The sequence below is a fragment of the Phlebotomus papatasi genome, chromosome 3, assembly GCF_024763615.1.
Source record: "Phlebotomus papatasi isolate M1 chromosome 3, Ppap_2.1, whole genome shotgun sequence".
NCBI classification, from domain to species: domain Eukaryota; kingdom Metazoa; phylum Arthropoda; class Insecta; order Diptera; family Psychodidae; genus Phlebotomus; species Phlebotomus papatasi.
In genome coordinates this window covers 76,087,781-76,219,693 of record NC_077224.1, presented here as the reverse complement: position 1 = coordinate 76,219,693, position 131,913 = coordinate 76,087,781, and the positions used below count along the sequence as shown (strand labels likewise).

The window sequence follows — 131,913 nt, the reverse complement described above, 5'->3', positions numbered from 1 at the left end:
TTTCATAAAAAATTGAACGATAAATCTATTTAGTGCCCCTTGACTTCAAACAAAATCGCGCAAGCAATCATAAAGAGTAAAATTTTGAAAAACTTTTCTAATAACGAAATTTATTGACTCATATTATCTGAAATTTTATTGAATTCTCTGTCTGAGTGCATTAAAACCTCAAAATCGTCAAAAAGTGAGTTGGCCCTTTGTAATTTCCAAGGAGCGATATGTTTTGAACATCCCTGATGCCGAAAATCATAAGCCGGCAATTTCGGGTCCGGCCGTAGTACACAATATCTCTGGTTTGGAAAGAGATATCTTTATATATTTTTTTAATATATCTACTTGCGCGTACGACGATTTCTGTGCTATTAGTTTTTTGAAAAACCGGTAGTAGTTGATTTCGAAATCTAAGTATGCCTCTAAGCTGAAGCAGTGATAAGCCTAGATCAGCTTATAGATGTGCGATTCTTCATTTCAAATTTAGATTGTGGCAAACTTGAACGTTATTTTATATATAAATAATGCAAATTTTGTTTAATAATTCTTAAACTGTATCTAACTTATTATCGTTATTAATGAGGAAAATTGGATGAGAAATGCATAAAGGTGTCTGAAAATCTTTAAAGTCGATTATCTTGGAAACTAGCGAAATTTTGCACATCTCAAGCCTAAAGATGGCTCTAAATGGATGTATAGTTTGAGGCCTCTATTCCTCATAGTTTTCAAGAAAATCAACTTTAAAGTTTCTCAGATAATTTTATGCATTCCCATCCAAATTTCCTCATTTTCAAGTGAATTTTTTACATCTTAAACCTAAAGAATGCTCTAAGTCTAAACGGATGTAAAGGTTGAGGCCTCTAACTCTGATAGTTTCCGAAATAATCAACTTTAAAGATTTTCAGATATTTTTATGCATTTCTTAACGATAATATGTTAAATTAATAACGATACCGATTCCGGATCAATACTGCAGGATAAAATAAACATTTCCGAAATGTTATTTTAACTTTTTCGGATTTCTTTCAGTCAGTGTTTGCTGAAATTCAGTGTGAGCAATTGCTTACGAGAAATATGATTATTATTATTATTATTATTAATAAGTTACATACAGTTTAAGAATTATCAAACGAAATTTTCATTATTTATGTTTAAATATCGTTCAAATTTGTCACAATCCAAATTTGCAATGAAGGAATCACATCTAATCCATCACCTTTTTAACATTTTATTTAGTAATTTTTTATGTTTTAAAAACTAAGTATATACATTTTAATCATATAACTCTTTAGAAAGAGAAATAAATAGATACATGAGACTTTTGTAATCCAAAATTACATAATCTATGTATACTTTTTGTGATTCTTTCGGAATTATGCAAAATTTTTCAAAGCTAGTTAGGGTAGGTGTGCCAAATTTCGGCATAGTTGTATATAAGCACCGAAGTCCTAAGTTTGAAATGCATTATTTTTAATTAATTCATATTGATATTTTTTATTACTTCCTTTTCGAGAAAGTTGTGTGGAACATTGAAAACTAGTTTATCATCTTTGTTTTCTTTGAATCACTTCCTAAAATATTGAAAAATTAATAATAATATGGACATTGCTTTGGGTAGTATTCCGGCCACTTTGAGTGAAATATCGGCCACCTTTTTTCTGACCACCTTTTGTGACACAACGGATAGAAAATTTCAAAACGTCAAACGAAACGAGTTTAATACGTTTACAGTAGACTCTCACTCAATCGGCTCTTTCTCAATCGGGCGTCAAATTTTGTTGACAATTTTCACGTTTAATTATGAAGCTAATTCACTCAAATTCGCTGTAGTTCTTCCTATTTTATCGTGATTCTTTATAATTGAGCGCTCTTTGTGGAATTTACAAAGGCTTTGACGCTCAATTCTATCGCTAAACCGGATGACATTTTGCCCCATATTCCCGATTGAGAGAGAGAGTCTACTGTATATGACCCACAAGCCCTGAGATTTTCCGTGTAATTTGTCCTGAATACCTGAAGAGTAGTATCTCAAATTTACGCGCAAATTCCCGTAGCAATTTGCCCTTCTTGAACACTTCCAAGGCCTTTTCCACATCATCTTTTTCATAGAAGCGATGGTTTTTTTCTCAGGACATTGTAGAAATCAGAAATTGAAAAGAAAAAACATAAAATTAATAAGAAATTTAGGAAAGCAAAAGATGTTGCCGGAATAGGCAACACTACCTCACCGGAGAGACGCTCACAAAGTATATACTTTTTTACGCGAAATACAGGATCCAGCTGGGAAATTTTACCCGAAATTTAAAGATTGATTCATTGTTAACATAAACAGAAACAATCGTTAATGAAAACTAATCAGTTTTCATGAAAAACACCGAAGGAAAACCTTTTGCACTTCAGCACAAATCAGAAGACTGCTAGAAACACAATCGATCTGTCATATTTTTTGCAAGTCTTTCCACACTGAGTTTTTACAACGCAATTTAAATTCAAATTATACCTAAAATTTAACGGTCTTTCTGTTTATACATCCTAAAATGAATAAATATTTAAAACCAAAATAAATTCATTGACTATTCGAAGATTACATACATAATTTTAATTAATTTATTTGATTGGCCGAAATTACACTCAAAGTTGCCGAAATTAGAAGCTGGCCGAAATTTGGCACACTTCCCTTATTAAGTTATTTCAAATGGATGTTTTTTCATAATAAATTTCTTTAATAAGGACCTAACAAAATCTTTGAAAAAAAGTATCTAAGATTGAGTAATAATTGTCTTGTTAGATGTCGTACGGTCCCAAAAGAGTTTCTGTACTTTCAAATACTTAAATGACCTTCGATTAATTTAATTTAATTTTAGTCTTGATTAGATAAATGTCGATTTATCCTCAGTTTTTTACTAGAAGATTGTCACTATCGATCAAGAATTCCTTTATAAAGTTTATGCAAGGAAAAAAATCACAGTAGACTTTATTTCCAGGGTCCGTCTTCCGCCACGTGAGAACGCTGTAAAAATCGAGTTGAAGGGGATCTTTGTGGGGGCAAAGGTTGTCCGGGGGGCCGATTGGGAGTGGGGAATGCAAGATGGTGGTGAGGGCAAAACGGGAAGAGTTATGGAAATTAGGGGCTGGGACAATGAATCGTGTCGTAGTGTAGCAAATGTTTCGTGGATTTCGGGCTCCATAAATGTCTATCGACTGGGGCATCAGGGGAATGTGGACTTGAAGTATGTTCAACCAGCGAGTGGTGGATGGTACTACAGGGATCACATGCCAGTGCTCGGGCAGATGGATGAACAACAACCGACACCAGTACCAGCCACAACAACTGGCTTCTCTGTTGGTGATCGCGTTAAGATCTACCGGGAGTTGGATGTACTGAAGAAATTGCAGAAGGGACATGGTGGATGGAATCCTAGGATGGCACATTTTATATCAAAAATTGGCATTGTTCACCGAGTCACAGATAAAGGCGATATTCGGTAAGTTTACTTTTGCTCAATTTTAGCGATGAATTCAGGATAAATGGAGAGTACTTATTGCTACTTTTACACTGAGAAAAGGAAGAGAGTGCGATTAACTTTTTTCCTCGTAACTTTAACACTTTTTAGGTGTAAAAATATATCAATATTTTTTATGTTAATTTTACATTTTTTAAGTATAAAATTAACATGAAAAAGGGTAACTTTAACCCATAATACACCTAAAAAGCATAATATTTACACCGATTTCGGATCAATAATGCAGGATAAAATAACATTTCCGGAATGTTATTTTAACTTTTTCGGATTTCTCTCAGTGTAGGAAAAAGTTAAATTAATTATAATTTATGAATCTTTTTTTTTTAAGTAAATCATATTTGACCCAAAGCTATATAGATGTATTGGCTATAGATTCCCCAAACCAATAACCCTCCAATTTACCTCTGGACCACTTAAAAAATTGATTGTTAGTAACAATGCAAAAATAACCACTTCGTCACCACTTTTTACCACTTCTCGCCATCTTTGTAACCACTTATCGCCACTTACCTGAATTGGTTCAAACTCAATTATTTTAAAGCATATTATTAAAAGAATGCAAGTAATGCAAGAATTGCAAGTAAAAAAAATCGAAAAGTTCTTTTCACAAAATTATAATTCTTTTTATAAAATGTGTAACTATCCTTTACGTACAAAGGCTATCTTTCACCTGAAACCAATTTATACTGGAAATTGTAAATTTTTGTACTTCTAAATTTGTCATCAATAATTTTAATCGATAAATAAAGAAAGATCTATGACTTTCTTAATGAAAAATTAAGGATCCTTTGGGGAAGAAAATCATGACTCAATCTTCCGGAAAGGGTAAAATTTCAAAATTTTCATCTTTCAGTGTTCAATACGATGGCTGCACAAATCGATGGACAATCAATCCGGCGGCCCTTGTGAAAGTTTATGTATATAATGTTGGTGATTTAGTTACAATTATTAATAATATGGCCAAAGTGAAACAATTGCAAAAGGGTCACGGCGAGTGGATTGATACGATGAAACATGTAAGAGAGTCGACCATACACACAACAATGATCAGCATTAGTGGTCATTTTAATGACAATTTATCTATTTAGGCACTTGGGAAGACCGGTAAGGTAATTAAGGTGTACGATGATGGTGATTTGCGTATCCAGGAGCTCGATAATGGCCTCACATGGACTCTCCATCCAGCCTGTGTTCACCTTGAGCGTTCGAGTGGGGGAAATGTAGCCGAGAGGTCAAACAGTATGATGGATTTGAGCCATCAGCGAATCGATCATGTAATGTTGCCACTGTCGGGATTGTCGGGATCATCGGCAGCTGACAAATTGGTCAGAGATGCGGCTCAGGGAAAGCTGGAAAGTGTTCAATTCTATCTCAAGTGAGTTATTTGGCTAGGATGGGACAAAGAATTCAGTATGCGTCTCTGAATGTGAATTTAATTGCAATTGCTCCTCCGTGACTCTCTCTGTCTCTTTCGGTCTCTGTCTCTTGAGCAGCAATCATCCGGAGCAGGTGGACGTGATGTCGGGCGGAAAGACGTGCCTGCAAGTGGCTGCACACCAGGGTCATATAAATCTCGTGCGATACCTCTTATCTGTGGGCGCCAATGTGAATATGGTGGACAAGGAGGGAGACTCCACACTCCATTATGCTGCCTTTGGCAATCAACCCGAAGTGATGCGTGTCCTGCTGGAGCATGGAGCTGACATCAACATCCTCAATGTCACACATTGCTCAGCTCTCCACATTTCGGCTCACAAGAAGCCACCGCACTGTGTTAAGGTAAGATTTATTACAACTTTTGGGGGTCGTTTGAAAAATTCGTTTTTATTTTACTTGGATAAAAAATTACTGGTAATGTGATTTATTTGAATGATCAGTAGAAAAAAACATTTAATTCTTTAAAAAAAATAATCGTGAAGTTTTACTGAATTAACTAAAATTGTCAGAAATAGGGTAAATTAATCTAATTCAAAACATGCTCCAAATGGAAATTTTTCCCTACTCCAAATGGAAACGTCATTGTTTTCATGATAAATACAGTACTAAATTGCTATATTTATATATTTTCTATACCTCAGTTTCATTATTTAGTTAATTTTGCTCCAAATAAAGCGAAAATCCATTCATATTCACAAATTTTAATTTGTTAATTTCTCAGAAATATTAAAAGTGTACCTTTTCGCCATCGAATTTTTAATCGATCGACCATATTTTTCAATGAAAAACACAATGGTTTTCATTTCTGGCTAATTTAATTAAATTAAGTGCTAACCTTTATTGTTAACGGTACGTGAAATTTTCAAATGAAATAATTACCTATTTCGGGAACATAAAGGGTTTTTCTGAAGTGTCTGGAAATGCCTCAATAGGAAACCCCGGAAATATGATTTTTTTGGAGAGATTTTCTTATGGTTTTAGATAGGAAAGGAGAAAAGACCAGGAATAAGTACAAATCCTGCACTCAAGAGCAACTCAAAAAGTTTTTGGAAGCCTTTCGTCGTGGTTTCACTTACACTGTTTGTCTCCAATTGGAAAATTTCCCTTGTCTCCATTTGGATTAATTTGTTTCCAATAGAAGCATTTTACGCTCACGTATTTTTCTTGTATTTAAGAAGTTTTCAAATTATATTTAAAGAATTTTCACTAAACAGTAACATTCTAGAAGAGTCAAGGAGCAAATTTATGTAATTCTCTTCAGAAAAAATATGAACTTTATGTGTTGAATCTTCTGTCAAAGTTAAAGCGTCTGAAAATGGTTTTGAATTAGGACATTTACCCAATATTATTTTAAGTCAACAAAAATGAGAGTTTTACATTGAAATTAAATTGATAAATAAATAAAATAATAGCAATACATGAAAAATTGAATTGGTCAGTAAAATCATTATTTTTGAGCAGTAAAAAGATCTTCAGAAAATTCGACACCTTTTCTACAACAGTCAGTAAAAAAATAAAATTTAAGTATTTCAATTTTGGTTAACAAAATACAAAATTCGCTAAATTAATAAATTAAAATTTGGTCAGTAAATAAATCGATTTTGATTACCTAGTGAAATAGCTGCAGCAAAATGAGCAGTTTTTTTCATCATAAAAGTGATTAGTAAAAAAACAGTAATTTTGGTTGATAGAAAAATAGTTTTGTTTAGTAAAATATAGAATTTGGTTAGTAATAGCGCTGGCACACCTTTTCAATTGAGTGAAATTCAGTCGAATAAAATTTCCCGTCTTATTCATTTAAACTGAAATGAAATATTATTACCTCTTTCAGTCAAATGCAAATTGGAATTTTATTTTCAATTTCAATTTTCGTTTGACAAAAAGAGACAGCTATATGAGGCGCTCGGAGCAAAAAAACTCTAACTCGTATGCATTTCCCTATTAAAATAGCGTTTTTTTGCTCTGAGCTCCTCAATCTAATTTCAGTTTGAAAGAGAAATGGTGCTGGCACACCTTTTCAATTAAGTGAATTTCTATCGATTGAAATTTTACCTCTTACTTTTTCACACTTAAATAAAATATGTTTGTCTCTTTCCATCAAATGAAAATTGAAATTTCAATTTAATTTTCAATTTCAATTTTAACTTTCATTTGACAGAAAGAGACAGGTATACATCTGATTTCAGTTTGAAAGAGTAATGGCGCTGGCACACCTTTTCAATTGCGTGAAATTCAATCTTTTGAAATTTTACCTCTTACTTTTTCAAAGCGAAATAAGATATATGTGTCTGTTTCTGTCGAATGAAAATTGAAATTTCAATTTCAATTTCAATTTTAAATTTCATTTCACAGAAAGAGACACCTATATCTGATTTTATTTTGAATGAGTAAGAGGTAAAATTTCAATCGATTGAAATTCATCCAATTGAAAAGGTGTGCCAGCGCCATAAGATTTAAAATTTTAATCGATTGAATTTCAATCAATTGATAAGGTGTGCCATTGCCATAAATATTGAAATTTGGTCAGTAACTAAATCCATTTCGATCAGTACAAACAGTTGCATTAATATGAACGAATTTTCGGTAAAAGTAGTCGGTACAAAAAAAATTAATAAGTAAATATATCAATTTTGGTTAACAAAATACAAAATTAGGTAAATTAATAAATCAAAATCTGTCCAGTAATTAAATGGATTTTTACCAGTGAAACAGCTGCAGCAAAGTTGGTAGCTTTTTCTGATTAAAGTGATCAGTAAAAAATTAAGGGCAGAATCACATTGACAGTAAAATGCTCACCGTCACCGTCAAAGACTCACCGTATTTCGTTAATATACGCATTTTCATTGCAATTCTTATGCAAATTCTCAATTACCGTATTACCCTATCTCATACTCGGTGGCACTAGGTGAAAATAATACAAGAAAATTGAAGAAATAAAACGAAAATGCGATAAGCGGCGAGCAAAAAAAAAACTGTACGAAAAACTGCAGCAAAAAATCCAATATTTTTTTTTCTCACCGTTTACCTTATTTTCGTTTTATTTATTCAATTTTTTTTACGATTTACACCTAGTGCAACCGAGTATGAGATAAGGTAATACGGTAATTGAAAATTTTCGTAAGAATTGCATTAAAAATGCGTAAATCAACGAAATACTGTGAGCATTTTACTGTCAATGTGATTCTGCCCTTAAACTCCAAATAGCGGCCGGCCGGACGGACAGGAACGGTTTTTAGCCACTTATATATTCGTGATCAGGAAGTGGTCAAACCCCAAAAATATTCTGGAAAAATTCGGGGCCGATATAGATCTTTCTAATAAATGACCTTGAAAATTGTTAAAAGGGAAAAAATGAAGGTCATTTATTTATATGGAAGATATAGGATAAGTGTGCCAAATTCCGGCCAGCTTGCAATTTCGGCCACCTTTTTTGTTCCTCGAATTTCCATGAACTTTTAGATTTTACGTACTCTAGAGATTATACAATGCAAAAGAATAACAAAAAATGTAGCTTCGCCAAAAGAGATGACGTGAAAAAGATATTGAAAGAATTCCCGAAGGGCAAGGAACTATGAGAATGAAGGTGGCCGAAATAGGGCACCAAAGCTATGTCTATATTTTTATTCATTTTTAAATGTATTAAGAATGATTTTAGAGTAAATAAAGACGGTAAACTGTTTACAAGGTTCCAAGCAACACTCTTTCAGAAGAAAAAATTAAAAAAAAAAATCAATTTGTATTTAAAATATTACATTTCAAACTTGAGTCTTTGACACTTGCATGCAACTATGCCGAAATTTGGTACACTTACCCTACCTAACACAAAAGCCACTAAACCTTTAAACTTGTTTGGTTTGAAGGTATTGCTGGAATTTGGGGCTGATGTGAACATTCAGGACTCCTATGGAGACACAGCTCTTCATGATGCCATTGGCAAGGAGAATTCTGAAGTGGTGGATCTTCTGTGCAATGCCCAGAATCTCAATCTGAATATACGCAACAAGAGAGGCTTCAATGCTCTCCATCATGCTGCCCTCAAAGGCAATTCGCATGGAATTCTGAGGATCCTACAGCTCGTCCGTCAGACAAATATCCAGTCAATGGTGGATTTGGTGAATCTGAAGAAGGAGGATGGTTTTGCTCCTCTCCATCTGGCTGCTCTCAATGGGCATGCAAAGGTGGTGGAGGTGCTAGTGAAAGATGGTCAAGCTCACATTGATATTCGCAATAATCGACGTCAGACTCCCTTCCTGCTGGCCGTGTCTCAGGGACATGCAGCCGCCATTGAGACTCTTATTGATCTGGGCTGTGATATTCTGGCCAAGGATGAAGATGGGGACAATGCCATGCATTTGTGTATCATCAAGAAGTCCAATTTGATTCAGGAAGTACCACAACTGGAGGCACCCAAAATGTGGGAAATCTATCAGGATCTCAGTCACATTGCGGAAAATCGACTGATGTACACGATTTTGTGTTTTCTGGCCAAGATGGGATGTCGCAGTGAGCCAAATTACAAAGGGACACACTTCCTCGATTGGATCACAGATAAAAATATGAGGGATCTAATTGTGGGCTATGAGGTTCAACGGAGACCCCTTCCAGTGCCGGCTGAAAGGAATCTCGCAGGAAGTTCTGATGCCAATCCCGATCAAGTTTACTCCAATGTCTCCCAGACGCTCTCGACGAGTGGAGGTGCCACCGATAATAGCGTAAGTTATAAACTCTTGTCTAATGTCAATTTTTTTTTTAGAAGTACTTTTGTTAATATTCGCCTTGCCAAAAATGATTTCTAATTTAATTGACACTTTAGGTTAATTATGAAGAACTTTACTTGCAAAACATCAAAGGGCTTTTCTCACTCAATTTTGTTGAAAAGCTCCCTCAAAGTGGTTTCTTTTTTTTCTAATTTTATTATTTACAAAAGGAAGTACTCATATTCTGATACGGTAATTAATTAAATTCATGGTGAATTAAGCAACAAATGTATTTCACGGTTTATTGTTGTATAACTAGTAATATCCAGTTTAGAAGATTTCAGAGCTAGGAGAAATTCTGATTAATGTGAGATATTGCGAAATGAAATTTATTATCTGTGAGAAATTGAGTTAAATTTACATATACTTTTCATTCTAATTAATTGCCACCAATTAGCGATGTACCATACAGTCTTGAAATCATTTACATTTTTTTTTTAAATTCTTTCAGTCATTTTTAAGCAAACTTTCAAGAAGCATTATGAGATAATTTATTGACAGAACCCGTAACCTATTTGAGACCATCTCATAGAATTTTTAGATCTAGAACATTCATATTTTCAGGCATATTAAATGATGAAGCAAAGGTAATAGACGATTCGCGAAATGCCCGAATTGACTCTACGAGTAAAATGAAAAGCATACAAGAATAGAAGTAAATTAAATTGAATTTTGCCAGAGATACGGTGAAATGAAACACATTTTAATTGCAATTTATTTGATCAAAAAAATATTATCAACTCTTAATCAAGCGCTTCCGTCTTATCAGGAATTCCAAGACCTTTCCAACGAACCAAAATATGCCCAAATCGGCTAAGAAATAAACTTTACAGAGCTTTTTTTATCTTTGACCTTGAAACGCCTTAAGAAATTATTCAAGGCAATTTACAGAATTTTACAATAAATCCTAGTAAAGAGGGGAACCTTAAGTGGACCAGTGGTATAGAGCAGTGTCTTTATGAGGCTATACACACCGCCGCATTAGATTGGGATTGAACTGTTCCAAAATCGGATTTTGGATAATTAAGTCTTAATCTAAGGCCGTAATCTAAACTATTTTATTGAGATTATTTAGATTAGACTGTCGCATTAGATTCTGACTGAATTGTCCCAAAAAGCGATTTTGGGACAATTCAATCTTAATCCAATGCGGCTTTGTAAATGGCCTCTATGACTATTTAGGTATCGGATTCAAAGAAATAGAAAGAAAGCATAATGGGCCCAATTGTGGCTTGCGTGCATCGATAATCCGAAATGGAAAACTACACAGAAAAAAATATTTTGTAGAAATGTTCGTAAATGTTTGTGAATTCCTATGGGGGAGTTACGAAATGCTCGTAAATTGTATGACCCACAAACAAGTTCGTAAAAGTTTGTCCTTTTTTCACAAACATTCTTCGTAACATGAACACTTGAGCATTTTTTGTACTATTGCAAACATTTGTTCGTAAATGTGCGTAAACACACAAAAAATGTTTGTCATTTGTTCGTAAATTTTTGTTTATGTGACGAATATTTTACGAACATTTACGAACAAATGACGAACTCTAACGAACATTTTTTGTGTGATTACGAACATTTACGAACAAATGTTTGTAAAAGTACAAAAAATGCTCGTCTAGTAATCATGTTACGAACAATATTTGTGAAAAAATACAAACTTTTACGAACTTGTTTGTGGGTTATACGATTTACGAGCATTTCGCAACTCCCGCATATGAATTCACAAACATTTACGAACATTTTTACAAAATATTTTTTTTCTGTGTACTGACCTTAATAAAGAGGCTATAAACGGGTAGTCTCTTAATGGACTAGACTAATTCTTTCAATACGTGAATAATTCGTAATCGGTGGCAGCCAAAACCCCGAAAGCCAGAATCCCGAATGTTCAAAATCTTGAAAGGGATTAAATTATATGGAAGAAAATGTTTAGAATAATTTTCCAAAACACAAAAAATTTTCCTTTGCCTTCTTGAAGCGCAGATGCAATCCTGGAAATAGCTATGACACTTTTAGGAATTCCGGATTTTTGCATTTATTTAAATTAATGAATAATTAATAATATTTAAGTAATAAAATAACAAATTATATTAATACCGGTTTTTCAAAATCAAAGTTAAAAACGTTCTTGAGAACGAATTTATCAACCGAATAGAGTTAAGTTTGAACTCATTGGAAAGGTCTTGAAATTTCTGACAAGTCTAAGCCGGTTCTAATCGGTTATGAATCGTAAATCGCCCAGGAACGCCTTTCCCGTGATGAATGCTTCTTCCGTACTCCTGGAGTTTTTTTTACATTTTATCACAGTGAAAATGTCTTTTTCTAATATTCTGTTGTTTTGCACCGGGCGGGACTCGAACTCACATCTGTGAGAATCAAGCCAGAGAACTCACCGCCTAAAACCTAACGGGCTTGCATATTGCACCACTGAGATCCCCTATGAATCAATGATGAACCTGTTGTGAACCGATAAAGAATTTTTATGCGAAAATCAGTTATACACTTAAGCTATTTTGGATGATACTTTGAGTGATTTATAAATTGCTACAAATTGGTTGTGATTACAATTTATCGCAATTGGTTTGTTGAGCTAAATTTTATTGTTAAAGTTTAATTTCATTTAAAGATAGGGTAAGTGTACCAAATTTCGGCCAGCTTGCAATTTCGTCCACCTCTTTTGTTCCTCAAAATTCCATGAATTTTTAGTTTTTGCAAACTCTAGAGAATAAACAATGCAAAATAATAGCAAAAAATGTCTATTCTACGATCGAGATGATGTGAAAAAGACTTTGCAAGAATTCCGGAAGGACACGGAGTTATGAGAACCAAGGTGGCCGAAATAGGCCACCAAAGCTATGTCTACATTTTTATTCATATTAAAATACATTAAGAATTATTTTAAAAGCATAAAGACGATAAATTGTCTACAAGGTTCCAATCAACACTCCTTAAAAAGAAGTAACAAAAAATTCAATTTGTATTAAAAATATTACATTTAAAAACTAAGACTTTGGCGCTTGCAAGCAACTATGCCGAAATTTGGCACACTTACCTTGCACAGAAAAAATATTTCGTAAAATTGTTCGTAAATGTTTATGAATTCCTATTGGGGACTTACAATATGCTCGTAAATCTTATAATCCACAAATAAGTTCGTAAAATTTTGTTTGTCTGGCGAACATTTACGAACAAATGACAAAATTTTACGAACATTTTTTGTGTGTTTATGTACATTTACGAACACATATTTGTAAAAGTACAAAAAAAACTCGTCAAGTGATCATGTTACAAACAACGTTTGTGAAAAAAGTACAAAATTTTACGAGTCTGTGAGTTATAAGATTTACGAGCATTTCGTAAGCCCCCAAGAGAACTTCACAAACATTTACGAACCATTTTACAAAATATTTTTTTCTGTGTAGGAGAAAAAAATCAATTACACAGCTGTCCCAATTTAAAGACGCCTCATTTTCCCTTATAGCATCGAAGTCACGAGTTTGAATATTTCGCAAAGCATGCCACCGTTTTAATATAATTTTACTATAGGGTAAGGGCTCATAGTTTTGGACAGTTTCTTATTATGGACACTTTGAGGATAAAATTGGACACTTAATTGAATAAAATTATGTATTTTTTATTCCAATATTTAATGAATAATGAATTCTATCTAAATATTTGTTCTTTTTGGAAGATTTTAACACTAATAACGTTAAATTTTGAATATGATTTGAGCTAAAATTGCTTTGTTGAAACTTAAGAACTAATAAGAAATATAACTAATAAGAAATGTCCGCGAGTTTCCATGGACTTTTCTCTGACGAATATTTCCACGGCTTTTCCTATGGATTATTAGCGTATAATCGGCAGTCAGCCCTTTAAAAATTTGGAAAAATCCTCTTTATTTCCACGAAATTCTCCGTGGAAATTTCCATGCTACTGCCTTAGTGGCTTCCGTGGTTTAATATTACGGAATTCCACGACTTTTCCAGTGGATTTTTTAAATATATTTTTCTTCAAAATAATTCCAAAAATTGATTAAAAATTTCGTGGAACTTTCATAGAGAATTTCCAGAAAAAAAACATCCACAAATATGGACGATCAGTGCTAATTGGCAGCTTAGAACTTGGAGAGTGTTCATCTATCAGACGAACACTCAATTGTTCTACTTTTAAATTGAAAATATTGCTACCATATCGTTCATTTGAGTATGTCTAGCTCGCAAGAATTACAGCGTTAGGGCGAAAAATAATTGCAGAATTTTCGCGCTTACTTCCATGGAGTCTTGGTCGGAAAGATATCAAAAAATATACTCGGAATATTCAAAGGAAATTTTGAATCAATTTCCAGGGAATGCTCTCAGATATGTTGCAAGAAAATTCCTCGGACTTCTTTTCCAGGAAATCCACGCGAAAAAAACTGATAACTCCGCAGAATTCCAAGCGGAATATTAGCGTTTATTTCCACGGGAACTCTCGCGGAAAAATAGAAGACAAATTCCAGGGAATTTTCTGTTACTGTGAAACTTTACGGTCGATCGACTACAGGGGCTGAAAACGCTACTTTTTTCAGCTAACTATGCTCGCTTGGTAATGACTCCGGGACATCTTTTAAATCAGGAATATTTCATAAAGTCAAAATATCAAAATTCACATCTCTTCTAAGAGTGCCTTGAATTTTTGTAGACCACAGTTCTTCTCTGTGGATTATTATCTGCGCCAAAATGCAAATTTTAATAGAACTGAAAAAAATTATATAGGGTAAGTGTGCCAAATTTCGGCATAAATGCATCATGCAAGTGGCAAAGTCTCAAGTTTGAAATGTAATATTTTTGATAAAAAAAAATGATTTTTTTTATTCCTTTTTCTTAAAGCGTGTTGCTTGATACCTTGTAGACAATTTATCGTCTTTATTTACTCTGAAATCATTCTTATTACATTTTAAAATGAATAAAAATATATATATATATATATATAGCTTTGGTGTCCTATTTCGGCCACCTTCATTCTTATAGTTCCTTACCCTTCGGGAATTCTTCCAATGTTTTTTTCGCGTCATCTCTTTTGGCGAAGCTACATTTTTTTGTTATTCATTTGCAGTGTATAATCTTTAGAGTAAGTAAAAACTTGGAATTCATGGAAATTCGAGGAACAAAAAAGGTGGCCGGAATTGAAAGCTGGCCGGAATTTGGCACACTTACCCTATATAAATTCATAAATCTTTTTTTTACTACTAAATTTCTTAATAGAGTCCGGGAAATAAATAAAAATGCTATGTTACATTATTTTTCTTTCCACATATAATTGTAAAAATTCAGAAAATAAAAGCACAATGCACAATAAATGCTTTTTTGCAGAACATAAATTTGCACATTAAATTTATTTTTCTTTGACATCCCAGCAGTGCAGCAATGATCAGGTGGTCAGTGAGTCTTCTAGTCAATCTACAGCGGCGGAAGCAGACAATACTGCAGTAATTCCTCCTCCCAGTACCCCGGCTCGTCGCCATAGGGCCGGAAATCGGGATACATCAACGCCGAGTCCGCAGCTGCCGGCGCAGACGGAGACAGAGGAGCCGCCAGCTGGTCACGGAGTGCCAAAGAGAAATAATACAGATGCCCGGAGTACGCCTCCATTGCCACCGCCGAATCGCTTTCGAGCCGTGTCACCGCCTGCCGGACACGACTTGCCAGGTGCGTCCAACAATCTGTCGGCCGCCGGCGGTGCAGAGCCAAGTGCCGGAGCTGTTTTTCATAGCAATTTAAATGTAGGTGATGCCGGCAGAGGCTCAGCACCGTCGCCAAGTCGTCAGCCCAATGCATCGGGCAGTTCTACGAGCGGACGACACGTGAGCCGGAAACAATTGAATAATGCTGCGCCGGCACTCAATGTAGCCCCTGCGCCGCATACGGCTCAGCCACAAGAGTGCATTGTGTGCAATGAAGTGACACCACTTATCATTTTCGATCCGTGCTCACATCAGATCAGTTGCGAAGATTGTGGGCTGCGAATGAAGAAGTGTTTGTCCTGTGGCATGTTGATTGAGCGCCGGCTGACGTTTGGGGGGAAAATTGTGAGTGGCAAAGATGCCATAAGGCAACCCTCGGCGGACAGATTGAGGTACCTGGAGAGCAAGATACTGGAGATTGAGGAGACACACTGCTGCAGCATCTGCATGGAGAGGCGACGCAATGTGGCATTTCTGTGTGGACATGGAGCATGCTCCAAGTGTGCCGATACCCTCAAAACCTGCCACATGTGTCGCAAAACCATCCTCAAGAAGATCAATCTGTACTGAATTTACAAATGGATTTTCCTCCTTAGACATTCTCCCCCAAAGTCCCAAGTTCTCGGTGAGTCAAACCCACTCTGCGACTTTTATTAAAAAAAACTATATATATATATATATATTGTAGGAGTTATTTATTTAGAAAACAAAAAATTGAAAAAGTAAAATAGGCTCCAAGTTAAAAGTATTGTAAGTCTCTGTATTGGTTTTAGGACAATTATTTCAAATTTTCATTTTTGCAAATATAATAAGGTGATATCAATTTTGATATTTATTCTCGAGTCTTTATGGAAAATACACTAATCTCTACCATTATGCTATTAAAAATTATTTTTTGAATATTTTTTTGCTGTTTAAGCGAAAGTCAGTGAAATCTGATGCACAACGCACAATAAATTTTGTTTTGTAAATATGTTTTTAACATTCAGAAAAAAGGAAGAAGATCAGAAGTCTCTGCAGCCGTTTACGAAATTGAAAACCAAATTTAACCTGGAGGGGAATTCTGTAACGCTCTGGCAATACCATATGACAAATAGGGTTGGAATCTTAGGAGAGCTTTTTCGAAAATGCGATTCCGCAGCCGTGACATTGCCATTTGAGCTCACGTGGCATTGTCAGAAGTCACATATTTGAGATTTCTGGCAATTCAAATGACAATGACTTTTATTGAACAAATCAACCAAGACGTACTGTATTTTCATAATATTATCAAGTAAAGGGATTTCATTAAAAATTCAGTGAATTGCATTTTCGAACTCATATGATTTGACAAAAAAAAAGCTCGGATGGTATTGTCAGGTTTCGAACTCATGCGTGACAATGTCTCGAAAATTACAGAATTCCCCTACCGGAAGGGAATTCTGTAACGCTCTGGAAATGCCATATGACAAATTGGGTTCGAATCTTAGGAGAGCTTTTTCGAAAATGCGATTCTATAGCCGTGACATTGCCATTTCAGCTCACGTGGCATTGTCAGAAGTCACATATTTGAGATTTCTGGCAATTCAAATGACAATGAATTTTGTTAAACAAATCAACCAAGACGTATTCTATTTGTATGTAATTGAATTTTCGAACGCGTATATGATAAGACAAAAAAAGCTCGAATGGTATTGTCAGGTTTCGAACTCACGCGTGACAATGCCACGAAAATTACAGAATTCCCCTACTGATCGATTATTATTAGAAATTAAGCCCACCGGAGTGAATGAATTTTGATCTTCAAAAAGATGAACTCGAAATATTTTCAGTAACAGGTGTCTATAAGTAAAATGATCATAAGAGCTACCTGCAAAAATTGTCCGAAAATAAATAAAATCGCTGCAGTCATTTTCGAAAATAAAGACCAAATCGTTTGCAAATTAGGACCAGAGGAAGGGTTGAGTTCTGAGTTTCGAAAATCCAATGTCAAAATATTTTCGTTATTGTGTGTCAAAAGGTGAAATATTCGCTCGGGCTACCCCCAAAACATATCCGATAATAAACAAAATCGTTGAAACCGTTTTGGAAAGTAAAACCCAACCGAATGGATATTAGACCATCTGAGGGAGTGAACCTCGAACTTCAAAAATTCGAAGTTGAATTTTATTTCGGTAATAAGTATCCGTGAAAAAATGACCATTTCTGCTACCTCCTAAACATATTCAACATAAATTGGAATCCCTGCAGGCGTTTCCGAAAATAAAAACCAATTTTAACCAAGTCGAATGGAAATTAGGTCCATTGAAAGTGTTTAATTTTTAACTTTCGAAAATTCGAAGTTAACAATTTTTTTCGGTCATAGATATCTACGTACAAAATTTCTTTCTATCTACGCCTAAAACATATTCGAAAAGAAAAGCAATTGCTGCAGATGTTTTTAAAATAAACAAAAAAATATATTTTACAACAAGAAAATAAACACTTCTCGAAATAATATCGACTTATGGGGGAAGATTACCAAAAATCGCCAATAACTTTTCGGATAAATAAAAAAAAGTTGAAGAAAAATCAGTTACAAGTACTTCACCAATTCATTTCCAAGATCAAGATTAATTCAGTTTCAAGATCAAGAATTTTTCAAAAAAATCCAAATTTATTCAAATTGATTGAGAAATAGGCTTACATGAGAGGCTGAAATTTGCCATTCGAAAAAGAAAATTTTTCGAAGAAAGTTTATTCAATTTTTTCAATCATAGGTATCTATGAACGAAATGTAAAGCTCTATTATCTTCAGAAAATCGTTGGATCTGTTTTCGAAATAAACAAAAAATATGGATTATTGGTTTAAAAATAAGGACAAGAGAAAAACAAAAAAACACTTCTCGAGATACAGTAGACTCTCTCTCAATTTGGGCATTTGGGGCGAAGTTTATTCGGTTTATCGATAGATTTGGGCGTCAAAGCCTTTGTAAATTCCACAAAAAGAGCTCAATTATAAAGAATCACGATAAAATAGAAAGAACTACAGCGAATTTGATCGATTTAGCTTCATAATTAAACGTGAAAATTGTCAACAAAATTTGTCACCCGATTGAAAAAGAGCCGATTGAGTGAGAGTCTACTGTAATATCAACTTTTGATGGGGTACGCTCACTGAAGATCGGAAGTTGATAATTCATAGGGTGTATTCATAACTTATGGACGTTATACACTTATGGACAGAGCGCAAAAATCTAAAGTTTTCGCCACAAAAACAAATTTCGAATAATCATAAAATTATCAGTTTTTTGATATGATTACAATTTTGTAATTTTTCGAAATTTGATTTAGGTAAGAACTTAAGATTTTTGCAAAGATTCCATAAGTGTATAACGTCCATAAGTGATGACACCACCCTAACCTTTTACCTCCAGCCTGGTAAAAAACTTTCGGATAAATAAAAAAAATTATAGAAAGATTAATCAATTACGAGTACTTTATTGATTCATTCTCTGATTAAAACCGATGCAGCTTGGTTGGAAATTTCGATCTCTATCAAAGTTTATTCAATTTGACCAAATCTGTTGAGAAATAGACCCAGAAGAGTAGTTCAACCTCTACCTTCAAAAATTCGGTATCGAAAATGTTTTCAGTCCTACACTGAGAAAAAAAGGGGGTGCGATTAACTTTTTTCTTCGTAACTGTAACACTTTTTAGGTGTAAAAATTATCAACATTTTTTAATGTTAATTTTACACCTTTTTAAGTGTAAAATTAACATGAAAAAGTTAACTTTTTCGGATTTCTCTCAGTGTAGATAAATGTTAACGAAATTAACGAAGTTAACATGTACTAGCTTCAAAATTTTGTACGAAAATAAAACGTTGAAGCCGTTTTCAAAATTTATTTTTTTATTTTTTTATTTATTTCGATGTATCTGGCTTTTATTGCCATTTTGTACAAGTTTACAAGAATATTATTCAGATTACAATGTTTCGTGAAAAATGTCCATTCAGACGCTTCAGTCATTTGCACTGGACGGGACTCGAACTCACAACTGTGACAGTCGAGCCGGGGGTCACACCACCCAAGAGCCGAACGCTCTTTCCAATTGCACCACGGACCCCTCGTTTTCGAAATAAACCAAAAGACATGTTTTCAGAGTGGGGTGAGGAGAAATGAAAAAAAAAAACGTCTCAAGATAATAGCGGATAAGAGCGGATTATATAAAGCTCTCTCTATGAATTCGAGAAGTAAAAAAAAATGAAATGAAAAGCTACTTACAATACTAATAGTTTGGAGCCGTTACATTATGTAAAACAATAAATTGTAATAATATTTCTATGTTGATCCCACTGCCAAGGTCACACGTACATAAGATATGTAAAAGAAAAAAATAGTAAAAGTTTTGGGTTAAAAATCCCTTCAACAAAATATTCCTTTTCTTTATTGAGAGAAAAAGTAACAATTTAAAAAGTGAAATTTGAATTTTCTAACACTTATTTCCATTTTACTGTGATTTTTTTTTTGTTTTTTGAATTCTGAGGAAAACAAATGCACAAGACACAACATAGAATTAAATTTTAACCCTCAATTGTCTTTTTATATCGTTGAAAATTTTGAGGAATTCTGACTTAATTTGTATCAGATTGGAATATTCTTTTCTGGTTGTTCTGGTTTCATTTTTAGTTACGACAGGGAGGGGTTTGAAAAACTTCTAATGTTCGAAAAAGTTCATAATACACTGAGTCCCGGCGTTATGCACTTCCGGATTATGCACTTGACGGAATTATGCACATACAATTATGTAAGTTTGCCTAACCATTGGGAGTCAATTTATGGAATGATTTTTGAAATACGCCTAAATGTATACTATTTTGTGACACGGGAAATTTTAAGACACTATGCTTATTTTTCAGAATAAAACTTTAATTTCTTTTATTAAGGTAAAAATTTTAAATATTCTAACAGTTTATTGAGGAATTCTATCCAAAAAGTACTATTTGTTGATGAATTTCTTTTAAAAAGCTCAATGTTTCTGCTCTGACTACTTTTATTCCGCGCGAAATTCGTTCTATGGCCGATTTATTCAAAAGAAAGCCCCTGCGGATATGCAAATTTTCTCGATGCATTAATTCCATTTCGCGCGTTATTTTTCGGTCCCGAAAATGTGCATAATGCTGGGACTGAGTGTAAATTGTCGCTTGGATTAGCAATTGTCGTAATTTACTTGTCACATAAACCAGCAGTTTGGTTGAGTTATGCGCAATAGACTCTCGCTTATCCGTGCATTCAGGACCATAATGTCACTCGAAGTATCGTTTTTTTATATTTACGTTGGAAATCAATTGTTTCTCTTTAATTCTTCACGACGACGGCGACGTTTCGGGGATGGATGCCCTCCTCATTAGATTTCGAATTTGGAAAAAAATCACAGACAGGCGGGAAGATTTGCTGCTGCACTGCACTTGGACTTGGATCACTTTTTTTTCTTTGAGTTCATGATTCAGCGAACGGACATAGAATCATTCAATGTCTGCTTTGATTGTGAAAAATTTTGATATCTTAGTTTCTAGCTGAGACATTTAAGGTTCCACAAATACATGCATCTCAGAATATGAAATCTTGATCTGGGAAATAAGGTAAAGTGCCCTCAAGTCGACCGGTTCCTCAATTCGACCGGTACAGTTATTTATTCAATTTATTTATATTTGTACTAATATTTGGCGTATAATCTAACATTAATAGGTCAATTATTCCATAAATAAATACGAATCAGTGACAATTTTATAGAAATTCACCATCAAACATTCAAATATTGACTACCGGTCGAGTCGAGGAACCGGTCGACTCGGGGGCACTTTACCTTATTTGATAGTTTGACATTTTGATTTTGATCTTGGTCTCAAAATTGAGGCCAATGTCAAAAATTTTTTTGTTATTTAACCCGGACAAAGAGTTAAACGGATAAGGGAGAATCTGTTCCGCTGTAATTAAGCTACTAAGCTAGGAGAATTTCTGATTTACGAATCTAGTAAATTATGACAATTGCTAATCCAAACGACGACCTATATTACGTTTTCCTTTAATGTGAAATAATATGGCCAAATAGGCCAAATACATAAAAAATATTCCTTAAAACTCAGATTTGAAGGTATTGAGAGTCAATTGAGAGTTAAAGCTTAATAATTTAAAGGGCTCTAACTTTAAAAAAAGATATTAGAAAATTTAAAATTTTCTAATATTTTTGTTTTAAAAATAATCTGCTTTTTCTTTTGAAAATAATTGACAGCTTTTCAAAGAAAATCTTGAAAATGTCAACTAGAAATTTATTTGTTGAGTCAAATCCCTCAATTCTGAGATATACCATTAAGCTACAAATTTTTACATTGACTTTTAAAGCTTGATATTCATATATTCTCCGATAAAGAACTTTAATTATTGTCAAATTTCTTTCAATGTGTAAGCTAACAGGTAACAAACCTTATAACAAACTTGACGATAATGATGCTGAAATATAAAAAGCGTCTGGAGATAAAGTTTTTTTGGGGGTCATCTAAAACCGGAAGTTGATATCTTTTACCGGTTAGGCCCCAGAGCGGTGACAAATTGGAAAAACACGGATTATAAACGAGCAGTAAAAAATTAAAAATGAGCAGTAAAATTTCTTATTATGGTCAGTAAAAAACTTAAAACTTTACAAAAATGGGTCTAATTTGTATATTTAATATTTAAAATTGTTGCAGATAGAATAAAAAGCCCTTTATTTTCCCTTTGCTAAAATTTGGACAATAATATCGCTGTTTCAAATTTTTTTGTTAGTGATCAATTTTAACTTTTTACTGCTCATTTATACAATGCCATTATAAAACTGTTCTCTTTTTGAGTTCGAGCTGTAAAAAAAAACAACAAGCTCCTTTAAGATTTCTTTAACTTTAAAGCTGATCGGTAGAATCTTTTAAACTTCTAAAGACAGAAAATTTTGAGGAAAGCCCTTCAATTTTGAGATAAATCTTTAAGTGTAAATGTAAAATCTTTAAATGTGCTTTTAAAGGTTGATTCATATTCCAATAAAGATCTATAATTTTAAAGTGTGATTTTTTTTTAAGTCTTTGAGGTAAAATGTAAGAAATTTTACAATAACGAAGCTAAAATGGAATTGTCAGACTTTTTTAAGATTTATTTAATTTTAAAGCTAGTCGAGATGACCTTTTAAACTTTTAAATACTGCTAATATTTACATGAGCTTCAAATAAATATGTTAAGCCCCATTGACCTTTAACTCTTAATAGTAAATTTAAGTCGTATAACTTAACTAAAAATTTGTAAAAGTTTGTACTTTCTTATAAACTTTTTTCGTAACATCATCACATGACGATCTTCACATTACTTGTTCGTAACATTTTGTTATTTGTTCATAAAGTTTTGTCATACAAGCAAAAATGTACAAACAAATGTTTGCAAAAGGATTAAAAATGATCGTGAAAAGTACATACTTTTGCTAACTTTTCAGTGAGTTATACGAGTTATACGAATTTACGAAAAATTTTACGAAATACTTCTTTTTGTTTAACCTTAATCTTTAGACAATCTTTATCTCTGAATTGGGGGCCAGTTAAATCTTTAAACTGGTTTTATCTCAGAATTAGAGGGAAAATTTTCATATTCAGCCTGTAAAGCGGTCTTCAGACTAGAGGTTTATCCTAGTTTCCGAAGGTCTTAAAATATTAAATAGCGTGCAATTTTATTATTTTTTGAGAACCTAATAGGTTACTTATGTTTAGTAACCCAATCCTAAATTAAATTTTTCCATATAAAATCGTAATTGATAAGAAATTAGAGCAGTTAAGCTATATGGCTAAGCCTTAGGTCTGAAGCCCGTATAAGACATGTCGTTCGGCATTTTACAAGATGGTCGCTAGAGTTGTCTTTCGTTTGACAGTAGCAAGAATACGCATCGTCCAATTATTTCGTCAAACGATCGACGGAAAATGACACAAGAATACATTCTGCAATGTCAACGTGACAATAGTTTGACGTTGTCGTACGACGTTCTTAAAGACATTTGAACGAAAAGTCGATCTATTTAACTAAAACTCGAGAAAAAGCCACGCAGATAATTTTAAAATGCTAATCTATAAGAAAAGGGCCCTTAAGAAAAAAAACACCTTTTCAGTGAGAAATAATTTAAATTTTCATTTTCATTTTGAATTCCTCTTATTTACAGTGTACTTTCGACGATTTCCCAGTTAAGTAAAACCCTTTTTGTTTTCCATTTGAGAAGCAAGAAAAATAGAGAACCACTAAAATGTGACCAAAAATTTTCTATAAAATAAATATAGTTTTATTACAAATGAATCAAGTAAATAGAAAATTTTCCTACTCCCTAACTTTAAATCCATTGAATAAACTAAAATAGAAAGAGCTTAAAAAAATTATCCCAGAAACAATCCTTATTTTCCTATTTACAATAAAAAAAATAATAATGCAAAATATAAATTATAGCAATTTGTAGTGAGAAAAAGAAGTGTCTATTTTGTATTGTGGACGACTTTAGATGTACTTTTTCAATAAAATCAAAAGAAATCAAGTTTAGATGGGAAATTTGTCGAAGAAGTGAAGGAATCATCCGAGAAAAAAAATGGTATCATTTAAGAAGGAGAAAAAAACTACCCTAATTCTGCTTCAGCAAACGAGAAAAAAAAGTGTGATTTTATGAATGTTAAGGAACAGACAAAAAAATGAGAAGCAAAGAAAATAAAAGAGAAAAGGAAATTCAATTTACAGGAAAATCCGCAATAAATAATCCCCATTCAATGTGTGAAAAAGAAAACATATTATACAAGAAAAAATACAAGAACTATTTAATGGAAATTAATCTTGTAGCACTTTTTATTTGTTTTGTACGTTTTAAATTCAATGTAAATAAGTAATAACATAAGTTAATGTTTTAATTATTTGTTCCACTTTGTATTTGTTTCTGCTTCCATCTCTCTTATATTGACAATTTTAGTTTAATTATGCGGATTTTTTTTATTAGTGTGTGTCTATTTTATTTCCCATTCATCCTGTTTAATTTATAAACCTGTCAAGAGCATTTTTTTGTCCAAATGATGAATCAATGATAAAGAACATAATCATGTTATAAGAATATTTACAATTACATTGTGTAACAATTGTTCATAGTTTAATTTGTTAAGAAAATTAATGAAAGAAAACGCTGATGAATTGTATCAAAAATATCATGGAAATATAATCAACCACTATTTATGAAATTTTGCGTTTTATTTGGAAGTTTTCTTCACATTTTTTTCTGATTTACAATCATTCAGAATTTGGTCTTTCACCATGTTTCATCGTTGCGAACTTTCATGGACTCAAACCATGAAGCATATGCTTCATAGAACATTTGTTTGCTCGTTTTCATTTAACATTTAACTCTTTCCGGACCGCAGCATATGCTGCAAGCCAATTTCACAATTTTTAATCAAAAATATCTAAGCTCAAGAATTAATTGAGGTCCTACAAAAAATATCTTACATTTGGACATCCTTATAGTTTGTAATCATCCACAAGAATCGGATTTTTATCAGTTCTGAGTAATTAAAAAACATTGTTTTTCATAGAAAATTCATATGCTTCTTTGGGTACTACAGTCCCAAAAGAGACGAAAGAGTTAACCCATTAACTTTAAATTTTAAAGTAAATATTGAATTGAGAAGTTCATCTTTTTAATATATATTAGGTGAGATTCTTAACAATCTCACCTACTATAATCCTAACAAAATTTCATGTCGTCCGATCGACCTCAAATTTGGCCAAAATGTGTTTCGCCACTTCCTGATTCCGAATATATATGTGGCTAAGTTACGTTCCCGGCCGGCCGGCCGGCCGGCCGCTCTTTGGAGCTTAATAGCTCCTAAACTAAAAAAGATATTGACTTGCGGTTTTCGGCAAAGGTTATATATCGGGTGAAAATTGCAACTTGGTGCATTGACCCCCCACCCCCCACCCTTCCTTCCGCCATTTTGAAGACCCCCCTTTTTTTGTTTTCTCAATAGCTCCGCCCCTATGGCATCGAGCGGGCTCAAATTTTAGTATGTTATAGCTGGGCCTTAGAGCTTCCCATCAATACCAAACTTAAGGTCCCCCGACCCCCCTGACCCGAGCTATAAGGGTCCAAAAAAAATTTCTTAAAATGGCCATAACTCCGGTTCTAATTGTCAGAATTTAAAAAGTGAGGGCTTTTTGGAAAGCTCTCGTGAAATGCCACTTCCCCTTCTAACATCGCAAGTTCATAAAACCACCGCTAGGGGCGCTATTATTAAAAAGAAAATTTTTAAATCTTATAAGTTAAATAACTCAAAAATTCCATTGTGCATCGGGCTGAAATTTTAGTATGTTGTAGCCGTTGATTATACCTATCAAACAAAAAAAACCTTAAGTCGATCCATAACCCCTGACCGGAGCTATAAGGGGTCAAAGTTCGAACATTGACCGGCCTCTATCTCCGGTTCTAATTAACATAGCGACCTAAATTTTACCTTTTTGGTTTCGTCTCAATGAGCACTTTCAGATGGAAGTTCAAAAAGTCACCACAGGTGGCGCTGTGATAGCGTCAAAATTCATCGAAATTCAAAGTCACTTTTCTCAAAAACGGCATTGTGTAAGTTAATGAAATTTTAGTATGTTGTAGTCCAGTCTAGGACGTTTCCAAAATGGTGCGTATGTGCGCTGTGGTTTCAATAGAACCGGAGATATGAGGGGTCAAAGTTCACGAAATTCAAAAAATCATATCTCCGGTTCTATGTAACCGATTTTGATGAATGAGGGTTTAAACGAAAGATCTCACCAAATGCTACAACTTTCTAGAATATTTGAACTTCGTGAGACCAACACCAGGGGCGCCACAGTCGAAAAACCAATTTCAATATCACATAACCTCAATTATTTCGGCTGTCGCTGAACCGATTTTGATGATTACTTCAACATAATTGTAGAGCACATTTGTCTCTACATTTCGTCCATACATCATTTTCCACTCAGACTACGCTATCACTCCGATTTTGCCGTTTAAGTGTGAAAAAATTGATTTTTCCCATAATAACGCTTTGAAATCACTCAGATGCCAATTTGACTGCCTCTACTCCACCAAGACACTTAAAATAGGGGTTTAAATGGAAAGTCCCGCAAAATACAACAACTCTTTGATATAGTTGAAGTTCAACAAATGACTACTTGGGGAATTCTGGATGAAAAAACGAGTTAAGAAACAAAAAACCTCGCTTATCTTGGCTTCTGAGTAATCGATGAGTTCAAGTTCTACGGCAAAATTATAGAGAACATTCTGGTCTACATTTCACCCATATAACACTTTTCTGTCAGTTCATCCAAATCCTTGATATTTTGGTTTAAATACAAAATTTGTATAATTTCACGAATTTGATTCAAGATAACTGAATGGCGTCTCCCAACTTCAGCTCTAAATCGAATTTGCATGCACTCCGAGTTAGCTCACGTTAAGAATCTCACCTACATAAGCCGGTTAGGATTATCTGTCCCTTTTTTTTGTTTTAGTGTAGCTTATTTATTAATATTGTTATATCAGAGACTAATGATACTTATTCATCGGAATTTTAAAGTGCCACTGATATCAATAAATTGTTACTCACAGTGTTGACATTCTTAGTTTGCTAAGAGTTATCAAAGTAAGAGAAGTTCATAAGTGCAAAAATCGTAAAATTCTGTACCAAGTCGAATATCAAATTGTTCTACTATTACAGACATTGCTTTTGAAGTAAGACCCCCTTGTAAGCATTAGGTGAAGCAAAACATTCTGAACTATTTTCGCTAGATGTTGTTAATGAGTAATACGATATATAAATCGCATCGGGTCATACTTCATACCTAAAATTGTGTTTTCAAGGTAGAAACACTCTTCGAAACAAATTCTTTGACAGTTTGGTGACTAGTAAAACCAGTAGGGGAATTTTGTAATTTTCGTGGCATTGTCACGCGTGAGTTGGGAACCTTTTGAATGTTATTCGAGCTTTTTTTGTCATATATCATATGAGTTCGAAAATGCAATTCATTGAATTTTTAATGAAATCCCTTTTTTGATGATTTTATGAAAATACAGTACGTCTTGGTTGATTTCTTTAAAAAAATTCATTGTCATTTGAATTGCCAGAAATCTCAAACAGAGGAACCAACACTTAAGGCAAAAGTCCTTTTTCTGCTTTTGTAGTGGTGATCGCCAGGATTTGAAAAAAACGTCACCGAGATTGCTTTTTAAAGTTGATTTGTGAAGTTCAATTAATGAAATTTCTGTGAAAATTGATGCTAACATAAAGAAAATAGTATTTAGAATTAGATCAGTGACAAAAAATTAGTTAAAACGCGTGATTTGATAGTAAAAATAGGCTAAATATGGGTCGCCCAGCGACTTTTGCAACATTTCATAATTCGTAGAAAATTATGAAAATTATGCAGAATATCGGTGATTTGTAAATTGGAAAAGAAAATTGGTAAGTTTTAAAAGCATTTGTGACTATTTATTTTTTGAATTGCTCGTGGAAAATCCTCTGGAAAATGTCTTGAAAAAGTGTTTGTTTTGTTCGAAAAATGTACCAAGACGGCTCAGTTGTCAAATAGAAGATGGCGGACGGTGTTGATGTTTTTCACGTAATTTTGCACGGAAGTAACCAAGTTTCTGTAGTAAGTTCATTAAAAATTACTAAAGAATTGACCAGTGATGAGATTTGAGGGAAAATTTTGTGATCTTTACTGCTTTTTCTTGTGTTTTTTTTTTTTATTGTGAAAATTGCCCTGGAAAAGATAGCATGCAGACCATATTTGTCATCTGCTTTGGGGCTCTTGAGGGCATCTTTTAAGTCATCCTGGCATTCTATTTGCTCTGGAGGAGCCCCCAGAAGTTCTAGGTAGACTTCCAGGCAATCCGTGATCTATTTCGAAGCCCTCCGCACACTGAAATTCATTCCATTAGATCACCACAAGTCTCACTGACTGGAAAGAAATTCCTTTTTATCCTTCAAGAATTGGAAAATTTCACATCCTTTGCACAGTAAGGATTCTAGAATAGTTTCTTTTTCTTTGTAAAGAAAGAAAAGAATGGAAAACTTATAAAAAAACACAAAAAGTTTCCAATTTTCTATCAGTGTTCGTTAAACCATTGTCTTTTGTTCTCAAAAAACATGCAAGTTTTTTCAAATTTATCACAATTATCGCATTTTTTATATTTATTAGTTTATTAGATCTCTTGCAACAAAATTAGGCAAGAAGAATTCCTCAAGAATAATAAAAATTCCTAAAAACATTAAAAAATAATTGCAACATCAGCCACTTTTTTTTAGTGTTGCCAGATTTGAATACAAAAATGACTTTTTCCTTTAGTAGTGGTTCCTCTGTCTCAAATACCCAGCAACGATGGAGTTCCCTGTTCGACATGCCGCGACGGTAGCGGCCTCCCAAATGTTCAGAAAGTGGTGGCCGTCATAGAGAACTATTGCTTCAACCGCGTTCGCTTTTTCCCAGCCCGTAAGGATTCACATTGGACCGAACCCCGTTCCGAACGCGTTTGCTGAACGTTGTTGAAACAGGGAACTTTCGTTGCTGGGTATGTGACTTCTGACAATGCTACATGAGATTCGAACCCAATTTGGCATTGCCAGAGCGTTACAGAATTCCCCTCCAAGTTATAACCTTCCAAAATGAAAGTAAAATAATAGAAAAATCCATATATTATTCTTCAGTATTACTGGGGCTTCAAAGGTTTAGAAGAGTACTTAGTTAAGGCTGGAGCAGAATGGTAAGTATTTTGGTTAAATGGTAAGTAAAAAATCAAAAATGGTAAGTAAATAATGCAAATTTGGTGAGTAAAAAATCAAAATTGCTAAGAAAAACTCAAAATTGGTAAGATAAACATCAAAATTGGTAAATAAAAATTATAATTGGTAAGTAAAAAATCAAAATTTGTTTTTTTACTTACCATTTTTTATTTATTTTTTTTTACTTATTTTTGATTTTTTACTTACCAATTTTGGTTTCTTCCTTACAATTTTTGATTTTTATACTTACCAAATTTCTCTTTTTTACTTATCAATTTTGACTTTTTACTTACCAAAACTCATTTTTTTGCTTATCAATTTTGATGTTTTACTTACCAAGTGGATTTTTTACTTATGTTTTTACCAAAATATTTACCAAAAATGTTTGAGCTCTTAGTTAATTCTATCTCATTCCCTACTTCCACCTCTACGCGGTGAATCTCTATTCCAGAGGAGTGCAAGAACCGTTGAAACCGAATAAACGTCAAATGAAACATGTACGTCAATGGTAAAAACGCTACTAGAACAAAACTTATTTTGACGTTTATTCGGTTTCAACGGTTTTTGCATACCTCTGCGCTATTCGATTTTTTTCGGTTAGAGACTTACAGAAGATTGTACCTCGTCTTGGAGAACTGAACTATATTTCTTAGATTTCGGCGGATGAGGAATATAATGATTAAGTCGTCACAAAATGGTAATGTGTGAAAGAGTGATCTTTTTACTTGCGAACGGACAGCCCCAAAGCCATTTAGATAATTTTTTTAAAGATAGTATAAAGATAATGGTTACTAACTTGGTGTCAGGCAGCGTCAAGTGACAACCGGCCCTGAAATACGAAACTAAAATATTTTTTTATCATAGTAACATTATAAAAAAGACAACCAAAGGCAAAGAGTATAAAGCTAGGGCGTTCCCCATAAATCCCATAGTCCGCGAAGTGTTAATGCGAATTTTAATTTTAATCTAAAAGTGGTCACTTATCTCTATCTACGGATGGAGAAGACCTGCCTAGGACCAACAACTTCAGATACCTCGGCAGTGTCCTGTCCTATCCCACGATGGTTTTGCAGCTGCAGATACTGCACACAAGATATCGGTTGGGTGGATGAAATGGTGTTAGTTCATCGGTGTGGTTTGTGACCGAAAAATTCCATCAAAATTGAAAGGCAAGATTCGATTCCGTTCTGGGAAAATGGACGTCAAGATTAATGGTGTTATCACACTTGCACATTAAAATTTTAATGTGATTCACATTAATTGTTGCTTGTGAGCGTCCAAATATGTTATTTGTGTCTTTGAGTCACTTAATATTTGGGGTTTTTCTATTTATTGATAAAGAAGTGGACTTGGCCTGCAAAAATAACTTTAAATTTACCTAAAGCATAAATATTTTTTACATTAAAAAAATTAAAGAGAAAATCGCATTAATTTTTCGCATTAATGCTATAAATCAATTTATATCAAATTTTGCGGGCCAAGTCTACCTTTTTATCAGCAAATAGATCAAATTTTGAATATTAAATGATTCAAACACACAAATTACTAATTTGGACTCTCACCAGCGACAATTAATGTGAATCATATTAAAATTTTAATGTGCAAATGTGATAACACAGTAAGAATGTCAAGATAAGGCACGCTCTGGTAGACCAATTGCCGACATGTCGATAAAATCATGGAAATAGTCGAGATGGACCGGCACTCTAGCACTTAATCTACCCAAGAACTGAAGATTAATCAGAAAATAATTTGAGTGGCTCAGGTGTATGGGTACCACATAGGGCTGTGTGGATGTCAAGAGACGTCCGGCCTCTACAAACTTTGAAGAAGAGAAGAAGAAGGGTACCACATAAATTGTCACAAAAGAACGTTATGGATCGAATTGATGTAAGTAGTTCTTTGCCGAAACGTAGCGAAATCGACCGATTTTTGAAACCGATGATAACAACGATGAAAAACAAGTTACGTACGAGAACAATCAGAAAAAAATGTTGTGGTGCAATTTTTCCAGTTTGGGCTAAAAAGGACTTCACTCATTTTTCTGTTGAGCTAACTCCGCGTTAAACTTGCTAGTATCCGACTCCTTTGCAGGGACTGCGGTGCCTGAAATCAATTTTCAGTGCGTGTCCTCACTCCTCACCACACACGTAGTCCTTTTGGCTATACGGGCTACACAACGAGTCAAGTCTTCCGCGGTTGGGGTTGATAGAATCTCTCTGGATTTCGCTCATTTTCTTCTTCCATGCATGTCGGACGAATCTCTTTAATTTTGCCATCACACCAAAAATAATAATCTCGAAATATCTCACTCCTTAATTTTTGAAATAATTTTCAAGTTCAAGAGTATTGATACAACGACAATTGGGTATGGTAGAGATCTTCAAAATTATAATACAATTTTAATTCGAGACTTATGATTTAATATTTGACAATTTATTCCGGAAAATCAATGGTATGTGAATAAGTTGTGGTAACGTCGCTCAAAGAATTGTTATGAGGAAATATTTGGGTCAAACAGAACATTAAGACAAAATTCTTGAAACATCTTGTCGTTTGAGTGAATAAATAGCCCAAATGGCCAAAAACAGAGAATTTCTGCGAGGATTCAATTTCCTCGTTTATTCCATTCGCCTCAATGAATTTCTGGCTAAGCCAATGTCCTATATTTCAAGACTCATTGGAATTTGGAAATTGCCTCTTTTTGCTCCAATGAGGCTTAAGATTTTATGTTTCAAGATGTTTTCAAAAGTAGAAAAGGATTTTCCTATATATGACAAGTTATTATTATTCGAGTTGTTATTATCCGAATTTTAGCAAGGCTGTAATATACACGATAGAATTACAAAGGTTTGTTCGGTATTCTGGAAACACATTTCCATCTTTAAAGGATTTATCGTTAAACAAAAGATAAGCAGCATCCGTAGATAAGCATGAAAAGTCAAATTCTAGTAACTAAATCTAATTTGAAGGAGATCAAAGTAATATAAATTGCTACCACTGAGAAAAAACGGGGGTAAGATTAACATTTTTTCCTCATAAATTTAACAGTTTTTAGGTGTAAAAATATATCAATATTTTTTAATGTTAATTTTACACTTTTTCAAGGGTAAAATTAACATGAAAAAGTGTAACTTTAACCCCTAATACACCTATAAAGCATAATATTTACACCGATTTCGGATCAATACTGCACATTAACATTTCCGGAATGTTATTTTAACTTTTTTGGATGTCTCTCAGTGTAGTTAATCGTTTCACTTTGTAGACTAAAAATAATCTGATTTCGTTTTAAATACTCATTTACACCACCAAAATCTTTAAAAATGGTTCGAAAAATTAAATATAAATAAGATAACTTATGGGCAATAATGTATAATTAAAGGACAAATTTGAAAAGTTCAAATGACTCTCAATACAGACAAAAGTGTGTCAACTGATAAGTGAAATGCAGCGAGATAGCCACAATTGTTGCTATCTGGGGCATTGGAGAAGCACGTGTTAGAATGAAAAATCATCTTTAGGCACTAAAAACTGTTGGAACAATCTACACAAAGTATCATTGGAGTCTGGAAAATGCTTCTTGTGAAGAAGATAAACAACTTGTTTCACTCTCAATCCAATGGAATGGAAAAGAAAACTAAGAGAATTTTTGATAAATTGTGCACAAGCATTAAAGAATAATTTTTCCACAAATCCGGATATCTCGGATTTTATTTTATAAGAGATTCAATTTCATTTTCAGTTGAGTTGAAAACTTATTACGCTCTCATGGAACTTGTTTATAGCGTGGTTTTATCTCCTGTTGCATCACATTTTGTTTATTTGCTATCAACAGTGACGAAGAGTCGAACGAAAATCACAAGTATTCGCGATGCACTTTCAGCAACGCGTTAACCCTTCATTTTGCAAGTTTTCTACAATTGAACAATTTTTTAATTGAAAAAAGAAAGCATATATTTTGCATTTGAAAAGTTTTATTTCTCCTGAAATTAAATTCAAAATATTTATTTTTTTTCTTTAGTATCTTTTATTATTATGTTTGTAATAATTTAAGATCAATAAGCATTTTAAAAATTTATCTTTAAACGTAAGTTCTAAAATTTAACTTCAAATTTTAGAGCTTTTGTGATAATTTTAATTATTGGACACAGATAACTGTCTTTTCGGTACAGGGTCCAGGGATAAGGGACTTCGGGGTTAATGTCATATTCCGATTAGTGACATACAATTACAGACTCTTCCCATTATTAGAAGCTATAACTTTTAAAATCATATTTGAAGTACCACTAGTAAAGAGATTTTCTATCGTTTTTATTCTGGAGGTTGGAATCAACGCGACGCTAAAAGGGAAATGACCGCATTGGTCATTAATTTATTCAAATTTTGACACGGTAAATTTGATTATACATTATGAACCTTCATTAGAAAAAAATTAAATATATTTCTTTTTAATGTGATATTTTTATTATTCTAACGATTTTTATTGTTCAACAAGACCAAAGAACACTTCAATTAAAAATAAAAAGAAAAAATAATCAAGAAACAGAATTGATCCCGGGATTCGGGATACATCACAGCTCCTTAGCTCAGGCCTTATGCCGTAGACACACTTCCGGCTTAAGTCGAGAGACGACTTAGTGGAAAATGATGGAAATATAGTTTAAATATTATTTCTAATATTGTATAATTACGCTAAGCCGTCTCTCGGCTAATCCTCAAGTCTGTCAAGGCCCTTAGCTTTCCCGGTGTGCACCTACCGCTGATTGTAGTTATAATTTTTATTTTATCATGTGTCATTGATGTTTAAATGTTTTCAGGGGGATCGTGAAACCTTGTTTTTTTCATTTAGTTTTTGACACTTTTCTTTTTCCCAGTTTATCTTTGGAATCTTTGTCTTCGGTAATTTTTGTTTTTTGGAAATTTTGTCTTTGGAAATCTTGTCTTTCATAACATTTTGCACAATTATTGAAAATTTTGTCCATTGTACATTTTGCACAAGTATATTTTATAACTTTCCAAAAAAATCCCTTTTTCCCATAAAATTTCCCTTTGCCCCTAAGGACGAAACTAAAAACTTCCCAAAACTGAAAATTTCGCTCTTTCCCTAAAAGACGAAACTGAAAACTTCAAAAAACACCGTTGTAATTTCATTATTTTATTTAATAAAATATACTTTTTTTTTAATATATGAAAGACAAGATTTCCAAATGCAAAGTTTCCAAAAACAAAGATTACCGATGACAAAGATTTCAAAGACAAACTGGGAAAAGCAAAAGTATGAAAAACAAAATAGAAAAAACAAAGATTCCGCAAAGCGTATTCCAAGATCCTTTATAATCAAGTTGCACTTGTTTTTAGTATATGACTCGAATTACACTATGCAACAAATTCACAACTTTTTTTGTTAACGGAGATCTCACATGGTACGTTTGATAGAGTCAAGTCCCCTGATTAAGAATTTGGTCTTGGTTTTGCTCCTATACGTAACAATTTTTTTTATTAATACTTTTATATTTTTTCTGCTTTGCCTTACATTATCCGTTATATCTCAGGTTCTAGTGAACGGAACTTGAAAAGTGTGGGTGCGTTGGAAAGCTCATTAGTCGAGCTTCAATTTTGATTATTACAAAAAACCTTGTAAAACCACTCCTTCGGGGTGTAAAATTGAAGTTTCTCTAAAAATTACCAAAAAAATGGTCCTAAAGTGAGGTTTTAAAAATTTGTATAAAATAAACTAAACAAAATATTAAAAATCCAATGATACCACGTGATAGGCCACACTTAAAACTACAATTTTGTTCATCTGAGACATCGGGCTCCGATCACTCTAAATGCCTCATTTGTTGGTTTTTGTCATTTTCCAAAAATATGAAGTACCTATTTTAGAGCAAATTCCCTAAACATTTCTGAGAAAATATCTTTTAAAACTTATGTGAAACATACATAAATGTAGAGATTCTTCTTTGAATCGATCGGGGGACCATCAACATGATTTTCATTAATATCACTAATCAACATTCAACCGCGAGAAAAAACCCCTAATTTCATTTTAGAATGCTTTTTATGATAGATAGAAAACGCATCAGCGATCATTTCGCAAATATATTTCAATGACTTTAGATCGTATTTTCATTTAAAATTAGCCTCTACTAGAAATAGTATTACATGGATGGATGGAAATAAATAGAAACAAAAATTGAATTACTTAAAGGAAAATTGGAAGCTTTTTAACGAGGGTTGATTGGGAATGTAAATGAAAATCATGTTGATGGTCCCCCCCGATCGATTCAAAGAAGAATCTCCACATTTATGTATGTTTCACATAAGTTTTAAAAGATATTTTCTCAGAAATGTTTAGGGAATTTGCTCTAAAATAGGTACTTCATATTTTTGGAAAATGACAAAAACCAACAAATGAGGCATTTAGAGTGATCGGAGCCCGATGTCTCAGATGAATAAAATTGTAGTTTTAAGTGTGGCCTATCACGTGGTATCATTGGATTTTTAATATTTTGTTTAGTTTATTTTATACAAATTTTTAAATCCTCACTTTAGGACCATTTTTTTGGTAATTTTTAGAGAAACTTCAATTTTACACCCCGAAGGAGTGGTTTTACAAGGTTTTTTGTAATAATCAAAATTGAAGCTCGACTAATGAGCTTTCCAACGCACCCACACTTTTCAAGTTCCGTTCACTAGAACCTGAGATATAACGGATAATGTAAGGCAAAGCAGAAAAAATATAAAAGTATTAATAAAAAAAAATTGTTACGTATAGGAGCAAAACCAAGACCAGATTCTTAATCAGGGGACTTGACTCTATCAAACGTACCATGTGAGATCTCCGTTAAAAAAACCGTGTTGCATAGTGTTATGAGAACAAAAATTCATTCTAAAAACAGAACAAGAGAAAATATTGAAAAAAAATAAGTGGAATTTTCTGGATATTTATGAATAAAACTGACGCACACCCAACTCTCCTTGCTAAAAACGTGTCCAAGCTGATCCTAGGATATAAAATATATATCAGTGAAGAATTTTCCATCATTTTATTTTCAGAAAAAGTTATTTAATTCCACATTAAAGTACAATATTTGAGTAACATTTTCTGAAATTTTCATTTAAAAATTTTAAAAATTCGGCCATTGGGTTGGAACCTGATTTTCGAAGACCCTTTTGAAAAAAAAAATGTGGTAGGTAGTCATATTTAGTATAGATTCACCAGAAATTAAAGAACTCCGTGTTTTCCGTTAGAAGGCGATTTAAACTCGTACATAGGAGAGAGATTTTTGGAAAAATTTAAATTGTTATTTTCGCGTGAATTTGGCCGATGTTTTGCCTAGTGAAATAATAAGATATGATTAACGAAGGTGAAAATCTTTAATTCAAGAACATAAATTAATATATTCATAACAAATGTACAAAATTTCAATGAAATCAATGCATTAGTTTTCAAAAAATCTTGACTATGAATTTCTAAAATTGAGTCTTGAAAAAAGCGATTAAAGTTGATACTCCCACTTGCCACCCATAGCAACATTAATTTCTAAACGCTGTATCTTCTGGAATCTTATTTTGAAAGATTTAAAACTTTCAGAAAATAATATTGTAGAGCGTACGGCCCATTCGACAGTTGTTAACCTAGTCTACAGCCAAACCAACAAATCTTAATCCTTCATTCCTATGACACACCCATCACATCGTCCCTATGCGGGTGCTAAAGGTTGTTATATGATACTCTTGTTGCTTATGGCAATTACCACTAGTACTTCAGTCAGTGAGCATCAGTCGCCGTGGACAGTTAACTTCGAGAAAGTTGAAAAATGAGTGACACCTTCAGTTCCTCAGTTTCCCTCTATAATAAGTTTGTAATTTTATTTAGGTGAACGCCGTCTGGGCTTACAATATTGATATACTGTACTTATTAACACAAAAAAAATAAAAACTTTCTTTTAAAATTGAAAGATCTACGTAACTCCTTAAGATAGTTTAGCAATAAATTTCTTTAGAGGAAACATCGAATTGCTTGCTTCGAAAATGATCAAGTTCGAACAATACAAACTCAGCTAAGGTAAGGGAAGTATCGGCCAGTTAAGAAAAATACTCCATAATTCGCTTAAAATAAATGATCTAAACCAGTTTTTGACATTCTAAAATATGCCAATTGGAACTCCAGTATTACATTTATCTATATATCAACATTTGATTTCTTACTATTTAGAGAAATTAGTTAAAAAAATGGTAAAATTGCAATCATGCACTGCGCATATTGCATCGGCCATATAAAAGCAGATGAGGAAGATATCGGCCAGGAGTGTAGCAGGCATCGGCCGGAAAATAAAACCCAAAAAAAATATCATAAATTTGAATATTTTTCTAATTGATTACGTTGTACTCGAAGAAACACTCTCTGACATCCACCCCTTACCAGAACCCAACCATCAGGACCAGTTTTTAGCACTTTCCAGGGAGATTTTTGGTGAAGGTTGTCTGCATCTTCTCATTTTCACCATATTTTTGATCCAATCCTGGAGCTCGGACTTAAGGATAAGAAATGCAGTTTCGGCTTGATTCACGATCCTCCGGTTCACAAGCTGACATAGTACAAGCTTACCAGTGATTTCCCTTTTGAATGCCTTCCGGAAAGTTTATCATTCAGGATCATTCTAGACACTCCATACTTTGCAGTCATTTTCAAAAAGATTCTCGTGCCGTCATGACATCCAGCACATTTTTCAATCTTTTCTCTGATATTGCAGTTTCTAAAAGACCTCCTTCAAGATGTTTAACATTGATAAAATGCGAAATTCACACTGAGGAAATCCTTTTTCACAATAAAAACATTACCGACATAACCTCAACTGTTCGCGAAAATGACATCGAAATGCGATGAAAAATGGCCGGTGAGCTCTGTACTTGGAACAAAACGTACTTCCTTTCAATTAACAAAAATTAATTCTAATTATGCGTAGCGAGACAATTAAAAAGTGTTCTGATACTAAAAGAAGAATAATTGAGTAGTATTTTTTTTATTCAGACATTTTTGTAAATAATTTAAATAAGGTATAATTCCTTATTTTGTGTCACTGAAATTCTAGTATAAAATCATAAGAATTTGAGAAATAGCTACTTTTTGATTAAGACTCTGACACAGTGATTCAATTAATTAGATGAATAATTATATTTTGTTAAAAAGTCGACGAAACACTTAATTCAGAATATCATATATGAACAAACGTAATATATTTTGTATTAGATAATTGGTAAAACGTAGTTAGTAATTTTTAAATATTCATTTTTATCTTGGTGGCCGAAATCTTCTGCAAGCTGGCCGATACAAGGTACATGGCCGATATATACTTCTCTTACCTTATAACATTTTAAAATTTAATCGAAATCGAAAATGCGAATTTCGAGATATTCGTCGAAATCCTAGCTGAGCAGATAGTCCATATGGAGTTATGCTGTTCTGAAGAGCTGTAGGGTAAGTGTGCCAAATTTCGGCATAGTTGCATGCAAGCGACAAATTCTCAAGTTTGAAATGCAATATTTTTAATAAAAATTGAATATTTTTATTACTCTTTTATAACGAATGTTGCTTGGAACCATGCAGACAATTTATAATCTTTATTTTCTCTAAAATTATTCTTAATACATTTTAAAATGAATAAAAATATAGACATAGCATTGGTGGCCTATTTCGGCCACCTTCATTCTCATAATTCCTTGCCCTTCCAGAATTCTTTAAATATCTTTTTCAGATCATCTTGTTCGTCGAAGCGATATCAAGATGATCAAGAGTATCCAAAAACTAAAAATTCATGGAAATTCGAGGAACAAAAAATATGGCCGAAATTGCAAGCTGGCCGGAATTTGGCACACTTACCCTATAGCATTTTACGATACAAGGTCTTTCATTATCAGCATTTATCATCAATCTCTATCAATTTTTGAGATCAATTATTTTTTAAATGAACGTTTAAATAGAATGAAGTTAGCGAAAACTTTTTTATGAAAAGCTCTGTGCTTAGTTTTCTACTGCACATATTAGAGGGTTAATAAATTCATCAATGTTATTTTATCAACTAGAATGGTCTCTCTCATATTTATTAGTCTTCCCTCGCCCTCCCGGCAACTTATGCATCCAGAGGCAAACAATCTGGACACATACTGTTGCCCACTCAACGTCCCCTCGACCTACACCCCCCTGTCCATGGAATTGTACCACAGAAACAGGCCTCGGACAAGTGATCTTGTGACGATCCTCAAGCGATCAGTTTACCAGAGACTCGTCTCGTGAACAGATCAACATTTCAGACCATTCAAAAGCCAATATTGCAATTTTTTCTGCTAACTTGTTCTTTTTTCTGACCAATTAAAGTCAATTGATTCAATTTGGAATGCCGGTGGATATTAAAAGGGTGCTCGTGTGTGATGCTGTGGATGAGGCTTGTGTGAATCTCCTCAAAGAAAATGGAATTGAAGTGCGTGGATTTTTTTTTTGGAAAATAAAATGCACAAGAATATTTTAGAAGAGAGAATTTCTGTGAATATTTTCAGGTCACGTACAAATTGAAGCTGCCGAAGGAAGAGCTTTGCAAAGAAGTAAAGGTGAGTGGCTTATAAACCAGTTGCATAAAAAGTTTCCAGTAAAAAAATATAAATCAGGAAGAAAGACCTAAACAATGAATTTGACCATCTCAAAAAAAAAAGCAGAAGCAAACAATTGAAAGATAATACCGGTTCAAAAGTATTTAAGTGAGTTTATCAAGTGTCAGTTTATATCAATTTCTATCGTGTTCTTTTTTTTAAAGACCGCCTAAAAATGTGGAAAAAACAGTGCGTGATTTGAAATGGAATTTTTTATGTCTGTGGCGTGGGTCATTGGACCTAAAGTGCGAGTCAGACAAAATTGCAAATTGATGTCTGAGGGACAAAGAACAGGTTTCTTCGCGATTTCTCCCCTTTTGATCTCTGAGACACTTTTCATTTGCATCCACAAATTATGCGTCTGCCTTTTTGCCTCCTCTTCACACAATTGTCCTCTGCTTGCAGCACTTCGATGCGCTAATTGTGAGGTCAGACACTAAAGTGACACGGGAGGTTCTGGAGGCCGGAAGTGGAAGCCTCAAAGCCGTAGGACGTGCTGGAGCCGGTGTCGACAATATCGACATTGAAGCTGCCACCAAGCATGGCGTCATCGTGCTCAAGTAAGTGCATCAATTTGTCCAATTTTCCAATAATGGTAAATCCCTAAGAGTACACGAGTCACACGGAATTTTATAAATATCCTTTAGAAGCATTTCTCCTTACTTCCCATTCATCTTAAAGAGTCGCATGGAGGATTTTCCTTACGGGATACCATAAGGAGATTGATGTTGAGTCAATGGAGTAAATATACGTGTCATTGTGTAGAATATTTGGATCAATATAGTTTAGTTAGTGTAATCTTGTTTATACACCGACTCTAAATTCGAGAAAAATCGGTTTTAGATTCAAATGAAATGTAATAATAAGCTAATAGATATAGGGATCGTCTGGTTAAGGAAAATGTCCCATAACTTCCTTTAAATATAGGTCCTTAAATTTTTTTTGCATTTAAATTTTCTTTATCAAATCTGGCAGCAAATTATTCATGCAAAAAGGATGATTTTATTTTTTTTTAGGTGAAATTCACGAATGTATCTAAGCAAAATTAAGAGTCTTCGAAAAGAAAAAGTGTCTTGAATTAAGGCAAATGGTGTATTGTACGAGACAATGAGTATGCTCTCAACCGGAGCTTTTGATTATCCAGAAATGTCTCGGCTAAAGCGGTACCTTTGTCAAAAATGTCAGTGATGTTCGAAAAATTCAAACTCAATTTCGAATTTTCAAAATAAATTTTCACAAGGGAAATTATAGTCCGGCAAGTATATTACTAGCCTCTCGCGGTTTTCACACGCATCTTCGCACTTCTTGTCAACAGTTCATCGAGAAACCCGTAAAAGTACATTAAAATTAAATCGAAAAAACGGTGTAATACCGACAAAATTTTCGATGAGGATCGATGAGTTGATGGGATAATGCGAGTTTTGATTTTAATTTTACACACAACAAGGTTAAGACTGAAACTATTTGGAATTCCATTCGAAATTCGAACAGGAAATACTTCAACCACCACAACATTTGAACAAGGCGATACAAAAAAGTCTTTTCTTTGACTTTCGAAACTAAAATTCGAATATAACAAAATTTTACAAACATTTTTTGTGTGTTTACGAACATCTACGAGAAAAAGTTTGTAAAAGTACAAAAAATGCTCGTCAAACAACAACAACATTGTTTGTGAAAATAGTACAAACTGTTACGAACTTGTTTGTGGATTATACTATTTACGAGCATTTCGTAAGTCCCCAGTAGGAATCCACAAACATTTACGAATAATTTTACAAAATATTTTTTTCTGTGAATCAAACACCGAATTAAATGTTCCTTTTTTGTTTATCGATCTGTACTAAATCTCTCCGCCGATACGTGCTTCACCTGATTAATTCATTAGACCTATAGGAGAATTCTGTAATTTTCGTGGCATTGTCACGCGCGAGTTCGAAACCTGACAATGCCAATCGAACTTTTTTTGTCATATCATACTAGTTGGGCTGTGTGGATGTTAAAAGACGTCCGGCCCCTACAAAAACTTTAAAGAAGAGAAGAAGAGATATCATACTAGTTCGAAAATGCAATTCACTGATTTTTTTAATAAAATGCCTTTACTTAGTGAATAGTGATATTATATTTTTACAAATACAGTCTGTCTTGGTTCATTTGTTTAACAACATTCATTGTCATTTTAATTGCCAGAAATCTCAAATATGTGACTTCTGACAATGTCACGTGAGTTGAAATGGCAATGTCACGGCTACAGAAACGCATTTTCGAAAAAGCTCTCCTGAGATTCAAACCTAATTTGTCATATGACATTGCCAGAGCGTTACAGAATTCCCCTCCTAATTAAAAGAGTGTATTTTGATTCGAACTGACAAAACCCCGATCAACTGGTTCAGTTTTGGCTACTTTCGGCGCATAATTATCCTCGTTCCTCTGAATAGATTTATGTACTAAATATTTTTAAAAATCTTCGCTTTCACCTGTTGTAATGTGAATTAAATCAATTGGTTGACAAATTTAAACTGGTGTTAAATAGATGTTAAGAATCATGAGGTAAAACAAGTTTCGTACCTTTCGAACAATGGTTAGGTGTAATAAAATTTTTCATCAAACAATTTTACAATGTTTTGAATTAAAATAGAAAATCTGCCAGATTTTATAATTTACCCAAGACACATTTAGGGTGATTATAACAGAAACCAGAGAGATTTTATCTCAGAAAGAAACCACTACTGGAGATTTTCCTAGACTTATCGGTGCATAAAGCCGTGGGGTGAATTAATAATAATAATACTGGCACAACATTACATTAGAGAAACTAGGCCTTCCCGCGAGGGGATTTCTAGACATGCATTATTATTTTTTCTTATATAGATTCCTGGTGACCTAAAAGGAGATTCGAACCCGAGAGATTCGGATCATAAAGCTAGTAGTCTAAATTTTCTTGAAATTACTTGGAAAATCCCTCATCTTATCCTAGTGAATTATTGTTCAGTAAATAATGAAATTATTTAGTTACGCGATTTCATTACAATTTAAGGATCTCCCACTACATGTGAGGTGAAAGAGTATGAAGTGTTATGAAATGTCAGTCAACCACGGTTTTTTTTTTAATTCTAATACAGAGCAGAAGAAGACTCTGCTAGACAAGAGTTCAAGGAAGCGCAGTATTGCTGCGAAATGAATTCGAGATCTAATAAATATTAAAAGAGAATAGCAACCATGTGACTAAAATTCGAAACATTTCGAAATAAAACAGAAAGTCCGGTAGGCTTTGAATTTTAGTCACGGAAGACTTTGGGAAGATCTAACAGACGATTTAGAACATTTATCTCAGAAACGAACCAATAAGAGAGATTGCTGAAACACTTCCATGCATAAAAAAGAGTGAAAAATCATGCGCAAATTTGGCGTATTATTCAAAATTATTCAAAATTTATGCACGAAATTATGCACGGGAAGTTTGACGACACTGCAGCGATTTTGATGATATTTTCTTTCACTCCCCTTCCTAGTTGGTATTCTAAGTGGAAAATTCTTTTCTTGGATAGTTACACTAAACAAATAAATGATGATTCTTATGAATTAATTGATAGATTTTAAATTCAATGAACGTTGAAACGTGTGTTTGATACTGTATCACCGTGCCCTCTGAGCAGATTTAGGCAGATCTAATAGACTAGAAACAATCTGTCTTCAATATTTGAAATGCATATTTGAAGTTGAATCTTTTTTTTTCATTTCTAAGAATTAAGATACACAGATATTAATAAATATATTACTTTCCATTGTCATATAAAAAAGTGTCAAATGTCTTGACAAAGTATACAGCTCTTTTTTTAATCCAAAGTCCAAAAGTGTATAAGGGGCACTTCCCTTATTTTGGAAATTTCATCAAACGATCTATCGAAAGTAAGCTTGGAAGTAAAGCATATTGATCTTCAAACCCAGAAAATGAAGAGCTGTACATACCACCTATCCCCATCCATCCATATCACATTTAAAAATCATTTTTTTTGCAAGTTTTCGATCTTTTATGGAATATTTTTAGATCACAAAAGCGAATTGAAAAAGCTTTTCAGTGTTTCTGTATCGAGTCACCACAAAAAGTTAATCTTATGGATTCTTGCTCTTAACTTATATAGGTTCTTGACCTAGAGGGTCTTTTCTGAAGTAGCGCATGATCGACATGCACATAAACCCTCGACTCTGACAAGGACAAGCTGTTGAAAATTAATAAATGAATGATGAATGAAAATGTTATTGACTTTTGTTTTAATTTCAACTTTTTATAGAAATATTTACTAACCTATTTCTATTTATTATTTATTTTATTTGTTTAATTCATGTCCATCTATACATAAATAATACATTATGGAGCTGAACATAAATAATTTAATAATTCCAAAAAATACTATGTTCAATGAAAGACTTTTAAGGATATTTTACGTAGAGATGTTACATTAGGAATTTTCAATATGATACAGCAAAACTAAACATACACAATCTCTTATTTTTATTCAAAAATTCTCATTTGCAGTATAGGGTAAAGGCTCATAATTTTGTACAGTCTGCTTATAAGTATCAATGTTCCATATTTCCAATGTTCGATTTTTTTCATACTAATTGACTTTTCTGTTATTCTCTTTTAAGAAGGGTTGTTTAGAAACTTGGCAAGCTATTTATCGTCTTTGTTTTTACAAAAATTAGTATTAATACGTTTAAAAATGAATTGATATGTAGAGGTGAATTTGACTCAAATTTTGGACAACTTGGTTATTAATTTGGACAACTTGGCTGTAAATTTGGACAGCTAATCCGCCTCAACAGGATGCCCATTGTTCTTCATTTCATGAACCAATCTTACCAAGTCCTCTTCCTGTTTATGTAAGGGAACCGTAGAATGTCACAGAATCCCGAAAATTTTCCATATCATTCATTAAAGTGAGTAGACTTCAGTACTCCAAGTACGTGCGGATTCACGCATTCCCTGGCCTTTCCGGGAGCCTTTCAAGGCTTTTCTCGCTACATATCATTCGTAGAGATGATTAGAGTTGGTAAATTTCATGAAATTTCATGAATTTATGCCTAAAGTAGATGGCGACTGCTGTGAAATTTCTGAGATTTTACCATCTCTAGAGATTATGCTCCTTTGTTTTCCCAGGCATTTGTCCAACTTAGTCATCTCACAAATGCTAAAATTTCACGAAATTTCGTGAGAAAAACACCTGTCCATAATAAGGAGTATCACCTCACTGTTAAATGTCTTAGAAAATTTCCCATTTTTCACACGAAAAATCTAATTCACAAGGCAAATCTCACTTCAGGTCAAATGTACAAATCACCACTAACGTGAATCAACACAATATTCAATAATATCACTCAAATAAACGAAGAAACATTGTTAGTACTTCATCACAGCTAAATAAGACTAAAGTAAACACGAAGTTCTGTCATATTTCTCGTAAGCAATTGCTCACACTGAATTTTCAATAAATCCATTTCAACTCAAATTGTATTCAAAATTTAACGTATTTAGTGTTAAAATCTTCCAAAAAGAACAAATATTTAGATAGAATTCATTATTCATCAAATATTGGAATAAAAATCCATCATTTTAATCAATTTATTTTTAGTGTCCAATTTTATCCTCAAAGTGTCCAAAATAAGAAACAACAAAATTATGAGCTTTTACCCTAGTACTTCCTAGTGTAAGGGATTCTGTCTATTCAGCCTGTAGAGTATCTTTACTTTATTCTTTTTTGAGCTAATATTCTATCACCAATTTTCAGTACACCTGGTGGGAATTCAATCTCAGCATGTGAGCTCACGTGTGTGCTCCTGGCCTCTCTGGCGCGCCCTGTCACTCTGGCGGCCCAGAGTATGAAAGAGGGTCGGTGGGACAGGAAGATTTATGCTGGAACTGAGCTGTATGGCAAAACCCTGGCCATACTGGGCCTAGGTCGTATTGGACGCGAAGTGGCTGTAAGAATGAAGGCTTGGGGCATGCGATGCATCGGCTTTGATCCCATCACGACTCACGAAGAGGCCAAAGCTGCAGGTGTTGAGAAAATGGAACTAGAGGATATCTGGCCCCTTGCTGACTACATTACAGTACACACTCCTTTGATTCCCTCTACAAGAAGTGAGTTTTCTTTCAATTCTGTAGTGAGAGATTTTCTTTGTAATTGTTGCCTTCTCTTTGGCCACATGCAGATTTGGTGTCGCAGGGAACACTGGCTAAATGCAGGAAGGGTGTTAAGGTTGTGAATGTGGCTCGTGGAGGCATCATCGATGAGGTTGCACTTTTGGCAGCTCTCGAGAGTGGACAATGCGGCGGGGCTGCATTGGATGTTTTCCCCGAAGAGCCCCCAAAATCAGATGTCACTAAAGCCTTGATTCAGCATCCAAAAGTCGTGGCAACACCGCATCTCGGTAAGAAAGCTTTGTAATTCGGCCATTTCATTCTTTCCATTTGCCAAGTCAATTACATTAACATTTTGAATACTTTCAAAAGTTGATGAATGACAATTTTCTCAAGAGCGTCTGTCTGTACCCTCTTTATCAGTTAGCTACTTTTTGATTCACTAAGTTCCTAATAAAATTCAAGAGAGACGAATTTAGGATGATATGGCATAAGAAAGCCACGTGCGGCACTTTTACTTGGTGATAGGGAATCAATATCAATTGGGTGGGATTGAACTTGAAAACAGCGAAAGTTGTGGTGATGTTAATGGGTGAGAAATTACTAATGTCTTCTGATGGGGTGCTACATTAGCGATTTTCTAAGGGTGTGGCAATAATCAAGGGGATATCAAAGGCTGATTTAGTGGAATTAATCATTCAGGTAAATTCAGAAATAGATTTAAGAATAAATGTTCCATATTGAAATTAGAAATATTCTTAACAATTTTTTTTTAAATAAGGTAAGTGTGCCAAATTTCGGCATAGTTGCATATAAGCACCGAAGTCCTAAGTTTGAAATGCAATATTTTTAATTCATATTGATATTTATTGTTACTTCCTTTTCGGGAAAGTTGTGTGGAACCTTGAAAACTAGTTTACCATCTTTGTTTTCTTTAAATCACTTCCTAAAATATTGAAAAATTAATAATAATATGGACATTGCTTTGGGTATTATTCCGGCCACTTTGAGTGAAATTCCGGCCACCTTTTTAATGACCACCTTTTGTGACGCAACGGATAGAAAATTTCAAAACGTCAAACGGAACGAGTTTAATATTTAGTTTAATTAGAACTCAGAAATTGAAAAGAAAAAACATAAAATTAATAAGAAATTTAGGAAAGCAAAAGATGTTGCCGGAATAGGCAACACTACCTCACCGGAGAGACGCTCACAAAGTATATACTTTTTTACGCGAAATACAGGATCCAGCTGGGAAATTTCACCCGAAATTTAAAGATTGATTCACTATTAACATAAACAGAAACAATTTTTAATGAAAACTAATCAATCTTCATGAAAAACACCAAAATAAAACCTTTTGCACTTCACCACAAAACGTAAGACTGCTAGAAACACAATCAAACTGTCACATTTTTTGTAAGACTCTTTCCACACTGAGTTTTTACAACACAATTTAAATTCAAATTATACCTAAAATTTAACGGTTTTTGTGTTAATACAGTAGACTCTCTCTCAATCGGGAATATGGGGCAAAATGTCATCCGGTTTAGCGATAGAATTGAGCGTCAAAGCCTTTGTAAATTCCACAAAAAGCGCTCAATTATAAAGAATCGCGATAAAATAGGAAGAACTACAGTGAATTTGATCGAATTAGCTTCATAATTAAACGTGAAAATTGTCAACAAAATTTTTCGCCCGATTGAGAAAGAGCCGATTGAACGAGAGTCTACTGTACATCCTAAAATGAAAAATATTTAAAAGCAAACTGAATTCATTGACTATTCGAAGATAACATACATAATTTTAATTAATTTATTTCCATGGCCGAAATTACACTCAAAGTAGCCGAAATTAGAAGCTGGCCGAAATTTGGCACACTTCCCCTACGATTTTTATACGATTTTTTTCGCACACTTCTAAAAGAAACTGGGTTGTAACGTAATGTAATTTAGATAGACAAAACAATTGTGGATCTAAATAAAATAATTACAAGGCCCTGCTTTCTTTAGAAATATGCGAAAATCGTATATAAATGTAGCCCCACGGCTCAAAATAGCCCGACCTCTCCCTACCTCAAGTAGGTACTTCGTAAGAAAATCTCCTTTTTCTTTATTGTGTATTGTTGTAAATATCAAAAAATTTATTGGAAATATTTTTATGCAATTAATGAAAAACCAATTGCGAAGGAACATCAATTTTTCTTAAGAATAATACCCCTTGGTGATTGATTGAAAAATGCCACAGTAAATGGGCGAAGATTGACAAGGTTCTTTTGTGTTTTTTTTTATATTTCAGGTGCCAGCACAGCTGAGGCTCAGGTGCGAGTAGCCGTGGAGGTTGCTGAACAATTTATTGCCCTCACGGGACGTTCGGCGGTCTTCACGACATACCCTGGTGTCGTGAATCGCGAGGTCCTCAAGACGGCCTTTTGAGGATATGACGCAACTTGGCTGAGTAAAATGATGGATTGCAGCTCTGACACCTTTTGTGTAACATTATCCTACCAATTTCTCAGCTTATATTTCCTTACAATGCCATTAAATTAGCTTCCTCCGCAACTGACTTTTAACTCAATTCTACCTTCCCAAAAATAAGCTCGATTGTCTGAAATGATGATTACCTGTACATGTACACCCACAAGATGAAAACTTGGATGACGATATACTTTCACATCTTTTGCTAATCTTATGAGAAGCTGTAGAATTAATTTTTCGTAATCAATTTAGAAAATGTTAACTGTTCAAATTCTTTAATCGGCCTATAATCTTTACGTAAGCTCTGCATATGGGTACAATAAATACAATATTTAAATTAAACGAATACGTCAATGAAAGACAAATTTAGAGATTTTAGGATATGCTTAGAATTAAGTTCTTGAACAAGATTATGGAGTTAGTATGTAGAAAGTTTAGAAGCTGCTTTGAAAATTGAGCTTACAATGTTTAGCATAATTTGGGAAATGCCTTATTTTTTGAATCAACTGAAAACACCTTAATTGTTTAATTCTATAAAATGATGTGTAATAATCAAGGTGGATATATTAGGGTGAAAATGTGTACACTATTTCCCGACACTTCCACAATTTTCAAGGAAAAGCCTTTACACTTCCAGCATTTCGGGATACTCCCGAAAATAATGCAATAGGGTAAGTGTGCCAAATTTCGGCATAGTTGCATGCAAGCGTCAAAGTCTCAAGTTTGAAATGTAATATTTTAAATACAAATTGATTTTTTTAATTCATTCTTCTGAAAGAGTGTTGCTTGGAACCTTGTAAAGAGTTTACCGTTTTTATTTACTCTAAAATCATTCTTAATACATTTTAAAATGAATAAAAGTACAGACATAGCTTTCGCACCCTATTTCGGCCACCTTTATTCTCATAGTTCCTTGTCCTTCGGGAATTCTTCCAATACCTTTTTCACGTCATCTCGTTTGTCGAAGCTACATTTTTTGTTATTCTTTTGCATTGTATAATCTCTAGAGTACGTAAAAACTAGAAGTTCATGGAAATTCGAGGAACAAAAAAGGTGGCCGAAATTGCAAGCTGGCCGGAATTTGGCACACCTACCCTACTTCTAGCATTTCTTGCACTCCCATGCACTTGTCAAACTTAGAAATCAATAATTTATTTAATGTTATTAAAAATCTAATTAAGAAAACTTAAAAAAGTCTTTAGGAATTTATTTTCACGTATATTTTTTTAATTTTGCTTATATTTTGAATTTTTAACGGAAGATATTTTTGTATACTAACAAAATTTTATATTATCTGTGTTTTACGAGCAACATAATTCCTTTTTATTGATTTTTTAAGAGACCAGTGAAGCTATTTTTGTGAAAGAGAGTCTCTATAAAATGTATTATCGTTTATAATTTATTGAAACTGTGTTGGAAAGTCTGTATGAGACCAAAACTACGAGTGCAACAATTAATTTAGCACTTCAGAAGTACAGTATCGGCCAAAAAAATCTTGACTAATTATATTCGAGAAATGAGGTGGAAACAATGATAAAAAAAATACTTTTTTTTTCTGTTTGCCAATGAATTACCAGTAATCCATAAATACTATTTATGCATTTGAAAAAAAAATTGATTTAATATCTTATGCAAACTAATTGTTTTCTAAAAGTTGATCTTTTTTTATCGGTTAAAAGTTTATTGTTACATTTGAAAAAGTTTAAGTTACTCTGAAAAACAGATCATCCGATAGGATAGCGATCAGATCAGTGAGATGTTTTTAAGGTTACTCTCAAATCTTCTTTCTCCACCACGCTCTTACTTCATTGCCGTTAACCCCAAAGACTTCATACCCGTTCAGCCACAGCACAGGATCCGGCAAATCCTGTACTCCGGAATTGGATAGAGAGGTCTGTGGTTAAAAGGTTATCCCCAAAATTACCAGTAATATCGTCGGTTGCGTCTACCTTTGTCGTATCTGCATTTATTTTGTGTCAGCATTTGATGCAAGAGGGGACGTCTGTATTGTAGCTTGCATCAAATGCAGATACAAAAGAAATGCAGATACGACAGAGGTAGACGCAACCGACGATATAGTAATACACTTCATAGAGTTCCTACAGTTCCCTTATTCTTTTCAGTGAAAAGATATGGCATCCATGTATCGAACTTTTAAACACATCCAAGTTTTTCAAAATAGCCAAATAATTATCGAATTATTGTATTCCAAAATCTTAAAAATTTCTATATCGAAATTTTCCAAAATACTTTTCAATCATTTAAACATGATCCAAATAAACCCCCAAAATGTTTTTTTTTTTTATGGAAGTCGATCACTTAGGCGTTTCCAAAATTTGTCTAACATTACATACTAATACAACGGCACCTTTTCGTTCCTTACAAAATTTAAAACTCCTGTAAAAATGAATGAAAATTATATTGCAATGTAAAAGACACATTTTTCATAAATAATTTATATTGTTAATACAGTAGACTCTTGCTATCAAATGAATCCAATATGCTCAAATTTGCCATGGTTTGTCTAAGTTTTGATGTAATTTTGCATTATTAAGGAATTTTTTTTTATGAAATTTACAATTAATATATGTATACTAGGGCGTTTCAACTAGGAAAAAAATTTTTGACACTATTCTGAGTGTGCTCTACATGATGAGACAAGAAAGTTTTTCTTCTACGACCATATGATCAGACGCTGTTTAGAGGTGGCTGAACGACCCTCTCTGTAGTGTAAAATCCGGTAAAATCAGAAATTTGTTCTACAGAGAGGGTCGTTCAGCCACCTCTAAACAGCGTCTGATCATATGGTCGTAGAAGAAAAACTTTCTTGTCTCATAAAATACAGCACCGTGAGAATAGTGCCAAAAAATTTTTTTCCTAGTTGAAACGCCCTAATGTATAGTCAATATGTGTATGCAGATTAATAAAAAATCGTTGCATCTCAAAAAGTTTGTCGCCAGAATTTCTCACTAATTCGTGTGACATTTTGGTCCTAAATGCCCGAATTTGAGAGAATCTACTGTAAATTAATAACCTTCAACTGAATATTTCCTCGGATAAATTACAACACTAATCCAGTTATAATGAATTTTTGCGTTATTTACTCCATTTTGTATCATACCCGAACGTATAAAATGTCAAAACACTTTTTTTGACTTATACTGCCGCTCGAATTTAAAATCTGAACTAAAAATAACATAATATCTGCAAAATTCTGTATTGGACAAAGAAGACCTTTTTCGGACACTCCCACTTCCAAAGACTTCCCAAGCACTTCATTTTCAGCTGTTACACCACTTCGGACCTAAAATCTCCCCCTTGGTAATAATTTTAATCTGCAATTGTTTGAAAAACTGATAGTTTTGTAGGGGAAAGTATCCATGCTTGATACCATTGGAAGCTTCGTAATGACTAATTTTTCTATGTTTCACAATACATATGTGACTCATCGAAACCATATTTTAAAAATAGGTGTGATTATGAAAGAATCACACTATGGGAAAGTGGCCAGTTTCTAAAATATATTGCGGAGTCACGTTTATTGAGAAACATAGGAAATATTTAGGTAGCTATTAAAATATATTGCCATAGGTACGATTCATTAAATGAATAGGGGAAAGCGCCCTACCTTCGGACGACTCAATATTCGAACAATTCATTCTTTTCGATATATTTTTAATGAATTTGTCCCATTATAATATTAGATTTTAATAACTAGTCCGATGCTTCAAATTTTCTGATGAGAGCCATGGGTCAAATCCATTTAGGAACATAAAGAGAAAAAATTGAGTTGTTTGAAGCTTGAGTCACACGAAGGTATAGTGCGCTTTCCCCTATGGGAAAAAATATTATGTGTTCGATGCCAGAGTAAATAAATTTAGTCTTAAATAAATTTACCAAAATACTGCCCAGTCTGCAGTATTTACTAACTGAAGTTTAATAACTTTTTAAGCAAAAATTCTTGAAAATATACTTTTTTAAACAAACCTACATGACAAAGAATACTCGGAGTAGGGTAAGTGTGCCAAATTTCGGCATAGTTGCATGCAAGCGTCAAAGTCTTAAGTTTGAAATGTAATATTTTAAATTCAAATTGATTTTTTTATTCTTTCTTTTTAAAGAGTGTTGCTTGGAACCTTGTAAAGAGTTTACCGTCTTTATTTACTCTAAAATCATTCTTAATACATTTTAAAATGAATAAAAATATAGACATAGCTTTGGTACCCTATTTCGGCCACCTTCATTCTCATAGTTCCTTGTTCTTCGGGAATTCTTCCAATATCTTTTTACTTCATCTCGTTTGTCGCAGCTACATTTTTTTGTTATTCTTTTGCAATCTTTAGAGTACGTAAAATCTAAAAGTTCATGAAAATTCGAGGAACAAAAAAGGTGGCCGAAATTGCAAGCTGGCCGGAATTAAGCACACTTACCCTATTTAAGCTCTTTCAGATTCTTTCAACGTAAACTTCACATTATTTAATTCATTCTGATTGCTTTTTGGCAATGTTGCAATATAATCCAATCGACAGGGTAATAACGTAAGGGCTGATTCAATTTCAAAAGGGTTAATGAATGTTGAGACGAGGCCGATGAAACAACATCAAATGCCCTGAGATAAATTTGCTATTATTTGCTCTGGGACATATTGATATATGGCACAAAACTATCTGTCTCGTAGGATAACAAGGAGGGATCATTTTTCTATTTGATTTCCCGGTGATGGAGCGTGCAAAAGTGTGGAGAACGTAAAAGTGAAAGTGAAATCATCAACCGCCCTTGAACCTGAAGCAACATAATGTGTTGTATTTGTGATAAAAATAGATCATAGCTTTCAATATTGAATTTTTTATAAACCACCCACTTTGCTATTATATAGAATTTATTTATTATTCAAGAATTCTCCGCAAAATTTGATGGACTTTACGAAAACAAAACTTCTTAGTGGTTTTTGTTTTGTATTACTCATGAAATAATTTATAATTTATTGGAATGTCTCTAAATTACTCTATTAAATCCCACAAAAAAAAAATTAAATTACTTAGCACATTTTCGCACGCCAACACGTTGTTATGGTGCTCTCGTGCAGTATTATAACCACCCTCCTACCCATGGAAACGTGATATTGCTTAAAGTGTGTCAAATTCTTTGTTGCGGCGAAGAACAATTAAAAGAGGAAGCTTCCTAAATATGAAAGCGCCATCCAGGGAAACTCATCCAGATATTTTCATTGGCAATTTTCCCATAAAATATGCTCAGCGATGCATGACTCAAATGGTAAAATTATTTAGATCAGAAATGTTTAATTAAATGAAGAGTGTTCTCTTGCAGAAATTTCTCAATTGCTTCGGCTGGCTCAATGTTTGATCATTTGCTTTAAAAGCTCTGTCTGGAGAAAGAAAGTGTCTTTGAGAATTAAAAATATTGTTCTACTCAGAAAAAGGAGATTTGTCAAAAGACTTGTAGATTTTAAGGTAAATTTATAGCCAAACAAACTTTAGAGGTAAAAGGTTTGTACGAATTTGTAATTAGTTGAGGGCTTTCAAGTCAAATTTGTTTAGTTACAAACCTTAAGAGACAAAGGTCTGTAAATTGTATTTCATTTTTAATTTTCATCTTGGATTTGAATCGAAATTTTCTTAAATATTAATAATAAAAAAAAGTAGTAATAAAACAATTACAGTACGATTCCAATAGAGTTAATACATTTGAATATCTGGAATATTCTAAATTACTAATTGTTGCATTTACGATTTCACTCGTTAAAAATCTCAGATTTTTATTTAACAAAAGTGATTTAGAAATATTTGAGATTATACCTGAAATTTTATATATTTTTTCACAGTTTGTATTTAAAATTTTTAGTGATTAATTTTATAGGAGTCGCACTGTACTCATTGTTGTAAATACAGTTCACCCTCTTTCTTTGCAGGCTAATACTTGAACATATGGCCTTGTGGCTTGCATGGCTGGGGCCGTACAGCTTTAAAAGGAAAAAAAAATACTTGAACATAAACTTTGATTAAAAAAAAATATCTAATACAGAACCTAAATAGCTCTGTATTTTTGATAACTCAAGAATTAAAATTTAAAAAAATGAAAAAAAGAGATGGCAAAGCGTCGTAGCTTTGCGGAGTACTCAAGTTCACGAGAAAGAGCTCTGTGTATTATGATTTCGCATGCTTTTTGAGTGCATACCGTTTTTAAAAAAGGTTTTAAAATATTTCAGCATGAATAACAAACATATGAACAAATGAAAAAGTAAATCCGAGAAAGGTAAATCATTTACGGATATACATACTACCGATTCACTATACTGATCAAGTCCGATGTCCGATACATATGCGTTGGAAATTTCAATATCTTTCAAAAAATCTAAATTTCAGCAAATCGGTTGAAAAAATACACCCGCGAAGGTGGTTAAACTTTGATGTTCGAAAATTCGATATCGAAATGATTTTCGAGCATAGGTGTCCAAGGACAAAATATTCACCTTGACTACCTCTAAAACATATCCGAAAATGAAAGAAATTGTAGGAGCCGTTTTCGAAATAAACCAAAAAACATTGTTTTGGATGGTCAGAGGGGGGTGCGGGGAAAAAGAAAAAAAGACTCTCCTAGATAATGTTGACTTATGCGGGGGGTTGTCGCTGACCAGAAGTCGATATTTCTTACCGTTTGGCCTCTAGGCGTATCACAAGTTGAAAAAAGAGTTGATTATATAGGGTGGAGTAACCGCTTATCGCACATGTTTAGGAAAAAGAGGAATTAATTTTATTATAACTTTAGAACTTTTATTACTATATTATTCAAAATTTGACACAAAACTACTTAGATGTATTGGCTCTAGATTCGTGAAAACGATAGTCCTAGAATTTGACGCTGGACTACTTTAAAAACTGATTTTTATTAACAATGCAAAAATAACCACTTCGTCGCCACTTTTCGCCAGTTTTGTAACCACTTCTCGCCACCCACTTGAAAAGGTCCAAAGTCGATTATTTTAGGCAATGTTATAAAAAGAATACATTCAGCATTTCTTTTTCCTCACCATCACCTTATTATTATTCACTTTAGACGATTTTGCTTCACTTTTATTTAAGACATCAAATTATAGGTCTATTGCAGAAAGTAAACAATGCAAATTTGACACCTGAGAATCTACGAAGTGACGTTAGCGTCGACTATTGAAAAGAGGTAGCGACACGTGGTAAAATCAATTCCATAATATAACCACTTTTCGCCGTGCCTCATTTTTATATAAAAATAATATAAAATGAAATATTAATTAACTAAATACAAATTTTATGTATTCCACAAGTGTAATTAAATATTCAATAGACAAATTTTTTATCCAAAAAGGTATTTCTTGCTCGATGAAAATTTGTTAACAATTAGTATATTTGGTAGGAAATATTGGACTTGATGCACTTGCTTAAAGTATTACTCTAAAAAATTCTCAAAATCGTAAATCCAAAAAGAATAATTATTATTTTTCGACTCTATACATAGCAGCAGTAAAAATACAAAGATCTTTGCGGATCATTTATTTTACAAATAGCGATTTCAATATAAATGGCGAAAAGTGAGGCACCCTAACTGCTCACTCTTTGAGTTCGAGCAGTAATAATATAAAATAAAACCATTATTCACTTCATTAAAAAAGACAAAAAAACAAAAAAAAATGTTTATTTGGAAGAGTAAAAGTGGGTGAAATATTGACTGTAATAATATTGTAGTAATATTGACTGTGGGGGAGGGGGTTACTGAAAACCGGATATCAATACCCCTTGCCACTTGACCTTTAGGTTCGGGACAGGTCACATGTGTCGCCACCATATTACCCTTTAAGAAAGTATGCTCTATTATTTTCTTTTAATTAAAAACAAATGAAAAAATGTCGGAAACAAATCTTCATTGATATTGTTAACCAAATTACCTGGAACTATAGTAAATTACATTTGTACGATTGGAATTTTCCTTTTAAAGTTGGTAAAACTGATTATTTTTCTTTAATTTTTAAACAGTTGTTAATTAAAATAATAAATATCAAGTGAAATTGACTATTTCTAATTTTCAATTTACGTAATTAACTTTCATTGATTTCAGAACTGCAGCTCATTGTAGATTTTCAATAACTGATAGAGAAAATCAATCAGCAATAAAATATGATTAATATAGTCCTTGAAATTACAAAAGAAAAAATCCCTTTCACTTTCACTGAAAAATCAATTTTCACGTGCGATAAATTCTTTTGATATATGAAATTGTCTATAAAGACCAAAAGTGTCCCCTAAATCGTTTGGAAGCTGCAGAAAAAATAGAACTTTAAAGAAATTGAACTTTCAAAAGTTTCTTTTTTTATCAAGAGGGTGAATCACAACAAACATCACATGGCATCAAGAGAGAGCATGTTGTCTCTTGAATGCGCGATATCAAGCAATTTTCGCAGGGTTTCCATAGACTAGCCGTATCTCAGGCGTATACAACACTCTGTTGCTCTCCGTGGGGTGGTTGCTACCAACCCCAAGAGAGCAAAAGTGCGTTGAAAAAGCCAGCGACTCCGACGAGAGTGCCTCAGTTGATCGCCGGATGTTGGAGGAAGCAGTTCATCCTCCCGACTGGATAATTCACTGAAACTTCCTGATTTTCACACTTTTTCTCCTCCTACATAAATTCTTCCCGCCTTTGCACAAACTCCTTCCTCAGGTTTCCTTCTTTCGCGGTGGTGAGAATAATTCAATTTGGTGAAAAGAAGCACTTTCATGGGTATCAAGGATACCCATCGCCATAAATACCATTTAGTGCGACAAGAAATTTTCTACATTGTAAGAATTCTTAATGCATTTCTCTTTGGCAAAAGGAAATTATAGACCTTCTTTGAATAGTTAAAGGTCTTCAGTGTTGGTGCATTAAGAGAAAATTGTATGAATAATTTACCACTTGTTGCAGTGAGAACTATTAGTGTTGTATATGGAAGTGAGAGCACAATGATACAATTCTTAGAAAGAACATTTATCTCTGAACTGCAAAACGTTTAAAGTAATTCAATATTAGTTCATTATTGTGAGAAAGCTTAAGTTCCATTAAGTCCATTAAAGTGAAAGTCGAATTAATTTTTTTTTAATTTTCTTCTAAATTAAGTAAAAGGATAGTATTATGTGTTATACAGCACGGAATGTCCTTAAAAATTTTTCAGTGGCATTTAAGCAAGAAGAGCTTTTCTTATACGGACAATCTCGGAATAGAATATAAATATTGCAGTTTCTAAATATAATAAATTAAATTCATAGAATTCGCCAGTTCCTAACAAATTTTGCTTTTAAAAAAATATTAGGGTAAGTGTGCCAAATTTCGGCATAGTTGCATGCAACCGCCAAAGTCTCAAGTTTGAAATGTAATATTTTTAATAGAAATCGAATTTTTTGTTGCTTTTTAATAAGGTGTGTTTCTTGGAACCTTGTAGACAGTTTATCGTATTTATTTTCTCTAAATTCATTCTTAATCATTTTTAAAAGGAATAAAAATGTAGACATAACATTAGTGCCCTATTTCGGCCACCTTCATTCTCATAGTTCCGTGCCCTCCCGGAATTCTTTCAATGTCTTTTTCAGATTATAGTGCTGGTCGAAGCGACATTTTTTTGTTCTTTTTGCATTTTATATTCTCTGTCTGTATGCAAAACATAAAAATTCATGGATATTCGAAGAACAAAAAATGTGGCCGAAATTGCAAGCTGGCCGGAATTTGGCATACTTACCCTACATTGGTTTTTTAGAAACATTTTTGCCTATAATACAAGTATTTACGAAATTCTATTTCTTTCATAAATATTTAAATGATCTTTAGCACGGCTATGGCCCCTTGTATTAGTAAGAAGAAAATTCAAGATATTACTCAAATTTTATTACAATTCATATCAAATTTTATTCCTATGTTATTTGCATTTAGAATATGATTCTAAAATTGACCAGCCCCCAAAATTGGATTCATACGTAAATCGATAAAATTCAAATTTGTAAAAAAAAGAATCGGCAATATTTTAAAAATTATTACCCTTTTCATGAGAATTTTTTAATAAGCTATTCACTTCCTATATTACTTGGGAAACTTCTTCATTAATTTACTTCTTTATGTAGAAAGAGACTTCTCAACAATTCTCGTTTATAAACTTTTTTTAAACTTATAGTTTTATCATTTTTATAGTTTTTGTTACTCAATAAAGACTAAAACACGCTAATTCCATCGCAATGGAATTTATATTTATTCAACAACATTTTTATAAGATTCTATTGTTAGACTATGAGTTTTCAAAAGTCTGCGAAAATAAAAAAAAACTCCCCGTTAACAATTGTATTCCTTTCCATTGTACAGCAGGAGTTGATACAGAATTGATCAAGTGTAAAAAGTTCATTTGTTCCCTTGAATCTTTGAAAGAATTTGATGGATTACAAGTGAAGTGACAGAACAAGGTGAAAAAAAATCAACAGTGGAAAGGTGAAACAGTAAAAACATCGAGATTACAACGAGAAGAAATGAGGGAAAGTGGCGTATTTTAATCGTCCTTCTTTTGGGATTTCTCAAAGCTCACGCTTCTCAAAATAGCCAAAAGGTTTCATTTTCTTCTTCATGGAATGGCATTAAAAGAACAGAAAATCTAACAATAGGTTTTCTCGCAAGTTATGTTCACACAAAGGTAAGAAGAACTCCAAAAATTGTATTATATGGGTCATTGGGAAAAGTTGTTAAAAAATGCTGCTATTTTAGTATTTTAAAGAGTTGTAAACATTTCACATTTTCTTTCTCGTCACGAAGCTTCATATATAAATTTATAGTGATCTATTAGCGATGTAATTTAATTGAAGAAGACACTGTTACACTTAATTGAATGCACTTTTATTTCAAGTAAAACCTACGCCAATTGAGAATTCTTCGTATCAAGAAGTTTTCTTTTTTAAAGACGTTCAAAGCAAATTACTATTTCATGTTCTAAAGTTAGAATTCAAATTGTCAAATTGAAATCAGAAAAAAAGAAAAAGCGTCGTTATTATTTCAAGAAAGGATTTAAGATGAGAGTATTCATTGAATAATTACATAAGTTTTACCTTAAATTTATAGAAAAACATCTAACGCTTTAATAAAATTTTCCATTGTCATTTACAACACACGTTCTCACAAATAAGATTTCCATTTAGATTCTAATAAGAATTTTCTTGATGAAAATAAGATTTCTGAAATTCATAATGTTACGAATACGTTTAACACTAAACCTACTGACCGTTTTTGGCCTGTTACTGGCGGTTAAATGACAGATCGCGCTAGGGTAGGATACTTAACATTTTTTTTTCTTTGGAAAAGAGGAAAATATTAAAATTTAGACACTGAAAAATATATTACATGCATATTTTGAGAAATTCATAAAATTTGATAACGACATTTTAAACAGTTTTTAAACCGGTCAATTTGACCGGTTTTGTAGGTTTAATGTTAATACCCTCACAGAAAACAAAAAAAAATAATTTAGTGGCTAAAAAGAGACAACTCATCGCAATAAAAGAAATACACCCTCCGTTCCGAAACAAGTCGTACGTTTGCGGAAAAACTAGGGATTAATAAATGGTTTCAGAGAATATTTTTGTTATTTGAAAATATCATATGTATGAACTATCCTTCATGTTCAGGGATAATATGGGGATCCTACGACGATGGTAAGTTGAGGAATCCTTATGTTGAAGTTCTCCATTTTTCGCGTTTTTTTTTCAAAGAGCTCCGGTAGATAGTTAATCACTACAAGATGGACTGTGATTAACATTACAGGCTAGAATTTGTTCTAAATTTTTAGTAGGGGAGACCGGGGAGGTTTGGGACACTTTTTCATGTTTTGACTTTGTGACACTATTCCAAAAAATCACGATAGCGTATCATAATTTTATGCGGTCTATACCTATAGGATACTTATGGGTATTGACTTTATAAAAGTACTCGATAGAACTTCGAAAGCAACTGAATTTTCTTGGAGAAGATAAAACATTTAACTTGACGCTTTGTCCCAAACCTCCCCGATTTGGGTCAGTATGGGACGCATTTTTTCTCGCAAAATTTCCATTATTGGAGCATGTTAATTAATTTTAAGTACTAGATAAAAAATATTTCTAATAGAAATAAAAATATTTAATCTTTTTTTCATGCTTAGAAATTAATATCAATTTAATTTGTACGGTAGAGTCATTTATCGTCAATCAATTATTTAAATTAAAGTATTTTCTTCTTATTTTTCATTTACCTTCTTTGCTTTTTTAATTGTAAGTATTGCAATCATGATCATGAAATTTCTCACGCGAGTTGATTTTCTTGCAACTTTTTGAACTCATTGACGGATTCCTGTTCGATTTTACGATAACTGCATGTTACCTGTTTTTTACCTTATTTCTCTGAAAAAGTTCTCGTCTTGCCCTTTCTGGAGAATTTGTGAGAATTGTAGAGGATATTGCTCGGGATATTTTCGAGAAAATAGTTTTTAACAGGATTGAACAAAGGTCGAATATTCTCTGAAGAGTAAATTATTTATTCCCAAGACATTGATGGTTTAATTGTCCCTGTAGACAACTGCTCAACTGGTAAAGTTTACACAATTGATAGTTTTCCAGTAGAAACTGGGCATTACTCTCCATTTTGACAATAAAAAATTGCACGCCACCCACAATCTTGTCGAAAATCAACGTCCCATTCATCCCCTTTCAGGTGTCCCAAACATCCCCGCGGGTAGTTTTGGTATTTAAAATCTTTAAGGAAAAAACAAGAGCATATAATCTCTGAGACTTTTATAAAAATATGTTCCTAGATTATACTGCTAGCTTATGAGATAAAAAAGTTTTGATTATATATCGCTGATATAAAATAAAAAGAGCAAAACTGAGAAATCAACAAATACAATTTTTATCAATTTTTAAGAAAGTGTTCATAGAATTAAAACAATAAAACTGAGGATATCCATTCTTTTAGTCAGGATACATCTTAATATTGTTTACGAATGAGTAGTGGTTAAATCCATTTATTTCAATAATTAATGAAAAAAATCGCCTTGTCCCACACTACCCCTGTCCCAAACCTCCCCGGCCTCCCCTACAAAGTTTTACGAATTTTACGAATCTAATACTGATCTTTGCAAATTTCGGCATTTTCGTGTCTTGTTTTTGCAGAAAATATTTGCAGAAATATTTTTAAAGGATAGTAGGTCTCAAAATAATTTATGTAAGTTTCACAATTGCATTGTAAAGCTAAATTGTAATACATTACGTTAAAGCCCAATTTCCTTTGTAAATATTCTAACAAAATACCTTATATCATTTGGCCAGGCCTTTCCCTAGAGTTACTTGAATCCGAAGTATAGTTTCAATAACGTAAAAATTATATTTTGATTATTTCACCAAATTTAAATATCGTGCTAAAGTATAGAGAAAATGCTCCATCGAAAAAATCTCCAAGAAAAATCCCTGAATAAAATTGTAAAGTTTCAGAAAACAGAAAATGGAAATGTGTCAAGTCTATCAAACACATGGCTAAACTTGCTATACTTCCTGAGATATTAATATTTTCCAAACTTATGTTATTATTCCAGTATTGTATATTTCTATATCTACAAAGGTTGACAAAGTTTCTTCATGCAATATTTGTACTTTAGAAAAAAAGACACTCACTAAACACAATCTTATTAATAATACATGATCGATTTTGAATTTAAATTGCACGTGCAGTTATTTATATTAAAGTGGACTTAAATTATTCTTCGACTGTCCCAGACAAAAGAATTTTTCAATTTCTTTGTTGACTCATTTTACTTAAAATATTTCTTTTTATTAATACGTATTCGACTTTTGCAGTAAATTTATTGCCTTCTTTGCACTCTAAATTTCCATTAAGACATTTAGAGACAATATTATAAATTTCTTGTCAATATTTGTTCATTATTCGACCTTTTCACCGATAATAACAGCAATATTTCGTAGCCTATTTATCAGCAAAAGTGTTTACCCATAAAATTATCGTGCTTCGAGTTATGCGAAAATGGGAAAAGTGAGAAAACTCAAAGGACGAGACGTGAAAAATAGCGGCTGAAAAAAATTTCATTAAACTCTCCTCTTGAGACTTATTTGGTGGAAATTTTTAACACGCAACTTTACACCTTGACATTACATTGAAGACTTGTCCCCCCTGGAGAGCACTTCATCTTCCAGCTGACTCAATGCTTAATTTTCAGGTCGCTCTTGGTGCTTTACCCTTGGCTGTGGAGGCCGTCAATCGGGATTCTAGGCTTCTACCAGGCTATAGACTAAATTTCAAGCCAATGGACATAGGAAAGCCATCAGCATCATCCTACCGTTCTCAACCAATTCGGTTTGTCTTGAGTGCGTTTTAGCGTCTTGCGAGCGAACCACCCTCAATAAATCAATACCATCTTTCCCATCCTTGCCATCCAGAGCCATGACTGAGATGCGAGACGAGGGAATTGCAGCCTTTATCGGGCCAGACGACAGTTGCACAACGGAAGCCCTAATAGCAGCCGCTTGGAATTTACCAATGATATCTTATGTGAGTACTCTCAATCCCTTTTTTTATGTTTATCTGAATCACCCTATCTTGAGGGTGAATCTGGTGGATCAATGAAAAGCAATTCCAGCCTATGAAAAAAAGAGTATCAAGAATACTTTGAAGAAAAAATGACAATTTTGTGTTTCTTTGATTCTTAATAAGAATTTACAGGTATCTCAGGAATACTTTTACGGCTTCAACTTTGACTTTTCAATTCTACAACACAAAGTCCTAAGACCATTTAAAATAATATATCTGTGAAATTTTGTCAAAAGTTTGTTCATGCTTAGAAGAGATAACATGAGAAAGTTCAAAACTTTGTTTTCTAAATTTGTTTTTTTTTGTATATTTCTCTCACTATGATAAATTTTTAAATTTAAAGATTCAATCAAGGGGTAATTCATAATCAATCATATTGGCTCGGGTTCCCAAAAAAAATGTATGGGTTCCCCGGGTTCCCTGAAAAATATGTATGGGTTCCCCAGCCAGATTGGCTCGAGTTCCCCGAAATGAGTTACCCCTCGGATTCAATTTTTATTTAAACATTTGCAATTGCGTGTTTTTTAGGTTTAATTTCATTACGAATTTGACTGTCCATAAAGGGAAAAATTTAATATATACAACTCATTGAAATGTACTAAAATTCAATTGTATATCGCACAGTTTTTAATAAAAAGGTTTTTGGAAAACTCATCATCAAATAATAATAAATTAAATAACCATGACCTTAAAATCATGGAATATATTTTTTCGTATTTATTTCTTATTATAAATTTTCATACTCAATGGAAAAAGACAAAAAAAAATTAATTATAGGGGAAAGTGACCATGCTTGATACTGTAAAATGATGTCCAAGGTTTGTGATTATTTTCTGATTAACACACAAACCGAAGTGATTCTTCCACTATGACAAAAAAATGTCTCACTTATTAGGTTCATAATCCAACCTCAAATAGTTCCTGAAAAACCTTAGATTTTCCTCAAGAAGAAAATGAAAATTCAGTGACGACTTTTATACAAGTCGGGTCCGGGGCCTTCCTGTATAATAATTGATTCGACAAATCGGAGGCCTATTTTCACTGCAAAAATTTCACCGGATACAAAAAATTGCACATCAATATTTAGACGGAACTCTAATCTATCTGCTTAAATCGTTTGTACGACTGGTTATTAGTTTTAAAATCACTTTTATGTAATTTTTCTAAGCCGTGTTTTTATGACATTAGGGCACTAGCGAAAACCATTTTTTCACTTTGAGTCCATGAAAATGTCACTCTGCAACCTTAAAATTGAGGCAACAGGGTTGAAGGTTATGTCAATTGTCTATAAAATTGGAGGATTACAATAGGTGTAATTATGAAAGAATCACATCTAATGATAGAGTTACCACTTTTAAATTATCATTCATGGACCCTTTTTAAAATATAGGATGGACACAGGTAGAATTTATGAATTTGTCACCACCAACAAAAACAGTGTCCCCAAGTAAAAATATTTTTACATAAATATTAATACTGATGAACCCTCTATGTGCCTATGATAGTAGTTTTCCTGAACAGCGACATTAATTAAGAAATACTTATGAAATATCATGTATCGAAATTACAGTTTTGGACCTATTTTTGATTTTTGCTTCGTGAAACTAGGAAAAAAGAGCTAGGATCCTAATTTTTTTAGGAAATGTGAGGCTTAGCACCAGCTATTGAAATATATTGCAATAAGTCATAACTATTGATTAACATAGAAAATAAATAGTTATTATTAAGCTTGGATCGTATCAAGCATGGGCACTTTCCCCTACATCTTTTTTTAACGTATAAACACACTTCATTAAATATTTCTTAGCATGAAACCATGTCTAACTTGCGTCACATTAATTAAAAAATCGGTTGTGAACCGATGACGAACCGGTTATGAACTGATAAGTAATTTTTGTCAGAAAATCAATTTTATTATACTCTTAAAATTATTTTGTGGGATCTTTCGAGTGATTTACAAATCGGTTTAAATCAGTTGAGGACCAGTAAATGATGCGAAAGTACATTTAAGGGATAGCATCTAAAGCGGTCTCCACACACAGAAAAATTTTGATTCTAAATTTAAGAATATATAAAATCCTGAGAACTTAAATTGGACGTGAATCCCCGAGGCGTTTAAGTTTAGAAGCTCTGAACGAAAGAAATGGGCTAGAATCCCTAGCTCTTCCAAGCTAAGAGATCGGGAACTTAAGTTCAGCATTAGCTGGAAAATGAAAAATGTCTACAGATTTGCAAATTGCGACTAAAACTAAATGATCAAGGATTTAGAATTAGGGCTTTGCATTCATTGGATGGGATTTGAAATTAAATTCCTGGGTGTTTCTCTTTAAGAATTTTTCATTTTTCTGTGTGCAGACTAGAGGTTTAACCCAGTTCCTGAAGGTCTCAAAATCTTAAATAAGGAGCGATTTTATTACATTTTGATAGCCTAATGGGTCATTTGTCTTTAATAATTCAATATTGAAATCAATTTTTCAAAAAACTCTGTTTGATAAGAAATTAGAGTAGATAAGTCATATGGCTAAGCCTTAGGTCTGAAGCCCGTATAACTCACGAATTGGAGTACTACGCAAAGCCTGGTACGCTTTGCCACCCCTTTTTTTTTACTATTTTCTAACATTTCTGCATTATAAATTTATAAAATATTTGAAAAGTTTAGCTCCTTTTCCGTGAGTGGGAAACCTAGGCTACAGAGTCGCCGCCAGCCATCACTAAATAAATTTTATATTGAAAATAATGGTTTCTGATGTTATTTTTCTTAATTTATTTTTCAAAATTTCTACACTTAGAAAAACAAACGAGTAAAACTCACTCGATTCGATGTTGAATTAACTCTTTTTCGTTGTGATTTTCGATTAACTATATTTTAGAGTTGATTTTACTTCTATTTAGTTGTAATATTCGGAAGAGTTGTTTTAACTTTTTTTCTAAAATTTACATGACAAAAGAGTGTAAGTAACTCTTTTTAAGACTGAAAATTACTCGTTCTTAGAGTTAAAATAACTCTCTGAAACTCCAAAATGAATATGTTTTGCAATTTTACGTTTTTTTTTATTTTATCATTTTCTTTATTAATATTTTCTTGACCTCAAGTTCCCTATTCTGAGCGAAATATCACGTATGATGCACGCACATGTCTTCATGAAACACTGTTAGGCATATTTCTAGTTGATGTTCCATATGAACTTTGTCACACGAAAATCTTTTTGACTGAAGTATATTCTTAAAACGAAAACACTTAAGAATATACTTCAGTTGAGATGAAATTTTACATCGAAAAAGAGTAATAATTACATCGATATCCGACGAATTAATTCAACTCGCACGAAGAGCTGTTTCAACTCTATTTACTAAAATTTAAAACGAAAAAGTGTAATAATTACATCGATATTCGTAGAGTTAATTCAACTCTGCCATAGAGTTGTTTTAACTTTTTAGGTTTTTTCTTAGTGTACAATAGATATCAATAAAATATTAAATAAATTTACCTTTTCCCCGCATGTGGAAAATCTATCCCTAAAATATGATCATTATCACATAGATTACAATTTAAAATCTGTTTAATTGTTGATAGAATGCGTTCAAAAGAGTAATTTTTGGCTTTCAATCATTTAATTAGTTAAACTTTGATTAATTATGTGACAAAAAGTCGTACTAGGCTCACAAAAGTTGATTGAAGGAAACTTAAAGTAATATCAAACATGATTTTCATTAAAATGGTTCTGTATTTAATAAAAAAAAGTGTAATCCAAGTCTATTTAAATCAATTTCGTATATTATTACTATTATTAAAAAATGCGGTTTTGGCGGTAGGTGAGACTGGGGCGAAATTAGTCAGCAAATGAAATTTTTCATTGTGTATAATTCACAAAAAAAATGTTACTATCAGGTTTATAAATATTTTAAAGAATAGGAAGGCTTCGATAAAATTATGGTTTCCTCAATATTTCTTCACAGAGAAATCCGAAAAAAATAAGATAACATTCCGGAAATGTTAATGTGCGGTATTGATTCGAAATCGGAGTAAATTTTATGCTTTTTAGGTGTATTAGGGGTTAAAGTTACCCTTTTTCATATTAATTTTACAATTAAAAAGGTGTAAAATTAAAATTAAAAAATGTTGATATATTTTTACACCTAAAAACTGTTACAGTTATGAGGAAAAAAAGTTAATCGCACCTCCGTTTTTTTCTCACTGTTGTAATTTAAACTATAACATCCCACTATCTAATACCATCCATAACTAATTTTGCCCCAGTCTTACCTATAATTTAATGTGAATCATGTTAAAAGTATTCTCATGTGTACACACAGACGGAGGCCCTAGGCGCACAACGCCTTCAACTTTAAACCCAATTCTGACTACCAAAGAAACTACATTTCTTTTTTTATCCGAGAAAATTATGTGAAATTTCTGTAAACATGTCATACAAGACTATCAAGAATCTAATGGGATTTCCTCAATCGTATATACATGATAGGATGAATTTCCTGTATTAAACTGGGACAGATATAAGATTACTTGTATAGACTTGTAAATGCCAATATTGTTATTCAGAAGCAAATATGAAAGATTGAGAAAATCTTCACGTATCCTCTTGAGGCATTTTCTCTGATTATGCAGGAAAAAAACCACTTAAGTGACTTAAGTATATATCCTTTTTAGAAATGTACTGATACTGCAGTCTCTGACAAAAGCGTCTTTCATACATTTGCCAGGACTTTAGCACCAGCCTCGAAGGTAAAATACCCAAATAGTTCATTGAACAAAATAGTAGATTATACGACTTTTTATGTTTTTTTTTTTTTTCAGGTGTCAAAAAGTGTTGTGGCTCTCCTTATCTCCTTCAATTGGCACAAATTCGTCTTAGTTTCCAGCTCTAGAACTACATGGGGTTTTGAAATTGCCTTGGCAATCAAAACTCTTGCAGAAGCTGAAAATATCACGGTGACAGATTTTCGTGAATACTCTGAGTATATCCCAACCAAAATCACCGAATTGCAAAATATCGTCACAGAAACATACAAGAAGACAAGAAGTAAGTTTACTCTTTGGTGTTGGTTTTCTTTAAGGGTAGAATAAGGGAGCTAGTTTGAGATATAAAAAAAGAACATCAGACATTTACTGAGGTGTGAAATTTATGGAATGTTATCAGCACGTGGATGACACGAGACTCCTAGGAAATGCATTCATTAAAAAAGGACAGTTTTTAGTTTTAAAAACATTTTAATTCATCAGAGTGTCTAATTAAAATGAAAGATATATTAATCGATCTGATGATTATTAAATTTTTAAAGACAGTCAGATAACCGGTCAGAAATTCTTATTGGATCACCTGAGACCTACTCGTCCTTAACCCTCTAAGAACGAATGGGACACCGGTGTCTCAAAAATTAAAAAAAAAATTTTCAGACTAAAGAGAAAAGTAAAAAAGAATGTTTTTGTTTTTGTGACACCGGTGTCCCACTCATCCTTAAAGGGTTAAAGAGTTAAACCACTAAAATCCGCGCGATAATGTACACAAAATTTGTAGGGTGGCGGCATTACTTGTGGCCTCTGTCTTTACTTATGGTCTCTTCGCAAAAAAACTTTACAATGTCACAAAATGATTTCGGAAATTCTCAATATTAAAAATATTTGATAATGTTTTAAGAGAAAATCACACTTTTTAGGTTTTCGGAATCATTGTCTGGCAAAAATTGCGACAAGATCATAAGTGAAGACAAGCCACAAGTAATGCCGCCACCCTAATTTTTGTAGATTTTAATATTTACTTTGCATCTGTACTCAAAAATTGCTCTACACTCTACAGCTTTTAATTCACAGTACATTATGCTTCTTTATCCACGCATAATTAAATATTTATTTGCATAAGTTATTTTAGTTACAACGTAGTCTCTGATTAGTTGTAATGTCAGTCAAAATAATTAAAATATTTGAAAAGTCTAAAATATTTTAAGCAATAAAAAGATTAAGGAATTGCAACAATGCCTTATTATTTTTACTGCAAATTAAGTGAGTAATGTTAGCACAACAATTTGAAGAGTATCTTCTAATGTTCGTAAGAATCTTTAATTCATGCAATTCTGGTAATAATCCTATATTTTTGTCTCTTCAAATTTGTCATTAGGCCAACATTTCCTATTTTTTATATAGAAGAAATAAAAAGATACCCAGGGGATTTATGGCCCAGTCTTAATAGGTTAAGTCAGCAGACTCCTCGTTTTATAACTTTGGGTAGATTGGCAACATTATTAGGAGAGGTTATTCACAAATATTTCCTACTGAGTACGCAAAAAGTCATAATTTATTATATTTCTTCCTGTACGAATATACCAGGAAAATGTTAATGAAACACAGGGGCTCATAGTGACCAGAATTATTTTCACAACTGCAAAAGTTTCCTTTAAATCATCAAAAAGTTGAATTTCAAAAAAAAAATCATAACTAAATGAGAGTTTTGGAAATTCCCAAACACTAAGTTTTTAAATTTTTGTAAGTTGTAAACGCAAACCGGTTCTTATTCTTTCTATTTAACCCTTTCAAAAACCGTTAAATCATCGCTGATAGATATTTTTTGCACAAAAAAAAACTATTTTGATAACAGCTACCGTCAGTTACATCCTTGAAAACAAATAATTTTTCAGGTTTGTGATCATTTTAATTCTCTAATTTTGATATATCTTATTTCAATTCGACCGGTGCTTTTGACTGAAAGCTTAAGGGTCTCTACACATTGGGACTAATTTTCGTCAAAAATTGCTTTTCTGAAGGAAATTGCATGCAGTGCTGCAGGTGAAAACGTTAAAATTCTGCCAAAAATTGAAATTTTTGATTAAAAAAAAATACTCACAATGTGTAGAGGTCTTAACTCTTTCACGTCATTAGGGTCATATATGACCCGGGGAAAAAAGATTTTTTTTTGACTATTTACATTAATTGAAATCAATCTGTTTGTGCACGACATCATAATAGAAGGATGTAAGATTCTTAGCTAATTTTCTCCAGACTCCAGATATTCAGGAAAAGAAAATATTTGAGATCAAAAATCACGAATTTTGAACTTTGTGAAATGACTTTTTTTCAACATTTTTTTATATTCATTTATTTTTTTCAGCAATAACTTTTTTAGAAACACAAAATAGAATATCCAAAGATTGTATATTGCATATTTTAATATAATAATCTACTCTCAATTTTCCAGAAAAAGCGTGTAGAATTTTCCGGGTCATATATGACCCTATTGTCGGCAAGGGAAAAGTTTATGAAAGTGTTTTCGTGCCAACAATGTAGTTGGGACATTGTTTTTCTTTGTGAAATCCAGAAGGAAAATATCTTGCTCCTGGACATTTCCTCTTATATCTATTGATTTATAACATATTTTGCAGTATTTTAGAGTATTCTGCAAGCGTTCCATATTGTGCAATTGTATTGTGTGTGAATAAATATGTAGATAAGTTTATTTTTTCCAAATAACCACTCAAAATATTGTGACAGAGACTGTTCAAGGCATTACCAGGAAGATTCTTTGAACACCAGGAGTACAGTGTTCATCAAAACAATCCAGTTTGCCATGGTTTTGGCCAAATTAATAACTTCAAGCGAAAAACTCTTAGAAAGCCCGTGATATAGATTTTGAAAATGGTATGTATACTTCCGTTGCCGACAATAGGGTCATATATGACCCGGAGTTTTTCCGAGTTTTCACGCAATGGAAAATCTTTTTTCTCTCAGAACTATAATATTTGATCATAAAGCATTAGGAAAAACTCAATTTTACATGAATTCACTTGCTGAATAAAAGTGTGACGCGAAAGAGTTAAGAAACAAAAATTAAGAACAATTTACAGCGCCTTTCCTGAGAGCAAGCAGTGCCCGCGCGCGGAAAATGGAAAATTTTCCAAAACTTGGCTTATTTTAATTTTCAAGATTTTTTTTGCATAAAAATAAATCCATTTATCTCTTTTGAGATAGTATTAGTGAAAAATAAGGGAAAATAATAAAAATACTGTATACAATAAAAAAAAACAATCAGTGTGATAATTAAACTTAATCTAAACGTGAGCTTTCCTGAAAGCTTTTGAAAATTGAGAAATATAAATATTGAAACTTTGTTTTCTTATGTAAAAGGATCATAATGATTGATAATTCAAAAAGTAATGTTTAACTAATTGCTTATTAGTCCTCGAAGCTACCTGAAAACTGTAAAAATTTTTAGTAGAAGAATTTTAGAAAATGTAGTTGAATTCTTATATTTTATCGTCTTCTCTTAAACGCTGCAAGGAATGCAAAAACACTAACAAGTCGTAAGGATTTTAAGATAATTTAAAAATCCAAACACTTCATTCGCCAATGCTCTTAAATTAATTAAAAAACAGTGAATGGTGAAAGCTCCATTTAGTTTACAGTTCCATACAGGAATAATAAACTTCTATAGAATATTAATTCTTATAATAATAATTAATACTATATTGTAGAAAGTGAGATTATAGTCTTAGGGCAGAATCACATTGACAGTAAAATGCTCGCCGTAGCCTTACCACCGTATTTTGTAAATTTACGCATTTTCATTGCAATTCTTACGCAAATTCTCGATTACCGTATTACCTTATCTCATACTCGGTAGCACCACGTGAAGAAAAATGGAGAAATAAAGCGAAAATACGATAAACGGTGAGCAAACAAACTGTGCGATTAATTTCTCGTACAGTTCTTTTTTACTCCCGTTTATAGAATATTCGTTTTATTTCTTCAATTTTCTTGTATTATTTTCACCTAGTGCCACCGAATATGAGATAAGGTAATACGGTAATCGAGAATTTGCGTAAGAATTGCAATGAAAATGCGTAAATTAACGAAATACGGTGAGCATTTTACTGTCGATGTGATTCTGCCCTTAATCAACAAAAACAGAAATTTCCATGAACACCCAAACTTTTGGAATAAAACGAAAGCTCTTAAATTTGTAAGGTGATTTATAAAAAAAGAAAACTTACCAGATTTTCTACTCACGAGATTTTGAATGTAAACTTTTGAACTTCTCGCTTTAGGGATTTGATATTCCTCAGAGTATGAAAATCTTTAGAGTTTGCTTATGTAAGCTCATATAGGAAGTTGAGAAATTGCTAGTAAGGTCAATTTCTGTCAAGATCTCATCAAAAACATAGCCATCAATCCCTTCCTGGCATTTGCCTTCTAAAACTTAGTGCTAAGAAATTTATGCTAAAAGCCAGTAAAGCCCCCCCTGAAAAGTGGTTTTGTGAAGACAAATAGACAAGCTTTTCTTGGGACGCTGCCAGAAGGGATGATTTTATATTCTACGCACTCATACCCTTATTCTTTTCTTTCTATGTCTCCCAAAAAAAAAGTTTACATATTTGTTGGTGAACACATCGCCATGGTGGACTTTGTGAGATGTTTGCAAAATCTAGAACTTCTGCAGACCGGCGATTATATGGTGATATCAGTAGATGATGAAATTTATGATCCAACCAGAAGATCCAACATAATGGAACGGGGTGAGTTTGGAGCATGAGACTTGTTTGTCATCCCAAAACAACCACTAATCACAAAGCGGGTGGGCGTAAATTAATTTCCGGCAATTGAACCACTCTCACTCTTTCAACTTCCCGCCAGAAATTAATTAGAAATATTGGAATTATTATTTGGATCGGACTATCTCGGTACTTTATCTTATGAATGCACAGCATGATAACTTTCACTTAAATTACTTCTTGTTTAAATGACTTTATATGCCAATACATTAAAGTCAGTGATCTGTGCTTTTTGGGCCGGAAAGCTTTCAGACAGCTATAAATTCATTGTCATACATTTTTTTTTGATAATCATTCCAATGAAAAGAATATGTACCAACAAAGAAAAAGTCAAATACGCATAATTTTTGAATTATGTATTTGTTACCAAAACATTTCTATCTCTCAGTTTTTCTTTTCATCACAAAATCTTGCTGAAGTAAAACAAATTTTCAATTGACTTGCACAAAAATATATCGATTCATTTTTCTTTGGACATTTTAATAGGATTTCACAGCAAATTTGTATTGAATTAAATATTGATGAAAAATTTCACTAGAAGCACGAATCTCACGACAAATATTTGTTTAACAGTTTGTAGGGGAGGGTTAATTTCACGCATGCAATACATGGGAAATATACCTTTTAATATACATAGTCAATGAATATCTAAGTACTATGCCATATATATTTCAAATTGACAATATCCAATTACTAGAACGACTAGAACACATTTAGTCCCTAAAGGATTTCTACATAATTGTAGAATTTAAATTTCAAAAGGTTTTTAATAGTCATTAGTACAGTTTAAAAAAAATAGATTTATTATACGCTAAAATATCCTTAGAAGCATTTCTCTGAAACTGAACAAAATGCACCATATAAACTCAGCTAAAACTACTGTAACTAAATAGGGTAAGATGGGATAATTTGGAATCATGTTTATTTTGGAACTTTGAGAATTCTTAACAGTTTTAGGTTGCAAAAGGAAAAAACAATGAAAAGGTATTCAGTAGGGCAAAGTGGTCTGCCTTTGAACATTTAATTTTTTCTTTTATTTCAGCAAAAATTCTATTTTATTAATCGAAGAAAATAGTTAGGTAGGGTAAATTAAACTAATTCAAAACCTGCTCCAAATGGAAATTTTTCGCTACTCCAAATGGAAACGTCATTGTTTTTATGATAAATACAGCACTAAATTATTATATTTATATATTTTCTATACCGTAGTTTCATTATTTAGTTAATTTTTCTCTAAATAAAACGAAAATCCATTCATATTCACAAAATTTTAATTTGTTAATTTCTCAAAAAAAAAAAAAAATAACAGTGTACCTTTTCACCATCGAATTTTTCATCTATCGACCATGTTTTCCAATGAAAAATACAATAAGGTGAATGTTGATTATTCGTTTTGTTTAACATCTATGTCATATTTCTGATTAATTTTAGTTAAATTAAGTGCTAACCTTTATTGTTAACGGTACGTGAAGTTTTCAAATGAAATAATTACCTATTTCATGAACAAAAAGGGGTTTTCTGAAGTGTCTGCAAATGCTTCAATAGGAAACCCCGGAAATATGATTTTTTTGAGAGATTTTCTTATTGTTTTAGATGGAAAAGGAAAAAAAAAAAACCAGAAATAAGAACAAATCCTGTACTCAGGAGCAACTCAACAAGGTTTTGGAAGCCTTTCGTCGTGGTTTCACTTACACTATTTGTCTCCATTTAGAAAATTTCCTTGTCTCCATTTGAATTAATTTGTTTCCAATAGAAGAATTTTACGCTCGCGTATTTTTCTTGTATTTAAGGAGTTTTCAAATTATATCTAAAGAATTTTCACTAAACAGTAACATTCTAGAAGAGCCAAGGAGCAAATTTATGTAATTCTTTTCAGAAAAAATATGAACTTAATGTGTTGAATCTTCTGTGAAAGTTAAAGTGTCTGGAAATGGTTTTGAATTAGAACATTTAGGGTAAGTGTGCCAAATTCCGGAATAGTTGCATGCAAGCGTCAAAGTCTTAAGTTTGAAATGTAATATTTTAAATACGAATTGATTTTTTTATTCTTTCTTTTGTAAGAGTTTTGCTTGGAATCTTGTAAAGAGTTTACCGTCTTTATTTACTCTAAAATCATTTTTAATACATTTTAAAATGAATAAAAATATAGACATAGCTTTAGTGCCGTATTTCGGCCACCTTCATTCTCATAGTTCCTTGTCCTTCGGGAATTCTTCCAATATCTTTTTCACGTCATCTCGCTTGTCGAAGCTACATTTTTTGTTATTCTTTTGCATTGTATAATCTCTAGAGTACGTAAAATCTTAAAGTTCATGGAAATTCGAGGAACAAAAAAGGTGGCCGAAATTGCAAGCTGGCCGGAATTTGGCACACTTGCCCTACCCTAGTTGCATTGAATATAGTTTAGAGAATAGGGTTTTTGCTTTGGAAAATTAGAGAAAAATTGTAATACTCAAAGGCTGTCGCATTCAAAGGCAGGCCACTTTCCCCTACTTCTTCGTGGGTTTCCTTTTATTTCTTTGACCATCTGAAAAAGTGAGAAAATTTTAAAATTCCAAAACAGACATGATTTCAAATTACCGCAACTTACCCTAATGGTGTCTACACACTAGAAGTAATTTTCGTCAAAAATTGCCTTTTTAAAAAATTCTGACGTGTCTGCCTACAAGAAAAGGGAAATTTTCTTTAAAAAGCCATTTTTCAAAGAAATTACCCCCAGTAGTGTGTAGAGTCCTCAAGGGCAAAAACATTTTTAGACAGTAAAATATTTCATTTTGGTCAAGAAAATAGTCATTCATTAATATAGTTAAAAATTGCCAAATGTTTTAAAACCATACCTAAAATATCAAGACAACTTCTCAATTTTTCCAAGTTTGCAAACAATATTTCACTATTATTCGAGTTGAGGCATAAAAAAAATTATAATTTTTTGTCCTGAAACGGGCTACGCCATTAGCGGCACAATTAGCCGTACTCAATATTTCATTTATTTTCAAGCACAAATAACGCACAGGAAGGTACTCTCCCTTCGAACGTTCATACCTTCGAATAATGTGAATTTCTTTTACTTTTCCCAAGGGATGGTAGTGGTCGTGATTAACTACAACTTACTCACGTAATTACTACTTTTGTGTTTACCTTATAAATATTGGGAAGTGGAAAATCACTCAGAGACAATGCATCAACTTTTTCCAGAGCTTTCGGCTCAGTTTTCAAGCTTTCATCAGTGGTCAAGTCTTTAGGCTCTTCTCTGAGTTTCGTTCTTGGTCTGACTTATTTGAACCAGGCACATTTAAAGAATGATATGACACTTTCTTATTAATTTAACAATTTTTTCACTACTATAGGCAATAATAAGTCCTATATTTTACTTTTTCTCGGGATTTTTGTGGTGTCAGAGAGAAAGATCTTAGTTCGCACACTAAGTGATTTTCCACTTCCGACGATTTCCGGACTCCCATTGATAATACTAGTTTTCACGTCGGTTTTTTTCAACCTATATAATGCGAACATCGTTTCACAAGTTTTCAAAAAAAAACAAAAAAATAAACAACTTGGCGGGCTCTGCAAAAATTCGGACTCGCTTAATATAATTTCCAGAGTCTTAAGTTATAAATGTATTTTTTTAAAATATAAATTGAATTGAGTATGAATTACATTTAATTAAAATACATAATTTTCGTAAAAGTGACGATCTTTTATTTCTCCAGCATAATAACCATTGGAAATTTAAAAAAAAAAAACAAAATTCAAAGATTATGAAATTTTTAAAAATGTAAAAAAAGTGTCCGATATTACAAACTACTCAAAATTTCACACATTTTCCTCAGTGGAAAACGACGGCATGATAAAAAATATGTTATTTGGGCAGGGGAAAGCTTCAGGCTTCGCAAATACTCTGGTTTCGAACACCTCATATTTCTCCAATATTCATACAAAATGCATTAGCTATTGAAATATATTGACACAAAGTCAGATTCATTAAAAGAATACAGTAGACTCTCACTCAATCGGCTCTTTTTCAATCGGACGAAAACTGGTTGTTGACAATTTTCACGTTTAATTATGAAGCTAATTCGCTCAAATTTGCTGTAGTTCTTCCCATTTTATCGTGATTCTTTATAATTGAGCGCTTTTTGTGGAATTTACAAAGGCTTTGACGCCCAAATCTATCGATAAACCGGATGACATTTTGCCCCAAATACCCAATTGAGAGATAGTCTACTGTATTGGAAAAATCTGAAATGTTTGAAGCCAGAGTATGTGCGAAGCCCGAAAGACTTCTCCTAACTCGAATAAATAATATTGGTTTTGTGAAAATCTTTAAAAAATTAATTTGTGCTATACGGCCCCACTGTCCTCTGAATAAATAATAATCTTCATCCATTTGAAGAATTAAATAAATTGCATAAAAGTGTGACTCATGATTTTTATTAAAAACTCAATAACATCGCAAACTAATGAAGTCCGTTCCATATCCATCAACCAATTTATTCTCCAGATGAAAGTTTTCCCACATAGAGAAGTTTTTTTTTTTACTGGGAAATCTCTTAACAAGCATGATAAAAGTGCTAATCAAGATGGTCAATTGAATAAACAACTGGAAGGGGAGAAGAAAGAATGACGGAAAATTGGCCAGAAAAAAATTGTAAGACTGAGGGGGAATCCTAAAGACCGAAAAAAGTCCCTTACAAATCAGTTAAATACATTTAATACCTCTCTCTCTTTTTTTTTTGGGACGTAAAAATAGAGTATTTGGATCCGTACCTCAAGAAAATACGAAGTCGAGCTTTGGACATAAAATCATTTCAGTCTGTACTCAAATTGACCCCGTCCTATCCATCCAACACGAACTTCAGGTAAAATTACTTAATTGGAATTAATCATCTCAAGCCATGCGAAGTCCTTTTGTGTCCTTCGTGGTAAGAGTATAATTGAATTTTCTTGAAACCCAGTCAAATCAGCGAGAACATCAGGACCTATGCGACTCAACCACCATTTCATGTACCCTACCATGCAAGAATTTTTCGCAACATCTCCGTTCCCATCTACGCCTTTCATCTCTATGATGCCGTTATGATTTATGCTCGAGCAGCCACAGAAGTAATTCGTGAAAAAGGAAACGTCTTTGATGCCAGAACAATTATGAACAGGATAGTCAATCGAACATATCACTCAATCCAAGGATTTGATGTCTATTGCGATGCCAATGGGGATGCAGAAGGAAATTTTACGCTTATTTCACTACAGGATGAGCTGTCAATGGGCCATGGACTCTCATCAGATCCACATGAACCCATTCCCACCAGCAATCCTCTTAAGATGTCAATGCAGCCCGTAGGATACTTTGTCTACAGCAGCCCAGCCAATATTCCGGTAAGTGACCCTTTGTCTAACTTCCCAATTAACCAATTTCCTGATGAGTAAACTCCTAAGGCCCATATGGTTTTAGATTTCAATTAAAAAGGTTTCCTGCAGTTTTCAATCCAATTATTATAGCAAAATTGAATAACATAGAATTAATTGGGTGTCTATTGAATACCAATCAAGTGCAGATGATTTTGAAAAAACAGTAATTAGTAACTCTTTCATTGTAAAATGTATTTAAAATGGCCCTAACTTTTTTTATTAATCAAATTCAAAGAGAGAGAGAGCTAACGTGTATTTATCGTTACTTCCATAAGCCACTGTCATACAAGCATTTTAATGATTCTTTTATTTCTTATATAATTGAAATTATTTTTATTTTATCTCTGCAAAAATTTGTAAATCATTTTTAAAAACGTCATATTTTTTTTAAAAACTAACTTAACCCGAATTCTTAAACAGAATTTCAAATGAAAAACAGTTAGAGTTATCAACTTCTTATTTTCCGTAATCACTCATTACACTCTTAGAAAAAATTAGTTCGTACAAGCTCATATGCAGTTATTAGAACTATAAAATATAGTAAATATAGACCCAACTATATATTTAGTTTGGGTAACTAAATGAAATAGTTGACCACAGTTAGTTAAAGTATCCTTTTCATTTAGTTATCACAACTAAATCAAAATAGTAATGGGTACTATAACATATCAGTTCCAATTACTAAATAAATGGGGTTGATACCCATCTTATTGGCTGTAATAACTATATCATATTAGTTGTGGTTACTATATAGCATTCATTGTGATGCATATTTCTTATTAGTTGCTTAAAATCCGAAAGAGCTTCAACGCATTACTAAAATAAAAATCACTCTTTACTATTGGAAAAGTAGTCATAACTTTATGAAAATATAGGCCCATCTATTTACATTGGTTGTGAGAACTAAAAGGAATTAGTGACCAATATTAGTTGGGATAATGATTTCATTTAATTAACACAAGCAAATATAATTGTATGAAAGCATTATGAAATAATTGCCGCAACTTATCCACGTAAATATTGTCTTATATTCTCACTAATAAATTTATTATGAGTATAATGTTTTAAGAATATAAGAACCATTTTAAATAGATTTGATAATAATCGTCCGAACAACTAATTTTCATTAGTAATCACGTCTAAACTTTTCTAAGAGTGTAGACATGGTATTATATTTTTCTTGAATTTGTTACAATTTGTCTTTTGATATGCTAAACATACTAGAAAGTATCACGAAATGTTTAAAATCAATATCTATCGTTAATTTGATTAAATACAAATATTTTTGTAAAGAAAATTAATGGATTTACTATGTCCAAAAATTTAACGTTTCGTTAAAGAATCAAAATTTTTAAACTAAGAGAACAAATTGATTTTAATAAATGATTCTAATCAACATTGGTTTACTGTTTACGAGAAGATTGCCAACAATAAGTCAACATTTCATACCGTTTAACTTTTAGCTCAGGAATAAGGGCAGAATCACATTGACAGTAAAACGCTCACCGTCACCGAAAAAGCCTCACCGTATTTCGTTAATTTACGCATTTTCATTGCAATTCTTACGCAAATTCTCAATTACCGTATTACCTTATCTCATACTCGGTGGCACTAGGTGAAAATAATATAAGAAAATTGAAGAAATAAAACGAAAATATGAGAAAGGGTGAGCAAAACAAACTGTACGATCAACTTCTCCCTACAGTTTGTTTTACTCACCGTTTATCGTATTTTCGTTTTATTTCTTCAATTTTCTTATATTATTTTCACCTAGTGCTACCGAGTATGAGATAAGGTAATACGGTAATTGAGAATTTGCGTAAGAATTGCAATGAAAATGCGTAAATTAACGAAATACGGCGAGCATTTTACTGTCAATGTGATTCTGCCCTAAATCAATTACTGGTTTTAACTGATCTGATTCACTACTAATTGAGACCGATGCAGTCGGATTAGAAATTTCAAGTCCTTTCAGAAATATCCAAACTTAAGAAAATTGGTTTAAAAGTGAGCACCGCAGAGCGGTTGAACTTTGAAAACTAAAAATTACGTATATTATAGTCATAAGAAATCTACACCCAGAAAACTAATATGGTAAAATTTACCATCCTCCATACAAAATTTTAATAACCGGATAGTAAAAAAGCCACCGAGTAAAGGCGATATTAGATAAGACTGTCAAAAATTGTAGAATATACGTGCTCACCATTAGAATTTTACTATCATATGAATAGTCAATTTTAATAGCCGGATGGTAAGTTCTAATATCCGGAAAGTAGATTTTACTAGCCGGATAAAAAAACCGGTCTTGTACTTAAATTCTAAGATCTAAAATACGGCTAGTAAATTCTACTATCCGGATATTACAATCTAGTAGAGGTCTACTAAGTAAGTCTACAAAGTCTATTAAGTCTACAAAGTAAAATCTAAAGGAGGGTAGTAGATATTGCCATCTGATTATTGAAATTTACTAGGATAGTAAATTTTAAAATGTCAGGACAGTAGAAAAGGAAAATATAGGGAAAACTGGGGCACCACCAAATACGGGGTAGCACCAAATACTGCAATTTTTAATAGGGTATTCGACTTTAGAGGACAAGAATTATAGATATTTTTAGGCATTATAGGGATGCTTGTCCGCTGAAGAAATGGTTGAGATAGTCCAAGTAGTTTAGAAATAAAAATTAGTGTTTGGTGCTACCCCGTGCTTGTTGGTGTTCCAGTTTCCCCTATATGGAGCATGGTATTTTCTACTTTCTTTTGAGGCAGTAGATTAAGGACACGATTTGTAGAAAATACCATTCAAATTTTTCTCGGCGTAGGAAAGACTTTCCGGTTTCGCACACACTCTGATTTCAAACGTTTAAAAACAAAATTGTTGAAGGCGTTTTCAAAAAAAAAAGAAAAACATGATTTTGGAGAAGGAGGGAATTTGAGATTTGAGAGAGGAAAAAAGAACATCTGGAAATAATTCATTTTATGAAGGGTCACCGAAGATCGGAAATTGATATAATAACCACACCGAGCACTGCTCTCTCAACGGATTCGAGCAGTAAAACGGAGATAAAATTAATTGTTCTTGAATCAACTTATTAGAGGTGGAGGCCCCCAGAAAATACCAAGTTCTAATCTTTAACTATTTAGTTGATAGCTGTGACGACCCTTTACTAAAAACCGATAGTTTACTAAATTACTTGTCAGTTGATTAATAATTGTAAAAATATTAAAAAAAAAAGATAAAAATGTTTTCCTAGAATTTAAATGAAAAAAAAAACAATTGCCAACAAAAAGCGTTACAAAATTCACAGAATATACAAATTTTCAGGTGAAACAATTAAGTAATTAAAATGTGAAAATTGTAAAATTAAACCAACCTTATTATACTTTCCTGGAAACTTATGACATGAATATTGCTCTATACATTGCTCTCATGCTACACAATTCCTGATTTATAGTTTTTTTGTCCCTAAAAAAAACAGCCCATAGATTATATAGATTTATCACACATGTTTTTCATCAATGATTTATTACGCACCATATAAATTGATCAATGTCAATTGGGGTATTTTTGACTTTGTACCAAAAAAGACTTATTATATTTGTTTATTCGCCCTGAGATTTGTCACGTTCTCCTGATTATCAAAGGAATTCATGAAAATTGATTCTCATATAAACTCAAATAACTTGTTGACACATTTAATACAGCAGCCACAGATTCTTGGAAAATTTTCTGAGAAAATAGCCCATAATGAATATTCATTTTGATATTGTAGTCTGCATAGAACATGTTTTGACTGATGCAAATCTTTTAGGAATTTCGGTACTTTCCTCAACGTACAATAAAATGGCTCAATAAGGTTGTTCCTCGAGCTGAGCCCCCCTGTGGATTTGATGATGAACTTTGTCAACCCCAGACAAGAGATTGGCGGTATCTACTGTCCGGAGTCTGTGTGGCTCTTTTTTTAGCCGTTGCTGGAGCTTTTCTGATCAAGTAATGTTAATTTAATTTTTTTTTATTTTCAAACTAAAAAGTTCAATATAAAAATTTTTCAGACACTATCGTTACGAGCAAACTTTGGCATGTCTACTGTGGAAAGTAGATCTCAAAGAAGTGACTTTTATCACAACTGAACATCTGGATCCATCCATTCGGACCAAGAACTTGGTAAGGTCTCAAGTAAGACGTCTATTTCTTTGCAGGATATTCTAATTAGCAAAGATGTATTTGTATGTGGTTTTAAAATTCTTTATTGCACTGCAGGTGCAAACTTGCCGACATAGTTTAATTACAGGAGGTGGGGAAACCTCTAAAAGAGCTTACACTACTATAGGTAAGTTACCAAATTTCGCACTTGTGAACGTGTGATGGCGCAATTCATTTCAAATAAGTTTTTAATAAATGACGTAAATTACGACTTTCAATGAGTAATTTGTTTAATTATTTTTCTCAAGATCACACTAAATAAAATATTTAGTTTAGTATCATCACAAATATTTAAAAAAAAAAAAAAACTAAAACACATTAATATACTATAGGGGAAGGCTTTCAGGCTTCGAACATTTCATATTTTCCTATATTCCTTTAATGAATCTAACCTATAGCCGACCTATTGAGTGCCCTATAAATTTACGAAATAGCTAAATAAGATTTTAAGAGCATTCAGTTGCTTTTTATTCCACTTTCCAATTGAAAGGAAGTAAAATATAAAGAATTTGGTAAAAAGGACATTTTAATTTTTTTGCACTAAAAATTGAATTAATTACAATAGGAGAGACCGGGGAACATTTAGCCAGCAAATGAAGCTTTTTCTTCGGACATTATTTGTTAAAAAATTATAAGGTTTATCTAATGTGTTTGTGTTTCATAAGTAGCATTAGGATATTGGCTGTATGAAACAATGTAGTTCAAAGCTCTAAAATCCTTGCCTTTTTCCAGAGAGGATAATGAAAAAAATATGATATATTGGCTACATGTGCCTCGGCCGGGGTAGATATAGCCATTTTTAGGATAGGGGAGACCGGGGTACCTATAGCCAGGGGTAAAAGTAGACAGTGGATTTTTCTCGTTTTTCTTAAAATGTACATCGAGCAAAGTATTTTTTAATGAAAGTAGGAACACATCCCCATATTACCAGAAATATTTATAACTCTGATCCTGTTATCCTACAAATTAGAAGCATTTTTATAAAATGGGTATAAAATTGTAGATTTGATGTTACAGTTTTTGGACCAGCATTTGGTTTTCTGAGTTTCTAGTCAAGATTTCATAGTTTTACCTCGTTTCTGGTTTAATAAACCTAATTAAAAAATATTTTTCACTTGGATAATTATTATCCACTTTTTTATATAAGATAATAAGCACTGAAACAGCCCTCGGGGCAGTTGTAGTCACTCTTCCGTCTCGGCCTAAAACTATCAATGATTTTTCACTAATCCATGGATAATTGTTAGATGAAAAAGTACTATTGATATTCCAAGCAATATTGCCATTCGGATGAAAAATTTGTGAAATAGATTTTTTCAGGATATTTTCATCAATTTTGCCGCAATTACAAAAATGTCATAAAAAAGTTGGCTAAAGCCCTTTTCTTTAGGTTTAAGTGACATATTTAGCATCAGTGGGCTTCAGTGTATCAAGTGAAACAATATTTGGTATCTCCAGTTTAAAATTTCATCTGGGAAACTAGTGGCAATTAGTACCCCAAAAGTGGCTATTTCTACCCAGGCCGGGGCAAGTGTAACCAATGTGTCATACTTTTTTCATTATCCTCTCCAGAAAAAGGCAAGGATTTTAGAGCTTTGAACTACACTGTTTCATATAGCCAATATCCTAATGCTACTTATGAAACATAAAAATATTAGACAAACCTTATCATTTTTTCACAAGTCACTCGCGAAAAAAAAGTTTCATTTGCTGGCTAATTCTACCCCTGTCTCCCCTACTAATTGCCAGCAGTTTTCCAGGTAACATTTTGAACTGGAGATACCAAATATTGTTTCATTTGATATACTGAAGCTCACTTATGTTAAATATGTTACTAAAACTTAAAGGAAAAGCTTTAACCGAGGTTTTTTATGAAATCTTCGTAATGGAGTCAAAATATCTGTTTCATATCGCACATCCAAATGACAATATTACTAGGAATATCAATAGTATTATCCAACAATTATCCATGTATTACTGAAAAATCATTGGTAATTTTAGCCTGCCACGGAAGAGTGGCTACATCTGCCCAAGGGCAGTTTCAGTGTTTAACATCTTATATAAAAAGGCAGATAATTATTATCTAAGTGAAAAATACCTCTTAATTAATTTTAATAAACCAGAAACAGGTAGAACTATGATATCTTAACCAGCAACTCAAAAGACCAAATAATGGGGCAAAGCTGTAACAGCAAAATTACAATTTTATTCCCATTTTATAAAAATGCTTCTAAATTGTAGGATAACAGGAGCAGACTTATAAGGCTTATATAAGTATTTCAGGAAGTATAGGGACGTGGTCCCATTTTCATTAAAAACATACTTTGCTCCATGTACATTTCAAGGGAAACGAGAAAAATCTATTAAATAATGCTGCCCCTGGCTAACTGTACTCCTGTCTCCCCTATCCATCAATTTTGAAAATTGTTTTGTATATGTGTTCTTATGCTATTTTTTCTATTACTTTGTTCCTTTAATTTACGCAAAAACTTATCATTTGTTCCCTTTGTGCCTATAATATTTGATAAGTAAAACCTGTAAAACCATTTTTTCTGCCTTTTTGTTCCTTTACTGAACAGTAGCGCCGTACTAAACGTATTAAACTGTTTAAATTCTTCATAAATGACACGCTCAGAGCAGAAATGGACTCTTTTAATAGGGAAATGCATACAAAGGAGACCAATTCTGCTCTGAGCTTCTCAAATGTAGAGACCTTTCAATGTCCAATAGTAATCTATAAAACAGATGAAGTTCATAAAACTGACACCAGAGGCGCTACAGTCTCAAATATGTCCAAAAAACACAGTAGACTCTCTCTCAATTGGGCATTTGGGGCAAAATGTCATACGGTTTATCGATAGATTTGGGCGTCAAAGCTCTTGTAAATTCCACAAAAAGCACTCAATTATAAAGAATCACGATAAAATAGGAAGAACTACAGCGAATTTGAGCAAGTTAGCTATATAATTAAACGTGAAAATTGTCAATAAAATTTTTCGCCCAAATCCGAAAATCGCATATGTCAGAATGATTAATTCTTAAGGCTTCTATACACTGGAAGCAATTTTCGTCAAAAATTGCTTTTTGGAAGGAAATCGTCTGCACTGCTTTAGGCGGATACATCAAATTTCTGTCAAAAATGCAATTTTTGACGAAAATTGCGTGTAGAACTTTTTAGATTAAGTCGGTCTACAACATATCAAAAAATAGTTCTATAGAGCACTGTTAGATTTTATAATAAAATAAATAAAATAGTTCAAACTGTTTTGGAAACATTTCTTTTTTTAAGTTTTCGTATTGCATTTCGAAAGAAGGGAAGAAATTATTGAAAAATTGTTATCACGTTTTGAACTGGAGACACTTGCGTAGAACAGTCAAACATCATATAATATCGATTCCAGATAAAACTATTATTGAAAAATATAATTTTGTTTAATTAAGGAATTAAAAGTCAGAAAATCTTTTTAAAAAAAATCGAGCTTCATTATACTTTCATAAGTGCGATTTGTCATGCTTTATCCCATTGTCGTGTCGTAAGGCAAAAATTAAAAGAACCTAAATTCCTGTAGGTCTCTACCGTGGAAATATCGTGGCTGTGAAGCGGATACACAAACGGAGCGTCGATATAACACGCACAATACGGAAGGAACTTAAGCAGATGCGTGAGGTTTGGCTCCATATAAAAAAGTCCTCCCACACAATTCCTTTTTGGTGTTTCCTCGTCGATGTCTTGTATTGAATGTTGAGTGAGAGCTTTTGTGCCACCCTTCGTTTGATAACTTATTGACTTTCTAAAGAATTCTCTCCCTTCCTCCCCCGTTCAATTTTTTTTTCGTACTGAGTCAGGTGAGGCATGAAAATGTAATTTCGTTCATTGGTGCCTCCGTGGATCCCAACTGTATCGCCATCCTCACATCGTACTGCCCGCGTGGGAGTCTCGACGATGTACTCAGCAATGAAGATCTCTATCTGGACAACATGTTTATTTCTTCGCTCGTCAGCGACATCCTCAAGGGTATGATTTACATTCATGAGAGCGAAATTGTGTCACATGGGAATCTGCGGGCTAGCAATTGTCTGGTGGACTCCAGATGGGTGTGCCAGATTACGGACTTTGGCCTTCATGAATTCAAGTCTGGACAGGAGGAACCCAACAGGTTAGACAATGTTTGTTCTTTCCCCTTTATCAAATAATGAGCCATTGTGCCGGAAATATATTTTTGTCTCATTAATTTTGGCTCCAAACTGTAAACCACCCGAAAGCTCCTTATATTGAATCTCACGGCTCAAAAGATACTTTCACATTAAGCCCATGATATTTAGATAATAAAATCGTCAGTAATTTTATGGTGCTCGAGTTATATCCTGACCATCTTTATAACGCATCATTAGAAATCCTAACAGGGCGAAACATGAGAAAACCTACACTTCCTGAAATGGGCTGTTATTTTTCTATTTTACAATATTAAATTTATCAATAGAAGGTATTTTTATCATTCAACGAAATTGAGAACTTTAAAAAATGGAAAATATTTGAATGAAACAATATTGATGAGAATCAATGGGAAAGTATTTTTAAAATGTGAGTCAAAAGTTCCAAATGATCATCGCAAGACTTAGCAATTTTTATTGCTCGAACTCAAAGAGAGAGCAGTTATATAATCGTCTTTTTTTTAACTTTTCACTGTTCTGGAGCTTCAACGGTAAGAGATATCGACTTCCGGTCTTCGATGACCCCCAATAAAAAAAACAATATCTCTAGATGTTTTTCCCCTTTTTCCCTTCCCCTCCCCTAAAAACATTTTTTTCAGTTTTTCTCAAAATTGGCCCAAGCTTTTTCAATGATTTTTGGATATGTTATAGAGGTAGTCCAGGGGAACATTTCGCCTAAACATACCTATGACCGAAAAATTCGCCATTTTGAATTATTGAAGGTCAAAGGTCAACAACTTTGGAAGAGTAATTTTCCACCCCATTTGGTTAAATTTGAATTTTTTGGAGAGGTATTGAAATTTCGAACCCGGCTGCATCGGTCTTCATCGGTAATGAGTCGGTTAAGTACCGATTTTTTGATTTTCAAATGCTTTTGTGATTTATGAATCAATTTGATCTCTAGTGGATCAGTAATACCAAAAGATCATGCAAAAAACTAATTCACGGTGAGCTCTATCTCGTGAGTTCGAGCATTCCACAAAGATGGGACGCTTTGCAGTCTCTTTTTATCAATAAATGAGCTAAAATAACACAAAAAATAAGCTTCTAAAGAAACTCAACTAAAAATGTTGCAGTCCAAAAAAAAACAGAAGTTGCATAAACACTCTTAAAAAAAGTTTAAAATGTATTGTTTTAAATAAAAATTGAATTTTTTGGTACTTCTTGTTCAGAAATGTTGTTTGGCACCCTAAAAAGTAGGTTATTGTATTTGATATGTCTAAAATAATTTTCAATTCATTTAAAATTGAATAGAAATATACACATTGCTTTGTTTACAATATCGGACACCAAGTTTCCCTTAATCTTCCAGAACTCTTTAAAGAATGTTTCTACAACATTTCTTTCGTAGAAAGCGACACTCTATTGTTTATATGGCATTGTAAAACATTTGGAATTTTAAAAAAAGAAACTAAAAACTTATCCAACTTTGAGAAACAAAAGAACCGTCCGATATTGCAAGTTGTACGAAATTCAGTACACAGCTCTTACAAGGAATTCTATACAATTCTAAAAGAGTTTTTAAATTGAACTTATAAAACAAATTTAATTTTACTGAAATATAATTTTAATAATATTTTTTGTGAATATCGGATGTTGGCGAAAATAGATTTCAAGGCTTGATACTAAAAGGGATGTAAGGAGGGTAAATACAACAGTTTTTATAAATCTATATTAAATAGCATCGCAATTTCAAAGAAAGCACATTTCTCATTTTTTTTCCTTAACAAAATAACTTTGTTTCACTGGTAAAAAAAGGTGGATCATTTTGATTCATTCGCGATCCTTTTGGTGAATCAAATATGATCCATCATTTCAAATGTTTCATTTCGATCCTTTTTTGAAAGATCATTTTGATCCATTGCAAATGAATCAAATTTTGATACTTTGAATGGTTCACTTTGAGGAGCTTTTCAATGGATCAGTGAATGATACTCTAAAATTGATCAAATGGAACTTTTAAAATGATGGCTTTTTAATCTTTTTTAAATGTAATGCATTTGCCCTTCAAAACAAATTAAAAGAAAAACATATATATCTGAAATATTTCCAGATATGCGCTTCTAAATGTTCCGAAGCTTGAACGTAGAGCAAAAAACACTTTTTACACAATGAAAATCTAAGGATTTTTTTTTCACTATTTGATCAACAGAAAGTTCTCTCTTTCCGGGGGTGGAACACCGACAAAATTACTTGGAATTCTACAAATCCGTGCAACTGGGGATTATTTTAATTTTCGCTTTTTTTACTCACTTGGCAAATTTTCCACGTTTTCACAAGTCTCCAAACTTAATCCTTTTTAAACTATAACATTATAATTTGTAGAAAAGCGCCACTAAATATCTAAAAGGACACATATTCCACGACAAGCGCACCCCGTTTATTTATGCGCTCAGCGTGTGTCAGTGACTGTCACTGACGTCACTAAAAGTGGCGTGATTATCCAAGTGATCCATTCAAATGTATCACTTTTGACATATCGTACCAAATTTTCAATCGCTGAAATATCACGGTTAAAATTTTAAAGCTATCAATTTTTTAGTTTAGACACGTTCCCCTTATATGAGCAAATACAGTAAACACATTTTTTACTGTTTTAATGGTTTTATTTAGTAAGAAAATTCGTGGAAAATAATCGCAATAGTGATCCAATTGAAATGTTCAATTTGATCCATTTGAATGTATCCCATATTTTCTATATTTTTTGGCGTAATATCCTGAAGATTGAAAATAGTTGCCTCAAAAATGTCTCATTCCGCCTTGTTATATTATTCCTTTAAACCTAAAAACTCATTTTCGCTATTTTCCTTTTATTAGTTGGCAGAAAAATATTCTTGAACATCGATCTTTCTGAAATGATCGATTCGAGGAACCTTTCAATGTATCATTGAATGTGATCCTTTACTTGGATCACTGAAGTGATTCATTAAAGAAGAATCAATTCAATTCAAGTGATTTGATGAAAATGAACCTTTTAGGCCATGATTCTTTTGAAATGATCCCTGGTGATCCATTAATTTTTACCAGTGTTCCTGAATACCAATCAGTCTCTTTTTACGATGAATATTCAAAATATAAAATGATGAAACTTGAATAGATACAATCCCCAAAATTTTTGTAAGCACATGAAAGCAGAAAAGCAAAAAAAATCGTGGCTGTTCCATTTTCTATTCCATCCACTGTAAATTTAGCTAAATTCCCAAATTGTCTTCTGAATTTGTCTTGATAAAGAAATCTTCCCACGGCAATAAATTCACCAATTTAGCAAATAAAAATTTTATACTGTGCAGAGAAACTGTCGAGATGGCGAGAAATCTTTGTCGAGCCCCAGAACTCCTCAGACACCCAAATCCACCGAGTCGTGGTACCCAAAAAGGCGATGTTTACAGCTTTGGAATCCTATTGTACGAAATCATTGGCAGAAATGGACCATGGGGAGAAACTCAATTGACCAAGCAAGAAATAATTCACAAAGTTCGTTCACCCAGTCCAGGAACATTTTATCGACCACCTCTGCGTTTTCTGGAAATTCCCGATTATGTGAAACAGTGCCTAAGATCATGCTGGGATGAGGATCCAGAACTGAGGCCTGATTTGCGACTAGTCAGAGTTAAATTGAAAGAAATGCAGGCTGGATTGTGAGTTAGAAGTGAAAACTTTCGGATTTTTTTTTAATTTAACTTGCCTTCTTTACCTTTTTATTAAAGAAAACCCAATATTTTCGACAATATGCTGGCCATTATGGAAAAGTATGCTTACAATCTTGAAGGATTAGTCCAAGAGAGGACGAACCAACTTACGGAGGAGAAGAAGAAAACAGAAGCTTTACTCCATCGGATGCTGCCCAAAACAGTGGCCGATTCCCTGAAAAGAGGTGATCCCGTTGAAGCTGAATGCTTCGACTGTGTCACAATCTACTTCAGTGATCTCGTGGGATTCACTGAGATGTGTGCTCAGAGTACACCCCTTCAAGTTGTCGAAATGCTAAATGACCTATACACCTGTTGTGACTCCATCATCTCCAACTATGATGTATACAAAGTGGAAACTATTGGGGATGCTTACATGGTGGTATCTGGGCTTCCTATCAGAAATGGGGATCGCCATGCTGGAGAAATAGCCTCCCTAGCTCTCCATCTACTCAATAAGATCTCCAAACTTGAGATTCGTCATCGGCCTGGAGAACTAATTCAAATTCGTATTGGAATCCATTCTGGGCAATGCGTGGCAGGAGTTGTAGGACAGAAAATGCCCAGATATTGCCTATTTGGCGACACCGTGAACACAGCATCGCGAATGGAGAGTTCTGGGCTACCGCTGAAAATTCACATCTCTGACGCAACATATGAGCTTTTGCAGAAAATTGGAGGGTACAAATTTGAGGAAAGAGGTCTCATTCAGATTAAGGTAAACAAGCATGAAAAATACTCATTTTACCATTGGTCATATACAGGTCAACAACTATTGGTCACGAAACGCTTGTTATTGTGGGAAAATCACACGGATTGTGGCTCAATGAAATTTTATTAAAATGCCCAGAGCGATTTTTAGATAGTCTCTATTGATTTATGAAATATGAATATGCCAATTTTGGCTCAGTAAGAGCCGCTTTATTTTTTTATTAAGGGTGGAAAAATTAACTGAAAACACGAATAAAGATTATCAGGAAGATTATTTTATGAAAAATAATCTCACGAATCGTGGAATAATGGAAAATAAAATATAATTAATGCTTCTTAACTCTTTCGCATATTTTCTGGAATTCTGGGTATTTAAAGGAAAATATGGATATTCCGGACAAAGCAATTTTTTGTACTATTTCATATCGATATAGGGGAAACTGGGGCACCACCAAACACGGGGTAGCACCAAACACTGTGATTTTTTAATCAGATATTCGACTTCTGATGACAAAACCTATAGAAATTTTTAGGCCATATAGGGATGTTTGTTCACTAAAAGAAATGGTAGAGAGAGTCCAAGTAGTTTAGAAATGAAAATTAGTGTTTTGTGCTACCAAATATTGGTGTCCAAATGTTTGGTGTCCAAATGTAGGAGCCTGATTAATTCTTGAACTAAGATATTTTTGATCCAAAAACATTAAAAAAAAATGGCTCGCTGGATATGTCACAGTCCAGAAGAAGTTAAAGGCTTTAACAAATAGAAGAGGATGGGATACGGGATAGAGTTTCATAACTAGTAAAATCTACGAAAAGTCCCAGCCAAGCTTATAACAGCTTCGATTATTTTCACGCACTAAAGTGTTTGATCCAAAGTGATCTAACGCTCTGAACAAAGGGGAGATATTGGGGTGAAAATGTGTACACCACTTCCAGGCACTTCCACAATTTGTATGGAATAGCCCTGCGCACTTCCAAAGTTTCGCAACACTCTCGAAAATGCTGCAATACTTTCAGCACTTCCTGCACTTCATGCACTTCCTACACTTACTAATCGATTATTTATTTAATCTTATGAGAAATCTAATTGAAAAAACATAAAAAAAAATATCTCAAGAAATTTATTATTCCGCATATTTCTAACATTTTGCTTATATTTTGAATTTTTAGCGACAGATATTCTTGCATACTTTCAGTAATTTAATATTATCTTTGTTTTACAAAGGGGTATCAACATATTTTGTATTTTCCTAAGAGACCAGTGACGCTACTTTTGGAAAATAGAGTCTCTAAAAAAATGTATTGTCGTTTGCAATTATTGACGCTGTGCTGGAAAGTCTGTAAGAATCCAAATGTACGAGCTTGATTCTCTCCCTGATTTCAAAATTCTTTAAAATTGAAACGTTTTGCACTCTTGGGAAAGATTTTTAGTGATTGCTAATTAACTTTTGCAACAAACTTATTATTATTTTCCAACATTTTAATAATCTCTTCAATTGTTATCGAAAAATTTTCTTCCATTAGGATACTCACAATATAGCCATCAATATTAGAGACCGTTTAAAATGGAATTGATATTTTGAAGAATAAATCCCTATTTCGAAATTTTCAATGCCACTTTTAAACATCTTTATTTAGAGCAAGGACACGATCACACGAAGTCCATCATTTCTATTTATTCAAAATTACTCAAACATATTACAAATGTTCCTTTTCGTTTCTCATTTTGTAAAAGTTCTCAAAACCACAAATCGACCTTTTTGAAGAATACTTTTGAAGAGACGTAATACACTAAAACCTTTCCAGCATATGCAAAGACGTAAACAAAAAAAAGGTGGATGTATTCTATGGGATATCCCTTAACTACATTTGCGAAAAAGTCCCACAAATTTATGCAATCATATAATACATATTACGATAAATTATTTAAAAAATATCAAATTGATTCAAAATCAATTGCAATAGCTATGTCATTATTTGTGAGCAACTATATGAATTTGAAATAACTGTAAAAATTAAAGAAAACTATTATTCAGCAGAATATTTCCTCGGAAAAATTACAACACAAATTAACACTTCGTAGAACCCTAACTAAAAGTGTCACGGAAGGACTAAGTGGCAGCCGCTGCCACTTATCGAATTTTACATAATATTTTGATATTTTTAATTACATTTTAACATTCGGAGCTTTAGTCAATTCTTTTCTGATGTCTGAATCAGAAATTTCATCTCCTTGGCTACTGTATCTAAAGATTTTTAACCATTCGATGTTTTCATCTTTATCAGAATCATGGAGTCAGGGAAAGTGGTGTGCCTTTTAATACGGCAGCCTTTGAATGTTTCAATTTTTCTCTTATTTTTCAAAGCAAAAATTCTACTTTATGAACAATAGTTAATAAGATAAGATAAGATAAGATTTTGCCAGGGGTCAGTTCTCCATTTCGGATATTCCGATGCATCCAGGCCACCAATTAAGCCCCTTATGCTTCCCCACTCCTATTCTATCTTATCCCCCGATACGGGTAGCCGCTCTAATATCACAGCTCTGTGAGCAGTCAGTGCCGTTACTATGCCACAGCATCCCTTCTCGGTGTGTGCTTGGGATCAGTGACAGCGAATATTTGTATCGATTGAAGTACCACTTTCACATCGAAACTCGTTCTCGCACCAGCCTCAATTGTTTTTAGGCGGTTCACTTTTTTGCCAATATGCACCATTGACATTACTATTCATTCATTCACTGGACGAATTCGAAGCCGATATGGCATGAGAAATCTTTTTTCTGCTGCCGCTCAGCCACGAACCCACGACCTCGCAGTCACAGAGCCACTGCTCTATCCACTGACCCACTCGAGGCGCTGAAATGATGAAAAATTGAATAATTCCCAAAATTATTCATATTTCCCAATTCAATATTTCCCATAATTCTTCTCAATAATTTGCAAAAACACTTTCAATTTGTTCTTTTAAGGCTTTTATACACTAACAATCAAGAAAATTACATCTGTAGAACGTCAAACTCCCATATAAAATGCATAAGGCAGCAACTGCCACTTGGTCCTTCCGAGTGCAGTTTTTTGTTTTTGCAATATATTTACATTAATATTTAATTTTTATTAAAAATTGTATAACGAAAAAATAGCTAGATAAATTCTGCACGCATTCAATCAGGCGTCCAGGCGAAATGATATATTCTTCACTATAAAAAATAACATTGAAAACTAAATTGGCAGCGGCTGCCACTAGGGTCCTTCCAAGTGTTAAGATTTGATTAAGATTTGTCTATGGGTCGGTTATATTCCTTGCGGAACCGCTGCACCCAGGCCACTTATTTGGGCCCATTATGCACTCCCCATTCTCCTGTTCTATCTTAACCACCAAGGCGAGTAAACCTGCTCCATATTACAGTGCTCTGTGTGCGTTCTGATACACACAGTACCGCTTTATATCACGGTAAACCAACCTTGGTTTGTGGATCTGGGCAGTGAATGAGTATTTGTATTCGACTGAACTCTGCATGTCGAAACTTATTTCCTATACCAACCTCTCTTTTTAGGCGCTTCATTGTCAATGTATTGACATTACTTTTCCATTCATTCACTGGACGAATTCGAGACTATTACAACGCAGCTGGAAAATCTGCAGCTGCCTAGTCCCGAACCCTCGACCTTACAGTCACAGAGCCACTGCTCTATCCACTGATCCACTGAGGCCCTTCCAAGTGTTAAAGATTGTTTCTGTTTATGTTAATAGTGAATCAATCTTTAAATTTCGGGTAAAATTTCCCAGCTGGATCTTGTATTTCGCGTAAAAAAGTAATATACTTTGTGAGCGTCTCTCCGGTGAGGTAGTGTTGCCTATTCCGGCAACATCTCTTGCTTTCCTAAATTTCTTATTCCTTTTGTGTGTTTTTTTTCAATTTCTGGGTTCTACAATGCCCGGAGAAAAAAAATCATCGCTTCTATGAAAAAGATTATGTGGAAAAGGCCTTGGAAGAGTTCAGGAAGGGCAAATTGCTATGGGAATTGCTGAGATGCTACTCTTCAGGTCTTCAGGACAAATTACATGGAAGATGTCAGGGCTTGTGGGTCATATAAACGTATTAAACTACAGTAGGCTCTCTCAAATTCGGGCATATGGGACCGAAATGTCAGCCGAATTAGACAGAAATTCGGGCGACAAAGTTTTTGAAATGCAACGATTTTTAGAAGAATTTCGGTTCGACAGAATGTAGCAGGAAATAGACGGAGACACTGAACCTTTCTTGATTTTCACAATTTTATTCTCTACGACGTTTCGAGGATGGATGTCCTCTTCATCAGGTATCGAATATGGCAGGGAAAATCACGTACAGGTGGGAGTTGTTACACTGCACTTGAACTTTGATCACAAATTGATCCGTGATGTTCACCATTCGACTGACCGACACAGAATTCTGTGTCGGTCAACTCCCACCTGTACGTGATTTTCCCTGCCATATTCGATACCTGATGAAGAGGACATCCATCCTCGAAACGTCGTAGAGAATAAAATTGTGAAAATCAAGAAAGGTTCAGTGTCTCCGTCTATTTCCTGCTACAACGATTTTTATTCATGTGCATATAGATATTGAGTTTACACACTCATATATAACGTAAATTGCATGAAAATCCCTCAATAATGCAAAATCACATCAAAACTAAAGGCGTCTACACATTGGGGACAATTTTCGTCAAAAATTGCGTTTTTGACAGAAATTTGACGTTTCTCCCTACAACGCTGCAGGCAATTTCCTTCAAAAAAGCAATTTTTGACAAAAATTGCTCCCAATGTGTAGAGGCCATAAGACAGACCATGCCAAATTTGAGAATATTTGATTCATTTGATAATCATAACCAACTTGAAAAATGACAACAAACTTTTTTCAAATGTAACCGCTGCCCGAATTAAAAAGTAGCCCGATCTTAAAAGAGCCAAATTTGCGAGAGTCTACTGTAAATATTAAACTCGTTCCGCTTGACATTTTGAAATTTTCTATCCGTTGCGTCACAAAAGGTGGTCAGAAAAACGGTGGCCGGTATTTCACACAAAGTGGCCGGAATACTACCCAAAACAATGTCCGTATTTTTATTAATTTTTCAATATTTTAGCAAGTGATTTAAAGAAAACTAAGATGATAAACTAGTTTTCAAGGTTCTACACAACCCTCCCGAAAAGGAAGTAACAAAAAATATCAATATGAATTAAAAATATTGAATTTCAAACTTAGGACTTCGGTGCTTATATGCAACTATGCCGAAATTTGGCACACTTACCCTATATCAAAATTGTCCCTACTCTTAATAATAAAATCCTGGCTAGCCCTTGAATAATTTCACTCATTTTACTAAACAAGTGAGCGGTGAAGCTTAAAAGACTTCGCAGAATTCTCTGAAAAAATTAAATTATTTATGCATTTTTTTAATAAAAAAAAAAAATTTACAGGGCAAGGGAGAAATGCGAACGTATTGGCTGCAGAGTGAGGACATCAACAAGAAAATCGAACGCTTCGGTTCGAGTGACTTCGATGAATCATTTTGTGAGTTGATAGAAACCTGCCACACCTCTCATTTATTCTCATTGAATAGTCTCTGTGTGCCTTTCTTTTTTCAGATCATCGCGTGGCTCCCGATTTGATCTGCACCGCTGAACCTGAATCACTGAAAAATGGCACTCCGCATGATTCCTACACATCACTGAATCAGCGTGCAAGAATGTCATACTCCAGCATTCTTTCCTACAATGGCGGAGACAAGCAATTGATGTCTGGAAACTTCTCAAAAGCCCTGAGTAATGATCTTGTGGTGAATTCTTGCTACATTTGCCAAAAGAGAAAGAATCTGCAGCAGACAGAGTGTCAGCGGAAGCAGAAGCAGATGTACGACATCTACAGAATCTCCTCGGGAATTATGGACAGTCCAACTGAATTTAGTCACTGTCCATGCTACTGTCCCAACCAGAGAAATTTCATGATGAGATATGACAATGTTATACGAGAAATTAGAGCTCCACAGTCTGCTCCTCACATCACTTTTATGCAGTAAAAAAAAAGAGTGCACGCCATTCAATGAAATGCGTGACCAAGAATTTCTTAAAAAGGTTTCATCGAGAGTTCATTCTGTGAGAAATATTGCCCTCAAATATTTTTGTCCTTGATTATTTTGTAGTAACTCTTTTGAGTCAATTAGACAAAGAAAATAAATATCCGAGATGTTACCGTGAAAAGAAAAAAATCCAAAGAAAATATCAATTAAATGTTTGTTGAAAGATAAATTTGTAAATTTATATATATAAGTGTATTCTCAAGAGTTAATCAAATTCATCACAATAAATTCTATCTTATGATGAACACAAGGATTTTTATGGCAAAATAAATGCAAAAGTGAGAGAGGAAAAAACCGAAAAAAAAACGTTGCGACGTGATGTGAGATTCCATGTTGATTTATGCTGCAAATCTCCGAGCTGCGTGACATAAAAAAACTCCTGTCTATCAAAAAAATGATTTGCTTTACAAAAAAAAAAGAATCACTAACCTTGCCATTGAAGATAATCAGATTTTGTGGCTGCATCGTATTCCTGCACCAGAGAGTCCACAACATCTCGAGATTCATCCAATTCCGAGAGATCCTCCTTGAACATATCCTCCTTCCTGAACTGATCCAAGAAAGCTCCACGCTTTCTCAGTTTATCGTATTGATTGAGACATCGCTCAAAAAGCTGTCAAAAAAATACAATTAAAAAATATTCTTCAATAATAACAATATTTCTGAACCAAACAAAAATCAACACTTACCGATGAGATGCTAGTGTGATTGGCTAGCATCAGGCCAGAAACTCTGTGACTATTCTGAACATACGGACTACTTTTGGACACTGCCACTTGAATACTCGATGGTCCCCATGGAATAAACTGAGCCAATTTCTTCTCGCGAATCCTCTGCAACGATTTGTGGACTTGCGTTGGATCCACCTCTCCCTGGATGATGTTCAAAATCGATATATATACATGATGATTTGTCTTATCTGGCCCAGTGGATACCATCATGTTCTTTGGCTGCAGCAAGCGACGCATCACATCCAGAACTGTCGTCTTCTGGATATTTCCAATTTGCTACGAAAAAAAACCATAAAATGCAAAAATTCTAGCAATCAGGGTAATAAAAACCATTTTTCAGGAGAGATTTTATTGTTCGAAATGAACTCGATGAGGTCAAACAGTTAGTGATAGGAACTTAAGGTTTTCGGAAGATTCTCTACAGGCCGCCCTTCTAGAAACATTAACATGTCTAATTTGTCCCTGCATACTCTCAATTTTTATCACGTTATTGCTCAAACTTAGTCTAACCTAACATTTTTCAATTTTTTATAGGTAGGCCAATCGGTTTGAGATATTGACCACTGTTCTTTGATGACTCCCATACATTGATATTACTTTGAGGTGCGTTTTCTTATTTTTAAATAATTTATCTTCATCCGCCCTAAAATTACGTAAGCCCGGCTTCGGACCTTAGGTTTAGCCCACACAGTAAAAAAAAATTAACACTATTATAGTGTGTAATCTTTCACACCACTAATTATAGTGTTAAATTTAGAAAAAGTGTTTAATTTAAAATTGTTTAATTTAAAGTTGTTGAATTTCAAGATGTTGAATTTGGAATTGTTGAATTTAAAAATTGTTGAACTTTTATGTGTAAATTCAAAAAAAATTGTTGAATTCTGTTTATTGTTGAATTTTCTTTTCATTTCGATGATTTTGATTTTTTTGCCTTTTTAGACATTTTTATTGGTTTTTCCTGTACTCGGGCGGGATCCCCGCTAGCGCGAAATGATTACATCTGATGCTCGGAGTGCTCGGATCTTCACGATATACTTATTATGCATATAAATATTTGATGTTCTATATGACTTTTGCCCAATGAAAAGCATCTCGACTGAAGTATAAGTCTTAATTGGAAATTCAACAATTTTTACACAACTTTTGTTTAAAAATTCAACAACTTTGGTTGAAATACACAAGGCTTCACACTATAATAGTGTTAATTAGTGTAATTTTTAGAATTAGTTAAACAGAATTAATCACGAAACATTGTTGAAAAATTTTTATGATTAAAACAGTGAGAAATTTTACACAGATCGCAATTAAATAATTAATTTATCCGATTTCACACTATTATAGTGTTTAAATTTTACACATTTTCAAATTTAACAACATTGTTGAAAATGTTTCAACTATAATAGTGGTAATTTTCAATCACGTGACTATAAATTAACTAAATGTTGTGCATTTTTTGAACATTTTTAAATTAAACAACTAAAATGTTCGATTTTGCACTATTATAGTAGTAAAATTTTACACATTTTTTTACTGTGCAGTTCCCGATGGTCTCGAAATTCAAAATAGCAACCAATTTTATTGTTTTTTTCAAAATTTAAATTAATCACTTTCCTATGTTATCCAATCTTAAGTGATAATTTTCCAAAAAAAAACTTGATTGATAAGAAATTAGAGAAGTTAATCCATGAAGCCTTAGGTCTGAAACCCGTATAAGTATTTCTATACAGAGGAATTTCGAAATGCATCCCACTGTATTATGTACTGGTTTTCTCAGGAAATCTCCCATATAGTGGTTCATTCCTGAGATAAATGTTCTACACGCTTTGTTAAAATTTCCCCAAGTGTGTCCTGACTAAAATAAGTCTAGCGAATTTTCTATTTTATTTCTAAACTTTTCGAACTTCAGTCAGACGATGTATGCATTCTTTTTTTTTTTAACCTTGAAATCTTGTCACAGAAATATTGCACTTTCGTGAAATTCTGCTTAAACAAGTTTTTTCTGCTCTGTATTAGATTATCGTGACTGCTTGACATTTCATAATACTTCGAATTCCTTTATCTTACATTCCTGGATATATCCTTGCATAAAAACAAAATCGTGTCACTGTTTCTGGGAATTGTTGCGCTTTTATAGCATTTGTCGATGAATAAAATATCTATCAATCTATCTAAATAATTACATAAATCCCTGACAATAACTCAATACGACACCAGATATTTTTCAAGTATTATCAAAAACAATTTACGAGGAAGCACTTTTTGAAACAAACAAAAAACAGTTGAACTATAATATGCATTCGAATACAAAAAAAAATGAAACTTTCGAAGAGGGAGGTTTAGGCCCCAAAAGATAGGCAAAAGTATAACGTATACTTTTGGGGATTATTTTTCGAATGTAAATTTTCGAATGAAAATCCCCCTTTAGATGCTCCCTTAGGGCTATTCGAAGAAATAAAAAGTACAGATCATAAATATCTGCCCCTAATAGTTCTATAAGTGTTTTTTTTAGAACAATTTATAGAGCGTTATATAGGAGTTACAAAAGAACGACCTGTATTTTTTGGCATTGTCACACGAAAGTTCGAAACCTGACAATGCTGACCTGACAATTGTAAAAATGTTCGTAAATGTTTGTGAACTCCTATGGGGGAGTTACAAAATGCTCGTGAATCGTGTAACCCACAAACAAGTTCGTAAAGTTTGTACTTTTTTCACAAACATTGTTCGTAACATGATCATTTGACGTACATATTTTGTACTTTTACAAACATTTGTTTATAAATGTTCGTAAACACACAAAAAATGTTCGTACAATTTTGTCATTTGTTCGTATTTGTTTGTCTGGCAAAAATTTACGAACAAATGTTTGTAAAAGTACAAAAAAGTACAAAAAAGTGTTCGTGAAAAAAGTACAAAATTTTACCAACTGGTTTGTGGGTTATACGATTCACGAGCATTTCGTAAGTCTACCATAGGATTTCACAAACATTTACGAACAATTTTACAAAATATTTTTTTCTGTGTGCTCATTTTTAATTTTTCACTGATAAACTAGAATATTTCTAATGCTTATTTTGAATTTCTTGCTGACCACTTTTTATTTTCTACTACTCATTTTTATTATAACTTTTGAACTCTTATTACAAGATAACTCGAATTTGACACAAAACTACTTAGATGTTAGATTCGTGAAAACAATAGTCCTAGAATTTAACGCTGGACTACTTAAAAAACTGATTTTTATTAACAATGCAAAAATAACCACCCCGTCGCCACTTTTCACCACTTTTCGACAGTTTTGTAACCACTTCTCGCCACCCACTTGAAAAGGTCTAAAGTCGATTATTTTAGGCAATGTTATAAAAAGAATACATTCAGCATTTCTTAGCTGAGATTCTTTACAATCTCTTTTTCCTCATGATCACCTTATTATTACTCACTCTAAACGATTTTTCTTCACTTTTATTTGAGAAATCAAATTAAAATTTAAATAATTATTACTTTTTGATTCTATATGTAGCAGCAGTAAAAATACAAAGAACTTTGCGGCTCATTTATTTCACAAATCGCAAAAAATAGCGATTTTAATATAAGTGGCGAAAAGTGGGGCACTGGCGAGAAGTGCTTATTCCACCCTACTGTTCTTTTTTAATTTTTTTACTGCCTTTTTTTAATTTCTACTGCCTTTTTTCAATTTTTTACTTGCCATTTTTTTTTTTATTTTTAGCGATTTAGAGTTAAACTAGAGAATTTGAAACAAAAAAATACATTTTTTGAAGCATTTTACACCACGTTTCGTCTTGCAGAATAAGTTGGGATAAAGTAAAATCTTTCGTTCAAGGCCTAGCTTAACTCATCCAGCTAATAGGAAATATTTTGTTTTTAGATTTCAAATGAACCAATTCCTAGAAATCTTGTCAACCGAAAAGTAGGGTAAGTGTGCCAAATTTCGGCATAGTTGCATGCAAGCGTCAAAGTCTCAAGTTTGAAATGTAATATTTTAAATACAAATTGATTTTTTTTATTCTTTCTTCTGAAAGAGTGTTGCTGGGAACCTTGTAAAGAGTTTACCGTCTTTACTTACTCTAAAATCATTCTTGATACATTTTAAAATGAATAAAAATGTAGACATAGCATTGGTGCCCTATTTCGGCCACCTTCATTCTCATAGTTCCTTGTCCTTCGGGAATTCTTCCAATATCTTTTTCACGTCATCTCGTTTGTCGAAGCTACATTTTTTGTTATTCTTTTGCATTGTATAATCTCTAGAGTATGTAAAAATTAAAAATTCATGAAAATTCTAGGAACAAAAAATGTGGCCGGAATTGCGAGCTGGCCGGAATTTGACACACTTACCCTATGTTTTTTTTTTTAAAAAGAGGTTCTCCAAAAATCAGATCCCAAGGACTGAATTTTTAAAATTTTTATATAAAAATGTCTGAAAAAAATAGTTTAAATATTGTACTGTTAATATGCCTAAGAGCTGGAATTATTTTTTTTATTATGCTAAAAAATTAGAGAAAATATGTATTTTTTAGTCTTCTTGACCTTACGTGTAACCCTTAATTGAGGCGCTCGAAGCAAAAAAACTCTAAGTCGTATGCATTTCCCTGTTAAAATAGCGTTTTTTGTCCTGAGCTCCTCAATTGCACTATTTTTAGGGCATTTTCTCGAGCACGACTAAAACGAAATCTTCGCTTCCTCCTTAGTACTTCAGAGAGATCTTTTAGAAAATTTTCTATGTTCATGATCTGGCAATTCTGCAAAATCTATTCCCAGGAGGAGGAACCGCTCCCGGAAGAGGTTTACTTGATCATTCTTTCTCAGAAAAATTGAGCTGCTTCTTTTGATTGCTTTTAGACTAGTTCCTGGCGAGTGGCCTTCAAAGTTGAAGCCAATTTCTTACTTTCGCATACAAATGCGTATGGGAATTTTTCTGCACTCGTGATCTTTATGCTAAATATTTAAAAAGTGAAAAGTTTTTCCGTATTATAAGATACCTTTCCGTATCGAGGAATAAATATACTAAATTTTTGTTTAAATAAATTTTTTCCTTGGAGCACTGTGAGCTGAGTCCGAGATCAATTTAGGAATTGGCTTCAAATAGCTGCATATAAAAAGGCCAACTTGCCAGGGCTTGCTTTTTAGAGATTGAAAATGTTCCTAAGAGTTATTGTACTTACATCTTGTTCCGTGGTAAGGGGCGTGTATCCGGTCATGAGGAAGTGCAGCTGAGGCGTTGGAATCAGCAGTGCAATCAGCCCAATAAGATTGTTGTACATGAATGAGGGATACCTCAATGTTGTAGTGCTCACGGACATGATTGTGGACACAAGGGTGTTGATTTGGGCAAAAGTGGGATTCTCCAGATGCAATCTGTCTGTGGCGATGCGATTGAGAGCGGTATTGTCCAGCACTACGACGCAATCAGCACAAGTTGTGAGGCGTTTCAGGGTGAGGAGTGAGTTGTAGGGTTGAACCACAACATCACTGATCTCATCCTGATTGGGGAAGACACTGTACGTCTGTACGATTTTTTTGGGAAAATGGTCAGAAAGGCGTTCCATGATGTATGACCCCATCCCTGAGCCAGTTCCACCGGCAATTGAGTGACATAGCACAAAACCTTCGAGACCATCGCTATTGTCTGCTTCCCGATCGATAATATCAAAAATTTCCTCCTGCAACTTCTCACCCTGACCGTATCCGGAAGCCCAATTATTGCCAGCTCCACCGCCATCCTTAGACAAATACACATTTTCCGGATTGTACAGTTTAGCATACGGTGATGTCATGATGGTATTGATGACCCTTGGCTCCAAATCAAGCAGGACAGCACGCGGGATGTAGTGCTCATCGTCTGCCTGATAGAAGAAAACATCCTTTCTGTCCAATCCTTCAGCAGCATTCTTCTCCAATACACCACTCGGTGATATTCCATGCTCCATACACAAACGCTTCCAGAACTCAAAGCCAACTGGACAGATCCCCAGAAGAGCCCCCAAAGAGAAAACAAAAATCAGGATTATTTGAGGTTATGCCAGCCAGGATCCTCACTGAGAACTCACTCTGATTGCCACATTGGCCGAGTTGAAGCGTTATCATTTCCCTCGTCATTTTTCACACAATTTTCACTGGTACAACAGGTAGGAATCTTCTAAAACCAAAAGAAAACTTCCACTCTGTCAGTTTCAGCGCCTTTGAAATATTCCTCCCCAAGACTGGTTTGAAAATATCCCACAAGAGGGCAGACTCAGAGGGAAAACAAATGATTTACAAATGAGCTTTTTATATGTAATTTAGGATTGTTTGATGAATTTCGCTAGATAATTCACAAGTTTTGTAGAAATTGTTTCAGTTTTCATAGAATTTTCCGAGTGACCATGCCTTGATTGGTAGAAAAATTGCATTTTCTTAAACGAAGGGGAGGTAGAACAGTTTGGGAAATTTCCCTACCACCAGGCAACCCTAATTTTCAAAGCAACTCAAAAATAACTGACCTGTGTTGATGTACTACTTTGAAATAATCTTTTATGCCCTTTATGCATTTATATTAGATGAGATCATATATTTTGTCACTAGAAGAGGTTGAAAGTTTGGAGTGGTATATCTCAGCTCCTGATGAACATAATTGGATGAGTGAACTATTGTTGGAAAGCTTGGTTCATAAGCTTTTAGAATCTGGTATAGTATACTTAATCTGCTATGAATAAACCATGGTCATCCAGAACCATTTATGTCGAAGAAAATACATTTTGCAACGTCTTTTTTGGCCATCTACTTCTGGAACCCGGAATGACCCACTTTTCTCGCACATGGACTGTTCGTTAGAGGAACTCAAATGGTACAATTTGTGGTAGAAACTTTTGTTTTGGACATCTTACTTTTTTTTATTCATCGACTTTTGCAAGAATTTTGAAGTGTTAAAATTACAGAAATCCTAAAAGAGTGGTTTCTGGAGGGGAAGGATAGACGTGGGAATGAAATTGATGTGATATTTAGATTCCTTGGATCAACTTATGGGGGAGTACTTAGAACATTCCAAGTCGATATCTTCATTAGTTTGTCCAGAAAATGAGATAGAAGGATTTCTGTCATTTTTTTCTATGCGTGTAAAATGTTAAAATTCTTGTAAAAGTCGATGAGTAAAAAAAGTAAGATGTCCAAAAAAAAAGTTTCTACCACAAATTGTACCATTTGAGTTCCTCTAACGAACAGTCCATGTGCGAGAAAAGTGGGTCACTCCTGGTCCCAGCAGTAGATGGCCAAAAAAGACGTTGCAAAAAGTATTTTCTTCGACATAAATGGTTCTGGATGACCATGGTTTATCCATAGCAGATTAAGTATACCCGATTCTAAAAGCTATTGAACCAAGCTTTCCAACAATAGTTCACTCATCCAATTATGTTCATCAGGAGCTGAGATATACCACTCCAAACTTTCAACCTCTTCTAGTGACAGAATATATGATCTCATCCAATATATAATAATAGATACTCATTTTCATACATCAGGTTTCAGCTTGCTTTTCGGTTATATTTTTAATTTTTTACTTAACCCTCAAATGCTCAAATCAAAAATTATTTTGAGATATTTTTGATATTCTCTCCAGAGGAACCAACATTGAAGGAAAAAGTAGTTTTTCTGTTTTTGTAGTGGTAGTCGCCAGCATTTGAAAAAAACGTCGCCGAGAGTGCTTTTTAAAGTCGATTTGTTAAGTTTAATTAATGAAATTTCAATGAAAATTGATGTTAGCATAAAGAAAATAGTTTTTAGAATTAGTTTTGTGACACAGAATTGGTAAAAAAGCGTCATTTGATAGTAAAAATTGGCTAAATATGGGTCGCCCAGCGACTTTTCCAACATTTCATAATTCGTGGAAATTTATGAAAATGATGTGGAATATCAGTGATTTATGAATTGGAATAGAAAATTGGAGAGTTTTGGAAGCACTTCTGACTATTTATTTTTTTAAATTATCCGTGGAAAATCTTCTAAAAATTGCCTTGAAAAGGTGCCTGCTTTGCTCGAAGAAATGCACCAAGATGGTTCAGTTGTCAAATAGAAGATGACGAACAGTGCCCTTTGCGGCATTTCACTTGATGTTTTTGCGTAATTTTGCAAGAAAGTAAGCGAATTTCGGCAGTAATTTCATTACAAATCATTAAAGAATTGGCCAGTAAAGAGATTTGTGAGAAAGTTCTGTGATTTTTCCTGTTTTTTCTTGTGTATTTTTAGTGTGAAAATTGCCCTGCAAAAAGAGCATGCAAACTACATTTTTCATTTGTTTTGGGGCTCTTGGGGGGTTTTCTCAGTCATCCTGGCATTCTCACTTTTCTGGAGGGGGCCCTAAAAGTAATAGGTAGACTCCCAGACAATCTGTGTGCTGTTTCGAAGCCCTCCGGATCCGGACACTGAAATTTATTCCATTAGACCACCATAAGTGTCATTGACTCGAAAAAATCATTTTTATCCTTCTAGAAAATGGATAAATCTCACATCCTTTACATTTTAAGGATTCTAGATTAGTTTCTTTTTCTATGTAAAGGAAGAAAAGAATAAAAATATTATAAGATACATTAATAATTTCCAATTTTCTATTAGTGTTCGTTAACCCATTGTCATTTGGTCTCAAAAAAACACGCAAGTTTTACAAATTTGTCACAATTATCGCATTTTTTATATTTATTAGACCTCTTGCAACAAAATTAGGCAGGAAAAATTCCTCAATAATAAATTAAAATTCTTAAAAACATTAAAAAATTAATGCAACATCACATCAGCCACTTTTTTTTAGTGTTGCCAGATTCGAATGAGAAAAAGACTTTTTCCTTTAGTGGTGGTTCCGTTCTCTCCTGAGAAATGCTGTCAGTTTTTTTTGTTTTGTGCTGTCAGTGTGTACTGCTACTGCCATACAGTTGAAGAAGAAGAAGAATTGCGTGTTTGTGAAAATTTTTAGGTCGCCTTTTTACAGCAAAATTCGCTGAAAAATGTCCAATCCGGAGACAACGCAGGTTATGTCCCTGCCTCTACCACCAGCCAACTACGTTAATCTCTATTCAGATGAGCATATACGAAAGAATCGCGCCCCAAAGCCCCCAATGCCCATTCTCGACACTTACTCCATGTTTGGCAACACCTTCAACAATGACGATAATATTATCCGTCCGCTGGAGACTCAGGGCTTCCGGAGGCTCTATCCTCAGCACTTTGACCGCAAGAAAGAGCTGAAGAAGCTCAATCACTCATTGCTGGTGAATTTCCTGGATCTCATTGACTTCTTGGTGCACAATCCTGACAATCCGAGGCGAACAGAAAAGGTTTGAGACACTTTTTTTTTAATCTCCAATCCCAGGCGACTGGAGATCAGATTTTTATGATTGTGAGGATTGTGGTTTCAGGTGGATGATCTTAGTTTGCTGTTTGTTCATATCCATCACCTCCTGAATGAATTTAGACCGCACCAGGCGAGGGAAACCCTCAGAGTGATGATGGAAATGCAGAAGAGGCAGAGAATTGAGACAGCTCATAGGTATGGGAATTTGCAATCTTCATCTAAATTTCATTAATTGACCTTTGCCCTGAACAGATTTCAGAAGCATCTGGATAAAGTCCGGGATATCATTAAGAATGCCTTCAGTGCACTTCCGGATCAGGATCAAGAAGACAACAAACTCACCGTTCCCGTGGAACTGATGGACTTTTCAAGTGACAATGCCAGCAGCGACAGCAATCAGGATCACTGCCATCCCCTCGATAGATTAATGTGCAGTATTGTGGATAGTATGTAGAAATAATTTATATGAAGAAAAATATTTAATTATATAAAACAATTTTAAAAATCAAAAAATCTGCCAAAAAAAAGTCACTTTTATTAAGCCATAGACACCAAAATGCACACACGATCTCCCCCTGTCCCAAAGTTCTCCCTTTGCCCACACAATGCCCGCAGGAATATCTATTTCCGGCTGATTCGTTTGTTTGACGGACAATACTCGGCATACTCCTCCCAAGTACTGAAAGGATAGACACAAGGAAAACCACTAAAAAATAAAAGAACTCATCTCAAAAAAACAACCAAAGAGCAACGCACCATCCGACCCGAGTACAGCACTCTCTCGTGATACTAGCTCCAGTTGGCTGTCCACGAGAATTTCGTCTAATCCGAAGAACAGTCAGAGCATCTGACTTATCCAACCATGGGAATTCCAATTTCTTCTCTCTTCTCGACATCCTGTCATCCTTTGAAGTTTCCATTGAATTCCTCCTTGTCAACCGATAGATATCTTTCTCACAGGCCCAGAACAAATGCCTCACGAGTCTCTCTCGACACCTCGAATGACTCTCATGATGCCACACTCGCTCCCAGTCTGACTGTGTCCTGCAAAATCAAATCCATCACAGCTGAAATCCCTTAGAAATTTGCTGAAACACTGATCACCTCTGTCGGAAGATAAGTTCAAGAGCGTCATCCTGATTCGCCAGTCCATTCTCAGGGAGATCCAACAACAGGAAGGCGAGAGTGAGGGCAGAAAAGTGGAACCACATTGTGATGTGATCCCTAGCTCAAGCAGCACTCGACTGAGACGGCAGGCAGCAAAAGGATGCACAAATAGCGCCTTCTCGAGATTAGAGAAAAGGAAGGAATAACTTTGCGCACTATCGAAAAAGCTAAGACAAACACTCCGCATTGGGAAAATACGAAAAAAATCAACTTCTGCAAATAGAAAAATTGAACTCCTAACATTTTCCAAAAATAGATACAATTTTTGATAAGCAAAAATCAACTGATAAAAACGATAAAAATAAATTTGAAATTAAAAATGTTTCATGAAACAACAATAAAATATAATTTAATGCAACACGCTAAAAAATATTAAACAAGCTGATCTTTTTGGATGTTAGATACTTACTTTCCTTAAATAAGGAAGTATACTAAACTGCCTCCTAAATGCAAAACGTTGATTAAACAAACTCTCATAGAATAAATTTTAATAATATTTAATTTTCTATGAAATGTTTCATTGAAAATATGAAACTTAAATTTCACTTGATCACTCAGAGAAATAATTAAATTCAAGTACATAAATTGTGAAATTTGTGATCCTTAAAACTTTTAATTTTTTCTATAAGACTAGTTTGAAAATTACACAGGTCAGATTGAATATTAATGCGTAGGGTAGAGTCAGTACTTTTTCGCCACCTAAATTAAAATCACATTTTAAGAAAATTATGAGTTCGTGGAACTACGAAATGAGTGTTATTTCGTGACCTCTAGCCAAATGAATCAGAAAACCATATCAGAAGCTACACCGACTAGATTATTTCCAAGTTAATTAAAGAAATTGTTGACAAGGTAAACAGTCACCAAAAAAAATATGGAGTTCTTATTAAACTTGTCAACGTTCAGAGAAATTGTCTTGCATTATTTTAAGTTTTTGCAGTACAGTATTTGATATTTTTTCACTGAAAGTCAATCTGTTATCAACTAAGCTTAGTTCTAATTTAATTTTTTAATAATGTTTTCCAAAAAAAATAAAGAAATACGGATGTGGCGAAATAGGGCTTACTTTTTCCGGCTGTGTAAGTACTTTTCGCCACTCATTTTTCCAAGCATTTTACAAGTGGCGCCCTTTTCGAAGGGAGAGTACTTTCCCCTACACTGTTTTTTATTCATCTTTTTGATTAGCAAAATTTCAAGGAGCGTCAATGTCTTTCTTGAACTTGAAAGTAAAATCGCTACACCGTGACACTCCTGTTTGAATTACGAAAAGACACGTAATCGGAGGGATTAAGCATGGGAAATTCCTAACGTTGAGCGCCATAACTACAAAAATAGGATTCTTATCTCCTCAAGACATGCCTGTTAGTGCCAAATTTCACATTTTACCAGAAAACAATTTCCCTTTCGATGGGATAATCGGACGCGACTTATTACACTTGTGGGATGCAATCATTCACATTAAAAATCAACGCATCTTTTTCAATGCATTCAAATGATCAATTCCATTTATCGATTTTTTCTCTCTCGATATTAATAATCAAATAATCGATACACCACCGGTGTCTCCTCAGGCACAATCTTCTATAATCAGTGAGGATAGTTCAACGGATGTTGAATTATATCCTTCTGCTGACGTCCCAGAAAACTCACACAAAAGCCCACAAATTAATAAGGTCATGTCGAAAGTCCAAAATTTCTCTGATGTAGCAAAATGCATCGACTCAAGCAAAAATACTGAAAATTGCGTAAATAAAAAGTCTGACTAAATTGGGAATCTGATGAACACACAAACCATTCCACAAAAAATTTGCTTACGCCCAAATTATGAAATACCTAATAAGTTTCAATCACCTTTAAATAAAATTCTGCCATCTAAGAAAACTTTTCTGGACAAAGAAAGAAAAATTGGTAACCCAGAAAGTATAATTCTATATCAGCAAAATATAATCGACATATCAAAAGTAAATAATAATTTCAAATTTCTCCAAAAAATTGAAAGTCATCCAAACGCTAAAATACAGGAACAATCTCGCACTTTAGAAAAGAAAGGTCAAAATGAAGAGATTCAAAATGTTAAAAGAATGCATCCTCCATAGGCGACTCTGTTCGATCGAGAACATTATAAATATGACTTTACCGACTTTGCATTCTATAACCGTACCCTTAAGCTACCCAAACTGCCTGATTCGATTCATGATGTAAGCGATACAGATGAAAATCGCGATCCAATTTTAACCAATTCATCTAATTATCGAAGAAGCATAACAATACATTAAAAAAAAAACAATTTTAAGGTCTTGCTTATTAATTAACAAAAAGGTGTTTAATCATAATGTATATCGTAAAATCGTTAAAAAAAAAAAACAAAAAAAGTGAAACAAACTAATGGGGTTAATCTTAAATACATTACAGTAGAGTCTCTCAAATCTGAATCTCTCAAATTCGAACGCCGTTTGGATTCAAAATGTCAATTGTGAGGTTGTGTTAGAAAGTTCGTATTCTAGGTGAATGAAAATTATATTTTTGTGCTTCTTCCTGAATGTTTACATACATTATGGTCGTGTAAAATGAAAAGAAAGTATGTTACCACTAAAACTTTCGAGAAAGTACGAGAATTTGATTCAAAATACAATTTAATCTCACACAAATTTCGTTAGTTTTGAAAAAATCGTTCGAATTTGGGAGGTGAGAAATGTCAAAAACACCCCCCGAGCGTTCGAATTTAGAAGACTCTACTGTATTATACTTGATCAGAGCTAATTAATAATAAAAAAAAACATTGTAAAAAAAAATTATAAATATATTAAATATTGTATTATTCTACAAAAAAAATGTAAAGTCTCACGACATTATTTTCGGGTGTGTCACACACCTTTATAAGGGGAAAGGCATGTAGTGATACACCCTGTATCACCTAAATAATATTTTATAAATTAAGCAATTTTGTTATTTTTTAGAGTAAGCAAAATTTGTAAAGTAAAATTATGCCAAATATTGTAGTTAGTTCCAATAAACCAGCCGAATAAAGCAGTCGAGTCTCTTTAATATATAGAGCACTTACGATCACTTTAATTTAAGTTATAAAATTTTGTTTTTATAAAGTGAGATTAATAGGAGAAAATCACCAGTGCTTTGCACGTCCCTAAGCTTCATAATGACTATTTTAATGTTCCTGAATAAATGTGACTCCTCAATATATTTTAAAAACATGACATTTTCCCTTAGTTTTTAAAATATGGGTACGTTGAGTCACATTATTGAAAAACATAAAAAAATAATCATTATTAAGCTTAGGACCGTGTAAAGCATGGGCATTTTCCCCTAAGGAATTTTATACACATTCCAAATATGCATGTCATGTGTATATCTCAAAATCGCAAAGATAAAATTACGTCAAATGCTGATTCAACAGACGCTTTATGCTTAAAATTTCACTGAAACATTGAAGAAACGCAAGTGAAACATAAAAAATTTATACTTACTTTAGGAAAATGATCCGAAAAATATCGCCTATAAATTTGTGTTCTATTACAGAAATTGACATGACTTTTCTGCAGGAATCCTCCCACAGTATTTTCAATGAGCATTTGTGGTCTCATCTACCCCCTCCTTTTTATCCGATATATTTTCTAATCAATTCCAATGTTTGCCATTTTCCCTGTGTTTGGAGTCACCGGGAAAAACAACACGAGCAGCAATATAATTTTCACGTCGTCCAGTTGGAAATAACAAAGTCCGACAGCCACACAAGAGTGTATAAACACATTCTTCAGCTCTTTCTCTATTCGCAAAATTGTCCAAATGGTAACACATTCTGTTCTGATTTGTTGTCCTTTTGCAGCAAAATCCTCTCTCTAACCATTTTTCCTCTTTCAATTATTTGTTGAAGCCACGAGAAATGAGAAACAATTTGCACTATTTGCTTAGCGTGTGCTCTTCTCCCGCAATGTTCATCTTCTTCTATTGGTCTAACCACACAGTCGCAGAGCCTTTCCTTTTTTTAATGAATTGACCAGAAAACACAAGCGAGAATGTCGTATGTTTCCTGGAATCGCAACTTCATTACCTTCCCACGCAAACTCACTGTATTTGAACGCACATTTATATAAATCTTTTATAAAAGTAAGCTACGACAAATTGCCAAGAAAATCTTACAAAATAATTTAATACAATTTTCTGGCTTGCGCGAAAAATTAATTTGAAAATTCGAAATTTCGAAATTAGTGGAGACACCTTATAGCCAACCAAACTCAAAAATTTGATGTTTTCAAAATTAAATTTTAAATTTGCCATAACTCCTCTACTAATTGACCAAATTTTGTCATCTACTCTACGGCATATATGAATAAAAGATCTCCTGAAATGCTATACTTCTTTTACAATTAACACAATCTACACGACTGTTTTTAGACGAGATAAATTCAAGAAATCGACTTTCTAAATTTCGGTATCGAATATCTCAAAATTCCCACTTTTTATTTCGATGAAATTTTAGTATGTTGTAGCAGAGTTCAAAACATTTCCAACGACATGTCGCATTTCGACTAATCGATCTGAGCAGTCAATCGAAAATCCAAAGCGAAAACACATTCGAAAACCAAAGCAAAAAAGACAAATAATTTCATTGTGTCTCGAGTGTCACTGAGGCTCCCAATTCAAACTTACTCCTTTAGAATTCTCCTTAAAATCAGTAAAAAACATGTTATTAGATTTTTACCTGATTACTATTTCATAATTTCTTTCCAAACTCATACGGTAATTTTATTTAAAAAATCGAAATTGATTATGAATCTCTTCGATCATCAACGGTATTTCGTGCAAATAGTGTTCCTTTTATATTTTAGCCAAGACACTTTTAGAAAATTAAACTCTGGCTACGAATGCACAAAATGTTCCCATTCCCACAACTGAAGTTTGATTCTCCAATAGTGCACTGCATAAAAGGCAAAATGAGCTCTATTTACACAAAAAGCCGTTGATTGTCGAAAAAGCCGTTGACATTTGAAGAACTCAAACACATTTTCGAATCCTCAAAGTAGAGAAATTTACGAAATATCAGACTAAAAAGCCATTAAAGTACAGTAAACTCTCTCAAATTCTGACATTTGGGATCGAAATGTAATTAAAATTAATAATAATTACATTTAATTAATCATAATTAAATTACCAATTTTTATAATTTAGGCCAGAATCACATTGACAGTAAAATACTCAACGTATTTCGTTAATTTACGCTTACCTTATCTCATACTCGGTGGCACTACGTGAAAATAATATAAGAAAATTGAAGAAATAAAACGAAAATGCGATAAACGTTGAGCAAAAAAAAAAACTGTAACGAGAAATTAATCAGTTTTTTTTTGCTCACCGTTTATCGCATTTTCATTTTATTTCTTTAATTTTCTTATATTATTTTCACCTAGTACCACCGAGTATGAGATAAGGTAATACGGTAATTGAGAATTTGCGTAAGAAAAAAATTGCAAAAAGAGCCACTTCGACATTGCGTTGGACACCAGGTCGGACGAAACGGAAAATGAAAATACCTTTTCGTTGGCTTTCGAAACCGATCTTCGAATCTTTAAACTCCAGCTGTGAATCTTTCCGTACAGAAGTAGATCTTGAAAAATTCGAAAATCTATTTGAAAATTCAAAAAGAGACTTTCTTACTTCTTGATACTTTCCTAAGGTGGCAGAAGTTATATCCTATTCGAATTTCGAAGTGCTTAATTCTCAAAATGTCACAATATGTGGAGTGATATTTAATCACTCCACAATGACTGAGTAACTCTTTTGGGGCTTTTTAGTGCAATATTTCATAAATTTTCCCCACCTTGTTCGAAAATTTAGTATGAAAATTCGAAATTGAATTTGAATTTTTAGAACATCAACGACTTATTGTGCAAATAGAGTTCCATTTACCTTTCATCCAAGACACTTTTGGAGAATCAAAATCTACTTGTGATCGGGCTCAATGTATTCCCGCATTTTGATTTTCCAAGTGTCTCGGCTAAAATGTAATTAACCTTCTATTTGCACACAAATATGGCTAATATTCGAAAAATTTAAACACAATCTCAAATTTTCATACCAAAAATTTGCTCAAGATTATAAAAACTCGGCTTCATTTATCAGAATGAAGGATCTGTCAAAGCAGGTACTGGGTGCAAACACAAATAGAGTTTGATTCTCCAATAGTGTCTTGGATAAAAGGTAAATGGAACTCTATTTGCACAAAAAGACGTTGATGTTCGAAGAATTCTAATAGGGGAGACCGGGGTACAATTAGCCAGGGGCAGAAGTAGACAGTGGATTTTTCTCGGTTCCCTTAAAATGTACCTTGAGCAAAGTATTTTTTAATGAAAGTAGGAACACATCCCCATATTCCCAGAAATATTTATAAGTCTGATCCTGTTATCCTACAATTTAGAAGCATTTTTATAAGATGGGTATAAAACTGCAGTTTTGATGTTTCAGTTTTTGGACCAGCATTTGGTTTTCTGAGTTTGTAGTCAAGATTTCATAGTTTTACCTCGTTTCTGGTTTCATAAACCTAATTAAAAAATATTTTTCACTTGGATAATAATTATCCAATTTTTTATATAAGATGAAAAACACTAAAACAGCCCTCGGGGCAGTTGTAGCCACTCTTCCGTGGCCGGATAAAACTATCAATGATTTTTCACTAATACATGGATAATTGTTAGATGAAAGAATACTAGGGGGAGGCTTTGATCGTTCGCACATACGCTACCTTCAGATACTTCATATTTCTCCCATATTCCTTTATGAATCTCACATATGGCTATATATTGTAATAGCTAACCTTAAATCCCATCTTTCCTGAAAAAATTGAGAGTCTAATCCTTTTTTCCTAGTTTCAGGAAACAAAAAATAAAAACAGGTCCAAAACTGTAATTTTGCTGTGCAATATTTCATACGATTGTGCAGAATTAATATCACTTTTCTGAAAAACTACTATCACAAAGGGTAGAAGGGTTATTAGGAATCAGATTTATGTAAAAATCTTTTAGGCTGAACAGGCACTTTTTGTGGGTGGAACAAAATTCACAAACTTGACTCAGATTCATCGATCGCACATAGAAGACTGCTTCTTTCAGATATTTTCCAGGAAACTTCATTTTAGATACGATCCCTCATATTCACATCTATTGTAATCTACCGATTTGATCCACCACTAAAAAGGAAAACTTAAAAATCGTAAAGTTGATAAACAAGAAGTAATTTGACTCAAATAGGCTGCACTGCAGTTGAGTAATTATTAAGCAATTTTGCATTTCTTTGATATAAAAATATTTTTCAAGCTTGCACAAACTGAATGTGCAATGAAAGAATCACATCTGCAATAAGCTCATACAGTTTACAACTGGTTTTTTGACAATCTTTGACATAACCTCACTATTGTGTTGTTTTGCATGACAAAGAAAATAAATTGCGTCCGTAAGAAGATGTTTTGTGAAAATTTTAGCTTGTTCACCTGCTGAAGCTCAATATCTGTGATAAATCCCGATTCCTGCAGCTGCAGGAACAGAGAAATCTTCAATGATGCGCATTCAAACGTTTTTGTGCATATCTGGCTCCGTGGAGGAATGGTGGAATCTTGTGTGGTCTTCTCGCTTGCAGAGTTTTAGTCAATTTTTAGCTTTAAAAACTTATTGATTCGTGTAAATTTGGTGATATTTGGACTTTTTAAGAAAGTATTCATCAGATTTAACCGTTTCCGGAGTGAAATTCTCGTAGAACCCGTAGAACCAATCAAAAAATGGTTTTTAATGTCAATAAAACATCTCTCAGAAAAGTTCCAAAAAAGTGATATTAAAATGTTTTATTCTATATAAAAATGGTTTAATCAAGTAGATTAGAGTTCCCTTTAAACAATGATGTGCAACTTTTAGTGTCCGGTGCAAAATTTACGGTGAAAATGGGGTGTTCAATGATGGCGTGAATCGTGTGCGATAATAGAAACTTGATTCATCTATCGGATAAATCGCCATTAAATTTTCATTTTCCTCTGGAGGAAAATCTAAGGATTTCCTGGAATTTTGTTTGGTGGGATTATAAACCTTATAAGTAAGACATTTTTTTGGCATAGTTGGAGAATCCATACAGTTTGCATGGTAGTCAGAAAAAATCACTGAACTTGAACATCATTTTTGTATGCGAAAGTTCAAAGCCTCCCCCTATTGATATTCCAAGCAATATTGCCATTCGGATGAAAAATTTGTGAAATAGATTTTTTCAGGATATTTTCATCAATTTTGCCGCAATTACAAAAATGTCATAAAAAGTCGGCTAAAGCCTTTTTCATTAGGTTTAAGTTACATATTTAGTATCAGTGGGCTTCAGTGGATCAAGTGAAATAACACTTGGTATTTCCAGTTTTAAAATTTCGTCTGGAAAACTGGTGGCAAATAGCACCCCGAAAGTGGCTAAATCTACCCAGGCCGGGGCACGTGTAGCCAATGTGTCATACTTTTTTCATTATCCTCTCTAGAAAAAGCCAAGGATTTGAGAGCTCTGAACTATACGGTTTTATACAGCCAATATCTTAATGCTACTTATGAAACATAAAAACATTAGACAAACTTTATCATTTTTTCACAAATCATGCGCGAAAAAAAAGCTTCATTTGCTGGCTAATTCTACCCCTGTCTCCCCTACAGTTTCGAATATTCATACTAAATTTTCGAACAAGGTGGGGAAAATTTATGAAATGTCACAGTAAAAAGCTGGTTACTCAGTGTTTTTGAAGGTATTTAATAATAATGAAACAGGTACTAAGCTTCGGTGTTTTTTTTTTTCACTTGAACACTTTGAAATTCGAACAAGAAGTATTTCAGCCACTTTGCAGAATTATCAAGAAGTAAGAATGTCTCTTAAGTAATTAAGAAGGAAGTTAAATTGTGGGACATGAACAATGAGCCTGGTTTCAGTCATTACACGGATAAAACTAGAAGTAGAGATGTCTTTTCTTTGGCTTTCGAAATTGATCTTCGAAAATCTTTTCTGTTGGGCAAACTCCGGCTGTGTACGCTCGTAATAAATTAAGCGCTCTACATAATCGGTGTTTTATTAATGTCCTTCAACGAACTTTTTTTTTCTTCTATTGTCTTCCAGCATTCAAGGTCCTTAAAATGGAGATATCAGTGATAAGCCCAGATTAGCGTATGATAGCAGAGATTCCTTACAGAACCTTAAAAGCACTTGAAACTCGGAATGTGTGCAAATTAAATTGGTTTAGGGAAGATGAATCGCTTCAACCTTAATTTATTCATTCTGACCATTCTGACCAATAACCTCCTGGAAAGTTATCCTTATTTTTAAAATTAATCTCGGAAACCTTTGAATATTTAAACTCCTGTAAAATTTATACCTGTATCTTGACACAAATGTATTTAAAAAAAATCTTTCTTTTCGATATTTTTTTTTTATTTTCTTATAAAGATGTTTTAAATCTTTTTTTGGACTTCCTTATACTAAAAAATTTACACTGTACACGTTGGGGATTGTTCTTGTTTTTTTTTCTTTAAATACCCTCCCAATTTAACTAAGCTCAGCTAAAACCCTCAGTTTCACTTTCATGTTTTTGTTCAAAAAAAAAAAAAATTATTATAAAAAATATTCTTTCTATCTAGGCAATCAAAAATTAATTGATTCAACTAATATTTTTACTAGGATATTATCCTTAAGGAAATAAAGTATTTCTGACTTTCTCACACTTTTCTTGTTCTTTTTGGTCTACAATTATTTCGATCATTAAGAAATTTTATTCACCCCTGAAATGTTTTGTCTTCTTCGATGTGAGAATTAAGCATAACATTTTTTTTTTGGAATAAGACACTCAAAGAAATTAACACTTTCCACAAAAAAAGGAAAATGAGGACTTAAAAGTGAATTAAATGATCGATATTCTATTAAAACAAAAACCTCAAAAAACAGCCCAAGAAAAATTTAGGCGAAAACTTTAAAATTATCATTAGAGAAAAACACCCTCCAATAATTTGTTTTCTTTTTTTTAGTTTGAGGTGATTGTTTTGTACCTTAATCATTTAATAAATTTGTAATCCCATCCCTGACATTTCTCCCAATTATCTGTTTATTAAAAAAAAAGAATATACCTTCCTATTTCAGCGACGTGAATCCTTTGATCTTGCCCGATGCTTAGAACGATCACGACTCGATGAACTGTAGCGATCGTACTTCGAAGAGCGATCCTTGCCATCTCGATCTCTCCGTTCACGATCTCGTTTGCTGTAATCCTTGGAATTGCTGTAGTCCTTCCCGCTGCTGCTGTGCTTATCACCATTGATGTACTTGTCCCGACTTCCAATAGGAGACCTATCGCCTTTCTTGTCACTGAAAGATCAAGCATCAGGGAAAATCTATTGATTGGGACGACAGAGTGAAATATCATTAAGGGTTATTATTTATTAAAAAATATATTGCTATACAGCATAACTAAATCTAACTTGCAAGATTAATTCAGAAAATATTCGAAATATTGAAATGGTTTAACCCGTTCTCCAAGTGTAACAATTTTATAAACTGAGAAAAAATATAAATTCTCTTTGCACAGAACTATGGCTATTTATGAAATTTTCGAAAAATAATTGTTTAGTCGAAGTTCTCGATATTTATAGAATTATGCGGATTATACACTGCTAAAATTGATTTTTTTTTTGCCTCTAAATGGTTTCAACACATTATGGCTTCTACACATTAGAGAAATTTATGTCCATATTTAAGCAAATTCCCTACGCTTGTGTAGGAAAAACTTTAAAATATGGACATATTTTTTCTGGTGTGTAGTGTCCATTAGATTTGTAGATATTTTTGTCAAAAAAAATCATTTTGACAGAATTTTGATGTTTCCAAAATATACATTTTTGTACATGGTGCGAAAAATTTATGAAATGTCACACTAAAAACAAAAGTAGGGTAAGTGTGCCAAATTTCGGCATAGTTGCATGCAAGCGACAAAGTCTGAAGTTTGAAATTTAATATTTTAAATACAAATTGATTTTTTTATTCTTTCTTCTGAACGAGTGTTGCTTGGAACCTTGTAAAGAGTTTACCGTCTCTATTTATTCTAAAATCATTCTTAATACATTTTAAAATGAATAAAAATATAGACACTGATTTGGTATCCATTTCGGCCATCTTTATTCTCATAGTTCCTTGCCCTTCGGGAATTCTTCCAATATCTTTTTCACATCATCTCGTTTGTGGTAGCTACATTTTTTGTTATTCTTTTGCATTGTATAATCTCTAGAGTACGTAAAATCTAAAAGTTCATGGAAAATCGAGGAACAAAAAAGATGGCCGAAATTGCAAGCTGGCCGGAATTAGGCACACTTACCCTATTATTAAGAGATTAATTATAGCGAAGTGAGCCTCGTCACTTTGATTTTCCCCACAACAAAACTAAAGTAGATACAACTGCTACAACATTCTAAAATTCTAACAGGAAGTACTTTGGCCACTATGACTTTCGAAACTGATTTTCAAATTCTTTTAAACTTCAACTAAAAATATCAAATAAAAGTCTAGAAGAGCCCTAATGTCTTACATTGTAAGAAATGTTCGTCAAAATGGAGCATTTTGAAGTAACTCATGTCAAACTGTTTTATTTTGACGATTATTTCTCAAGATGTGTAGAAACCCTAAACTAAAGCACCAAGAACATTTCTTACAAAAAAAGATTTGTGTGCATCTCTTAAGGCCTCTACACATTGGGAGCAATTTTCATCAAAAATTGCTTTTTTTAGAAAATCTTCTGCATAGTTGTAGGTACAAACATAAAAATTCTGTCAAAAATGCAATTTTTGAATAAAATTGCTCCCAATAGAGACCCCTACATATCACAGTTTTCTTATCAATACCGAAAAAAATATTCAATGGAAAATTTTTAGAAAAAAAAAAACATTTCCTATAAAAATAACAATTAAATTGATATTATCACTTGAAAGCGCATTTCTTTGCAAATAAGCCTCAAAAAAGTGATGGGTCAACGAAAACCGGAGTAAGTTTTAATAAACCTAATTTCTAATCGATATCACGACTTCCAGAAGTTGAACATTTCCAGTGAATTTTTTTATGAGCCTGAAATGATCTGAAAGTTCTGAAAGACTTCTTGTAGACCTTCATTTTTCCGCCGTATAGCAATAAATGCTCTGCGAAGGCGACCCTAGATTCGAGACTTGCGGTTTTCGGTAAAGGTTATATGTGGAGCTCAGAGTAAAAATGACACATATCAAATGGCTAAAGCATAGGATATTTTTGCTCTGAGCTCGACATATCTGATGAAGACCAAAAAAAAAAATTATTAAAATGGCCATACCTCCGGTTCTAATTGTCAGAATTGAAAAAGTGGGGACGTTTTGGAGAGCTCTCATGAAATGCCACTTCCCTTTTAACATCGGAATTCGTTAAACCACCGCTAGGAGCGCTATTATTCAAAACAAAATTTTTCAATTTTCTAAGTTAAATAACTCAAAACCTCCATTGTGCATCGGGCTCAAATTTTAGTATATTGTAGCCGCAGATTATACCAATCTAGCGTGAAATACTTAAGTCGATCTATAACCCCTGACCCAAGTTATCAAGGATCAAATTTCGAAAATTTCCCACCCTACATTTCCGGTTCTAATATTAGCATTTGACCTAAATTTTGTTTTTTTTTTATTTCGTCTCAATGAGCACTTTCGGATGGAAATTCAAAAAAATCACCACCGACTACGCTATTTCAAACAAGGTTTATAAGAATGTTCTTACAAAATTCAATAATTTTTTGACATTATTGTTGTAGTTCGTCATATGGATGAAATGCCCGCTGTCATAAAAAGAAACGTGTTCCAAAACAAATAAATTTAATTATCTCGGCTACCGAGTGACCGATAAGTTCAAGTTTTGGGGCAAAATTATAGAGGAGATTCTGGTCTATATTCCACTATAATCTTTCTGTCAGTTAATTTATATCCTAAATATCGTCGGTTGTCTCAGCAACTGTGCTAACTGCATTCTTTGCAAACGCCCCGCAGCGATGCGTTGCTTACAACGAATGCTGACACAAAACAAATGCAGTTAGCACAGTTGCTGAGTCAACCAACGATATTTTGATTTAAATAAAAAGTTTGCAATTTTTCAGAAATTTGATTCCAAATTGCTGTATATTATCTCTATCCTTTAGTTCCACATCAATTTTGCATGCAATCCGTGTTTGCTCATGTTAAGAATCTCTCCTACAATAAACTGATCTAAGTTTATCTGTTCATCTTATTTTGGATCTGGAGGATCAGGCTAAAAATCATACTTGTAAACAATGAGCATTTCATTGAGGCAAAATAAATTTATGTCCTTTTTCGCTTTAGAGACTCTACACACTAGAGGAATTTATGTCCATATTGAAGTAAATTCCTTACGTTTGTGTAGGAAAAACTCTTCTCAATATGGACATAATTTTCTCTACTGTGTAGAGGCCATTAGTTGAATTTTCACCGAATATTTTACACGAAAGATCACAATTGTCTTAAAATATTCGAAATATTAACAAGAATCGCTGAAATAATTTTTGGCCACATAATAAATCTAATTTTAAGAGTACTCAGGTAATTTTTTCACAATTTTTTGTTACACCTGGAACGACTCATTTTGTATAAATGCCTTAAATTGCATTTTTGCAATTTCACTTTGGAGACAAAAATATCACTTTCACAATCTTGCAAATTTGGGCTGTTGGAAAGGCCCCAAAAGAATGACTCATCAGCCTTAAAATTAAAATTAAGAAGAAAAAAAGAAACTTGTGTGACTCACCTCTTTCTGTGCTTCTGCGAAGGTGATGTGCTGGGCGAATGCGAAGAATGCCGCGACTTCTTTTTGCTGCTACTGCTGCTACTCAACCTCCCCAATGGACTCCTGGACCGCCTATCATTTACCTTCAGCTTCTTCCTGGACCGACTCTTTTCATCATTGGACGGACTCGGTGTCCGTGATTTGGACTTACTGGTCTTCTGCCCATCATCATTGACATCCGGCTGGATAGGAACTGCACGGGATATAAAGCCACTCCAGGCATTGTGTGCCGATCCATTGCTCCTGTCCACACTGTGCTGCACCGGTGATGAATTCTGACCCGTTGTCCGGGTCTTTGTTCTCGAGTCCATATAGCGCTTACGTAGCTCCTCAACGGCAGCTTCCAGCTTCTCCACATTGGCCTTGGGCCGCCGATAGAGCTGACAGATGCGATAGCAAACATCCAAAATGTGGTTCTCGCTGACACAGAAGACACCAAACCAGGGTAGATTGGCAGGGAGATTGACGGACAGCTTGCGTGCAGTGAGGTAGATACAGGCACATGCTATTGTCTCGGGCTGATAGCGCACGAAGACGTCCGTCCGCAGGGAGTCATTCATGAAGTTCCAGGCCATCTGCATCATCTTCTGGTTCTTCTCGAAGCCCAGCACTTGGAGGTACATCACAATTAACTGCCAAAAAAAAAATCAGATGAATTTAACCAAAACTAAATTCAGTCTAGAAATCTGTTTGCAGACTTTTAGCTGTGATTCTTTCATATTGCTCACAATTATTAGTGGGATTAGTGCAATACCCTAGGGCCTAGGCCTTAGACAGCCTTACGGCTGAATCCGGGAAACGGCTTAGTGGGAAACTCATGGGAATGTAGTCTAATCATTATTTTGATTATAATTGCGTTAAGCCTTCTGCTGTAATTTAGTAATCGCTGATTTAAAAAATAAATAAATAAACTATCGAAACTATACGTGCAGCCATAGTAGGCTGTAGGTGAACTACAATTTTGCAAATGATCCCTCTAGATTTTTTTCGTACATTAGCTTTCACGTAATTTTTTTTTAATAACGAATATTTGCAAAATCGGTTTTGAAACATATTTTTTATTTTTCTTTTATTTCAAAAACTATTCAAAAATTTTATTTTTTAATATTGTGTGCCTATTCAAGATCTTACTAAAAAATATATTGCCTAACTCAAAAAACTATGAATATATTTACGATAAAAAAATTTTATAATTTTTTAATAATTGAAAATCTGAACGGCGCGGCAAATGTTGAATTTATATTGAAATTGTGTTCATTTGAAAAAAAAAAAAAAAACATAAATAGATTCCGTGCCTCTTTTAACCCTTTATGGACGATTGGAACACCGGTGTCCCATAAAGAAAATAATTTTTCTTGACTACCTAAAGTTATTTTTTCCTTATGTTTGTACATAATTGCAAAATAGAAGGTTCAAGGAATCTAGGATATTTTTTGGAAATCTCCAGCTATTTGCTATGTAGTAAATTTTTAAGCTAAAAAATGACGAATTTTTAAATTTTCATAATGAAAATTAATTTTAAATATTTTTTATACTTCCATTTTTTTTTAAGCAAAACCGTTTTGGGAAAAAAACTACAATACTCAAACATAATATTTTTCATTAGATTGAAAATTATCATTCATTAGTATTGCCAGAAAAATTACTTAAATTTTTAGGCTATTTTTGTCCCTATCGTTCATAGAGACAAAAAATACACCTAATCAGATACTGTTGGCTTTTCGAAGGTCAAATATAAAACCTTTTACTAGTTTTGTACATTGATTTCATTTTTATTGCTGATTTTCGATCCACGAAAACTGTCTCGTCGTTAAAGGGTTAAGTGCCTGATTAGCTTGAATAGATAGCAATATGTTCACTCCCATCATTTTCCTCTTAAAAAAGTCATTTAGTGAGCCGATTGTTAAGTAAAAAATATACGTAGTGTTCACAAGTTCGACTTAGGATTAATCTTATTGAATTTCGGATTAAAATTATTTATTGATTCGTAAAAAATTGGAATTGATTCAATCTTGTCAGAACTTCCAAACCCTTTACAACGGGTCTACATTTTAACTCCATTCGGTTGAGAAATACGATTATGAAAGCCTTTTTAGATTTTGATCTTGAAAACGCGTTAAAGGAAGCAGGTTAGTTTTCGAATACCATCAGCATTTGAATATTATTGCAAATTTTCTATTTCAAAATTTTAAAATGAAAATTTTAGAAAATTGAATTTATTTGTTGTACTTTTATAACACACTTAAGAGCTTGAATTTAATTATTATATATTTTCCTATATTCATTATTCGACATGACTAGATATTTTTGCTTTAAAATTTCTACACATTGGGAGCAATTTTCGTGAAAAATTGCTCTTTTTAAGGAAATTACCTGCATTGCCGTAGGTGGAAACTTCAAAAATCTGTCAAAAACGCAATTTTTTACGAAAATTGCTTCCAAGAGGCCTTTAGGTAAAAAAGAAAATAATTTCAATGTTCAAAGGATGACCAACTTTCCCCTATTAGAAATTATTCAACGGTAGTTTTGTATATGGAAGAAATTTTCACCTAGGTAACTTGTAATAACTTATCCAAAAATGAAAAAAATCGCACAATGCGTTTTTGAACTATCCAAAAAATGGTTTTGGCGAGGGGAAGGAGAGACTTTTGGATCGATTTATGGAGGGGTTCCCCGAAGGTCCCAAGTCTCTATCTCTAAACGTTTGGTCTCTAGGTTTTGTCCATCTTTTCGAAATGTGTTGTTTTTCTAATTTGATGGAATATTCCAATTAATTGGTTGAAATATCTATTAAAAACTGTTAAGATTCTGTTAGAATATTTCACAAGCCATCTCATGATGCAAAGAAAATGAAAAAAAGAAATTATTCGGCTTAAAAATGCATTTGAAATTAACTTTTCCTTAAGTGTATCCCTTTCCACAATCCACCTTAATACCAATCCCTTAGTGGAGTTCAAGCAATAAAAGAAAGCAAAACTAGTAAGTACATTACATTTCTCATTAAATTTTAAAAATTTCTTGATAAAAATAATTGATTTTAGTTTTCCTCCGTCACTACGGAAAATTATACTTGAAAACTTGCTAAAAAGTACATAGCACTTAAAAATCCATCCATTAGTCTTTAGAGATGAGTGGAATCATTAAATTTCATTTAAAATTAAAAATGTCAGGCAAATAAAATAATTTTAATTGAGGCTTTTTAAAATAATTTCCAATTTTATTTTTCCTGCTTATTTTGAATTTCAATTTATCAATTTTAATTAACTAACATAGCATTTTTAAATGGAACTGGAACACAAAACTAATTGCAAAAAGGCACAGTTCCATTTAAAAATAGAAGAAAAAATCCTATTTTGAAAGTGCCTTTATTAAAAAGTGACCTGCTTCACTCTTTTGTATACTAAGCGCAATTTTAATGATAAGCGATATTGCTAAAAAATGCAAAGGTTCCTTCTGTGTTGAGATTTTCCACCTGAAATAGAGGCCGGTTGGTGAATGTTCTTCCCTGTTCCCGGGTAACTTATATTTCCCGCCTCTCGCTCCATGCAAGATCTTTTACTGGCGGTATAGTTCTGCAGCACACAGTTTCTGGTTAACCCTTTAACCCTTTAAGTACGAGAAGGTCAAAAATCAAGGGTCAGAAAAAAATCATGTTTTCTGTTTTTTTTTTTTAGATCTAGACATAAACTTTAGATGACCGTAGGAAAAATTTCATTTTTTGGGCACCGGTGACCCAATCGTCCTTAAAGGGTTAAAGTACTTTTCCATCATTTTCCACTAAGCCGTCTCTCTGATTAAGTCGGAAGTCTGTCTAGACGCAGGCCTGAGCTAAAAGAAATGCCGAAGTGAATTTGGTGGTGCCTGTTGGCATTCTTCGAAATTCCGCAAAAAATTCACGCAGAGAAAATGAGAGGTTTTTCAATGTGAAAATTGTTGAATTCCTTAGATTTAAGTCATTTTCACAAGAAAATCCTTTTAATAATTTAGTTGAATTACAGTTATTTGTCTTAATTGTGAATAATTGTTGATATTACAACAAAAACATTGAGATGAAATTTTGAGCTGGTAGACTCACATTCTTTTAAGCTGTCCCTAAATTCAGGATAGGTTTGAGAAAAATCCTTTTGTACAACACTATTTTGATTAATAAGGAATGCTAAAGTACATATCACAAGAAGGGACACGACCTGCTAATAAGGATAAAATAGAGAAGAAAATATTTTGTCGCATTTTAGAGATTTTTTGCAACCGCAGCGCCGCCAGACGTTTGTCAATTGTATTATTTGTGTCTCTATCTCTCTCTCACAGTTGAATTGCGCGCGATTTAAGAACGTTTCATTTGAAGTGATATTTGCATTTAATTTCTTTGTATTTTTACAAGATTCAAGTAAAAGGGTGTGTAGTGGACAGCTATCCGTCTTCCGACAAAGATATCAAGAAGACAATTTCTTTTTATGTGAATTTTTCTTTCTATTAGGGTAAGTGTGCCAAATTTCGGCAAGCTTGCAATTTCGGTTACCTTTTTTATTCCTCGAATTTCAATGAACTTTTAGATTTTATGTACTCTAGAGATTATACAATGCAAAAGAATAACAAAAAATGTAGCTTCGGCAAAAGAATTCCCGAAGGGCAAGGAACTATGAGAATGAAGGTGGCCGAAATAGGGTATCAAAGCTATGTCTATATTTTTATTCATTTTAAAATGTATTAAGAATGATTTTAGAGTAAATAAAAACGGTAAACTCTTTACAAGGTTCTAAGCAACACTCTTTAAGAAGAAAGAATTAAAAAAATCAATTAGAATTTAAAATATTACATTTCAAACTTGAGACTTTGCCACTTGCATGCAACTATGCCGAAATTTGGCACACTTACCCTATGTCTTTTTGGCGCAAATATATTCATCATGGTATCGTGAATGAACGGGGTTAGTGTTACCAGTATGGCTATCTGTAATTTCCATTAAAATTAACAACACAAAATTTCCGATATTATACACGACTTTTAACGAGCACGGTAACATGGCATGGAAGAATTCAGATAGGTCACTGCCGGACATTTAGACCGGCTACATTTTTTATTTCTATCGATTTTTTTCGCTTTCAGATAAATTTTACGCAGACTTTTTTCTCATATCAAAATTCCTTTACTTCTTCCCCAAAACCTATTTCTCAAGGTTAAATTGCTCTGGAAATAGTATTTATCAGCCAATTGGGACAAATTTGGATTCATTGGAAAGGTCTTTGAATCCCGGACAAATTCAAGTTCGAACCAGTTTCAAGCGGTTATAAATCTATTTTAGCCAATCTTTCGGGGAATTTATAAATCATTTGGAGAAAAACAAAAACGGGGCAGGAAAAATTGCTAAATTACGTGCAACCATGAAGACAAATAATTAGGATTTTATTTTCGATTGTCAGAATTTTTAGCATTCTGCAAAGTCGGGATGCTTTGCCATCTAATTTCTCAAAAAAAAAGGTTTTTTTTTAATGATGATATCGACTGATTTAGTAATTTACAGATAATTTAATTTTTTATTGGAGTTACTTTACAGATCTTGAAAAATTAATCAAAGTGACCATATAATTTTTATTGTCACTGTACGGATGGCACTAATTCACAAGTCAAAAATTTTAATGAAAGAATCTGAGCTTTCACATGCTAAAGCAGAATTATCACTAAAGAACTCACCTTATGGGGATGCTTGACGTGAACACAGAAACCCAGCTCCTTGAGTACTCTCCTCTCGGCCTTGATAACTTGTGTCTTGAGTGTGATATAATTAATATCAATAATCATAGGCGTAATAGGTTTTTGTGCACGGACTTGTTTTATATGGTGAAAAACATTAATAACATCGCGTATTCGTCTGGGCGCCTCTTCAATTTTGGACGCCAGACAAACACAGCTCATGGCGGTGGTCTCCATATTGTGTCGGACAAATGATTTAGAATAAAAGAAACGCTGAAATAGTACCTGCCCTGTTGCCATTGCCACCTGAAATTGTTGGGATAATTATACAACAAAATTTTTAGCGATTGTGAACTACAATTTCTGTGTCCGTTCACCCCCATTCATCATCAACCCAATCAAATGAGCCTCGAATGGGGTTTGGTGGGTGGTTGGGTGCTGCCAACACAGTCACCTTTTGAGAAAGAGGTTAGATTGAGAAATTTGCACAGGTACACATCAAAATTTCAATCAATGACAAATCAGTGATTTTGTACCAACCTGAGGCAATTTTAGCAATATCCCAGCCGTTTGGATCAATTCGCATCCCAAAATTCGCAAATCAATTTCCGTCTCGCGATCCAAGCCATCCAATTGCGATGGTGTTTGTTCCAATTTTGTGTCCGGCAGCAAGCAATTCTCCAGCGATATTACTATCTGCCCATACACCCTAGCCATTGGCTTTGCCGCAGACTCCTCATTTTTCGTCGAAGTCATCGTGAAACCACTAGTTTTTCCACCTTTTTTCACTCCACAATCAAAACGTTTTACTGAGTTTTCACAAGAATGACGGACATCTTGATGATCGATGATGACGATGTCAGCGCTCCCTGTGGCGATTTCAGCGCCGCCCTGGTGGCAAATTTGGCTTGGATAAAAATGCTGTCAGTATATGCTGTGAGAAAAACAATAACACAATTGCATTAATTTACAAAATTTTCCAAATTCCTCATTTTAAGCGATGGAAAGTTGTGAAGTCACAAGTTTAAAACCTAAATCTCGTCCTAAATCACCCACGGCAAAATTAACGAGGAAGAATCTTCCAAAAAGAGCGCAGAATTACAGGTAAATTGCATCAAAATCCCTTTGACCCTAAAATACCAATGTGAACTTTAATTTTCCCAGTAAAGAACAACTCCTGCAAGCACTTAAGAAGAAAAAAGACTGCACAGCTAAAGCTCAGAGTATTGTAGAACGGTGTCTGGAGAAAGAAGTGGAAGAAAATACTTTTTTAGCATCCCTTCAGGACATCAATCAGTGCCACTATCAGGATATCGTTGAAGAAAGGGCAATTATCAGTTTATGTGGCTACCCTCTGTGCTCTCAGGAGCTAAAGGACGTGCCTAAGCAACAGTTTCACATATCCATGCACTCGAACAAGGTTTACGATATCACGGAAAGGAAGAATTTCTGCAGCAATCAGTGCTTCAGGGCATCCAATTACCTTAAACTCCAGCTTTTGACCAGTCCACTCTGGCTGAGAGACGTTGAAGATATTCCAGAGTTTAAACTCCTCAAGATTGAGTAATAATAAATACAAATAATTAAAAATTTAAACAATTCCATGCTTTGTTTTTTTTTACCTTTTTTAGGTTATGTTTGAAATCTAAAAATCGAGTATTTTTTATAAATAATTCACTCAAAATTCTGTTTTTATAATTGGTGAAACTTCTCAAAAGAGGTTTATTTTAATAAGATTTAGTAAGTTTAGAAAATTTTGCTTAAAAAAGGAAAAATTTAAAAAAAAGGTTTTATCCAAAGTCTGTTGAATTCAAACTTCTCGTGGATAAAACGTACACTACCGTTCAAAACATTAAATGCACCCTTCGTAAGTTTAAAATACATCCTGGTTTGGGTTTGGACCGTGAAAACGCTGTAATATACAGTTCTATTGACTGAAATAGTTTCATATATAAACCAAAGAACAGTTTTATTTTAACCCTTTAAGGACGAGAAGCTTTCCGCTGAGCAAAATTCAATGAAATAGAGTTTCCCTCGATATTTTAGCCTAACTAAGAGATTTATGGTTAAAAAGAAATTTTCCCATCCCTAGGAGTCATGAAAGCTGGGTCATATATGACCCTATCGTCCTTAAAGGTAAAAAAGCATAAAATTTTCCAGACGACTAGTTTACTCGTTTGCTCTGTTATTTTTGAAGGATAAATAACTTGAATATATTTTTAATAATAAAAAAATATTTACGGTAAGAGTAAAAATTAAAACGATCAAAAATTAATTGTAAAAAATTCATTCAATTTTTAATCTCAAAGAATCTTGAAGACTGGTACACAAAAACAATAATTTTTATGAAAAAAATGTATTATTGTTTACTTCATTTTTAATTTTTATGATATTCATCGAAACAAGTTTCGCATACTGGTAACACAGAGATAAATGTCGCATGTCTCTCAAATACAATTGGTCTTATAATCCTTTTTTCTGAAAGTACCATGTGCACCTCAGTTTTCTTCGAAACATGTTTGATGGTAATGGGTAGGTGCAATGTTGTTTGTCTCTGGGAATTTCAGACGTACAGTTTAACATTGCTGTGGATCCGGGAGTTCTTCCGGAGTTGATGCGTTCTCGATGAAGACTTCAAAGTCCACTTCATCCACGTCTTGTTCCAAATATATTATGTCGCTTTCGTTCAGGACAAGATTGTCGGCATCATCGCTATTTTCCGGACATAATATGTGGATGATTTCGGGTTCATTGATCATGATTTTTTCCATTTTTGAAGTCATCTACAAGAGTAAAAAGTTATGAATTTACAACAATTACGTAGAAGTATTTTATAAATTATCAAAATATTACCTTCTTCAGTCAGTATTGCACTGGGAAATCTCAGCTAATTGATATATCACAAAATATTACACAAATAATTAATTATTTTGCGCACACATAAACAAAAACAGGAAACAGTCTACCCTCAAATTTCGAAAATCCACTAGAGACAGATTCGGTGTTTTTTTACCCTTATGGACGATTGGGTCATATATGACCCATGACAATTATGAAGCGTTCCTGAAAATATCAATAAACTATAATTTTTACTTTGTTGAGAAATATTATGTATAGTTATTGTAGTTTCTAGTCCCAAGAGGTTTTTGCTTAAAAAAAAATTAGAAATATTAAAACTCAAGGACCAACGTGAAAATTCGTTATTTTTCAGCTAAAATATTTTTTATATAGCAAATAGTTGGAGATTTGCAAAAAATATCCTAGATTCCTACATCTTTCTACTTCGTGATTATGTACAAACATTAGAAAGAAATAACTTCAGGTAGTCAGGAAAAATTATTTTCTCTATGGGTCATGGGTGACCCAATCGTCCTTAAAGGGTTAAATAAGATTTGAGAAAATACATGGGTTAAAAAATTTATAATTTGAGGTTCATTCAAAAATGAGCTTTCTGGAGTTTCTGCACAAAAATGTAAGAGAGTAGCCCCACATTCTAAAACTGATTTAATCTTTTAATAATCATTTAATATAAGTTAAATGCTATTAGTAAATATTATTAAGATTCAGAAAAACTGAAAATAATGCCAAGGGAATATTTTTGGTACGGATTGTGGTCGGTTTCCGGTGTGATCTGTTCTGTAAGGGGTTTCTTCTTTGAATATCAAAATTTCCAGCCCAAATTCTACTTTTTTAAATATTTTTTTTTACTATTTTTCAAATTACTTTTTATTATTGTTGCAATTTCATTTCTTTTACTTCATTATTTTATTTAAAAAAAAACATGAATAAATCAAATTTAGTCCTCCTCGAAGAATCCTCCTTTAACTTTGATAAGCGCCTCACATATTCGAGGCATCCTGTTGATCAATTTCTCCAAAATGCCTAAAGGAACTCCGCCCACGCATCCTGATGTGATTCCACCAAGATTGGAACTGATGTCGGCGCTTTCTCTCGAACCAGCTGGTCGAGAAAATTTCAATGGGGTTACGAATTCTTAAATTAAAATTTTTTTAGACCAGACATTTTCTTATATTTTGTTTAAAACTGTTCTTATGTTTATATATTAAACTAT

The 131,913-nt window shown here is 33.4% G+C and overlaps 8 protein-coding genes across 13 annotated transcripts in view; 5 read left to right on the top strand and 3 right to left on the bottom strand.

Annotated features, from left to right (window-relative positions):
* LOC129805803 (E3 ubiquitin-protein ligase MIB2) overlaps window positions 1-24,672 on the top strand; it is an 86,474-nt gene extending 61,802 nt beyond the window's left edge. The window contains exons 5-11 of one of the 5 annotated variants that reach the window (XR_008752127.1): window positions 2,976-3,476; window positions 4,369-4,531; window positions 4,604-4,890; window positions 5,009-5,294; window positions 8,813-9,664; window positions 15,114-16,062; window positions 23,625-24,672. Coding sequence is in view for 2 of the 5 variants with exons in the window: in XM_055853973.1 (XP_055709948.1) it covers window positions 2,976-3,476; window positions 4,369-4,531; window positions 4,604-4,890; window positions 5,009-5,294; window positions 8,813-9,664; window positions 15,111-16,007 (2,986 nt within the window). In the remaining 3 variants the exon portion in view is untranslated. Of the gene's footprint in view, window positions 1-2,975; window positions 3,477-4,368; window positions 4,532-4,603; window positions 4,891-5,008; window positions 5,295-8,812; window positions 9,665-15,110; window positions 17,899-19,413; window positions 19,875-23,624 lie in introns of those variants that run through there. The other 4 variants (XR_008752126.1, XR_008752128.1, XM_055853974.1 and 1 more) reach the window with 4 other exon arrangements.
* A 14,718-nt stretch (window positions 24,673-39,390) lies between these two features.
* On the top strand, window positions 39,391-48,600 carry LOC129805826 (D-3-phosphoglycerate dehydrogenase). Its single transcript, XM_055854016.1, has 6 exons — window positions 39,391-39,731; window positions 39,808-39,858; window positions 40,303-40,457; window positions 45,687-46,039; window positions 46,111-46,329; window positions 48,338-48,600. Exons 1-6 carry the CDS (start codon window positions 39,648-39,650, stop codon window positions 48,472-48,474), a joined length of 999 nt encoding a protein of 332 aa, XP_055709991.1. The 5' UTR covers window positions 39,391-39,647; the 3' UTR covers window positions 48,475-48,600.
* Window positions 48,601-62,876: 14,276 nt separating this feature from the next.
* Window positions 62,877-97,284, top strand: LOC129805802 (guanylate cyclase 32E-like). Its single transcript, XM_055853972.1, has 16 exons — window positions 62,877-62,918; window positions 62,991-63,102; window positions 67,808-67,882; window positions 67,955-68,180; window positions 72,511-72,660; window positions 77,447-77,555; window positions 77,652-78,072; window positions 81,918-82,096; window positions 82,159-82,270; window positions 82,367-82,436; window positions 85,879-85,976; window positions 86,156-86,466; window positions 89,812-90,159; window positions 90,229-90,928; window positions 96,385-96,478; window positions 96,553-97,284. The coding sequence occupies exons 2-16, from the start codon at window positions 62,995-62,997 to the stop codon at window positions 96,981-96,983; spliced, it is 3,432 nt and encodes a 1,143-aa protein (XP_055709947.1). The 5' UTR covers window positions 62,877-62,918; window positions 62,991-62,994; the 3' UTR covers window positions 96,984-97,284.
* LOC129805818 (tubulin gamma-1 chain) lies at window positions 97,213-104,012 on the bottom strand. Its single transcript, XM_055854007.1, has 5 exons — window positions 103,843-104,012; window positions 102,958-103,751; window positions 97,733-98,050; window positions 97,473-97,656; window positions 97,213-97,401 (listed from the first exon to the last, which is right to left on the bottom strand). Exons 1-5 carry the CDS (start codon window positions 103,889-103,891, stop codon window positions 97,382-97,384), a joined length of 1,365 nt encoding a protein of 454 aa, XP_055709982.1. The 5' UTR covers window positions 103,892-104,012; the 3' UTR covers window positions 97,213-97,381.
* A 2,667-nt stretch (window positions 104,013-106,679) lies between these two features.
* LOC129805828 (mediator of RNA polymerase II transcription subunit 7) lies at window positions 106,680-107,848 on the top strand. The gene is made up of 3 exons (XM_055854019.1): window positions 106,680-107,094; window positions 107,176-107,306; window positions 107,364-107,848. The coding sequence occupies exons 1-3, from the start codon at window positions 106,765-106,767 to the stop codon at window positions 107,563-107,565; spliced, it is 663 nt and encodes a 220-aa protein (XP_055709994.1). The 5' UTR covers window positions 106,680-106,764; the 3' UTR covers window positions 107,566-107,848.
* On the bottom strand, window positions 107,569-109,078 carry LOC129805834 (probable insulin-like peptide 7). The gene is made up of 3 exons (XM_055854038.1): window positions 108,216-109,078; window positions 107,868-108,155; window positions 107,569-107,790 (listed from the first exon to the last, which is right to left on the bottom strand). The coding sequence occupies exons 1-3, from the start codon at window positions 108,320-108,322 to the stop codon at window positions 107,733-107,735; spliced, it is 453 nt and encodes a 150-aa protein (XP_055710013.1). The 5' UTR covers window positions 108,323-109,078; the 3' UTR covers window positions 107,569-107,732.
* An 8,628-nt stretch (window positions 109,079-117,706) lies between these two features.
* Window positions 117,707-128,775, bottom strand: LOC129805815 (cyclin-L2). 2 transcript variants are annotated; one of them, XM_055854000.1, is made up of 4 exons: window positions 128,382-128,775; window positions 127,842-128,147; window positions 122,112-122,782; window positions 117,707-118,655 (listed from the first exon to the last, which is right to left on the bottom strand). In XM_055854000.1, exons 1-4 carry the CDS (start codon window positions 128,595-128,597, stop codon window positions 118,427-118,429), a joined length of 1,422 nt encoding a protein of 473 aa, XP_055709975.1. In that variant the 5' UTR covers window positions 128,598-128,775; the 3' UTR covers window positions 117,707-118,426. The 2 variants fall into 2 exon arrangements, with proteins under 2 accessions (XP_055709975.1, XP_055709974.1); XM_055853999.1 differs by having other exon boundaries at window positions 117,707-118,681; window positions 128,382-128,717.
* LOC129805833 (putative RNA polymerase II subunit B1 CTD phosphatase RPAP2 homolog) lies at window positions 128,757-129,423 on the top strand. Its single transcript, XM_055854037.1, has 2 exons — window positions 128,757-128,945; window positions 129,006-129,423. The coding sequence occupies exons 1-2, from the start codon at window positions 128,842-128,844 to the stop codon at window positions 129,406-129,408; spliced, it is 507 nt and encodes a 168-aa protein (XP_055710012.1). The 5' UTR covers window positions 128,757-128,841; the 3' UTR covers window positions 129,409-129,423.
* The last annotated feature ends 2,490 nt before the right edge of the window (window positions 129,424-131,913 follow it).

Excerpts from the sequence above, each read along its gene's own strand:
- LOC129805833 (XM_055854037.1), top strand. The coding sequence starts at position 128,842 with ATGGAAAGTTGTGAAGTCACAAGTTTAAAACCTAAATCTCGTCCTAAA. Across the intron at positions 128,946-129,005 it reads AAAAGAGCGCAGAATTACAG|TAAAGAACAACTCCTGCAAG; the intron begins GTAAATTGCATC and ends TAATTTTCCCAG.
- LOC129805826 (XM_055854016.1), top strand. The coding sequence starts at position 39,648 with ATGCCGGTGGATATTAAAAGGGTGCTCGTGTGTGATGCTGTGGATGAG. Across the intron at positions 39,859-40,302 it reads AGCTTTGCAAAGAAGTAAAG|CACTTCGATGCGCTAATTGT; the intron begins GTGAGTGGCTTA and ends CTCTGCTTGCAG. Across the intron at positions 40,458-45,686 it reads CATGGCGTCATCGTGCTCAA|TACACCTGGTGGGAATTCAA; the intron begins GTAAGTGCATCA and ends ACCAATTTTCAG.
- LOC129805834 (XM_055854038.1), bottom strand. The coding sequence starts at position 108,322 with ATGTGGTTCCACTTTTCTGCCCTCACTCTCGCCTTCCTGTTGTTGGAT. Across the intron at positions 108,156-108,215 it reads GAACTTATCTTCCGACAGAG|GACACAGTCAGACTGGGAGC; the intron begins GTGATCAGTGTT and ends TTGATTTTGCAG. Across the intron at positions 107,791-107,867 it reads TGCTGTACTCGGGTCGGATG|TACTTGGGAGGAGTATGCCG; the intron begins GTGCGTTGCTCT and ends CTATCCTTTCAG.
- LOC129805818 (XM_055854007.1), bottom strand. The coding sequence starts at position 103,891 with ATGACGAGGGAAATGATAACGCTTCAACTCGGCCAATGTGGCAATCAG. Across the intron at positions 103,752-103,842 it reads CGGCCAATGTGGCAATCAGA|TTGGCTTTGAGTTCTGGAAG; the intron begins GTGAGTTCTCAG and ends GGATCTGTCCAG. Across the intron at positions 97,402-97,472 it reads TGATTATCTTCAATGGCAAG|CTCGGAGATTTGCAGCATAA; the intron begins GTTAGTGATTCT and ends TATGTCACGCAG.
- LOC129805815 (XM_055853999.1), bottom strand. The coding sequence starts at position 128,597 with ATGACTTCGACGAAAAATGAGGAGTCTGCGGCAAAGCCAATGGCTAGG. Across the intron at positions 122,783-127,841 it reads ACGTCAAGCATCCCCATAAG|TTAATTGTGATGTACCTCCA; the intron begins GTGAGTTCTTTA and ends TTTTTTTGGCAG. Across the intron at positions 118,682-122,111 it reads TCGCAGAAGCACAGAAAGAG|ATTTTCCCTGATGCTTGATC; the intron begins GTGAGTCACACA and ends CCCAATCAATAG.
- LOC129805802 (XM_055853972.1), top strand. The coding sequence starts at position 62,995 with ATGACTGAGATGCGAGACGAGGGAATTGCAGCCTTTATCGGGCCAGAC. Across the intron at positions 68,181-72,510 it reads AACATACAAGAAGACAAGAA|TTTACATATTTGTTGGTGAA; the intron begins GTAAGTTTACTC and ends CCAAAAAAAAAG. Across the intron at positions 77,556-77,651 it reads CCATCCAACACGAACTTCAG|TCAAATCAGCGAGAACATCA; the intron begins GTAAAATTACTT and ends CTTGAAACCCAG.
- LOC129805828 (XM_055854019.1), top strand. The coding sequence starts at position 106,765 with ATGTCCAATCCGGAGACAACGCAGGTTATGTCCCTGCCTCTACCACCA. Across the intron at positions 107,095-107,175 it reads ATCCGAGGCGAACAGAAAAG|GTGGATGATCTTAGTTTGCT; the intron begins GTTTGAGACACT and ends TTGTGGTTTCAG. Across the intron at positions 107,307-107,363 it reads AGAATTGAGACAGCTCATAG|ATTTCAGAAGCATCTGGATA; the intron begins GTATGGGAATTT and ends TGCCCTGAACAG.